This window comes from Dipteris shenzhenensis, chromosome 4 (genome assembly GCF_047967505.1).
Source record: "Dipteris shenzhenensis isolate YYH24624 ecotype China chromosome 4, Dip_SZ_1.0, whole genome shotgun sequence".
NCBI classification, from domain to species: Eukaryota; Viridiplantae; Streptophyta; class Polypodiopsida; order Gleicheniales; family Dipteridaceae; genus Dipteris; species Dipteris shenzhenensis.
In genome coordinates this window covers 1,722,732-1,866,910 of record NC_141599.1, presented here as the reverse complement: position 1 = coordinate 1,866,910, position 144,179 = coordinate 1,722,732, and the positions used below count along the sequence as shown (strand labels likewise).

The 144,179-nt window shown below is 44.1% G+C and overlaps 2 protein-coding genes across 7 annotated transcripts; one reads left to right on the top strand and one right to left on the bottom strand.

Annotated features, from left to right (window-relative positions):
• Positions 1-50,477: 50,477 nt before the first annotated feature.
• Positions 50,478-136,811, bottom strand: LOC147902317 (uncharacterized). Of its 6 annotated transcripts, none has more exons than XM_087373483.1 (21): positions 136,540-136,811; positions 136,279-136,449; positions 114,628-114,684; positions 101,940-101,967; positions 101,704-101,826; positions 101,357-101,468; positions 101,106-101,143; positions 100,941-100,994; positions 76,425-76,493; positions 76,167-76,283; positions 75,820-75,888; positions 60,680-60,759; positions 60,304-60,432; positions 59,898-60,195; positions 59,699-59,794; positions 59,412-59,594; positions 59,064-59,179; positions 58,331-58,475; positions 51,900-52,033; positions 51,587-51,781; positions 50,478-51,489 (listed from the first exon to the last, which is right to left on the bottom strand). In XM_087373483.1, exons 2-21 carry the CDS (start codon positions 136,380-136,382, stop codon positions 51,447-51,449), a joined length of 2,190 nt encoding a protein of 729 aa, XP_087229609.1. In that variant the 5' UTR covers positions 136,383-136,449; positions 136,540-136,811; the 3' UTR covers positions 50,478-51,446. The 6 variants fall into 6 exon arrangements, with proteins under 6 accessions (XP_087229609.1, XP_087229610.1, XP_087229614.1 ...); XM_087373484.1 differs by having other exon boundaries at positions 136,279-136,420; XM_087373485.1 differs by having other exon boundaries at positions 50,479-51,489; positions 136,279-136,482; positions 136,706-136,806.
• Positions 82,881-99,234, top strand: LOC147902318 (uncharacterized). The gene is made up of 3 exons (XM_087373169.1): positions 82,881-82,911; positions 83,031-83,659; positions 99,052-99,234. Exons 1-3 carry the CDS (start codon positions 82,881-82,883, stop codon positions 99,232-99,234), a joined length of 843 nt encoding a protein of 280 aa, XP_087229295.1.
• Positions 136,812-144,179: the final 7,368 nt, after the last annotated feature.

Below are 144,179 nucleotides of genomic sequence, written 5' to 3'. Positions count from 1 at the left end.
TTTCGAGCCCTTCTCGCAGTGATAACCTAGCCATCCACCCACCCTTGGGGGGTGCACTACTTAGAAACCGTATGTATCACGTGCATTCAAGCAGTATTTAAAAAACCCCGCAGCTAAAAAATTTTCCCCAATAAAAACACCACTCTTTACTGATGAATTAGGTGATTCTTTTCTAATCAGTGCATTAAAACATCCCTCCTATTATTGGAAACCTATTAAAATTTTCCAAAATTTTAAATTAAAATAGCCCTCCTTTTGAATGCATGTGGTACACTAAAATTTTATGGGGTGAATTCCCTAAGCACCCACCGTCCATTCGCAACAATCAACAATCCCATTACATCGAGAAAGACTTGGAGAGCATTAAGATGACCATCTCTTCCTCCCTTTGGATTTTTGTCAAAGTTTTCTGTCCGTCAAGTTTCCTCCACTGCCCTCCCCCTCCACCCCCCTCCCCCCCTCTCCATCACGAACCCCCCCTTCCCTCCCCCCCTTCCACCACCACCCCCGCCCCCCTCCACCCCACCCCCCCCCTTCACCCTCCCCTCCACCCCCCTCCTTCACCCCCTCTAGTCCCCCCATCCCCCCCTTCACCCCCTCCACCCCCCCCCCCTCCACCCCCCCTTTACCCCTCCACCACCCCTCTTGCACCCCCTCCACCACTCTCCCCCAACCACCCCCCCCTTTTTCCACCCCCCCCTCTCCATTTCTGCCCCCCCCCCCTTTTTCCACCCCCCCCTCTCCATTTCTGACCCCCCTCCCTTGCCCCTCTCTCTCTCCCCCCCTCCCCCCCCTCTCTCTCTCTCTTCCCCCCCCTAATCCACTAACCTAAGTCAAATCTAACCTAACATAGGTTAGTACTAACCTAACTATGGTTAGTTTAAGGTTAAGTGAGGTTTTTGTTTGTAATTTATAAATTTAAAGGGGAGGCAGTGCTAGGCTGCGGCAGGATGGGATTGTGAGGCTAGGGCTAGTGGGAGTCGAGTGGTGGATGGGAGAGGTGGAGCGGGTGGGGGGAAGAGGGAGGAGTAGGGGGGGTGGAGGAGTATGCCTGGGAGACGAAGGAGGCGGTATTGGGGTGGTATTGGAGGAGTATGCCTCCCACCCCAATACTGCCTCCTCCATTGCCCAGGCATACTCCTCCACTCGCCCTACTCCTCCCTCTTCCCCCTACCCCCTCCACCCCTCCCATCCCCCCCAAGCTCTCAACTGCCACTACCCCTAGCCTCACAGTCCCCTCTTGCTGCCATTGCCTAGTGCCACCGACCTTAAACTAACCATAGTTAGGTTAGTAATAACCTAGGTTAGGCTAGATTTAACTTAGGTTAGTGGACTAGGTTGGTTAGCTTAGCTTTTGATTAGTTAGGTTAGTTAGAGCCAATTAGGTTTAATTAACTAAATAGTTAGACTAACTGCCTAGGTAAGGTTAATTACTAGTAGTTTAGTTAGTATTAACCCACGTCAATGAGTGTTTACCACAATTAGGTTAGGTTACTGTCCAGTTATACTAACTAGATAGTTAGGATAATAGCCTAGTTAGAGTAATTAGAATTACCCTAGTTCAGTTCTCCCAGTTAGAGTTTAAAGGACCATTCACACCATACATAAGGTTGAGGACCCTGCCCCCACACACACAAAAAGGCCCCATTTTACCACGACTTTTGTTGAGATATCGAGCTCCACTCGTGATATGCCAAGGTGACCGTTGTGCATTTATGTCACCGACTTGTTAGCTGCAGATGCAGTTGGTACACCGCCCATGAATAATTATAGCTGGATGACAGCTATCCTTATGTACTCTACTTCGTGGCTCAGTTAGTATGCCAGCTTAGTTAGCTGAGTTTGGTTTGAGACCCACATATAGAGTTCTTCTATTTCTTTGTACTAGAGTTCTTTTGGCTTTCACAACTAAGAAGAGGAAAATTGTTTTCAGCCTCCACCTTTGTGTGTATTTCCCCATTGTGTATGTGAGAAAGCCGCAAGTGTGACTCCTTCCTTCTCTCCCACTATCTTCACATGGTATTAGAGCCTGGTTCGTGGTAAGGAGCTCAAGAAAGCAAACCAAGTTCGTGGTTTCCTGGTAAGAGGACCAGTGTTGCTTTCCTTTTTCGAGTTTGGGAGCAAATCTTTGTAGGTAACACAGTCGGAAAGTGCAAGAGTGCATTGTCTCAGATTGAGATGCCCTTTACGGTGTGGCGAGAGGGCCATTTTGGGGCCATTTCAGGGCCCATTTTGGTGGTGGAAGATTTTCGCAGGCATTGAGAAAAAGGCCCTGTTTTCGCTGTGTGACCACTACTCTATAGGTCGGTGAAAAGTTGCCACATAAATTGCATCGTATGCCTGTGCGCAGAGATATTGGGAGTTACAGAATCATCCTTATTGCTTGTTCATGCAAAATCGTCACTAGGAAGTGACTGTGTGGTCAAATACCACTTTCGTCAATTTTGCAGATTTGCCTTGTGAGGCAGAAGTTGGGTTTTTTGTAGTGAGAGAATATTTTGCAGTGTTTTGTAATGGCGTCTGATTTTCTTTCATAGATTGTCACTGAAAAGCTTGACAAGAACAACTTCCAAGCATGGAAGTTTAGAATGACGAATTTCCTTATGGGAAAAGGCGATTGGGAGTTCATTACAAGAAATGAAGAAGAACCAATTCTTCCTAATGTTCCCAATCAACAAGAAATGCAAGCATTTAAAGGATGGCATGAGAGAGCCAGAAAAGTTATGTACTGGCTGTCTATCAGCATTTCAAATTCTATGATTGTGCATATTTAAGATGCAAGTACGCCAAAGGAGGCATGGGATACTTTGGCAAAAATGTACAGCACAAATACGCAAGCCAAGAAAATGGAGCTCAAGCAGGAGTTGCACAATGTGCAGTGAGAAAATATGAGCATCAATGACTACCACATGAAGGTGAAGAAAATTGCAGATGCACTTGCTTCCATTGGGTCACCAGTGGAAGATGATGATTTAGTTTCTATGACCTTGAATGGTCTAGGAAAGGATTATGCAAAGTTTTGGACATCCATTGCCGTTCGTGAAAAATTTCCTGATTTTCAGGAGTTGTTTGCTCTTCTAATTTCTGAAGAGCAGAGAAATGGTGGTGCATCTTCTTCAGGAGGAAATTCAAAAGAAATTGTCTTCTACTCAAATGCTGGAAGAGGTAGAGGCAGAGGTAGAGCAGGCCGATCTGGAGGCCATGGTAGAAATCAGAATATGCAGCAAACTTAAGAAAACCAGTCCTATGGAGCAGCACGTGGTAACTCTAGAGGCAGGGGGAGCCAAAGAGGTCGTGGTGGATGGCAGAGCGGCCAAAATGCAAACAGCAATGTTGAATGCTACTATTGTGGTAAAATGGGTCATATGGCTAAAGACTACTACAAAAAGCAGAATGATATCATGAATGGAAAATTGCAGCAAGGGAATTATGCATCTTCTACTAGACAGGGTGATGATAGAAATGAGCATCTATTTATGGTGCAGCACATGACCAATTCTGTGACAAGTGTAGAAGAAAGCAATGATGTGTGGTATGTTGACTCAGGTGCATCAAACCACATGACAGATCATGCAAAATGGATTCAGAATGCAAGGAAAATGGAAAGACCGGGATTTGTGGAGACTGGTGATGATACTGCACATCCTATTGTGCAGATTGGTAAAATTCCTTTGTCTGTGTAGGATGGGAAAAAGAAATACTTGTCTGATGTATTTCATGTCCCGAATATCACCAAGAACCTGGTTTTTGTTGGTCAAATGGTTGAGCAAGGCTTGCAGGTCAGATTTAATCCTCATGGATGCTTTGTTGAGGATATGAAAAATAATGGTCGCTTGATAGCAGAAGGAAAGAAGAAGGGCAGGATGTTTACGTTGGATGCGAACATTCCTGAATTGAGTGCAGCAATGTTTGCACATGGGATCGATGTAGTTGTAGATATTGATATCTGGCATAAACACATTGGTCATGTTAATATGCAACGACTTAAATCAATGCAGGCCCAAAATATTATTGCAAGATTGCCTAAATTCAAGGTTGTAGAAATGCATAAGGTATGTGAAGCCTGTCAATTTGGAAAATAGGCAAGGAAACCAGTTCCTAGACATGTTCAAGAGAGTAAGGCATTGGAATTAATCCACTCTGATGTGTGGACTACTAAAGCTGCATCTATTGAGGTTGTCATTATTTTGTCACTTTCATTTATGACTACAACAGAAAAGTTTAGGTGTATTTTATGAAAAAGAAAAGTGAAGTGTTTGGGAATTTCAAAGCCTTTAAAGCTATGGTTGAAAAAGAAATAGGCCTGCAAATAAAATGCCTAAGGTCAGATGGAGGGGGAGAGTACCTCTCAAATGAGTTTGCAAGGTTCCTGCAGGAGCATGGCATAAAACAACAATATTCATGCAGTCATACCCCACAGAAAAATGGACTTGCAGAAAGGAAAAACATGCATATTGGAGAGGTATCTTAGGCCATGCTGAATGAAAAAGACCTACCAGATTATTATTGGGCTGAAGCAGTTGCTATAGCAGTTTACATAATGAACAGGACTCCCACTGCAGCAATACATGGCATGATGCCAGAGGAGATGTATATTTGTAGGAAACTAGATATTTCTCATTTGAAAATTTTTGGTTGCATTGCCTATGTTCATGTGCCAGATGAGTTGAGGTCCCAGATGGATCCAAAAGCTGAGAAGTGCATTTTTATTGGTTATTCTCTGTAGCAGAAAGGGTATAGGTGCTATAACCCTTCTACTCATAAGTTTACTGTGAGCAGAGATGTTGTGTTTGATGAGATGAGCAACTGGTATAAACCAGTAAATGTGATTGATGATATAGATGCACAAAATGGTAATGCTACACAGAATTCACAGCAACAATCACAAAATATTAGTGGACTTCCAGTGTCCTCTAGCAGTGGTTCACATACTTCACCATGGACAGGCAGATTGAGATCAGGAGAATCTCCTCAAAGCAATGCAGATAGTGGTATGCAGGTATCACGAAAAGGAAAAGAGAAGGTAGATCAGCCCATGTTTGATGTGAATGTAGGTCACTCTTATGTGGATGGTGAATCCAGTGGCTCAGAGCAGAGCATTGATGATGAGTTGGGTATTCCTTTTGTCAATATTAGTGGACTTGCAGTGTCCTCTAGCAGTGGTTCACATACTTCACCATGGACAGGCAGATTGAGATCAGGAGAATCTCCTCAAAGCAATGCAAATAGTGGTATGCAGGTATCACGAAAAGGAAAAGAGAAGGTAGATCAGCCCATGTTTGATGTGAATGCAGGTCACTCTTATGTGGATGGTGAATCCAGTGGCTCAGAGCAGAGCATTGATGATGAGTTGGGTATTCCTTTTGTTGTTACACCTAGAGTAAGGAAGACCAGGGATGTTTTGAGAGCACCTGGAAGTGAGCCTATTTTGCATAGGTCTCTACCAGAGCTAGGTATCCTGTGGATAGGTTGAAATATGATGGACTTATAGCCATTCACTATGCCTATATGGTCAAAGTGATACAGGAACTAGAACCCACTTCTTTTGAGCAAGCTATGGGAAAAGAAAAATGGGAGAAAGCCATGGATGAAGAAATGGATGCCTTGGAAGCAAATGCTACATGGGAATTGGTGCCTTTGCCTAAAGACAAGAATGCAATTGGCTGTAAGTGGGTTTATAAGGTGAAGCACAATGCAGATGAATCTGTGAACAGATACAAGGCAAGATTAGTTGTCAAGGGGTATGCATAGACATATGGCATTGATTATGAAGAAACATACAATCCGGTTGCAAGGATGGCAAATGTAAGAGCAGTCATTGCTATGGCTACAGACTGAACAAGCAAGATCGCATGCACAACTAGCACCAATGAGGTAGAGAATGCAAAGCACCGTGTCGCCATGGCCATAGTTGCCTCGCCGTTGTCATCGCTGTAGCATAGCTTTCTCTCTTTCATCTCTAAGGGCCTAAACCTTAGGACACATGGCACCATATAGCAAAGACATGTGGTAGATTGGATTTAACTAGGGTTATTCAAGTAAACCCACAAAGGTAAAGTTAGGTAAGGGCTTGGTCAGTTTTTTGCCACGTGGCAGATCAAAAGAAACTATGGTTAAGTTAACTCAACCCACACTAAACAATGGTTAAGTTTAGGTTAAGGATTGGTTAATTGCAACATCAACAAGTGCCACCTAAGCACAGAGGCCCTTGTGAAGCACAGTTTGAATTCTATATGTGAATCCCTGTGCCATATCATCAAAGGCCCCTCTTCTTGATCAAAACTTTGACAAGCCGTAACTTCCAATCCAAGAAGAATTTTTAGATGCTCCAAAAACAAAAAGTGATCGCCTTTTTGAGCTCTACGCACCTGTCAAATTAGAATCATTGTATGCAATTAGACACTGCCATTGAAGTAAAACAAAGCTCATGGTAAGACCTTTGCAACAAATGGAAAAGCAATTCATGATGAATGCAAAAAGCATGCCAAAAGCACAAGTGCATGAGATGACCATAGCATCGACACCTAAAGCATCAAGGAACATGGAAGAACAAAGCATAATGCATCAAGCTACATCAAGCAAAGAAAATGCCATTGACAACATGCATTGAGAAGCAACAACTTTGCACCTTCAGCCCATATGTTTGTAAATCAAACTTGACCACCTGAGAGTAGCCATGTAAGCGCCCAGGGGAGGTATTGACATGTGAAACACACTTTACCACCTTAAGTAGCAATGCATGCACTAAGGGGAGGTGATGGATTTGTAACTCACATCTGACCCCCTTGCAATAGCCAAAGGATCATGGCACCAAGGGGAGGTGTTGAGAGTTGTGGTGCCATGAGCACATAGATTAAAGGGCAAAGGCATGTACTAAGGAATGTATTAAAGTAGCCACCCTAGGATGTGGACTACATGATTCAAAGATGTGGATCAAGGATATCCATAAGGAGAGATGTGAATGAGAGGATCCCACATGGTTTGACTATTCAAAAGGCACTCTCTATATAAGAGGCCTATCATGTATTGTTGAACACACATTGCAAGAGATGCAAATTTGCTATCTTCCTCTCATATCTTATTTAGTGTGCTTTGATCCTCCTTAGTTCTTTCGTTGATCTTGTGTGCACTAGGCTAGTACGATCCACACTTTGTCAAGGTCTCCTCCACTAACATAACTCAAGCATCCTCAAGCGTGGTGGGATCTATTTCCTTTCAGCTCACATACCTAGAAAGAAAAAAGTGCAAGATATTAGCAATATGAAAACCTTGCATGGAGCATTGATATGCTTCACATTTTGTATAGTGTAAAGTACCTCATAAGCTTGCCCATCTTGTAAATACAATCCTTCACATCCTTCGATGCAATATGAGAAATGCTCGATGGTTGATTAGTTGCTTCTACACTCACAAATTTGGAAGGAAAAAGAGACTATGCTAAGTCATACTTTCTTGTGCCAATCATCAGATTTCAAGCCATATAATTGCTCTACACCTAAGTTTCTTACTCTTTGTCATCAAGGCCTCCTTCAAACACCTCATGCATCTAGTGGGAGTACAAATTGTAGTGATAGCTCGCTTCATCGCCACCATCTCTAGCTTTGATAACTTTCATGGTGCACGGGGTAAAAAGACATGCCCATTTGGCCTCTCTTGTGGCCAAGCTTCACGCATATTCCTCCTTGTGGTGCATAGATCCTCCCTTATGCCTGTGGAATCTCGTGTCCGATTCAAATGTTCCCAAATGGTAGACACCACATTCTTGAAGATATGCATGTGACATCATGGCCTTCATGCGCTTTGTAGTTGCTAACAACTATAGAGATTGTTTTATTCCATACAAAGAGCATCCAGAAAGATTAGCTGATGAGACCATCAATGCTGTATGCTCTAGGTATCCCAATCGCCCCAATCTAGAGAAATGGACAAAGTCAAAGATTGTTGTTATACTTGTTGCCAATAACATATCTTTGCTTAAGGCAGGCACTAGCCGAGATTGCCAGGAGAGAGGGAGCTTAACCACCAAGGGGCCAACCCCACACTGCTCATAAGTGTGAGTGGAAGAAAGCAATGAAGGCAGCGAAGGCAGACCCCAAACTGCAGCACGTGGAGGCACAAAGGATCCAAATGGAGCAATATGGAAACATACATTTTGGAGCAAGGGGTTTTGAATCATGGGAGGCCCAATTTATAAGTATCGATCTCAAATTATATTGTGTTTATGTGGTTTATTAGGAGGTTGTTTTTTTGTACTAACCCCTTCGCAAATTGTGTTATCTTGCAACTTGATATCGTGGACAGGTACCCTACTCTTGTCGAGATAGCCTACCATCGTGGACATCGCAGACGACATACATAGAGGCACTTTTATGATGAGGGATTGATTACTAAGGAGCAGTATATCCGGGCTACTAAAGCACCCCCCATGGTATTTAAAAGTACTTAAATAATGTCAATATTGTAAATAAAGATTTGATTTCTCATTTACAGGCCACTGGGGATATTCAGGAGGAAGAAGGCAAGGATACTGAGGAGAAAGAAGGCCATAAAGAAGGTGATGAAGAAGGGATCGAGGATGCAGATAACTTAGATTAGTGATAGAAGTAGTGCTGGAATTAGTGCTAGCTACTCTTTTTTGTACTTGAAGCCATTGGCTTGGCTTTGTGCTCTCTTGTATATACACTCCCCTTATTTTTTGTACTTGAAGCCACAGGTGGCTTGGCTTTGTGCTATATGTACATACAAGCACTTTTTGGGCTATGAATTAATATACACTCCTTTTATTTTTTTGGCATTAAGTTTCCTTGCGCAATGTTCTATCAATGAATGCCTTGTGAACTAAATGCTTTGGAGTTGTAATGTTTTATTCAGAATTATAATTATCATCGGCTATAGACGTGCATGGAATTGTGCTAATTAAAATGCCAACTGTGCTAATTAAAATGCGGTTGGATGTAAGAATTGAATTGCACACTGTGGAAATGGGATTCTTGCAATCACACAGCATACACATCATTCTATTCACCCACAAAAAATTCTAAATTTTTTTATTAAAAAAATATCGAGAGCATCTATTAGCACGTTTTTCTCTTTTTTTTTTAAATTTCTACAGAGCGTCTATAGGTGCATCTATTTGGTATATAGAGACGTCTATAGATGCGGGTCTATAGATGCGCAAGTAGACGCACCCGTAAGTTTCTTTTTAAATCAAGGAAATGCATTTGTGTGAGTGTCTATGGATTCATTGTATTGTTGTGCATGTGCAAGCGAAAGAGGAGAGAAACCTAAATTTTAGTATTTGTGTGTGTATGTCTCTGTAGTTGGAGTGTTTATGTGTGTATGTGTGCATGCCTACATGCATGCATGTGTATCTATGTGTGGGATGGCAATAGTCCCAAGAGATAATTTGTTTGTGTATGACAAAGAGAGTCTCTAACAAGGATGTGTGCATGTATGTGTGTCCATTTGCACATGAGAAAGATAAATTGGGGGATGGACCTCCTATGTTTTTGAGTATCTATGTGTATACGTATGCATGTGAGGAAAACACTAAAGCAAAAGAGAGCACTATGGGTGTGTGATGGAGATAGAAATATTATGCGCATTAAGATAGAGAGAGGGTGTGTGCAATAGAGGGAGAAGAAGAGAGAGAGAGACAGAGAGAGAGACAGAGAAAGAGAGAGAGAGAGAGAGAGAGAGAGAGAGAGAGAGAGAGTATAGGTGATAATTGTGAAAGGTGCTCAAGATAAAATATTCATGCATATGGATGTCTATCACAAAGAGAGAGAGAGAGAGAGAGAGAGAGAGAGAGAGAGAGAGATGGGGGGGAGAGTGGGCTATTTTCTATGTGAATGCTTTGCCGCTGGATCGACATCACATGACTACTCATCTAGCTAAATTGTTGACTAAATTGAACATAAAGCCAAGCCAAGTAGTGCCTATGGTGGAGAGGGTCTTGAAACTTGAAATTAAAGATATTTTAAGGTCACATTTGAATGGAATGGGTCTCTCACCCCTCGTAGGTGGGTGATGCTACTTGTACCTATAATAGAGTGAAATAATGTATATATAATATAATATATATAAATTAAGCTAGAAGTTACGTATGTGCTCAAATTTTAAAAATAAGAGCATTAAACAAGATTAATCATAAAGTGCCAAGTTGGCTGAGCTGCAAGTTTACAATGTTTTCCTTGTGAACTGTTTTCCTGAAATATGAGAATTGCCTTTAAGCATGTAAAGTGGTTCTTTATTTGAATTTTTAACTTTGACAATTGGAGTCTTTTGAACTTACCCATTATTGAAACTTAATGGTTTTTAACCTCCATTTGTGGATTTTAGAGATAAGCGATTTGTCTATTCTTGTCGATTTAATCGCCTATTTTCATCCAATCCTATTTGCGAGTTTCACAGTCTTAGTTACACTCACAGGGGTTTCTCTATAATTTTTAGAGTACTATGGTTGGGAGTTTCATTACCCTTAATCTCAAGGTTTCGCATTATGGAACGACTAGAGACTCGTGCATTGATGACCTCATCCAAGTTGAATGATATTAAAACTCGTTTGTAAGGGAGCATTAAAACTCGTTTGTGAACCGTATAGTGGACGATTAAAGCTCCTTTGTGAATTTATTCATGTAGTTTTTAAAAAACTTAATTAAATTGTGAGTTGCAATTGCCATTTGTCTAAATCATACTTGCAAATTTTTTCTTTTAATCCTTTTAGAAAAGCTTTTGCTTTCTCTTTTGCATCCAAAAGACCTTGCTTTACCAGTGAAAAATATAAACCATGTGTTAATGAACTTGCCTTATCTATTGGTTCAGTGCACTCTTGCATAAAGGTATACTCTCTGAAGCCACTTCTAGTATCACGAACAAATCGAGATGACCATAGATAAGCAAAGTAAATAAAAGGTAATGTTAGGAAAAGACACTATTGCAAGTACTCAGTAAATTGAAGATGATTATTTTGTCTAGTTTTGTACTTTCTTGTTTTACAATCATAGAATTTGGAGTCGAACTTTTAAAATGACAATTCAAATTTGAATTACAATCATTGCAGTGATCACAAGCGACTAGATGCTAGTAAGACTACATAAGCATTTATAGACTCAACATAAAATTCAAATATAATTATTATATTTTTTTAAATAACTAGGTTGTAGTAGGCAGCCTTTAGACTAGAGTAGAATATAAGACTTCAAACAAAAAGCATCAAGACTAGAAACAAAATAGATATTAAAATAATCATAACAAAATATAGTGTTGCGAGATTATTGTCATCTAATTTGCTTGTTGAGTACCACAATGGTTTGAGAGATGGTCACAAATTAAACTCGCTTATCATCACCTACCTTATTGGTCCTTGGCATTTATTCATTCATTGATCGCCTACCAATATCTCACAGTCCTTGGCATATATTCATTCATTCATTCATTGCTTGCTCTCTATGGAGCTCGTAATTATGAACTTGAAGTGGAGCTTGAATCCTACCATTCAATGAAATTTTATCCAAAAAAAAAACAAAAGAATGAGTAAAAATACGGATATGAGACACGACATAAGGTCCATCAAGACCTGATCCTCCCTGTGGAATATAAGACTTCAAACAAAAGAGCACAAAGACTTGAAACAAAGTAGATATTAACATAATCATAACAAAATATAGTGTTGCGAGATTATTGCCATCTAAATGGCTTGTTAAGTAGCTGGTCACAAATTAAACCCTCCTATCATCACCTGTCTCATTTGTCCTTGGCATTTATTCATTCGTTGATCACTACCGATATCTCAGAGTCCTTGGCATATATTCATTCATTCATTCATTGCTCGCTCTCTATATTTCATAGCACCATTTTTATCATCGAGCACGTAATTATTGGAACTTGAATCCTGCCATTCAGTGAGTTTTTGCCAAAAGAAAAAACAAAAGGCTGAGTATAAATGTGGATATGAAACAAACCATAAGGTCCATTAGGACCTGATCCTCCTTGTAAATGTCAGGGGTGGTGCTTTATTCACTATGAGGCATAGGCCCTTTTCCGACGAAAATACAAATGCTTTTTACATTAAATTTTTTTTTTTTAAAAAGGCGCAAATGTCGTTATTAAAGTCATTAAAAGCATCAAAAAAGAACCGTCGCTATATAGTGATGCTGATAAACGTTGCTATATAGCGACACTGATAATCATCACTATATGGCGACACTGGTAAACGTCGCTATATAGTGACGATTAACAGAACTTTAAAAAATGGATTAGTGGGGCTAAACAGGGCCATAGCAAGCCCTGTTTTGCCCCACTAATGCTTTTTTTTTTGTAATTACAAAAAAAAGTTTTTTATTACAAAATTTTTATTGCGAAAAGGGTGATACAAAATCGCTCAAATGAAATGATCGAGCAACAAAAGCATATACATCTCGAACATATACAACATTGTTTGTTACAAAATTACCCTTTCGAAAAGGGTGATACAAAATCGCTCAAACGAGCGGATATACAAAATGATATACATGGTGAAGTATATGCAAACTGCTGCTACTACTACTACTACTACTACTGCTACTGCTACTACTACTGCTACTGCTACTGCTACTGCTACTACTACTACTCATTTGAATCGTCCTCGTCGTCCTCGTCCTCATCCTTATCTTGTTGGTCTGATCCTTGGTCCTCGTGAGCTGTGCCTTCTCCCTGATCCTCGTCATGTGCATCTGATCCTTGGCCCTGGTGATCGCTCGCCTCTGGTGATGGGATGCTCGAGCTTTGATCCTAACAGTGAACCATATAAATTGAAAATTAGATTGGAACTTAAAGAATAAGACAATTTAAAAAGTGAGATTACAAGTAGGAGTAGACTTATACCGTGCAAGTAGCCACCTCAGCCTAATCGACCGTCGCTCCCATTACCTCTTGCTTAGTAAACCACGACTTTGTTCCTATGTAAAATACGCATTGCGTCTCTACATCTATAGAAAGACGACCCATCCCAGCTTGCTATGGATCCAATTTACAAGAGTTAGAGTTAGATAAAGTGCATGTGATATGTAGTAAAACAAATAGAACAATACATTAAATGAGAAGAAATAGACTTACCACGGTTGCCTCGAATGCCAATTGTCCGCGTGCACCAAAGTGTGAAGTACCTATGATGTCCAGCCTGTTAGAGTTAGCTCAAATGTCCACCTCTCATGTAACCCACCAATATTCTGTGTACCCAATGTTGTAAGGCCCCCATATGAGGAGAAGCCATGATGGGTATCGGATATTGGGAGGGATCCCCAGTTTAGACACTGGAAGGGGTCTTAGAGTAGACCAGATGGTTATGAGACGGCTTAGGAGCCAAGAGTAGATACCCGTCTACAAAAAGGGGGGGTTCGGGGGGGCGATAGCCCCCCCGATAGCAGGGGGTCCGGGGGGCGCAGGCCCCCGGTGGGGGTCTGGGGGCAAAGCCCCCAGTGGCAGGGTCCGGGGGCTGTCGGTAGCCCCAGGCCCGACAGTATGACCTATGCGCGATCCTTCATCTGCCCGCCAGCATGTTTTCTGAAGGGTCGGTGGTCTTCCAGGCCGACTGTCTATTAGGCCGACTGCCTATTACAGGGCCGACCGTCAACCACTTACACTATATAAGTGGCCACCCCCTATCATCAGATCACCAGTTCTTCACGCTCATAGTCCTCCGTCCAGCATCTGTCTAGATCACCATCGAAGCTCTGTCTGTAGAGCGCACGGGTGGATAGCCAACCATCAGTTGTATCAGTAGTTTGGTATATCAGAATTTTTGTATTCTCTCCAGCTTTCCATCGTGTACTTGCGTTTTGTTGTTATCTTCCGCTGCGTACTATTTTCTTACACAGCCATCTCTTCGCAGCCCTCCTCTGACCCTCAAATATTTCGGGATGGTCCCTATTCTACTTCTTGAAGAACTTCCAATCAGCTTTGTCTGCCCAGCTGGGTTTAGCAATCCCCTTTGGGATGGAAGTATGCAAGGTTCATCTACGATGCTTCAAGACCAAACCCATGCGCTCTCACATATAATTCTTATTAAACTCCCAATTTGGCGGGTTAGGGTATTTTTGTTTTAATTCATTGATGACCGCCTGCTTCTTTTGGTCATCTTGATACTACCAATCGGTAGCAATGCCACTCTTGAAGTGATGGCTCATCAACCTCCTCATGGTGGCCATCACTGCTTTGCCCTTTCTATATTCTATTATCTCTTTGACAGTCGTGATTTGATAGGAGAGGTCCTCGTTTGGGTAAGGAGGACTGATGGTAGTGGCAGAGTCAGAGTGAGTTGAAGCTGTGCCAGTGCTTCTGGAGCAAGGAGTAGCAGTGGGAGTAGGAGAGGGCAAGGGACCTGAGTGATACCGTGTCTCTGAACCAAGTGGAGACCTGTAGGGATGTGTGTGTGCTGACTCATCTACATCTCCCGAGTCAGCACAACATAAGCGGCCCCTCCTACTCTTCCTTCCCTTATGAGAGGCATGCGCAAGTGATGACCCCTTGGTTGAAGAGGCACGAGGGGACGGCAGGGCAATAGGTCCAGCCATCGATGTAGGGGAGCAAATTGCTGAGGTGCTTTGAGATAGCAGAGAGAAGAATCTTGCTGCCTCCTCATCGGTCATCTGTGCTACAAACTTGTCGGGACTCCCGACAAAGCCATGTGCTGCGAGCAAAGGAGTTCCTCGAGGGGTAGTCACAGTGCTTTGTCTGAGAGGAGTCGGACTAGGGGTAGTCATAGTGCTAGGTCTGAGAGACTAAGGGTAGTCCCCTCAGGTGTCGCCTGAGAGGAATCAAAGTCCTCTGGAGCATAGAGATCATGATGTCTCCTCCTGCGAGGCTATCCGTACTTGTCGGACATGCGACGTGATCCCATGTCTAACATAGACACAAACACGAAAACAAAAAACAAAAAACAAACATAAGCATAGGCATAGGCAAAGGAAAAGAGGAAGAAGAGGGAAATGAATAGAGATTGGAAGAGGGGAAAGAGAAGAAGAGGGAAAGGAAAGAGGGAGAAGAGGAAAAGAGGAAGAGATTGGAAGAGGGGAAAGAGAGAAGAAGAGGAAAAGAGGAAGAAGAAGGAAAGGAAAAGAGATTGGAAGAGGGGAAAGAGAGAAGAAGAGGGAAAGGAAAGAGGGAAAGAAGACAGAAGAAGAGGGAAAGGAGACAGAAAGAAGAGGAAGAAGAGGGAAAAGAGGAAGAAGAGAAAAGAGGGGAAGAAGAGAGAAGAAGAGGGAAAGAAGAGGAAGAAGAAGGAAAGGAAAAGAGATTGGAAGAGGGAAAGGAAAAGAGATTAGAAGAGGGGAAAGAGAGAAGAAGAGGGAAAAACACTATATTAGAGAATTTGGGAAAATCCTAATTCCCACTAAATAAAATATAGTCACTTCAAAAGTAAAATTTTTTTATTGAAACATTAGCTCCATTGAGGACCCAAGTTTCAGGTATGTTGGGGGAGACTAGACCATGCACAATACTTTCCCAATTCCTAGAACCCAAGTAACAAGGTTCCATATGTTGCTATGGCAAAAGGCCTTAATAGATGTGAACATGGTCCCATGGACAAAACATTTGTTGATTTGCTAGTGAAAGAAAGATGTTTGTTGTTTCATATACATCAAAACCACAAACAAAAGCCAATTTATAGATGTTGCATTAGGAAGATTCATTGGAGTAAATTAAATTGCAGTATTGATATATGCAATAGGATTATTAAAGAGCTTTGACATCCATCATATAAATGTGGTGTTCAAAAACAAAATTAAACTTGCAACAACTGCCAATTTTTATTTGGTATATTAGATGTATCAAATTAATGCCAAATGCATATGTTTCTATGTTGATAAATTGCAGTATTGACATATGCAATAGGATTATGGTAGAGCTTTGACATCCGTTCAAAAACACCGTTCCATCACAATAGAGCTCGTGAAACTCTCCATCATAATAGAGCTCATGAAACTCACAGACATGGTCTTAATAAAATCCTTTTTTTTGAGTGCCCTTTTGTGCTAAATATAATCAAAACCATTGACACATAGCCAAATTTGCAACTAAAATTTGCATCACATCGTTTAACACAATCATTAACAATTCCATACTAGTATTCATACTCACAAAGACGTAGCTCATCTCTGAAGGAGATATCCTTTATGGTTTGCACAGTAATGTAGCCATGGGCACTCAAATCTCCTTGTGACTTTTGAGCCCAAGGTGGTAGCTTAGGAATGTATACAAATATAACATTTGTTCTTTCTTTATAATACATTGAGCTATTTATATATCTAGTAATGTTTCCATATAATACATCTCCCACAATACATTTCACATCTATCAATGGCTCAATGAATGGATCTTCAAACATTCCATAAGTCTTTATCCTTGGGAAAAACTTGAGGAGAGATCTCCAAGTATCATAATCATACTTTGGACCATTATATACCATCAAATCTTGTTTCTTCTTGATGCTCGTATGTACAAAAAGACCATATCTTGCCCTAGGTATTGTTGATTTATTTACTTCATAATGGATGCCATTCATTTCGAACACATGCTCAATGGGTATGGGCAATTCATGTTTCCATAAACCATTGGATGCAGGATCAAAATTTGTAATAAGATAGCTCTTCAACTTTTTAGGACAATCTGCAACACCTGTCATATGTTTAAAATCAAAGAATCATTCTTTTAGTGGAAGAATACAAACTCACATCACAAAGCACTGAGCATTTTTTGCACAAGGTACTAACTCAATGTCTATTAATTCTTTCACCAAACAAAACAAATTGAAACATAATGTTTTGCAAATCGAATCTAACCAAATAGTGTCCAAATATAAATCAGAATGTAGGTACAAATGTTTTAGCCAAGCATTTGTGTCTGCAACTCTAATTAACAAGGAGTTAACAAGATCACCCAGGTTCACTAAGGGTTGTCAATGCAATAAAATTGAATCAAGTTGGCTAAGAATGCCCTTACAGCATTAGCAGTGATTCCCCTTTCCTTGCATCCAAGAACCATAGCAAAGTGTTTTGCCTCACTATCTTTCAACGGCCCCATTTTGGCAATTTTCCTAGCATGCATTCTTTCTCTTCATTCAATGTAATATGTTGAGCATGCACCATACTTCTTGTAGTAGGACAAGTCCCTCTCACTCTAGTTTTGGTTATTGGTGAAGAAATACCTTTCTCTGTGTCTTTTTTTGAACTACGAGTAGACATATGAGATTCGACATTCATTCTTTCGAGCACTTCGTTGTTTTTTTCTTTGAATTCAAGGATCACTGGTTGAAAATAATAGAACATATCATGCCCTTCGACAATTGGAGCTTGACCAAATCTGTTAGAAGAGATGGCACTGTGCACATCTACTACATCATCTAGCATCTATAGGTATGGCAATAACTCATGAAGCAAAATAGAGTCACCATAATCTATATCAAATTTTGTAGGGAAAATGTTGGATTAACACACAACCCGTGTAAGGCAAAACATCATTGAACACTGTTCTTGCTTGTTTGCATTCCTCTTTGAAACAACACCACACTCTCATTAATGGTTTAAACTTCACTTCCACATTCATCCTATCTGGTCGAATGATTCTACCCTTTGTATGCTTGTGGCATGCCATCGCACCCCAAACCATGAAGAAATGTAAATTTATATTAAGATGATGCTCCAAAGTGTCCAGCATGTGTTGCACCATGCCCTTTTCTCATCCAGTGGACCAAATGCCAACATGGCAGTGATCGAGCAACCATTGTAGAAACTCTAAACACCCAGGATGGAGAGCAAGCCAATGCTTCCCATTGTGCAAGCTCATATGTTTGTTTGACTTTGAAAAACAATGCTCGAGCAATAACCCTTTCAAATCTATTATCATTGCTAGTCTTATTTTTGTTATCACCTCTTTTGACATTATTTCTGAGGGTGACATTATGTCTTCTCCTTTACCTTCTAAGATTTCTTCCTGCACCTTGGCTTCATATAATGACATTGCATCTTCTCCTTTACCTTCTAAGCTTGCATCCACATTTGTTAATGGAACATTAACTCCAGACATTGCATCCTCAACATTTTCAATCAACCATGTTAAGCTTGGAACTTGCATGCTAATGTTCAAATTAGGCACATAACGAATCATTGGATCAGGTTTCACATATACAGGCAATGCTTCTAGTGATGTGAAATTGAGATGGTCAATATCTATTGATAAACAAGGAAGTGAAATTCATAAGTAGAAACAAACTGAAGATTGAGTTGGAAAACCAAATTGTTAAACTTTAGGTTGTGTGCTCTCAATGAAATTTGTTTGAGTGAAAGCATTCATGTTTTTCTTTTTCAAAACAAAATTGGATTACTAAAAAAAAGAAAGCATTCATGTTCATATGCATAGTATACCCCCTAAAGTTGTTGAATCTATATCCTTTCAAGTTATTTTAATCCCCAAAACTACATATCCTTACAATGCCAAAAACCTTTGCATAATAAATAGAGTGGAGTCCAACATTATCTAGCATTACCCAAGTATTCCCACTAAGAAAAGATTTGGCCAAGCGGCCAAAACATATTTGAGCATTCATATGAAGTGAATAAGGAAAGAAACAACAATTTACACTAATTCATTCATCACGAAACATATTCAAGAATACACATGTTCATGTTTGAATTATGGCAATGAGATAGAAGAAATTTCCAAGTAATATTAAAAGATCCTTGGAATGAAATTAGTACATCATATGGAGAATATAGCAAGATAACATATGGAAAACATGAACACCATATAAAAGGACAATTTCAAGGACCTGTTACTTCCTCTTCTGTTTCCCAAAACTTTGAAGCGTGTTTTTGTAAATGCTCATGCTGCTCTTCATTGAAGGGTTGAAGCTCTTTTTGTCCTAGTATGGTATCAATTTCTTTATCCCCTCCACCTTCAGTTGTATCATCTTCTTTTGGTACCCCCTTTATTGCCAATATTGGTTCTTGCAAGCTAGCCCATTGTCGAATTTCATGATTACTGTAAGCATACATGCAACAAATACTTTCCACCTTTGCCAACTCCTCATAAGTCTAAACAACTGAAACAACACGCCTCTTACAAGAAAGAGACTCTATTGCAGCAAGCCCCTCAGAGAACAAGTCCAATACATACTCATCTTCTCAACAGAAACCCATGATCATGTCTTTCATGATACTTGAACGTTTTCTTTTCAAGGACAATTCAATGTCAAATTCATCATCATCATCCTCGTCATCATCATCCTCATCACCTGATTCTTCTACACCACTTGATTTTTCATATTTTTCATCTGCAACATATATTGATGGCTTACAATGTGCATTGGTATAGCGCTCAATATCATTGAAATGCTATTCCTTACTTACCAGTACACAAGCAAATAAGCCATCCATAGATCCAGTGACAAATATATCTGCAGTTTCAAAATTAAGGCAACCAAAGTGTAGTATATATTTTATGCATGTCTTATTTAATGCATTCTTCAAACATGATACATGATCCATGGTCAAGAACACCACAAGAAGGAATTGCACTGGGGGAGAAGCGATTGTGATCAAGCTTTTCAACAAACACTCAAAGCAATCCTCATTCCAATTTCTACTTCTGCTTGGTCCATACATTACATCCAAAAAAGCAACCCCGATTGCCATTGCCTCTTGGTACACATTATGTATAAATTCCATTCCCTCCATGTTTGAACCAACTGTGTAAAACCTCCAAGGTCGGGTGGAATTTGGTCCATGACTTGAACCTTCACTTTGTCCCATAATCCACCTCAGATACCCCTTTGTACCATCAAGCAATGGTGGAGTTTCCTTGCCCTATTGAAGCTTCAGTTTTAACCATGAATTAGAGCAACCACGGATCCAATGATACAATTCTGGAGTAATTTTAAAATGTAATCTACACTCATCCCAATTTTTTAACATTAAAGAAGGCCGTTCTGCCGATATAAACATATAAAGTTCTTCTTATAGTGCAGCATCTCTCTTGATCTGCATAGCTCGTCCTTCAATATCAAGAATCATGGCATCAGTCTTTGTTTTAGTTATGACTACTCTACCTTCCTTAATGTCATTTTTAATTTGACCAATTTGATCATCACTCAATCCACGCAAGCATCTAAACATTGAGACTGTGGGTTGCCTACGGCATTTTCCATCTTGTGAATATTTGCCTACAATGTAATCCTCAAGGATGGAGATCCAACCATCATAAATGGCATTGCTTGTAATTATCATACGTACATCCTGTGGCAAAGCTATTGCCCAATGTTACCTTGCTAGTGTCAATGAAAGCCTACAAAATATATGAATCCATTAGAGTGCAATAATTAAGAAAACATTCTTGCAAAAAATGATTCATAATAAAATATGTACTTACATCCCAATTCTCACGATTTGGATGTTCTTTTGCAAGCCCTTGTTGTGCTTTCTTGGGTTTGTTAAAGAGAATCCATTGTCCCCTCACCTACTTAAGTATATCAATGTATGGAGATTGTCTCAAGATATTTTGAGACTCCAGGTTTGCCATCTTTGATATCTCCACACAAAAGTGTGCGGGACAATTCACTACAATCCTCGCCTGACGGGTGCAGCAGTAGTTCTTTCTTTGGGCCGTGCTGTTATCATCATTAGATGTGAATATTTTAACAGCATATATTGAATGTCGTCCAGATAGTATCCAATAGTGGCACTTGGTTAAATCCTTTTTATCTACCCTTTCTAGGGGCTGCTTTGTTTCAGGATTGAAAGGCATTAAATCTGCTATAGTAGCAGGAGGCCTAGAGTTATAACCGAAGTCTGCAGCAAGCTTCTCCACATGCTCTTTGTTCAACCCTCTATATACATAGCTTGGAGGAGCTTTTTGACATCTTGCAACTAGTATTGGAAATGTTGCATACAACCCAAATGGGTAGTATTTTTCATATTCCACCAAGCCTGATGGTTTCTTTTGCCCTTTTTTTCCTATGACCTTTACACTTGGCTCCAATTCACTATCACTGCTTCTTCCGCCTCAAGGTCCTAATGAAAAATGGACTCCCAAACAACCTGATGTTCCCAAGAAGGCGAAAACTCCATTGTGCCCAGTCAGTCTGACTAAACCAAAGTAGGAAGTCAATACTGCTCCCGACATTCCAATGAAAAATGCCTTTGAAGAGTTAGCAGAAACGGTTCTTGAACCCAGCCTTATTTATGGAAATCCTTGTGGAGAGCACTAGAATCAATTAAAATGCAACTGCGGTTCTCCGGCAAAGGTTCTTTTATGAAACTGGATTCTATTTGGGCATCAGTAATACATAGAAATGCATTACTTAGCAATATTGATTTTATTAGAGCATGCCTCCTGTTCATCAAGGGCATCCAATCTTGGGGCCACTTGTGGCAAAGAGACCATATCAGATGGAAGACCTTGCTTGAGATTCGGAGAGAACTCAAACTGACCAATCAAGATACTATGTTTGTCATCACTGATAGAATAGCTCTTTGGGAAGGCGACACACAATGGAATGCTCAACTATGCATTAGAGTTTGGTTGGTGGATTCACTCCCCTCATTTGCTCCCGGTTCCTACACCTTATGATTCTATTGAAGATATGATCCCTGTATTAAATTCCCAGTGGAACACCTCCGACTCTACACTTTGCTAGAAGCGAAGATTCCATTATATTTGGGCCAAAGCTATTCCAGAGAAGATGTCAACCTTGCTCTAGTTGGTTATGCTGAAAGTTGTCTGGACAAATGCAAGAGGCCTCAAGATTGGAAAAGGGGATGGCAAATGCCGATGATATCAGGGACTATAGGAAGACGTATTTCACCTATTTGTAGCATGCCTGTCAACTAGGAAAGTCTGGAAGAAACTGCAGATACAACTAGGTGAGCCGGTCAATTGGAAAGTAATTCTGCTTGGGGATGCATCTAAAGTCAAACACTCATGTTGGGCACTAATTTGCGCACATGCATTATGGTTTGTGTGGATTTCCAGAAATGAATTTCAATTTAATGATAAGCTTACTGATGTAGAATATCTTTTTTTTGAATGGTTAGCAGGCTTCAAAGATATATGACAACGACCTTGTGCTGTTCTTTGTGGAGATCAAGAACCATGAGCTAGATCACTGCCAAAACTTTAATCAAGAATGCCACTTCAAGGGATCCATCTATTATGAGATTGACTTAGACTCAAATTGAGTGAACTGCAAATTTTCTTATGGATGACTTAAGATGCATAGACCTACAGATTTAACTATTTTTTGTGGATCATAAATGTATATCATATGAACTGTTTATAATATAAATCCTTTTTCTCAAAAACACGTCCTATAACATCCTACATGTTTGTGCAACAAAGAACCAAGCCCTAAGTATCAAGGATCATCTTGATCAATCATGTGAAATAAATTTGTATGCTACATGGTGCTTCTTAAAGTCTCCTCCACCTTTTGGTGGCATGCCCATTCATCTTAGCTACTTCTTGCAAGTTTTGAATTTGAAAGAGATTTAGGTCTACCTCTCCCACTAGTAAACTTATGTTCTATTTGCAATGTATACCACAAGTAATCTATCTAAGTAGCTTAGGGGCAATTCAAACCCTTGAGAGATAATAACCTTTTTCAACCTAGTGGCACCATGCTCTTGCAGTGACTAAAATTGATTCAAAAACTATGAATTTGGCCTAAATTCTCTCTTGAATCCATCAAATTGGATTGATTCTAGGTTATTTGCGAGGATAATTATGCCAAAAATAGCCATGTACAAGGATGATCACCTTTTCTTAGTATTTGGAATGTCTATGGTCTATAGAAGTTTGAGTTCTAAATGAGTCTTGATGTGTGCTAATTGTAAGCTTTGGTTGTTGGCAAATTTATTAATGGAGTTATGGAATTCTCTTCCTTAGAGTTCCTTGTTTTGTTCTAACCTTGTCCTACGTAAGAAATGATTCAAGAAAGCCTTTTAGGTGCAGATGCGGACAATTTTGCGGAGGCATCTGCGATGGGTTGCAATTTGACCCCCACCATTACTAGGTGAAAGTAGGGCACTACAAAGGGTGGTGGGCACACAGTTGATAAAGGCAAGGTGGTAGCAAACAAGTTTGTGGAGCCATGGTGTTGCAACTCCAAAAAGAAGGGCTCAGATCTGTAAGATCCACCCTGCCATAGATTCCCTTCTTGGTCACATGAACTTTCTTTTCTTTAAGTTCCTTCTGGAATCCTCCCTTGTAGCCCAGTGCCTACCACATGGTGTTCTCTTGAGTGCCATGTGTCCATTCGGACCTTAGAGCCTCTATGCCCATTTAGGCCTTACTTATGCACTCCATATTGATGCAAGCACTATTGAGCCCTCTGGTTTCCTGCTTCACCATAACCACACCATATGATTTTGGGATTATGGTTGACATAACATTCCCTTCCCCTTAAGAATGGTTTACGTCCTCAAAAACAAAATTGGGAAACCTCCTCTAGAGACTGCTTACCCTTTCCCATGTTGAACTCTCTTCAGATCTATCTTTCCACTTAACTAGACATTCTTGCCATATGGTGTGTCACGTTCTTTTTTCTTGTCTATCTAAAATTCTTTTTGGTCCATGTGGTAAAGATGCAGGTTCAATGAGTTCAACTAGGACTTCATTTCCAATGATCTCCTTATATCTTTTTAGCCTACTAACATGAAAAACTAGATGTACTCTACATCCCTCAAGTAAGGCTAATTTGTAAGCAAGTTCTACAATCCTCTTAAGTATTGTGAATGGTCCACAATACCTAGGAGAAAACTTTGGACAGTTACCTATCTTTAGAGATTTTGAAGATTCAAGTACCTTAAGGTAGACTTTCTCATTTACTTCAAACTCCAACTTTCTAAGGTGGGGGTTTGCACAATTTTGTGCTCTATCTTGAGCTCTCCTTATGCTATCTTTAGCTAACTTAAGCGTTTGATTCATATCTTCAAGAAAGTCTTTGACTGCTTGAACCATCTCTTTTCAAGTCCCACTGTCATTGGGGCTCTTGGTTGAAATCCATACATCATCATGAATGGACTAAAACCTGTAGCTAAATGTTTGGCACTGTTATATGCAAATTCTAATATGGGTAGGTACTGTTCCCAATTAGTTTGCCATTTACTTGCATATGCTCGAAGCATATCGTTAATGATCTGATTGACCCTTTCAATTTGACCATCACTCTGTGGATGATCCGTGGTGCTCATATTCAATGAAGTTTCCAACCTCTTAAACACAGCCCTCCCAAAATGGCTGTTAAATTTGTTATCCTAGTCACGAACAATATCGGCTGGTAGCCCATACAGTCTATAGATATGCTCCACAAATAGCCTAGCTAGTTCTGGAGTTTTAACAACTTTACTAATAGGAATAAAATGAGCCATCTTGGTTAACCAATCCACAATTACCCACACAGAGTTGTGCCCCCTCTGTGTTGTAGGTAACCCCACAATGAAATCCATGGAGATGATTTCCCATTTGCCAGATGGAATCTCCAATGGGTGTAGGAGACCTCCTACCTTAAGGCATTTAGCCTTATTGACCTAGCATTTTTGGCACTTCAAAACATAATCTTCAACGTCCTTACCTATTCTAGACCAAAAGAATTGTCTTTTCAGAAGCACATATGTCTTCTGAATTCTCGAGTGTCTAGCACTCAGACTATCATGACATTTAAAAAGGATTTGGTGCCTAATGTCATTATCATCTAGGACACATACTCTACCCTTGTAGAGCAGGTAGCCATCTTCAATAGTATATTTTTTCCACTTGAGTCGTTTATCACCAACCTGTGGTGTGTTACCATTTCCATGCGACTCCTCAGTGAAAGACCCTCGACTAGTTGGATCCCTATTTTTAATTACTTTCCATATTTCAGAGAAGTAAGGATCAAACTCACATTTTCCCTTTAAGGACTCTAAGAGATCATTCTGAAATTGAGTAAAACTCAATTCATTAACAATTGGCATTCGGCTAAGAGAGTCTTGATATTAAATCATCTCTAAAAGGTGGTACCAAGTTGACAAGTTGATCTAACGTCATGCTAAGTTGAGATTTAAGTAAGGCTTGAAACAATGCATCAGATAAAACTTTGCTAGTATGGGAGGTATTTTTTTACCTTAGTACCTTCAAGGGGTACCTCTATTTGGGAGGTTATGTCCTCTTGCTACTTTGTTACTTCTAGTGTCTTGGTCAGATGAGGTTCCAACTTCTTTCGACTATCATCAGCGGGCATCCTGTGTGCATGTTTTTCTTGGACTTCCCTTGTTGTTGAGAGTTAAGCGGTAGGGAGTTTGCCATCCTTTCTTTCCCATGCATGCCTTCTTTGGCTGCATTAATTTCTTGTATGCGTTCAAGATTTTGTTGTCGGACCTTCTCGTACTGTACCCAATCAATGGGGTGCTTTGAATTGCTTGGAGGGGTATATTTCTGTTCAAGATCTTGTAGTACCTTGCCCTTTGAGTGGGTCATGACCATCGCTTCAACCGTAGGTTGGTTGGCATTAACTGTCATTGGCTGAGTTGTTACATCTTCAGGCTCTTCTTCGATTGTCTCAAGGAGTACTACATTGAATCCATTTGCCAGTGGAGCTTACTGCTCCTATCTTGGTCTCTGGTTGTAGTGCACGATGGGTATACCCCATTCTCCTATATGTTTGCACCACAATTCACACTGAGGTCCTTGCCTGTGTCGTGCTACTCCACAATAAGTGCAAGGCTTATTGGCATTGGGCCTTGTCAATGGTGCCAATTCTGATTTTGTAGTGTTCTTGTATTATTGTAGCATTGTTGTTGTGGTGCTCCCATTTGCACTTCATTAATGGCAGGGGGTGCTGGAGCATTGGCTGGTTGCATATGTGCAGGTGGCCTTCCCCAATAGTTGAGATTCTACCAACACTTATCTTCACTGTGGTTGTCCTTGGAGCAAAATTTGAATGGAGTTCTATCCTATTTTTGTGACACCCTAAGGTTCTTAAGTTGCTCTTTGATGATTCTTTCTAATTTGGAGTCTCCTTTTGAGCTCTGTTTCTTTCTGTTGTTTGTTTTGGACTTAGCCTTGTTGTCGGTCGATTTCTTTTTGTTTTTCTTTGAATCCTCATCTAAATAAAACTCTGAATCCGAGCTATTTGAGGATGATTCCTCACTGTCATTCTCTTTTGAGTTGGAGTCTCCCTCCTCCTTGAACTCTTTGTCGGCATCCTTATACTTCTTCTTTTTACCTTTTTTGTCTTTCGGCTTGATGATGCGAAACCTTCTTTCATCTTGCTGAGTTGCTTCCACAAGGTTATTGAAATCATTGGCTCCTGCCAACAATTGATATCTTCCTGACACTATAGTTCTTAAGTGCTTGTTGAGACCCTTACAATAGTAGTCTCCTAATTGTTCCTTAGAAGGCCTTTGTGGGGCTATTAGCCTCCTATTCAGATTTTTGAATTTGTGGGCATAGTCCTCTACCAAAAGGTCATTTTTTTTAAGTGTTCTTAACCTTTTCAGGATGGCTTCGTGTCTTTCCTTTGAGAAATCTTCCCAAAAAAGCCTACTTTAACTCATCATATGTAGCAAAATGTGCAAGATCATATTGCATAAACCAAGACATAGATTTACCTTCAAATGTAGCAGCAAATTGTGCCTTTTTTATTGCATCTGGCAGTTGTCCTAAGCCACTAAATGGGCATAGAGATCTAATGTCCAAATGGACACATGGTACTCAAGAGAACACCATGTGGTAGGCACTGGGCTAGCAGGGAGGATTCCAAAAGGAACTTGAAGAAAAGCAAGTTCATGTGACCAAGAAGGGAATCCATGGTAGGGTGGATCTTGTTGGGGTAAAGGGCAGTGTGCCCACCTACTTGTACAGTGCCCATGTATACTCATATATATATGAAAGAGGAATAAGCTGGAGTAGCTTTTGCTCCACCACTTTTGGTGTCTCCTTATCCCTTTGTGTGTGCTCTCCTCTCCCACAACTGGTATCAGAGCCGATAGCGCTCGACCTACGAGGAGCTCGGTGAGAGGAGAATGGGCACTACTTCGAGAGATCTACTAGGAGCTTTGGAGAGCTCGATTCTCTCATTCACAGGGAGATTTTGGGTAGACATCATCCAGATCTGTTTGCTCTACAATGCAACTACAAGAATCACTTTGGGTTATCTTCTAGCGCTCTAGTGCTCCAGCAACTTGCAGAACACATCCATGGGCATTGCTGGTTAGACGATAGAGCTTCGGAGCTCAGAGGCAACTTGGCTCATGAGCACTATCTTTGTTGATGTGCTGCTACTGCGTAGGAGCTCGGAGATGCGGTCGTTGGTGGCTACATAGTTTTTTATTGTAGGCTATTGCCTTTGCTTATCGTACAGTCCTCCGATTGCGATTCCGTCGTCGCCAGGCTTCCTAAAAAATTGCAATTGTGCTACCTGTAACCTCACATCGAGGTTTCCTCCCGGTAGATTTGGGTCTTATTTTGGCACCATAGCCATTCTTGGAACTTGCAAAAGTACGCCTTGTGGACATTGTGTGGGATATGTGCTTGTGCACTATGCAGCTTCTTTCGGTTGCAGTTGAGCTTTGTTAGCTCATGTATTCCCATGCATTTGGGTCCTGTTGGACATAATTTGATGCATCTTGTCCATGCTGGGCATTAGACAGTGTCAGTTTCTTTCAGTTGGTCTTAGCTTGGCTAGGGGACAGGTTTGTGACACATGCTTTGAAAGTGGTACATGCCTGGTTGAGATGCATTGACAGTTCATTGGATGCATGGTTATTTGCCTATGTTGGATACATACGGTGGTATGGTGATGTATTGAGATCCTGTCAGATTAGCATTGTTTGCAGCTATTTCAGGGCTGGTTTTTCAGAATTTTGGGGCTGGTTTGTTACCGTATTCGGGGCTGATTTTATGGCATTGTGTTGCCATTGGTCAGGACATTACAATTGCTGCTATTGCTGTTTTTAATGACAAAACAGTCATTTTCAGGACCGAATATCTCTTTCCTTGTGTGGAATTGCACTTTGTGCCGAACTGGAAAGTTGTAGTTCACAGAACATACTACAACTTTGCTTTTCAAAGTAAGTTGATCCGGTATAAGCGCTGCAGGAGTTACAGCCTCTGCAAAACCACAAAAAGTTGCAGTCTACTGTGTATTTGTGACCAATGTGTAGGAAGCTGTCTTTTAGGTGAGAATATCTGAGAATCCACAAGGATTTGGCTCTTAAGGTCAACTGACAAGTTGTAGATCTTTTTACCAGCTATAACTTTGCTGTTTACAGCTTTGGCATTCGGTCTTTTGGTGAAAAGATATCACTGTTCAAATACAAGGACAGCGTGTTATCCTGCCCAAAGTGGATGTGATTTCTCTTGCACAACAGTAAATTACAAAAAGTGATTGGGATCTCACTTCAGTCCAAGGGAATTATTGGCATTTTGGCAAGTCACTTTGGCACATTTGGCAAGTGGTGAATGCTTGATTTTGTTGCCAAAGGATTGCGCACTTGAGGTGATGCATTGGTGACGCTGTAAATGCCATTTCGATTCATTATGGATTTGCATTGGTGGATGCCGCACTGATGTTTATGGATAGTTGAGCTGGGCTCCTATTGCCATTGGTTGAGCAGGTATTGCTCATTTGGTTCAGTGCATTTCTTACTTGGATTGCCAGGCATTGGTAGGTCACTGGGCTACATACTTGTTTATGCCTCTTTATGGCTGAGTGCTTTTGAGCATTGGATCAGCCAGTTTATTTGGAGACCTAATTGGTCTGGACAACACTATATTTTTTGGTCATTTGGGTTGCCTATTGCACTATATTGCTCTTTGGTTGTGAGCTATTGTGCCACAGATATGGCATCTATAGCTGGTAGTGCCCTCTTTGATATTGAGAGGTTGGATGGATCAAACTTTCAGTATTAGAAAGAGCAGATTTATGATGTGTTAGTGCAGAAGAGGCAGCATAAGCCCATTCAATGCAAAGGTGTCAAGCCTAATAGCATTAAACAGAGTGATTGGGATGACATGGATGAGCAAGCATGCTCTATCATTCAGTCATCACTCTCGAAGTCAGTCTACTTGCAGGTACAGGATGGTATACAGGGTGTAGACTGCCATGCATATGAGTTCTATACTTGTATATGCCGGATGTATGACCATGATAGTGTTATGTTACAGCATGATGGGTTGAAATGCCCTGATGTGCTGAAATACAGCCTTGATATGCACTCCAAAGGTCGATCAATTGGTAGAAATAGGTCATGTTCAAGGGGGAATTCCAAGAGCAAGTCTAGCTCTCGGACTTGTGTTAGATGTTTCTATTGTGGAAAGTATGGCCACATGAAAAAGTATTGCTGGAAATGGCTAAGAAAATGCAAGAAGAAGAGCAAGGTTAAGAATGACAGGAAGAAGGAGAAGAAGCATGTTGAGCTTCAAGGCTTGGATGCTAGGGTTTCCACTGACAATAGCAGTGATGGAGGCATTCTTTCATCTATGTCTGACACCTCCTTCTTGGCCACTGATGTACCCATTCTTGGTGATTGGATGTTAGATCCATGTGCTTCATGTCATATGACCCCTCATAGATCATGGTTCAGTGCATATTAGGAATGCATTGTGGAGAGTGGTTTGATGGGCATTGATCATTCTATGGATGTCTATGGTTATGGGGATATCCACCTTGTTATGCCTAGTGGCCCTATTCTTATTCTACAGAGGGTTAGACATATACCAGGTCTTGCTACAAGCAAGATCAGTACTAGACAGTTGGTTGAGGCAGGTTATCATGTCTCTTTGGGTGATCATGCATGGAAGATTGCTAAAGGCAATCTGGTTATGGCTAGGGGATCACGGGTTGGATTCTCTTATGCATTGCATGTACCAGGTGTCTAGGATAAGATGCCTATGATTAGTAAGGAGCCATGAGTTAGTTTATGGTATGCCAAACTTGGACATATGTCTACTGCAGGTATGGAAGCCCTTACAACATTGAGATACATTCCTGTTATGGATGTCTCTCAAATTTTATGTCATGATTGTGATGATGGTCAGCAATCAGGGTCCTCTTTTGTGAGGAAGACAGTCAGTGAGAGGTTTGTTGAGCCATTGCAGTTGGTTCATAGTGCAGTTTGTGGGCCTATGCCTATCGTTTCATTAGGTGGCGCCTCTTACTTTATGACATTTATTGATGTTGCTACAAAGTACATATGGGTATATCCGATTCGGCAGAAGCATGATGTATATGATACATTTCAGTGCTTCTTGGGTAATGCTAAAAATCAGTTAGGAAAGAAGCTATTGAGCTTGATCACTGATGGTGATGCAGAGTTTACCTCTTCTAGATTTCAACATCTATGTGATACACTTGGTATCAGGAGGGTGTTGACCACTCCTCATCTTTCTTCTCACAATGCCTTGGCAGAATGCATAAATCGGATTCTATTGGACAGGATTGGTAGTATGCTACGATATGCAGGTCTTACCGAATGCTATTGGGCTGAGGCATGTAAGACAGCTCCATACTTGCTTAATAGGTCACCCAGGAGATCTCTGAATGGTATAGTGCCATTTGACTTCTTGACAGGCAGGGCACCATGTTATGAGCATTTACGTATGTTTGGTTGCGAGGCTTATACTCATGGTTCCCGATCGAGGAGGTGTATCTTCCTTAGATACAGTGAGTCTAGTAGGGACTACAGGTTATGGGATTCTTTAACTAGAGAGTTGATACGCAGCCATAATGTCTATTTCAGAGAGGATGCTATGTTTGGACAGCCCAGGACTGTGGATAGTAGGAGAGTGGTGTTCCAGGAGGCTGTAAGTGCACTGATACCTCCGAATTCTTTGCAGGGGCCGCCCATATCCCTTGGGATGGGAGGTTTTTCCCATGGTGAGCAAGTTATAAAGTTGGGACAGCCATGATTACTTCCTAATTTTGGTCAAAGATGGTCAGATGTCTCGACTATTCCATAGGTTTATACTCCTATGGAGATTGTTGATGCATCTTCTATGGACAGTTATAGTTTACTCCCAGGATGCGGAGTGCCTCTTACAGATGAGGATGAGGCTATGCATGGTGAGGAGGACACCTTGGCTAATGATGCCCAGTATGATCCATTAGCTGGTTATGCGAGGACAGATGTGGTTTTTGCAGTTATTGACTCGGGTCATATTGCGCATGGGCAGGAATCATTGATATGTTTGCTTCGTAAGTGCCTCCATGGCCAAAAGCAATCCCCTCGAGCTTGGCTTCATAGGTTTGATACCGTTATGAAAGCTCAAGATGTGATGCGCAATGAGACAGGTTATGGTCTTAGTATTCAGGAGGTTGCTATCCTTCTAAGGTTACTTGCCATATGGTTCTTTATGGACAGGCATTCTTTGCAGTGGGAGCTGCATGGTCTTGATGATGTTTGTCAGATACTTGGTTGTTTCAGTATGGAGAGGGAGAAGTTACTGAGTACTCCATTGCCTGTATTGGCTCCATACTTGAAACACAGCAGGATTGAGGATCATAGATTAGTTGAGCAGCAAGTTATGGTTGATATGGCAGCCATAGTACTTCATGCATCCATGACTGTGTTGAGACTTCGTTCTCACATGTTTGCCATTGGGGCTACACTTCCGGTTCTTGCTTCTATTGCAGTGCGAGTTGGTAGCATGATTATGGTAGATTTTGGCAGTAGGGAAGCAGTTGTGGACATCAGGTCCTTATGCTTCCAGGAGCAGCATGCAGGTGATGCAGGTTGGGTAGACCAGCAGAGGTCTATTGTAGGTCATGTGCTTATGGTCACAGGTGCTACAGAGACATTTTCTCTACACAGTGACAATTCGGGTGCTATGGACTTAGCACAGGAGCATGTGGTGGTGAGAGTTCACTCTCCTAGTGAGATCTGGCATGAGATCTTGGTTGACAGGCATCTACAGCTTGTCATTTTCTATCTTGCAAACCTGATGTCTGCTAGCAGCTTATCCTCTATGCACTTTGCACATTGTAAAGTGCCGATGGGCATAGGATGACGGTCTGGTCATCTTGTTTTTCAGCCTATGGTTGATTGTATTATATGTGTACTATACTCCCTTAAAGGCACATTGCCTTTAAGTGGGAGGTTGTTGGGGTAAAGGGCAGTGTGCCCACCCACTTGTACAGTGCCCATGTATACTCATATATATATGAAAGAGGAATAAGCTGGAGTAGCTTTTGCTCCACCACTTTTGGTGTCTCCTTATCCCTTTATGTGTGCTCTCCTCTCCCACAGATCTTACAGAGCTGAGGCCTTCTTTTTGGACTCGCAACACTAGTATTAGAGCCGAGTCAATCTATAACTATGATGCAAAGCAGGCTAGAAACATAGCTCCTTATTCCAATGAGATGGAAGCCTTGTAAAAATTATGAGCTAAGTAGAGTAAAAACTCTGTAGTCGTAGTGGTTCCAAAGAAAGGAATCAACCCGATCAGGCAGTGTGCAACTTACCGAACTCCATGCTAGCAAGATCAAGGATGTTGTTTAGAACATGAGCGATTATGATATGAGAAGAGAGGATGGCACTCATAAGCTCCCTCTGGCACTCACAAGCTCCCTCTATTCCTCGTTAAGCTTCGACGAATTCAAAGCTTCGGCAAGTCCCAGTAAATCATTCAATGGGGTTCGTATTTCATGGGTGGTATTCTAATCACTAGCAGCTCTCTTCCTATGCAATGCTTATTGGCTGGTGACATTGCGACGTGACTCCGAATGCAAATTGTAGAATCTGTTCCGCATTAAGGCTTTGGTAGAGCAAGTGACGTCTGGTGCAGCAAGCGATGCCTTGATCAAAGATCACACACAAATTAGGAATGAAGAGCAGAATTGGCATTGGAGCCTTAGTTGCAGTCTTCTAATGTCTGCTTGGGATTTGAGGACCCCAACCAACAAGCCAATCGGCAAACCAAGCAGCAAAAGTAGATCTTTGATAGCTATGGTGACTCAACAAGGCTTCTACCACTTTTGATGACTAAGAACACGCTCCTTTTAAGAGTCCAAGAAGTGGAGAGAGAATTCTTAGGCACCTTGACGAGGCGATTGCTGAAGAAATTGGTCGCGTAGCACTTCTCTATGTTAAGATCCTCAAAGCCACATCATTAAAGTTTGAGAAACCTTTGGAAAAAGCCACCTCATCAAAGAATTTATACCCTCTCTAAAGTCTAAAGCCCCCCCTCTCCTTTCAAAGTCTTTTCACCCCCTTCTTCTTTCCAATCTCCTTAGCTTCGCCAAACTCAAAGAAGAAGATCTAAGAATGGGTCGAAAAGTTCGAAGCAAAGAGTATAAAGGAGAGTGGGATCAGGATGAGAGATCAAGAATTAAAAGCATGAGAGGACGTGTTGCCTTTAAAGACAAATCCAACGCCTCGAACAAATACCAAGGAAGTGGGCATCACATTTTTCTCTCTGACATAAAGCGCTTTGCTTTATAATTTCTGGGAAAAATACGTCTTTAAAATTACAACTCCAAAAAGGGATGGTATGATTAGGGAGGCTAAGGAAAGGGCTAGAAAGGGAAAAGCAATAGTCGGAGGTACAAACTGAAAATCAAGAGGATAATGTGGAAATGGAGGATATTGATTACGGTGATTATAGAATTTTGTATACGGAATTTACTAAACTTGAAACTCGAACGCAAAATATAGAAACACAGCTAGGAGTTATCAATGAAACACTAAAAACCCTAGCTGAAGCTATAATTAAGAAAGCCGATTCTCAATCAGTATCTATTACTAAAAAATCATCAATTCCTCCTAATCAAGTTGAGAGGTCTACCTCTCGACATAGAGAAACCTCGAACATCCTTAAGGACTTAAAACCACCAATTTTCAATGGGGAAGAAAAGGAGCGTAATAAAGATGCAATTAATACATTCTCGCAAAAGTGGCAAGACTTCCATTGACTCAGGAATACTCCTCCTGCAAATCAAGTCGTGGAAGCAAGTCTTTCCCTTGGAAATAAAGCCTGTAAATGGTGGATGAGCCTCAGGGAGAGTGATAGAATTCCTAGGTATTGGACTAATAAGCCTTCCTAAAAGAGTTTTTATTGGAAAATGAATTAGAAAGAGCGTGGGAGGCTTGGTACAATTGCATTATGGGTAAAAACACTCTAGTCTAGTACATAGCGAATTATAGGGAGGCTTGCGACAATTGCATTATGGGTAAAAACACTCTAGTCTAGTACATAGCAAATTATAGGGAGGCTTGCGACAGTTAAATTATGGGTAAAAACACTCTAGTCTAGTACATGGTCCAAAAGATAAGGGGTTTCATGAGAGGTCTCAAAGACACTTATAAGGTTGAGGTGAAAAGAAATTCTCCTAAAACCTTTGAGGAAGCCATTAAGTATGCCCAAATATACGATGATACGACAGGGAAATTCAGAATTGGAACTTCAGAGCAAACAGGTTTTGTTCCAAAGTTCAATAAATTTCCCAATTTGAAAAGGAAGGGGCACTTTAAGAAGGAGGTTCCTTAAGCACCACCTAAGAAACCTTAAACACAAAATTATCCTCTCTTGAAGAAAGAGGATTATGAAAAGGCTAGGCAAGAAAATCTTTGCTTCAAATGTTTGGGCAAAGACCATGCTGCTTGGAACTACCCTAAAAATAAACTAGCAGAAGCTAAAGCCCCAAATAGACCTCCACAAAGACAAGTACATGCGGTGCAAGTGTTGCCGCTTAATGGTACTGAAAAGTACATTGAGGTAGAGGTCTATCATGAGGATAGCACCCACATGTGCTATCTATCATCGACAATGTGGCGGCCCACCTTTTGTCCTCATGATTTAATGAGGATGCATGGAAAAATTAGGGGGCAAAGAGTAAGAGTGATTGTTGATGATAGTGCAACACATAATTTCTTAAACTACTCGTTAGTTAAGAAATTAAAATTGCCTGAGAGTCCCAGTGCCCATAAATATGTGGTCTCTTTGGCGAAGGGTAGTGATAAAAAAGTTTGGGACACCATGATATGGTGTAGAGGTAAATATTCAAGGCTATTAGGATGCCTTGGATTTCCAAATCATGCATCTCGACTGAACAGATGTAGTGCTTGGTTGAGAATGGTTGTATAGTCTTGGGCATAGCTTATAGAAGAGTTATCTTAATAACTCCATTATGTTTGAGAAAGAGGGTAGAGTCTTCCAGATTCAAGGAGAACATGATTGCCTAACTCTCCTCTTATTTGTTCAATGGAATTGGAATGACTACTACACCAAGAAGAATGCGAGGTATATCTTTGTGAACTTACTTTTATTGGTGATTTTATGTCTTCTGCATCGGAAAGAAGTAATGTTGTTCTTGATAATGTTAAAAAGTATAAATCTTCTTTCAATGATTTAATGTTTGAATTTAAAGATGTTTTTCTGTCTGATTTACTTGATGGTTTACCTCTGAGAGAGAAGTAGATTATAAAATAGATTTAATTCTTGGATCTACCCCTGTTTGTAAACCCTCGTATAGGCTTAGTCAAATGGAGGAACCTGAGGTCAAAAGACAGTTAATGAAATATCTTAGGAAGGGCCAAATCCAAACAAGTAGCTCACCTTGGTCTGCACCAGTTTTATTGGTAGAGAAAAAGGATGGTACTATGCATTTATGCATAGATTACCGAGCACTAAATAAAATCACCATAAAAAATAGGTATCCTATGCCTCACATTGATCAGCTTTTTGATCAATTGCAAGGGGCAAAATTACCCCTCACAATTGATAAGCAGCTTGACTGCTCATTGAGCAAGAAGACCCAGAGACTTATGTTTCCATGGAGCAGAGGTGGACTACAAGGCACCCACTACACGTGGAGTACAAGAGACAAAATATCCCCAATGTCCTTTTGGATGGGGGATCAAGTGTCAATAACCTATTTGAATATTTATACAAAACATTGTGTTGTCATGAACTTGTATGAGCTCCATTTCAAGTTAAAATGGCAAATTAGAGAAGGATCCAACAATTGGGAATTGTGAGAAATCAAGAAATCACAGTGCATGGACTAACTTTTCCAATGAGTTTTGTCATCCTCAGAATGGAAGGAGAGGACATGCCTACCCCATGTTGCTCCGAAGACCATGGCTCAAAGCTGCAAAAGTGAGGCAAGACTGGGAAGCAAATCAGATTATAATCCGATGAGGTAAGAAGAAATACAAGATCCCACTGATACACAAGCACACAATTCCTTAAATGATGTAGCCACTCCAGGCCGAAGGAGTCAACATGGTTATCGAGTTGGAAGAAGATGAATAAGATTATTTTTTGAAGAGAAACCCATCTCTTGTACCTCTTTTTGAAATAGATGTGGTCAAGATTATTTATCAGTACACAACTGAGAGAAGTACACAACTGAGAGAAATCCTCAATCTGAACCTAATCAGCCCAACAAATCTCAATGCAATGCAGAACAGATAGTAGTCCACCGATCCTACTCAGAAGTCAGATGGTACACATGCCCTACCAAATAATTTAGCTGATGCATCCACAAAGTCATTGGAAATTATAGAGAGTCAGGCCATTCTTGAGGCAGAGAAAGCATTTGCAAAACACATAAGTAAGAGCTCCAAGGTAAAAGAGGATGATCTAGATGAGATCAATCTTGTCTGCCTGATGGCCCCAAATTAGTCTATGTCAGTGTTGAGTTGGAACAAACATTTAGAGAAAATTCACAAAAACTCTTACTTGGGTTCAAGGATGTCTTTTCTTGGCATTACACTGACATGAAAGGTGTCGATCTATCATTTTGTTAGCACAAGATCAACATCAAAAACAATGCCATGCAAATGGTTCAACAAAGGTATCGAATGAATCCAAATTATGCCAAACAAGTCAAAGAGTAACTAGACAAACTCCTGAGTGTGGGTTTCATTTATCCTCTTGACAAGGTGGCATGGCTCTCCCCTATTGTCATTGTTCCCAAAAAGAATGGCAAGCTCAGAGTGTGCGTCGACTATAGAAATCTCAATGCATCTAATCGAGCCTACCACGCATGCCAGGACTAGCAAACATAGTCCTTATTCGGCTAACAAACTACTATAACCCACCCCAAGGACCACCCAACTATGGAACAATGCCAGTCCCCCCAGCACCTCTGCCAGCGCCATAAACAATACTCACCGATGAGGCAATGAGGATCCTAGTGCAAGCACTAGGAAGGGGGGCCGCACCACAAGTAGTCATGAGGAGAGACACTAACGCTTCATGAAGTCGTCCGGTTACCATCTCCTAGCTTATCACTAAGTTTCTAGGAGAAGGAGATCTAGTCTCCTATGTGGAAAGATTCAAGCAGGTCTACGAGACCTTTGGAGAAATCGATGACCTGGACAAAGTGAATGCATTTGGCCTATACAATTCATTATGATTTCCTCTTCCTCAGAAATTCCCTTGATTGCTGCTGGATTGATCGCCATGATCGTAGTGCTTCTTGCGGCGGCAATCTCTTTCATAGTGTCCAAACTTATGACAATAGTTGCACTGAATGTTTGACACATTGGTGGATGCATTCGATCATCCTTTGGAATCTTCCTCTGTTGGAATGATTTCCTCTTGGTTGCTGATGTTGATGTTGTTGAGGATAATGCCGATGCTAACTTTGTTGATGACTTTGTTACTACTGATGACCACTTCACTAAAATGATCTACCTCTGCCTCTACTTCTATCTGAAGCTGTGAATGCTTGATCATTGGAATGACCTATGGGTGCATGAATGGCTTGCTTCTTGAGTTCTTCACCAAGTAACACTGATTGTAGCTCTTCTAGTGTTGGAATTTTCTGTTGAATGGCATTCTTGTATTCCTCTCCTAGTTATTCAAAATGTCTTGAACCATTTCTATGGGATTCATGGTCTCTCTTACTATTGCTGCAAGTTAATTGTTGTAATCCTTGATCCTGAGTACGTAAGCATGACCAGTTTCATTACTATTGTGAAAACTCTGGTTTCTCCGTGTGAGAATCCTAGAAGTGTTCTTGGACTCATAAAGAGCTGCGAACATATCCCATGCTTCTTTTGATGTCTTGACTGTGTTGAGCTGTCCTAGCATGACATCTTCGACATTCTTCTTGATCAAATGATATGCATATTAGTATTTCTTGTCCCATTCTACCTGTGCTCTAGCAATGGCAGGATCTACTGCTGCAAGTGCGATAACTGGTGGTAAACTATAGATCCCACTGCTAGTGGTATGACAATAGTGGGAATGGAGCTACTACTGGCTAGATCATCTAATTGTCTAGGTGTAGACCCATTGACATACTCGCATTTGTCTTGAAGTACAATAATGGTCTCCATTTGATATTTCCATGTGCTGTAATTGGAGTTGTCTAGCTTAGCAGATAACTCCAAATTGAGAGTGCTAGTCATAGACATGGTGCAATAAATGTACTCAAAAGTGTTTGCAAAATCAGTCTAAATCAATTGCAATACATTGACTGTATCAAGTGAAATTTGAACTGGCGGTGAAGATAGAACTGCAATGTATAATCCAATCTATTACAAGGCTTGTGGCAAATGATGTTGGGAATAACCAAGAGGCTTTACAAGGCTTGAAGCAATATGCACAATGCCGAAAAATAGCCAAATAATCTTTACAATGGGGGCATGTGAGTGCAAAATGAACAAATGTGCAATCTGCCCACTGAGTTAATTGGTCAATGCCTGTGAACACTCTGAAGTCTACTCACTGAGCAGTGGAACATAGAGTTTCACAAAATGTAATGATGTGAAACCGCATGTGAGCGAAGGGACTGACTCTGAGTAGGAGCTATTGAGGAATTTTTGGGCACGGCTTCAATTGGCTCCTTTGGAGTTCTCTCCACTATGCATGATCTAATGTACTCTCATCTAGATCTAAACCAACCGTCGAGCGATGAAAAGAAAGCAAATAATTCCTTTTCTTTGTTCATTTTAGGTGATGGGTCAGATGCGTCGATATAGAGGCTGATGCACATGCAAGAAGTGGTTTTTTTGCCGAGGCTCAAAAGTGTGTGATACTTGCACCAAAATATGTGCATGATGTGACGAGCATGTAGAGCATGAAAAATTGAGCATTTTTCCTTTTTGAAGCACCCTCAAATTCTTCCTACATCAATGGATACAGCTTGATCTAGGTGGAGGGGGAAAAAGGGTGCAAACTCTTGGCCACAATGTTTACATGCAGAGGTGTGCCTGCCAAGGGGTGTGCCAGTGGAGCACTATGCTGATGTAGCACCTGTGTGCATACACACTGCCTGACAAGGGGTAAGTGTGACTGCCAAGGGGACTGCCACCAGTGCCATGAGCTAGCAATGTTGAGGTGGTAGTTGAGGTGGCCGGGCTGACATGGCTGCTTGATTGGTCAACGATGATGACATGGTAGTTTGACTGGTCAATGATGATGACATGGTAGTTTGATTGGTCAAGGATGATGACGTGGTAGTTTGGTCAACGATGATGACATGGCATGTGTGAGTCAATGCTAACATGGTAGTCAGGATGTGTCGACTAATGTGGCATGCAGGTGATGTTGCATGTGGGTGTGCCCCCCATGTGGCACAATCAGATAGGGTGATGTGGCACGTTGGTTGCCACATGTTAGATAAGGTCTATGTGGTGGTGGATAAGTAGATGAGAAGATGCCACATGTTGCAGGGAGACCTTACCAGAATCTTCTCGATACTATGGAAATACTTCCGTCACTAGCGTCCTGTGCGTCGTTCTATTGCAATGTGTGTAGCTAGACATCGATGAAGTCCGTGGAAGCCGCCATTGGAGCAGTTTGTTGGTGAGCAACCCGAGTCAATCGAGGCCGCTTGCAGGTCGTCTACTATTGCCTATATTGTGGTGCTGGCCTTCACGTTTGAAGGCGCTCTGGTGTCATTTGGTCGTGAGCAAAGCTTGGAGTTCGTTGTAGAGGTCGTCTGGTTGCTGTGGATCCTGCCTACAAGGTTAAAGTTTCCTCATTGCCTCTTTACTGCTACAGTCCGTGTCATTGTGGAAGGCTGCGGCATTGGTACTGCTATCGTGTAGGAGTTCGATTGAAGTCGTGGATGTGCTGTGGGCACTGCTGAGTACAGCTGCTGGAGCCTTTCTTAGTCATGGGATGTCAGTAGAGGTTTTAGGTAGAGATGCGTTTAGGAGAAGTCAAAGTTGGAGGCGGGTGTCGCAGTCGTGCAGTAGAGACGGACAACGTTGATGGGTGGCATAGGCACTGAAAGGTTTGTTGTAGATGAAGCTTGTTGTACATCCGTTGCATGAAGCTGTTGCTCTCAGGACCTTATGGTCCGCATGGTAGAGGAGCTTCAGGGATCGACAATGCCGACCAACTGCCACCCTGAAGTTGCAATGCTTTCTTGACAGCAATCTTTGTCATCTATTATAGCCACTGTTCGTAGTGTGTCTTGGTTGCTCTCTTTCTCTCTTTGTGCTCCTCGATGATTCGTATCTGAGGGCTGCGAGGTGCATCATGACACAGAGCCATTTCTTGCGTTTCTTGCTTGGAAGTCACTGTTTCTTGCAATCGGAATCACAACAGACTAGTAGAGCCATCCGTCAAGGCCTGCTTGTGGAGAGGTTGAAAGGAAAGCGTTGTTAGCGAGGCTTGATGTTTATAAAGAGTTGCTAAGGTCATCGTCATTTTGTGAGGCCCTACTTGAGGTCGTTGATGCAAAGATCTCTCTCAAAGAATGCACTTTGCTCCATTGAGAGCGTCTCACACACACACACACACACACACGCACACGCATGCATGCGCACAGGATTCTCACTTTTTCTCTCGGATCTCTCAAGCAAGAAGAAGAGGATTAAGCCTCTCTCTCACAAGAATGAAATCTCATAATGAACAATGAAAGGAGTTATGGATGAAAATCCTTAAAGGAATGAACGGAAATTTTCTCTCAAAGGATGGGTGAAGATCTCTCGTCGGAAGTGGACTCTCACGGAGGATACTCGAGAGAACTATCAATCTTTCAATCACTCACACGCTTTCAAGGATCGCAATGCCTTGGCAGAAGGTAGGGATGCTCTGATACCGCGAAGAAATATTGAGAGAGGAGAGAAGAGAGGGCATAGTTAGAGAGCACACCACAAATGACTAACTGCACACTAGATTTAGTTGAAAATGTACAAAGTCATAGTGTCTCTCCTCAATCTTAAGCCACTATGCCTTGTAACAAACCTCTATGTTCATGTCATAATGTCCTATTTCAAGCCACAATGCTTGATAATATCTCAAACTACCAATGATAATATCACAATTCTTTTTGCTCAAATACAAGTTTGTCTTTACCAATGTGTATGACTTAGTACAATCTAAGAAGAAATCTTGCTTCTTCATTTCATGCTAAGAACACAATCTCAGTGCAATTGCATGTCACATAAGCTTTTGTGCCAAAGTTTGTGGACACTCAAAGTCTACCACCATTTATAGATGCCTTTCCTTCTCTAATATCCTATCTTCATCTAAAGCTCAAATTCAAGCATATATAAATAATATTTTTTCGAGAAGGGGTAAATTACACAATCTATCATCCTCATAGAATTTATCCCTGATGCCAAAACATAGATGTAGCTCTGATTCCAAAAATCTAGATAACCAATTGCTACTATACGTAATATCTATAGTGGATGCACTATTTCAATAAGAAATTAGCATCCATGGACATCGCAACATTCTCATCCTAATTTGAGCTACTCAGGTATTCTAGTGAGCAAATGCTCAAACATAAGTCTTCAGATTGTGAAAGCAAATCTTTGGTCAAGTCTTTCTAATCACCTACGTTATTTCACTTGTAAATCAATCGTTTGACATCAAACATGATGTCAACATCAAGTAACATCAATCTCAAGTCTTTAGCAAAGTTACACAATTGAAATTATGGAACATGGAGTAACAAATGGAAATAATTATTGCCTTAAAAGATAGGTAGGAATGTGTAGATGGTTCATCATTCCCAAATGGGAAAAGAAAGATAAAAATGCCTATGAGATGAGACAAAACAAAATTTACTAGATAGTATGTCTAGTCCACTGAACACAACAAAAACATCGAAAGATGCTTGGGATATGTTTGCAACTTTGCATGAATCAAAGAACGCCTCCAAGATTTTGACACAAAACAAGAGCCACCTTTGGTAGAAGCATGGGAAACAACAACATGCACTCTTGATTTGATACACTCAAATGTATGGGGTTATGCACATACCAAGAGCATCAATGATGCATTATGCTAAACTTTTATTGATGATTGTAGCAAATACTGTCTATTTTATCAAAGAAGAGTCTAAAGCTTTGACAAATTTAGAATTTTCAAAGCCATGGTTGAAAAAAAAACAAGATGAAAGTTCAAATTCCTCATATCAAATAAACGGTGAATACTTGTCTTCATCAAGGCTCATGGGAACAAAAGGCAATTAAATTATTGAGAAATCATCTCAAGATCATGTGTTCAATATTGTGCATAGCACTAACACATAGAGTGCTTCTAGAGGAGGAGATGCGTCAAAAGACGAGGACTGGAGAAGATTCGACTTTTTGGACCAGATCAAAGAAAGGTAAGGGTAAGGACTCTGGTAACCCATCTCCTTCTGATGATAAAAAGAGAGAACAAGATCAAGTGCTTCTATTGCAACAAGGCAGGGCACAAGCAGAATGAGTGCTGAAAGAAGATTGCAGATGAGAAGAACGGAGTAAAGAAAGAGTCCAGCAACAGCGGCAGGCAACACCAATAGAGCTGTTCATAGCAATTGAGGAGATTTGCATGGAGGCATTTCATGTACCTGCGGATGAACCTTGGATCATTGACAGTGGTGCATCGCGCCACATGACCAGTCGGAAGGATTGGTATACCTCTCTACAGCCGGTAGGGAATGACATCCTGGTAGCAGTCGGCAATGATGCAAAATGTCCAGCAAAAGGAAAAGGTACAATTGCTCTCAAGTCAAATGGAGTTGTAAAACAGTTGTCCGATGTTCTTTATGTGCCAGATATCAAGAGGAACTTGTTCGTTTCTGCGATCACGGATCGGGACCTCAAAGTTCAATTCGATAAGAATGGTGCACAGATTCTGGATCTTCAAGGGAAGGTCATTGGTAAAGGTACACGGTGCAACAACATTTATGAACTCTCAGCTTTCAGTGCTCGAGCGGATGTGAAGAACACTAAGCTGTGGCATGAGAGGTCTGGTCATCTAAACCTTAGTTCTTTGAAGGAGATGCATAAAAGTGGAATGATTGCAAACCTACCAGAAATTTCAGATCTTCCCGATGTATGTGAAGCTTGCATGATGGGCAAGCACCATCGGCATTCCTTTCCTAAAGAGGCCAGCAGGGCGAAGGCTCCTCTAGAGCTCATTCACACGGACCTCTGCGGAAAGATGGAGACGGAAGCTTTGGGTGGTTCCCACTACTTCATGACGCTGATCGATGACTACAGTAGAAGGATATGGATATACTTCCTGAAGACTAAAGACGAGGCTTTTAGTAGGTTCAAGGAATGGCATGTAATGGTCGAGAAAGAAACGGGGAGGAAGGTCAAGAAGTTGAGATCAGACAGAGGTGGAGAGTTCACATCAACTGAATTCGAAAGTTACTGCAAAAGTCACGGAATCAAGAGGTAGAAACCCCCGCCCCATAGATCACAGCAAAATGGAGTAGCAGAATGCAAGATGAGCGTCATCTGCGAAATGGGCCAAAGTATGATGAAAGGGAAAGATTTGCCAAAGACTTTCTAGGTTGAAGCATGTAACATTGCAGTTTACATCCTGAATCGTAGCTACACGAAGGCTGTGAATGGGATGACTCCACTGCAAGCCTTTTCTGGTAAGAAATCTTCAGCTGCACATTTTAGAGTTTATGGATGTGATTGTTTTGTGCATGTCCTTGATGCTACTAGGACCAAATGCGAACCAAAGAGCCGGAAGTGTATTTTCTTGGGCTACAATGAAGAGGTAAAGGGTTACCGTCTCTATAACCTGTTACCAAGAAGGTAATTGTAAGTCACGATGTGGTCTTCTCAGAACAGCCGCATCAATTGGAGGACGATGCTTCCTTCCTAGACAACCAAGACCAAGATATCCATCCAGTACCACCACCAATAGCAGACCGAACTCCCCCAATAGTGCTTGGGAGGATTCAAGACAAAGAAGATGAAGAAGAGCCTGCAGAACCACAACGGCAACGGCCATTCCTGAAGTGGGTAAAGTAGCTTTTGGACAGCAGAGAACCTCCAGCCATTGAGGAGGAACCATCCGAACACCGCCGGTCCAAGAGATTAGAGGAGCAAAGAAGGGCGCAGGAACACTTGGTCAACTATGCTTTGATGATAGAAGTGATCCGTGCTGATGAACCCAAGTGTCTTGAAGAGGCATAGGGCGATGATAGGTGGATGGAGGCTATGCAGTCGGAGTATGGCTCCATAATGAAGAACAACACTTGGGATCTTGTGGATCGACCACCAAAATGCAAGGTAATCGGGACCAAGTGGGTGTACAAGACCAAGTATAAGTCCGACGGCACGTTGGATAAGTACAAGGCTCGGCTCGTGGCAAAAGGATTTGCATAGGTACATGGTTTTGATTATCAAGATACTTTTGCTCCCACAGCCCAACTAACCACAATTCGTAGTGTTTTGGCTTTAGCTACCTAGGGAAGTTGGCCTGTGTTTCAGATGGATGTGAAATCCGCCTTTCTGAATGGAGATCTCAAGGAGGAGGTATACATGGAACAACCACCAGGTTTTGAGATCCCCGGTTCAGAAGGTAAAGTCTGCAAACTGAAGAAGGCACTTTATAGGCTGAAACAGGCCCCACGAGCGTGGTACCAGTGAATTGATGCCTACTTTCTACAAAACGGGTTCAGGAGGAGCCCATATGATGCAAATTTGTACATCTTCAGAGAAGGAGGCAGGTGTATGATCGTGGTCCTTTATGTGGACGACCTTATCATAACAGGGAACCATGAAGAGAAGATCTCGCAGACGAAGCATTTGCTAGGAAGAGAGTTTGAAATGACAGACCTCGGACTGATGCATTTCTATTTGGGGATTGAAGTTTGGCAGGAGCCGAAACAGATCTTTATTTCACAGCTGAAGTATGCTGGAGAGATACTGAGGCATTTGGCATGGCTGAGTACAAGACAGTTGGTACCCCTATGGAGGTTGACGCGAAGCTCTCAAACGAGGATTCATTACCACTGGTGGATGAAGCGAAGTTTAGAAGGCTTGTGGGCAGCTTGATTTACCTATGCAACACACGGCCGGACATTAGGTTTGCGACTGGTGTACTAAGCAGGTTTTCCAATAAGCCCCGGGAGAACCATTGGAGGGCAGGGGTGCGGGTGCTGAAATACATCAAAGATTATGGCATCACCTATATCAAGGGCAACATCTTGACTGGATTCTGTGACTCAGATTGGGCAGGAGACGTGGACAGCAGGAGATCAGTGACAGGGTACTGTTTCTCACTTGGATCTGGAGTTGTGTCATGGGTCAGCAAGAAGCAACCCACAGTTGCTCTCTCTTCTACCGAGGCCGAGTACAAATCTGCATGCTTTGCTTCTTGCGAGGCAGTGTGGTTGAGGAGGATTTTGGGGGACATGGGTGCAGTGCAGAACAAGCCTACGCAGTTATCATGTGACAATCAGAGTTGCATGGCGATTGCAAAGAACCCGGTGTTCCACGCTCGCACAAGAACATTGAGATTCAATATCGCTTTGTACGCGAGCTCATCATGGATGGAGAGGTCGACTTGGTGTACTGTTCGACTACAGAGAATGCTGCGGACATCTTCACGAAGGCTCTTGGAAGAGACTTGCTGGAGAGGCATCTTCATCGACTTGGCATTGGGCCGAAAAAGTAAGTTCACTTGCAGGTGGACATTGAGGGGGGGTGTTAAATATCAATGCTCCACTCTCGTGTAACTACGCGGGAACTAGCTAACTCTACTTGTAAGCCCCCCATATGAGGAGAAGGCATTTGAGTATCTCGGTTATCTGATAGGTCTTGGTTTGGACACCAGATGGGGGCCATGTGTGGCCTGATGGCTGGATGCCTTTAGATAGAGTTGGCACACTACCAACTAGGCTACATGCAAGTGCGGGAAGGCATCCCTTGACTGCCTGCACTGAGGGTAGATGGAGCATTTCCCGGGGCAGCCCACTCTCGGGTTGCGGGGCCCGTTTGGAGCCTCAAATGATCCCGGATGGCTCTGGGCCGAATCGAGACCATAGGTTAGTTGCTCTGTTTTGCGCATCGGTTCTATCATATGTCGGTGGCCTATTTCAGGACCGACCCCTAGTCGACCATTTTGGGCGGACTGGGTCAGTCACCCAATTGAGCCTAGCCAACTACGACTAGTGGCTATATAAGAGCAAGCCCGTGAAGCCCATTTCATCACTGGCTACAGTAACCCTGATTCCTTAGCATCCAGCCTCTGTCTTCTACTGTTTCCAGCACACCATCGAAGCTTCTTTCACAGGAGCGCACGGTTGGGGGGCAGCGCCATCTATTGTATTAGTTCTATAGTAATCAAATTTTTGATTCTCCATACTATCTTGTTTTCTCTCTTACATACAAGATCCTGTTATCTGTTGAGCACATACGTATTATTTTCTTACAATATAGTGAGTTTACTTTCTCCCTCATAAAATACTAGGTAGATGGCTTGCTAGGTGAGTTTACTTTCTCCCTCATATTCAAAAATGCAAGGGCAAGATGATACATATATGGTGAGTTTACTCTCTCCCTCATAAAATACAAGAGGTAGATGCCTTTCTAGTGGACCCCAACCACTTTTTGGCGTGTAGTGGATGTTTATTGCATAGGAATTTGGCACAACGGTGGAAGCTCATGAATATTGTTCAAAATTCAGATTCAAGAACTTGTTCCCACAAGCACTTTATGGTCATGTTTTGAAGCGTTTTGGCTAGCTAGGTTGTTTCTTATGAATATAGGATGGTGAGGGAGAACAAAAGAATGAGTTATGTGGGATGAGCGACATCACACAACTCTAGTGTACTTTGCTATTATAGTGTGTGCATTTTGCTTAAGGCTTCTCTAGGCTTCTCCTTTATAATAAAGGTATGGACTACCCACAACATCTTGTTCCCAACAAGCACTACAATAAAGGATCATAGACATTTAGTAAAAACGGGTGCAAAAACTCATTGAGTTACCAATTTAATGCTTGGAACCAAAACTACCATTGTTGGGCTTGGCATAAGGGTTCCCTTTATCTCTATAGCCTTTAGTTATCCTATGAATTATGTTCGGTGTCCAATAACCAAAACTACCATTGTTGGGCTTGGCATAAGGGTTCCCTTTATCTCTATAGCCTTTAGTTATCCTATGAATTATGTTCGGTGTCCAATAAAATTAGAGAGATTTCTTTAGAGTGGTCTATTAGTACTTCTTGCGATTATTTCACCTATTTCTAACCATTTGCATATGAGTCTAAGTCCTCTTCATGCTTGTTCATTACCTTTATGAGGTCATTAACAAGCTGGCAATGCAAGTGATTCTCTTTGCCTCTTTATTTCAAACATTGTCACATTGTTTGCATCTATTGAATTGTTACAAATTCACCTTTTTTTTTTTAGAGGGGAAATTTTCACACCAATGCGTATCTGACGAGAGAGAGGCTGAATAGCATTAGAGACCAAGGCTTTGAAGTCAACATGCTCCATATAACTATTATTAATCAGCAAAGCCTTCGGCAAGGCAATCTGTCAGTGGGAAATTCATGTAAGGAAAGCCTCAACCAAAGAGGAGCATGATCCGAATGTGTGAAAGCATGATCAACCCAAATTTGACAAGTAAAGGCATCACAATGCTATAGATCAATCTGATACCATCTGTCCAAGCATGTCCGATAAGAAGATTGAGCATTATGCTGAAAGGTATAGCCCGGAAGCATGGGCTGTAATTCCTTCAAGCGATCAACTAGGCGCAACTGAAGCAAAAAATTAGACCATGCCTGTGTTTCAGAAGCCAACATATGAGTGTGGCCTGAGGTGTTGTCACCCGATTGAGGGGCATTATTAAAGTCACCACAAATGAAGGCATGTTGTCACCATGGATAAGTATGCATGGCAACCCAAATCAAAGCTCTATCACGAGAAGATTGGGAGGCATAAACCGATGTAAATTTAAAAATTTTCCCTTGAACAAGACATTGAACAATAATCCATCTACCATGGCGATCATTGAGAGCCACAACAGTTTGAAGATCGTGCTTTACCAAAAAAGCCACACCAGAAAAGGACTGCTCTCCAGCATTGAAGATATCATAACCAGCAAAATGGCCTATTTGACATTTTTTTGGGGGTTGGAATGCAACCACAATTAATGACATGATGATGTCCCTATTGTGAGCTACTACAAGCAGGCATAAGTGTGGGCTAACCCTTTCTATCTTCAAACCCTGTTATGCATTCCTAATTTGGTTTATAATGTTCAAGGTCACAACCTTGCTCCATTTCACTTAAAAGCCTTTGCTTCCTTTCATCGCCTTTGCTACTAGTGCCCTTGAGAAGATGATATAAGGCCTTTTCATTTGAACCATTTTGACTAGAAGCTTGAAGTAGTACCCACTTTGTTGTTGCACTATGTGAGAAAGTATCCTTGATCCATTTTGAAAATACCTAGTTAAAGTAGTAGGTCACACTACCTGCTAGTGATCTTGGAACACAATCATTATCCATATTGTTGAGGTGAGCTACATCGTCTTCAATGAGTACCAATTTTTTCCATTGATTTAGAAAGTAGAGACCTCATGATTACATGATTGGAAAGCTTCATTGGTTAGATACTTAGTGAAGTTGTTCCATTGCAAGTTTTCGAGATACCTTGAGATTAATACTTTATTTAGATGTCCGTCCCTGTTATGTTAGTTGTAATCTTCATTTATTATTTTGTCCTTTTTCTTCTATGGGTTTCACATCGATGGCTAGCAAGTTCTCTCTTCACAACCCCATTGATGAACAGGATAGTGGTAGATGGATAAAGTAGAATAGAAAGCAACAAAAGCATGATATAAGTTGTGGATCCATTAATAAAAAAGGAGCTTATTTTTTAACCTTTTAGGTTAGACAAAAAATGGAGAGGCCAACATTACTTTGGAAATGCTTTTATTTTTTCAAAAAAAAAAACTCTCTACATATGCTTGTCACACTGACATTTTGAAGTCCCCGCTCTTGTTTTCTAGTATGTCATAAATGCTACACCAAATCCCGAAATAGATAAAGTGACATTTTGACGTTCTCGCTCAAGCTTTTTCTAGTGTCATAAATGATGTCATCCGAGAGAGGTCAAAAAGATCGAATCACGCGCCTGCTAGGAATGTGCTTAAGAAAACGATTTGGACACTTGGCCACAAACCTATCAGGCGCCTGTTTTGGTCATTCTGACCCCTCCGAGAGGCCACTTTTAGTGATTCAAAAGTCGCTTGAGGAGGTTTTGGTCTGCTCCGAACACAATGTAGATGCTAAAACCACCAAATTTTGCACCAAAATAGTAAAAACCCATTTGGATCCTTGGACATAGCATTTATGACACACTAAAGAACGCTCGAGCAGGAACTTCAATTGTTAGCTTATTTGTTTCACAATTTATATCTCCAATTGAATGCTCGATCATATAAATTTGTGCTTCTTGCTCTAAAAAATTTTGATTTTGAGCCAATAAAATTAAAAAATCATAAATTTCTTACAAGATCCCAAAATGAGCTCCGCTTTTTCCTAATGATTACAACTATGACTAGAGAGGTATATAAATAGGTAGAAGCAAGAAGGAAGTTAGTTCGAAATGTAACGAGGTGATGAGGTAGGCAACAAAATTTTGAAGGATATAGAAGCCGACATGATGGAGTAGATGATAGAAACTTGGAAGTCAAATGAGTGAGTACGTCAAACCATGGTCTACAAATAATCGATGTAGTGACAAAAATAACACACGAATTCGGGACGAGACAAGGCAAGAGAAAACAAAATAGGAGTGTGTAAGGCAAGAGCGTAAACTGCGAAAGAGAGTAGAGTGTATCTTTTGAGCCGTGGGCCTCATTTAGGAAAGGGGAGGCTAAAAGCTACAACCCTCAAAACTGTCTAAAATAATTATACCAGTAAGAGTAGAAAGTACGCTTTTCTTCATTTGTTCATGAAAATGTTCCCTCCTTAATCACAGCTTCAGTAAACCATGATGCCAGCAGTGATAACCAATGTGATGTTTTTTGCCATACTCGCACTTAACAATATTGATAAAACAGTCGATAGTTTCTCCAATGTCACTATGGTTAAAGAATTATGTTCTTCAGCCCTTTGGGATTTGAGCAAATTGTATATTGTCTTGCTCCTTACACTTGCCTTGATCCTTATGTGGGCAGACTGCTATGCACATCATGGCATGACAGTGTCTCCTTCTAGGTGGCCACAAGCAGAGCCACAAACTTGCAGCCTTCTATGGAACTGATGAGAATGGCCTTCATTCTGGCCCTATCAGTTTGATAATGCAGAAAAGAAAGAGCGGCGGGGGGAGGCGGGAGGGGGGAGAGAGAGAGAGAGAGAGAGAGAGAGAGAGAGCATCATGCCTTCAAAAGCTTGGGATCAAGAGAATGAAAACAACATGAATAGCCTTAATTTTTAAGTCATAGCCCATAGAAGAAGCATTATCACATCCATGATCCTGTAACTGTGGACCTTCCTCCACTAGATAAATTCTTCTAAGGATATTACAAACATGTGAAAAGAACAGAACCCTTGGGAAGTACATTCCTGTCAACTGTGATGCATGCAGGGAGCAAGTTGTATGCTCAAGACAGTTTTTTCTCGAGTGAGCATATAAGGCCAACCCGATGTGGCTCAATCAAGAAAACACAAACAGAAATGCAGCATGAAAGCGTGACGTTTGCCAGACTTGCCAATCATACCTTGCACAATGCATCTTCATGCAGCCAACTAGCCAATAGGCCTCAACCCAGAAAGAGTGTTGGTCACGGAAGTACAAAATTTGAACTCTGTATGTCTCTCACTTTACCACATTTTGAGCTAGAAATTTACCCCAGCTCTTGGATTACAATGAATAATTGTACACGTGCAGAAGCACATCCTGACTCCTGAGATTCCAGTTCTGAAAGCCCAGCTCGTACCTGCTACAAAGACCTTTTGCCAGGTCACTGATTCTTGACACTACTATATAAATTCTACAACTTCATCTGTGCAAGTCTAATTGCCACCTTGAGGCAAGACTCCACAACAAACCAGAAGGACAATGGGCAAATACCAGGAAAAAAATAATAGGCATGCAAGAAAACCCCGATCCCAGCAAGAATGTAGACTTATACTACATCAAACTGTCTTCCCACACTTTCACAATAAATTTACAATATAAATGATACTATCACTACAAAAGGCCACTATTGATAGGAATATATATATAAGCCGTCTTCTTAGGAGGAAAAAAATCAACTGGCTATCATTGAGGAGCAGTAATATCTCGGGCCACCTGTGTCTGCCACCTACAAAAAATATGTCAAATGAAGTTCAGCAGAAGCTTAGCATAGTGTGAAAGCCACCAAACAAGTGCTGTAGAAAACATTGAACTGCAATGCCTACCGTGAAAGCAAGAAACCAGCAAGAGGACTCAGGCCAGATTTTTCCACTTCATCATTCCTAGGCTGGCTTTTGCCTTGCGTAGTGGATTGGCGACTTCCCGAAGCCTCATCTTTTGTGCTTGCTTGTGATGGGGCCTTTGGAACAAGAACCCGCCGTGCTGTATCTTGAAGTCTCTTGACCGCAGGCTCCTTAGTGCTAAAGAAGTGTTCAGAAACCCTTTAGCATAAATATCTTACACAGCTTACGAACCCTCCATAAAAAGGAGAGACAGAGGGGAGGGGGAAATTCTCTAATTAGTAAAAATGTTGCATACCTTCCTAGTCGCTGAAGCAATTTGCTTACAAGAACCTCACAGGCACCAGGTGCCAACCGCTCCAAGTCCATCAATGAATCAGCAGCATCGGCAGCTGCTCGAAGTGCAGGACCTTCAGATTGCTCTGCAGCTGTCTGTGTAATTACTAAACAAACATTAAACTCTGGCATGGAAACCTTCCGAGCAGTCTATCGATGATTCTAGCTAGGATAAGCGAACCCAAACCACATAAATGAAAGAAACACCAGTGCAATTATCAGATACAAACAGCCCTAGCAAAAGAACTTTATCTTAAATAAAAGACACAAAGTATCAACTGTGATATACTGGCAGATAAGGCATTGCAAACTGGAGAGCAGATGCACACATTCATTGGGTCTAAGAGTGCAAAGGCCATCAAGTGTGCAGATAGTCCAACCCCACCTGTCCCCTGCAATGGACTTGCTACATCCAGGACTCCCAAGACCTAAAATCCGCAAGACTTATGCATGATGCAGAAGCATGACTAAACTTGAAAGCAAGGACATCCACCATACATCCATGATACATGATATCTAAAACACTGACATCCACCAGGAGTCACCACCATGATGTGCGCACCAAACTTCATTGCGTATGCTTGCCATAGACAATACAAAAGATGCTGAATAGCGACTCCAAATCAGGTAAACCCGGATTCGCAACATGTGCCTACTAGAACGTGGCTCCATCGTCCTCTCTTGTTGGCTGCCCATAGGCTGAAGAGCTGTGATAGAAGGCTGGAGGCTTTCTTTCTTGACATACAGGTTGAAGAGCAAGTCCACCCTTGCCCACAAAAAACAAAAAGTTCTCCCTTGCGGACCCAAGTGTAAGGGGTCAGTCTCAGGCTGACTAGGCCCCCTGAACAGTGACTGGGCAGACTGGCCATGTGGCAGCCTATAGGCTGTTGCTGATGTCGCAGATAAACAACTGCCATATTTAACATGCATGTGAACAATGATTCTCTTAGCCCTTACATTATTACATACCATTGCCATGTACAGTAGAAGCACAATGCTGGGAACCTGATGGTACTCAGTCCCCATGGGGAACCTGCCTGGAGGGTTCCCCAATTCAGGGTTGTACTTTGGCATTGTACTGCAAATGTTCATGGCAACCGTAGTGTCAGGACATCATGTATCGTGGCTAATGGATGTTCTTGCTTTCAAGTTTAGTGACGCTTCTGCATTAGCTACTCAGCATGTGTAGATTCTAGGTCTGAGGTTACATGCACTACATGAGAGTCATCATGCATATATGCATTTAGCAGAAGCAGCGATTAACAAGGCTACTTCACTAAACTTGGATCTTAAACTGGTCTTGACAAAATCGCCGTAAGGGAAGCATAGGACTGAACGATCTCAACCAGCACCCATTATGACATATGCCCATGCAATACCAGCCGTGAGGTGTTGACAACCTGACCCTGGTCTTACCAAGGTTGATTGTCAAGTCTCACTCTCTACAAAACACCTCTATGGCCTCTAGATGTCTTTGTGAGCCGATACTGAGGACAATATGAGGACTCTATCATATGTGTATAACAGCATCTGCATAATCAAGTCAACAAGCAATGACCCCTCACCTCCAAGGTAGTCAATGAAGGTCATGATCTCATCAATATAGAGCCCATACAGTGTTGGTGAGAGGAGGCATCCCTACTTTATTTCGATCGTGCTCCCAATCCAATCCGACAAGCCATCTAAGGCGCAAACTCTCCCTTCTTAATCATAACAAGATCATGGAACGTGGTCAAAATCCTTCCGAAAGTCTCCAAAACAAGCGTAGACTTTCTTGGACCTCGATCTCATCTCCTCAGTGATGGCCCTGTAGAGTGAAGATGTGGTCTAGAGTAGAGTGTTGTCTACAGAATCCAGCTTGTCCCAAAGCCCGCTACACATATGCCTTTGAGAAAGTAGTAATCTCTCTCTCCAGTATAGACCTGCAAATCTTGGTCAGTGGGCCTGGGTGGCCAATCATGAGAAAGCGGTTATCAAGTATCCATGGGATCACTTGCTTTGTGTATCGGTACTATGGTGGTGGTTCTTCAAACAAGGGGAAAGCCATGGCATATGGCATGGTTGAACATCTATGCCAGGATCAGGTCCTGGGCACTCCGATTATGGAGTCGGCAAAATGCAGCCCACACAGTCCATGTGGTAAACAAGGTGGATGTGGTGGACTTGAGCAGGTAGGACATATAAGGTGGTGTATGGGCTAGGGCATCATAAAGCGGTGTGGCGTATGTGTGCCAAATTGCAAGGTTTGTGATGGAATGGGTAGTGTCCCTATGAGAGAAGCCTCCATGCTATAGTGGTGTCTCTTCCTCAGAAAGACGAGACTAGCTTGCTAGCTTGCACATGCGTAAAGCCAAGATCCACAAAGGTAATGATAGTGAATGTCCATGGCCCAAGCCCCCATACCAATCCATTGCCCTAAAACACAACCAAATATTTCATGAATGCTTTTGTCACAAACCATGACATATTCCCAGCCTTTTCTAGCCCTTCCCACCCCCAGCCCTTCCCCTCACTGCGCATCTCTGTCTCTCCCTAACTCTCTGAAAACAACCCCCCCCCCCCCCCCCCCCCCCGCATTTCATGCAGTCTTCCAGTCCCCACCATCGCCCCCCTCCTACAAATCTACTCACCTGCAAGTCAGCCTTGCTATAGCTGCCCTGCTGCTGCTGCCGTTTTCACTGTGGAGTTTTGCTGAGAGCAACTGCTGAAGGACTGTCTTGGCTGCAACTAAAGCCATGCAAACATGTAAGGATCTGCAAGTTACCATCAAACAATCTGCCATGTAAAAAAAACTGCAAGATCAGGGTCTTTCGGAAGGGCAGGAAGTACAGAACTACGTGCCCAAGGTTGTGTCTCCACGATGATGACACAGGGCTGCGTGGGAGATGTGGGGGAAGCAGGCCCTTGAACAGGATATGACCTCCTACCTGGCAGGGAGACCACCTAAGGCCACATCTGAGGTTTGTTATTCACCTTCAGAAAATCTGTCTGGTGTCGATTAGGAAAATCGGCAGTCTAGAAGCCACAAACGTGGTAGTGATGCGTGAGAAGACGCATGTGGACAAAGCCCTTGAGTGAAGAAGCAAGAGGGGAAGATACAAAGAGGAGTGGAGGAAAGAGAAACATAACAGAGAAGAGAACGCTCGGAAAAGATGCATGCCATGGAAATGGAGCTGTAACAGGTCAAAGAAATGAAGGGGTCACCGGAGCTTTCATGCAATGCGAAGGAGGAGCTAAAATCAGAGAGTAAAAGGGCTAAAGAAAGAAACAGCAGCCATGCAGGCTACTAGGGAAGCAGAAGGAAATCGTGAAAGGGATGGCCGACAAACAGACTGAATTCCCACAGCAGATAACCAAGGGAAAGGCAGAGATACTAGAATGGAAGTAAGTGGTCAAGAAAGGTACCTCAGGCCCAAAGACAGAATTCATATCCACTGACAAAGACAAGAGAACGAATAGCCAAGCCTTGACAGAGGATGGTAGTGGCTGACACCCTGATGGCTGATGATGAATCCTTAATTATCAAGATGAGCCTAGAGAGTGAAAAGCCGATACTTGGGGGCCTATATAATTGAAAGATGATGGGATCTAGAAGCATTAGATGCATTGACAAGAGGATATCTTTGCTCAAGAAGTATGGCGGAAAGGCATGGCATGATAGGAATTTCAGACATCGTGAGTCCAAGTGGGTGATTTGGTATTGTTGTACTCGAGTAAATTCTTCGAACATAATTCAAAGTTTATCAGTGGGGCTGGACAAGCCCCTCCTTCATCACAAATATTATTTTGAGTGGTGGGGTCTACTTGCCCACTTTAGAGGGCATTGATGTTACATGCATGTCTAAATGGGTCCCAGATGAAGAAGTATCATGCTCATTGAATATATTGCTCTAGATTACTCTTGTAAATACTATTACACAAGAAAAAAAACTTCCAAAACAATAGTGCACTTGACTTCATTTCGTTTCCTAGAATGTATTTTCTAGTTAGTAGGAAGGCCAATGGCGGTTTGATTCCGGACTGCAACAGAAAAATCTACTTTCGTAGGTATGAAGGCAGGCAACACTGAAAGCGACTAGAACATACTTAGATGATGATCTCACAATCTTGCAGCAAGAGGATAGAAGGGAGGGGATGATCCGAGTGATGACAACAAGAAAGGAAGGAAAATGGACTCCATACGGAGACGATAAGGTGATCCTCTGAAAAAAAGGAGAAAGAGGAGACAGGGATATAAACAACACATCTCACGACGTCCGATTGTGGGGAATCATAATGCAAACCTCTGGTCTAATCCAAGAGGGCTTTGAAAGACCTACACTGATAGAGATATTGTCTTCTACACTAACACACATGAGAGTACTGAGAGAGGGCTACCCATAGTGACAGGATACACATGGGAGTTGGTTAACACAAAGGAGATGAGGAGAGAGAGAGAGAGAGAGAGAGAGAGAGAGAGACGAGGCTTTGGGGGTGAGCAGTTCTCTTCAAACCCATCTGAGACCGCTCTTATCCATGAAGTGGATGGAGCAGCATGCCTGACTCGTTGGATACAAGTTCAATCACTTGATGTGACAGGCTACAGCAAGGCCGATATTCAATTTAGCATGCTACTTTCCCCCAGATACATCATTGTATGCACATGAGGTCACCACAAAGGGCCACAGTCCATATGAGACAATACATGATGATATCATAGAGTTCTCTAGACAAGGGGGGACCCTCTTCCTAGGTGAATTCAATGCGAGTTTGGGAAGCAGACACGCCACAGTCCATATGAGACAATACATGATGATATCATAGAGTTCTCTAGACAGGGGGAGACCCTCTTCCTAGGTGACTTCAATGCGTGTATGGGAAGCAGACAAGTGTGCCTACTAAACTTGAACCCCAATAAGAGTACAAGTCTTGGATCCAGCAAAGCTTGGGATAGTGAGGTACTCAGATGATGCACCTCAGGTGACAGGAGTTGGACAATATGCATTGGAGATGGGAGCAGTATATGACCCATAGTCACAACAAAACGTGTTTCTTTGGGATAGAAACGTTTCTATCCCAAAGAAACGTGGCCAAGGGTATTCTACATGTTAAGCATCATTTGAACATGCCATATATATGTAGGACATATTAAAGACATTTGTGGCACTAGAGAGTACAATAGGAGACTTCAAAAATTCTGCTGCTTTTTTTTTTTGAAATGTTTTACGTTTCTGGTGACTATGAATTATGATCTGATCATATATAACAACCTTCAGAGATGACCGCTATCTAGAGGACTCACTTGTTTTCCACATGGTAGAGAGACAAGTACAATGGATTACTTGATGAGGCCCCCGGTCTTTGTGTCACGGGTAAATGAATTTACAAAAACCCACTCTCCCCCTTCCCCAAGACGCTCGATTGGTGCACCAGACACAGGCCTTGAGCCTCCTGCACCCACCCATGTTTAAATACACTTTGATGAGGCTCTTGGTGCGGTCTATGTGAGCTAGTTGTCTCGTGAGCTATAGACCTCCCTTACACACGATGCAGACCTCGCCCATGCCTTCGACACTCTTGTATTAGTTGTCCACGGTGCTGCCACCAAATCATTCCCATGCATGACTCGATCCATAGCACGCCCCCCAAGCCAGGAAGATGCCCCAGAACTCATGGTTCGATGATGAGTGCCAAGAGATGAGATCCCACCTTATACGCAATCAAGCTCTCAAGCATTTTACAATGTCCGAGGCACATTGAATCTCATGCCATCCTACACGTAATACTTTCCTAGTGGAGGGGGCATCCAATGACCACAAACCTTCCCTATGACCTTCATGTGCCCAGGCATTTTACAATGTCCGAGGCACATTGAATCTCATGCCATCCTACACGTAATACTTTCCTAGTGACCATGAACCTTCCCCAAGACCTCCATGTGCCCATGGGTGAGCTTGAGGACCTCTATGGCTGGGTGGTGAGTTCCAAAGGGCACTTTCTACTTTCTTATTTCTCTAACATCCACCAGATGAGAGAACCGCCCCCGCGGTGTAAATAAGGATAGAAGAAAAACAATAGGGCTATAAGTATACAGCACACAATATATTCGTGGACAATATATTCGTGGAGACACAATTTTCAAGGCTCAATTACGTTGATAGTACAAAGAATAGCTTCCGTATACAAATTTTGGCTCCTAGCTTAACCAAAGCATTTTGGGTCAAAAGGAAGAGCATTATTATCAATACTTTTTTCAGGCATTGATAATTATTAATTCTTCATAAATGTGCTGAATCCTGATACCACATAAAAGCAATCACAAGACAGCTGTGAAAAATAGAAGTAGTGCTGGAAAGTTGTCTCATATGCTTAAATACTAAAAGTGTAGGGGACAAGCGATTCCCAGCCTCCTACCTCTTTCAATGCAGGAATTAACAAATGAGAGAGAGCTGGAGATGATCCTGCAGCAGCCTGCCGAGCTGCATCTTCATCTTCACTTCCTCGCCGACCGATTGGCCTGGAAGATGATTTTGGAATTTCTCGTACATCTTGCACATCTCTGCAAGAATGTCAAGCATAGTTCATTAGGCAACATGCAATAGAACCACTACTTAGTGCTAGATTGCATCTGCATGTGAACAAAAAACCAAGGCAATCTCCCTATCCCATTTGCAATTATCATGAGAGGCTTCGGAGAAGACAAAACACAAGATGCAGCCGTACAAAATGTAGGAATGTACAATATCTTCACAAAATAGACTAGAAATCAATTGACGTCCATGTAGGTGCCTACTAATACACCAGAAAGTCTTTGCACTTTGCTCACCTCCAGAGAACATCGTCACAAAACCAATACCTTCACAAAGTACATTAAAGAAAAGCCACATGCTGTCCCATTTCACAAGAGCCCACTGCAAACTGTTAAACCTTAAGCTTTCCCATTCACAGCACGGACTACACACTTTGATATCCCTGGTCTGCTAGATGCCATGTGCAAAAAACATGTGCACTTCATGATTCCACCATTCATACACAAAACCAAAAATCTGTCATCTTATGGAGGTAAAAGAGAGAGCTAGCCTCCAGAAGTGGTAGAGGAGAGCATTAATTAATTTACAACGCACATAATCAAGGTCTCGGTCTATACCTCAAAGACTCAGAGCTACTTGTTGCTTCTGTAGCCCTGCCCTCATGTCCTCCAACACGAAGCTTTGATTGAGGATGCCGAGTTCTCCTTGATCCAGCCTGTAGAGCAGCCTTTGCCTGCCAATTAAAAGAGTGATGATAGCTGCCATCAGTCAGGTCCAATTCTGAGATACCTTTGGCTATTAGGTTATTAAAAATACCCAAAATTATATAAGCGGAAAGCATTTCATCAAGAAACCCCAAATTTGATTCAAATTTGAATTAGGTTTATCTATCGAAATTATAAAATGTACCCAAAAACTAGAACCCTGAAACAAATCTTAACCAAAAAAACTGTTTATCCATTAACCTCTGCAAGATTAGTTGCACTGTCCTCTCTAAACATGGACGGTGCTCTATCTTGGCTTGGTTGTCTTGATCGTGGTGTCCCCGAAGCTGATGCTGTTTCATCGTGAGCATGCCAGACAATAGTGCCACTCATAGACATGCCAGAACTCTCATAAGTTGAGGGCGTTATTCCAGCTCCCTGTCCCTTTCCAAAATACAAAAACCAAAATAAGCTAATTGCGCTAGGATACTGTGCAATCCACAAACATCCATGCCCCTATGTCCAAAATAAGAAAACAATAATCTTACAGAGGAAGTATTCAAATCAAGTGAAGCCGTAGGAGACTGATGTTCACTTGGAGAGCGTAAAACCATCGTACCAGAGCTCAAATTGGACAGCTTTACCTGCATGGTGTTTACAAATTAGGCTACAAACACCTGTGCCATCAAAATCTGTTCTTATTATATCACAGATTGAGAATCCAAACAAGACCAGAAGTGAACCCACATCTTCGATGGCTTCCACATTTTCTGTTGCTCCTTGCTCTTGTGCCCCAGAACTGTCCTCACTCGGATCACCGTTGGCTGTAGGAATCCTTAATGGACTCAAAGAGCTGGATACCAAATGCCATTCTCTTTCTGCATCAGGTGATATTCTTGCCAAGTTCTGGTTAGAGGCTGCTTCTGACTGCAATTCTCCTGAGAGTGTAACACCGGCAGGCCTGACACTACGAACAGTTCCTGTGCTTGGGATAGTTCCAGTTCCAAAGTCCCAACTATAATTGCTCATGGAAATCCCACGACTGCTGAGGTGAAATCCAAACAACAGAAAAAGATCCCCAATCTTTTCAAAACTCACTGAAAAATAAAGCTTGAAGGTTCCAAAACACTAAATGCTTAAAAAAGAACCGTACTTGGCAAAAAAGGGGTCATCAATCTTTGATTCCCTCATCACTCTTGTCTTTTCAGTAGAATCTTCAAATGTGACCCGATCTAGCGTTGATGATTCTTGATTCCCTTGAACTGGCACCTTCGGACGCTCCCTGTAAGCAAGCAAAAAGAGAGAGACGTGCACTGACTAGGTCACACATTCAGAGTACTCGATATGTTATCGTTGTATCAAAACTCCTCAAGGTGCCATCACTTCTTTTATTTGGTATTTGAAAGGTAAAAGTTGAAAATGATCCTTTGCAATCAGTCAGCACTAAAATGAAATAGTGAACTACTTAACCGAAAATCTCAAGAGAGACACTGTCAGAAAAATGTATAATGGCTTTGCCATTAGAATACCTTATTCTCTCAAGAAGCCTTGGGCTCTTTCGTACATTCTTGACAAAACGGTGCTTCAACAGTTCTTTTGCACTTGGCCTCTGCAAGAGATCACAAAACATCATCACCAGGCCACAGCAGCATTCTATGGGTTACAAAAAGATATTGAAGCGCAGAACAGGATTCAAAATTCCCTTCAAAAAGGGACGAAAATACATATGCTTTTGAAATTGAATTCATAAAAAAATATATTGAAATCATGTTAAAGATAAAAATCAAAAGCTTCAAAGTTTTGTGTAATCTTCACATTAAACAAGCTCCATGCAAAGGAAAGTGTCTTGCAAGTTTCAGAAAAACAAATAATAGAGCACCCCTGAAACACAAGGCAAGTAAAATGTATGGCTTTGTAACGTACAGGAGCATACCTGCTTTTGCATTTCTTATGTGTATTTGCGTCAGAGTTTAAAGGGAGGAGTAGCATCATTCTTGTTATACCTTCCAGCATAGCATGATCACTTGAATCATTTTATTTAAAAAGTAACATAAGGAAAATCAAAGCAGTATCCTATCTTCCTCAGTTGGAGGCTGATCGAGATCAGAACTTGGTAAGGACCACGTGTGACACATGCTGCTCCAACCAGTCTCGCTCACGAGAAGCTCCAGGGAGAGGCAGCCAGCTGCAACCAATCTGCCAATGTGGGTGGTATAGGAGAATAAGGGTAATTGCATATCCTCTCAGACTACCCTACCCCAAAGGAAGAAAACCACACTCCCACATCTCACTACAGCTCTTTCAAGGGGCGGCCCTCCCAAAGTCAATGCCTCCCCTAAGTGTACTTGTGCCTGCCCAGAAAGGGATCAATTGTCACATGTCCAAACCCTGTCATCCACAGGGTCTCTGCAACAGCTCTGATCAAACTGCAAGACCCCTCCCACGCCTAAGCTGAAGAAGAGAGGAAAACTCCTCTCCTAGAGAACTGGCCTTTCCTACAATCCTCTATAGAATCTAAACTAGCCATCCAAGTCCACCCGCCGGGCTTCTAAGAAATCTCCTCCACCCTGCCTCCTACCCCTGTATGTGCTAGTGCCCAACGAAAGACAACACCATGCGCCATGGGCCTATAGATCAAGAATGTCTATTGTATCATTGTGCCCAGGTCATATGCATCATGTGCCTAAGCATGAAGCCCTCCTGATCACATACCTCTAGGTGCCAAATAAGAAAAAATGAGCTCTCTCTCCTTTTTGAACTGAGGGCTGGCTCAAATGAGACCTGCCAATAGTGCTGCCTAATCCTCACCAAACTCCTCATCAAGGGAGAGCCCTCCTAGTCAAGGACGGCATCCATGAAAAACCACCCCTGAAGGCTGCCATTGTCCCCCCATCCGCAGTGTGTTCCTGAGTAGCTCTTACTTAAGCAAGAGCTTCCAAGGCTCTAAGCCTGGAGTAAAGCCTCACATCTCTAGGTCAATGATACCTAGACCTCGCTACACATGAGATAAGATCACTCTCTACCAGGCAACCATAGCTTTGGTGTCAGGAGTACCATCTGAGTTACCCACCCATGCATCCCCTATATGAGCACTGACAAGATGCAATATACCAAGCCATGGCCAGAAGGACTTGTTTGGCCAGTTTGTTAGCAAGGGCAGTTTGACATAACTCCGATTTAAGAGCTCACAACACACTTTCTAGAACAAGGTAAATCTGCTGCTCCACCGAAATACCTCTATTCTTGTGAGAAAGCCGACCAACTTACTTCAGTAAATCTTGACAACCACAGAAGCCAAGTAGTACACATCTAACAAGTATCTCATCCTCTCTAGATTATTCGTTGCTCCCTCCAAAAGAGAGCGTTATCATCTAACAAATTAAAAGGTGTATCCCCAACAGGCCAGTCTCCTATGAACAAAGGGAGTACCATCTACGTCTCATGGTCTGGAAGAATTGATGCGCATCATTCTATCCAACTGTTGATCTACTGTGCACGTCAAGGAGAGGAAAGAGTGCTTTGCATGTTTGGACTCCAACGCTTCGAGCTCCACACTCGTACCACTGTGTTGGGCACAAGTTCCCTCTCTCTCTCTCTCTTGTGACAGGCTTGTTGACAATTGAGTGTGTGTGCATGGAACTCCGCATGAAGCAACACATCCCTCAACAACTCATATACCTTCATAAGACTAGAATATACCAAATATTACAAATTAAAATTTTTAATAGAACAAGCGAAAGAACAGAGAAAAAATAGAGTTTGTACACAATTTTACACAAAACTAAGAGTAAATAAGGAAAATAAATACTAATAGTAACTCAGTAAGCAACTCATCCCTCAATAACTCACCATAGTCAAAACCGTAGGGTGTCAAGCCTGGGCTGATTGAGATGCAAATATCTATATCAAAGAGCATGAGAATATCCAATGAACTGCAAAGCAGGGCTCTTTTTACAATGCTTGGAGATGCTATCTAGCATGGAATCCACTCACCGCGATTCCAACTTATGGAGAGAAGAGGCGGTGGAGAACAAGGCCTTCTTGTGACTTGAGGCTTGTGTGGCAATCATTGAGCGCATGGACTTACCTATAAATCAAATTTATGTGGCGATAGCCTCAGGCACCACCATCTCCGAAGCCACCTTGTCAACCAAGGCGACAATTAGGCCAAGAGAAGCCCAATGCTTCTTAGGCACCCTTGGACCTTTCCCAAGCCAGATGTGATAGGAAAACACACGAAAGGAGCGAAACTAGAAACATAAGGCTGCTCACGTGTGTGTTGGGACTAATGCACCATCCCATAGGTACCTTGTTACTAAAGAGGGAGGGATGAGGAGGCAAACAGTAAGGAGGTGGAATAGACAGGGAGCGAGGGTGGGCAGAACCGAAAAGGCTCAAAGGGTGATCAAGATAGAGAAGAGATGTGGCCACAACGGAAAGAAAAAGTTGGGACGGAATTTTGGTTAAGGAAGCTAGCAACAGAGCCCAAAATGTCTAGGACACTGGAGTCAAACTACAAGGCTCTTTCATTTTTCACAAAAGCCTAGATCACCATTTAATCACAAGTTACCTACCTCATGTAAACTACGATTGGCAGATAACATGCAATCTCATGTGTCATTTGCTCATTTTGACAATTCAACTCAAAATTGTCTGTTTGTGCCATGGAACAAGGTGTGTGGCCATGGTATTGGGGAAGCAAAAGAGACTTGCTAATGTCATGGCACTGAGAAAAGATTGCAGCATGGGAGTATAGCAAGAGGAATGCAATTGGATTGTGTGGAAGAGCATAGAATGGGAAAGCAGTTGGCTTGTGTGGAAGAGCATTAGGCAACACATATGTGCATCAAGATTGTTGCAGAGTTCCCTGCCACAAAATGAACGCAGACCCAAAAGATGCTAATCTTTGACTCCCCTGCATCTATTAAGTAGCCGTTACTCCAGGTACAAATCTCATGCATTCATTATAGCACAAGTACTCCATTATTGGGGTTCAGGATGGATGATCATTAAAATAGATAGTCAAGATGAGCATTTGCAAAAACACATCAAAGACCTATCCATCTTTTGGAGCCCCAACAATAGCTTTTTAAATTCCAGCAATAAGTAAAGGAACTAAATTGAAGGCTCCGATAGATGGAGACAAGGGTGAATTGTTTCGAAAGCACAGTCAAAGAACAAGTTCTAGACGAGGTAATGAAAAAATGTAGTACAAACCCTCCACCACAGTCATATTTCTATGTTTAGTGCTATGGTCACAAACCAGATTATGTTGATGAAGATGGAACTAAACGGGGAAAGGGAATATAAAATAGAAATCCAAAAAGAGATCAAAGGATAGAATGATAGGGAAGTGAATATTGCATGGTCACGATACTGAGAAGATTGCAGCATGGGAGCATAAAAACAAGAGTGCAATAGGGTCGTGTGAAAGAGCAATAGGCAGCACATCCATGCATCAACTGGACCTAGCAAAAACAGTTGCATAGAATGAAGCAAAAAAGAAGAACGCTAATACTAGTGCTTAAACAAGATACATATGCCGATGACAAAGAAAACTTACATGCAAAATCCAATTGTCTACAAGGCCTTGCAAAGCTAATGGAAAATTACTCCACATGTGAGTACCCAAATGAGGAGAGCAAGCTTGACATCTGTAGGTGTTGGGTGTAGTCTCTGCCATATGTGCTCAGGCAAGGGGAGCGAGAAAGACTGCCCCGTGGGCAGCAAACAGGCTGCCACATGGGCAGGCCTGTAGAATCTGGTGTAAAGCTGCAACCATGTGGGCTGCTGTGGACGTCTGCACAGGCCCTGGTACAGACGCAAGCAATGGACGCCAGCAGAAGGCACCAGCAGGAGGCCACTTATAGGCCACAAGGAATGAGCAGCAGGTCAGCAGACCTATGGCTGCTGGTCAGGTTAGTTACAGACTGGGTCGGCAGACTCACAGCTGTGATTATACCGATGGTCGGTTGGTAAGCTGACAAGGTCCGCCAGTCATAGGGCTACCAAGCCCTATAAAAGGCCCCATGCAGGGGGTCCTTAGTTCATTGCAGGTGTAGCCATCAGCCAGTATAGGGCTCTGCAGTGCATACACCTACAGGCTGTGGGGCACTGGGTCGTGGTCCTACTGGGAGGGATCAGTAAATAGAGCTCATGTAGGTGCCAGATCTCAACGTATGTTTGCTGCAGGTGGTCGTACACTTTTTGGAGCTTCTTATGTCCGGATTTCTATTCTATAGATGAGATCTATTTTGCCTATAGATCTGCATGTTCTCTATCAGATCTGGAAGTGTTCTCTATCTCTTCTATCTAAGCAAGATAAACTGAGTGCTGGCATTAGCACACCTTACGCATTAGATGTCTTCCTTTCAGAGTTGGTGATTGCAAGGACATTATTATATCTGCACATTGAGGATTAGCTATGCTATGTTCCAAACAAATGTAGGTGTGTTTTCCAATATCATATCAGATCCGGGTGGTGAAGTCCTTGATGGCAAAGCCTGGAAACTTACTCCAAAGATCCACTTCAGAAGATGACTAAAGGTGGCTCCAACAAAGAAAGGCAACTTCAATTCAGATGGTGTGCAGAGATCGAGAGAGAGGCTTGCAAAGTGCAAGGTCAACGGAAACTCCAGGGAATTTTACCAGAGTACTCATGAGGACTTGTTTTCATATGCCCGATTTTGAGGAGAAGGGGATACAGAGGCTGACCAGGGAGACTCTACTACGACAGATCAGAGAGTAGCAAGAGGCAACCAAACCACAGGATACAGAGGCTGACTAGGGATAGCAACGAACGTGTCACAGATTTTAATGCATTTGAGTTAGCTCCAGGACACAACAGGGTGGAGGAGGAGGAGCTGGCTGATATGCGGGCAGTCTGGATTTTCGAGAGGACGCAGAGACCACCTGCGACACTGAGAGCGACTAGAGCACACTCTATTGAGGTCCGGCCTATCACAGCTTTCCTCAAAGGAGACCACCCGAGACGAGGGGTCACTTTGAACATAGCCCAAGGGGTTCAGAGATCAAGGTGACTGCACACCCCTCTGCCACCACAACGTGAGACAGCCCGACAAATGCAGATCCGAGACATTTTCACCACTCACAGACGAGCCACCACAGTACTGGGCTTCAGTTTCTAAGTCCCGTCTCAGTTAGTTAGTACATGTTTTATACTTGGTTTTTGCTTGAGCTATTGAGCTCTCTATATTAGCATAGTACTCAGCAAGGGCCTTAGCGTGGCCTTTGCTCCAGCCCATTGAGGCTTGTATGAGTTTTTCCCTTTGGTGTATTTTGTACTTTGTCCCTCAGGCCCGCGAGGCCTCCCTCGGACGTTAATAAATATTTCTTTCTTTCTTTCTATAGCCCTGAGATGGATTCATTGATTGCATTGTTCCTCGGTCCACAATTCTTGTTGGTTTGCGTCTTGCATTATCCTCTATCTCCTGAAACAAAACCACACCTTCGATTAGTGAGTCACCAGTATGCAAAAATTTCTTTAAACGAGAAACATGAAACACTGGGTGCACCTTGCAACCCTGTGGCAATTCTAATTTATAGACTACCTTGCCTATTCTCTTTAGAATTAACCACGGCCCACAGTATCAAGGTGATAACTTAGCACACTCTCCTGAAGTTAACGACTTCGAGTGCGAAGGAACTCTGAGAAAAACTTTTTCTCCTTCCTTAAATTCTCTTATAGACCGGTTTTCATCCGCATACGCCTTGGCTCTATCCATAGCCTGGCGGATATTAGTTCTCGCAAGTGCTAGCATCTCCCGCATCTGAACCACAAAGTTCGCGGCACTAGGCACTCTCTGAGGTATTCCAACTGTAGTTGGATTTGCTAGTCTATAACCATAATTCAATTCAAACGGACTAAACTTCGTAGAGGAATGCTTTCTATCATTGTAGGAAAACTCTAACAATGGCAACCACTTGTCCCACGTATGTTGCCTCAATGACACATATGCCCTCAGCATATCCTCTAAAATCTGGTTGACTCTCTCCGTCTGACCATCCGTTTCAAAATGATCCCCACTACTCATTCCCAACTCAGTCCTTAGTGTCTCAAATACCGCTGTCCAAAAATGACCGGTAAATCTGACATCTCTGTCTGACACTATGGATCTAGGCAATCCATGCAGACGAAATATATGTCTAATAAACAAATCCGCCACTTGCGGGGCACTAACAGACTCTCTAGTCGAAATGAAGTGAGCCATCTTGGTTAGACATTCAACCACCACAAGGATAGAATCATATCCACCTTGTGTCGTAGGCAGCCCTACAATAAAGTCCATGGAAATGCTCTCCCACTTACTTAGTGGTATCTCCAAGGGCTGTAAAAGTCCGGGTGGCTTCACCCGCTCGGCCTTACTTACCTGACACGAAAAACACCGTGTCACATACTCATGAATATGCTTTTTCATCTTTGGCAAAAAGAAATCTCGCTTCACGAGATCATATGTCTTCTCGACTCCTGGATGTCCCGCACATGGGCTATCATGGCACTGTCGAATGACTCTCTGCCTGAGATCATTCTGACTAGGTACTACTACCTTGCCATTTCTTTTTAGCATACCATCCCTTATGGCATATCTTGCATATGTTTGGCCTTTTCTGGATGCCAGGTCATCCTTTTCTTCCCCGGGTCTAAACACATGAGCTTTAAGCCATAAGCTCTGGACAAACTCGTCCACCTTTTGAGTTTCTCTAATCTCTGTCATTAGAGCACTCTCTAATACCGTAAAACTCATATTGTGCATAATGCGAGACAACGCATCAACAACCTTATTATCCTTCCCTCTTCGGTACCAAATTGTCAAATTAAACTCCTTCATGAGCTCTGTCCACCTAGCTTGGCGGCCCCTCAAGTCAGGCTGTTTACAAAAATGTTTCAAAGTATCATGATCCACATCCACATAAAACTCTGAACCATACAAATAATGCCTCCATGTTTTCAAAGCATGGATAACAGCATACAACTCTAATTCATGAGTTGGCCTATTCCTTTAAGAGGGAGAAAGCTTCTTGCTTTCAAAGACTACTGGCCTTCCCTCTTGAAGGAGAACTGCTCCTACCGCAATGCCACTTGCATCGGTTTTCAGGAACAACGGTTTCTGGGGATCAACTATTTTTAACACCGGTCCTGTGACCACAGCTTGTTTTATGGTGTTAAAACTTTCTTATTGATTCTGTCCCCATATAAAAGGTACTTTATATGAGGTCAAATCACTAAATGGCGATACTATTTCGGAATATCCTTTGATATGCCTTCGATAAAATTGGACAAATCCTAAGAATGATCGCAAAGCGGTCAGACTCTGAGGGATTGGCCAAGTCAGTATCGCAGCCACTTTCTTTGGATCCATTTCTACCCCCTCTGGAGTAATTATGAATCCTAAATATTCAAGCCTAACCATACACAGTATAGTTTTCTTCTTATTTACATAAAGACTGGCTTTCCTCAAAGTACTGAGAACACTATTCTTAAGTGTTCACGATGCTCAGTAATGCTTTTACTGAACACTAAAATATCGTCAATAAAATGTACTACGAGCTTTCCAATATACGGACGTAGTAAATCATTCATAAGCATGACGAATGTAGCTGGAGCATTGGTAAGTCCGAAGGGCATTACCAAAAACTCATAATGACCAAACCTGCTTCTGAAAGCGGTTTTGTGCACATCCTCGGCTCTAATCCGGATCTGATGGTAGCCACACTTAAGATCTATCTTGCTGAAAATCACGGCTCCATGTAATGCATCTAGCAAATCATCAATCCGAGCCATCGGATACTTGTGCTTAACAATGATATTATTCAATGCTCTATAATCTATACAGAGGCGAAACGTATCATCCTTTTTCTTCTTTAATATCACTGGCGAAGCAAAAGGTGAGAAACTTGGTTGAATCTACCCCAACTTGAGGTATTCTTCCAGTTGTCTACGCACCTCCGCCTCTTCAGTAAAACTCATTCTATAGGGAGGTCTATTTACAGATTCTGCCCTCAGGATCAGTTCAATCTTATGCTAAACATTCCGCTCTGGAGGTAACCCATAAGGTAGTTCATCCCTAAAACAGTCAGAGAACTCCTCTGCTATAAGATTAGCCAACTTGGCCATCTCAACACTTTGCGCAACATCAGTGCTAGCCGAAGAATCATCAACCGGCTCTATCGATGCTGTACAAAGAAATAACAACTCTTCTTGAGCTTTTCGGATTTCCATCACGGAAGCCAATGGTCCCTGAGGTACATCTTTTTCACCTCGTAAGACATAAAGCACATCATTCATCTTGAATTGATATACGTGCTTTTTCCAATCAATGACTGGATTCTTCCTAGAATGCCACGCCACACCCAAGGCTATATCTGCATGAGCAAGCTTAGTCATTTCAAAATCAAGCTTCTCAGCATAGTCCTGAATACGAAGCTCCAACTGGGTAACCCTTTGGTCCCATACTTCAGTTGAACTTCCATCTGCCATCCTGACTGTATACGCATAGCCAGATGGGCTAGTCTTTAACTTCAGCCTCTTCACGAGCTTGGAGTTAATCACATTGTGCATTGACGCCGAGTCAAACAACACAACGACATCATGATTGGCCACTTGCCCTTTCATCTTAATTAACTCCGTATCATTAAAGGCTGTATACCCTGTTGCTGCGAGCTTAGATAGGATGTTATCAGATGCACTCGTTACTAGCTTAGCAACAGACACACATAATAAACAAGGTACTGACCTCTGAGAAGATCCCGCTAGCTGAATCTGCATCTGTTCCGCTCTGGGACTTCCCTCCATCTCCACATCGCATTCTGAGACTACCATCTCAGCCATCCGACGATCCTTATTTCGTCGACAATCCTTCCACTGATGAGGCTGAAGGCAACCAAAACACAAGCCTTCTCTCCTCGCTTTTTCTCTTTGCTCTGGGTTTAAGGGAGACTTTGACCAAGCCCAGGCTGCCATTGGTGTTACTTTCCTCTTCACTCCAATGGTGGTACTTGATTTAGGAGTTTCAGCTGGTTTCGCCAACTTGGCTTGACCACTCGGCTGAGAACCACTCCCTTTACTAATCCACTTCTTCTTAAACCCAAATTTCATCTGGTACCCATATTGGGTTCCGACCTGCGCAAACCCACTTGGCCTACTGCCCTTGCCATCTTCATAGTTCAGGGCTATGGCTATTGCATCATCCAACGTGTTCGCATACTTAGCCCGAACTTCCATTTTAATCCGATCATTCAATCCAAATATGAAATCTTTCACTTGGATTGTTTGAGGCAGGGGTTCATCAACCTTTATTACGCTCTCTCGAAACTTATCAGTGTATTCTGCCACTGACAAATTTCTCTGACGAAGGTTTCTATACTGATCCCAAGCTCAGGATGCTTCGTCAGGAGGTCAGGAGGTAAGAAGTATTTTCTAAATTCCCTTTTAAACCCCTCCCAAGTAGTAGATGCAATATCATCTTTCTGTTGTTTAATCCACCACCGATCCGCTGCCTCACTAAACATGTGGGTGGCCTCGCGGATTTTCTTGATATCATTTCTGATTTCACAAATGGCGAACGCCTCGTCCCATTTGTGCAACCAGGTCTCAATGATATCGGAACTACGGTCATTCATCCGACCAGAATACTTTTCCGGCCTTTCAACACATCCCTGCAAATCTTACCCAAATGAGACAGCAGGTCTTAGAGCGATCAGGAGGTTCCAATCGGATGGAGTAGCCGCCCTTTGGCAATCTGTTCTTCCGCTGGTTCGCGTAGGAGTGAGCTGCCTCGATGCTGAGATCCACAAAGTCGCCCATCCAGCCACCTCGTAATTCGTCGACCATGTATCGTCGTCAATTCACGGGCTAATCCTACTCTCAGTTCCTTCTCTTGCCTCCGTCAACGGAAGTCCGCACGAACGCTTCAGATTACGCTAATACCAAATAGCAACCTGCGCTCTACATACGCAATTCTCTGCCCGTCTACTACGTCACATCACGTATCTCCACGAACCATCTGCAAGCTATCAACGATCTGTTAGCTCGACTGCATCACGCTGTCCCAATCGTCAGCGCTCCCTTACGAATGATCACGACATTCTCCACTACAGGCGTTCCAATGCCCCAAATCCCGTTCGTCCAGCCTGGAGCTCTGATACCAAATATTACAAACTTTCTCTATTTACTAGTGCAATATTACAGACTTTCTCTATTTACTAGTGCATATCACGAGAGTAGCACCACGAGTATCCTCCCAGCCAATTCCTGTTAGAGCGTGAGAGCTGACAGAGAAGTCGAAATCAACAAAATCACGTAAAAGCTCATTCTCCTTTCTCTCACTAACTCCATCAAGCCCCATCTCCTAGATGGATCTAGATGCCACATGTCATCATCATAGGGCCTTCCTAATGCATCTTTTCACCCCTCTCTTGGGATACTTTAATTCCAATTGCCCCTAGGCACATTGCTTGCATTAGGCCCTTAGCCTTAGACCCACCTAGTCTGGTGCTATCAGCCCTCACCTAGGACCTTGACATTAATTCCCTCACGATCATTTACATGAAGAGCAAACACATATATTACAAACATAGATCCTTTAAGGGAAATGTCGACTGATTCTTCCGAGGTCATGCTACCTCGGCTAGAGCGTAACAGTATGTGTTCTCTATGTGCATTATTATAGTCTAGCGTATGCTTTGGTCGTGATGTATGTCTAGATGGAGGGAAAAAGCTTTGCAGATTTACAAAAGGGGAATTCTCAATCCATAGGTATTTAGAGCCATCTACATATGACATGTTGATACGGCATGATATGCACGGATATCCACGTGGTTTGGTAGTCACGGCATTCAAATGGACAGACTTCCCCCTTTTCAGTACACTCTGGATGCACCACCCGAGATGATCCCACGAGATGAGATCAACCGTATCATACAGTTGGACCTCCTCCAGCTCCATACATCTAGGGCTTGGGGGGGAGAGGAGTTCTCCACCAAGATCTAGTTCTACCATGACCACTTCCTGAGGGTCTCACAGCACAGTCTTGTCATCAAACCTCGGTATCTTGAGGACAAGAGAGTCTCACATGCACTGAGGGTCACCATCGGTCAGTTACGAGTCTCATCACATCAGCTGCGGATTGAGGCAAGGAGAGCTACAGGTATACCCAGAGAGTAGAGGACTTGCACACTATGGAAGATGGAGAAGATTGAGACAGAGGAGCATTTTCTATGTGTCTGCCTTGTCTATTAAGAGATACGAGGACGATACCACTGCCTTTTTCAGGAGGGGCATGGCTTTGGTCCACTTACACGGCAGATCCATTTTCATGATCAGGTCTGTGTCGGGCTCTACTTGATTGAGATGTGTCGACATAGAGACACATTGATGCAACAGATTAGAGAGCAGCGCAGCAGAGACTGATGCCACAGGTCACCGATATCGATAGGTCACAGACTTTTGTTACAGACTTCTATGCATCTGAGTCAGGTGCCGGTGAGGCTAAGGGAGAAAGAAAGAAAGAAAGAAAGTTTAATAAAGTCTTCGGAAGACCGATGGGTCTATGAGACTGTGAAAATCCTGGTACAAACGAGCTGTTTGGGTGGAGCTACTAAACGAGCATCCACACCAATGCAGAATGCAAAAAATAAAAAATTGTAGTACTAAGTGCTAAGTACAACATAGTCATGTCAGTGGTCGACTACATATCAATCTCATCATCATCATCAACATCATCATCAGGACATCAGGGTGGATGAGGCAATGAAGGCATGAAAGCGGCAATGGAGTGTTGTCGGCCACTCACAGGTGTGGCCCTGTGACGTCTCCTGGTCATAACTCTGCGCCTAACAAGGGCTACAATAACCCCTGTCGGCCGGGCTCCGACTCTAAACAGGGAGGGGATATCCCCAAGTGTAATATGTGCATCAACCCTTTGTCTGAGCTATCGAGTCGCTAGCTCTGGGTACGATCATGTCGAGGTCTCGTCCCATGGGGGTCCAAGTGATCTAGCAAGAAGAACTCTGTGATGGAGCTTGAGGAGATGAGAGCATCATAAAAAAGCAGTAGGAGAGTCCACCACGATGTTGCCAGACGAGGGACACACACTCCACATGCGACACGGATGGGGACCAGAGCACGCACGATCGAGGTTCGGTTTGTCTCAGCCCTTCTTAAAGGCGAGGCATCACCCTTGACGTAGCCCACCGGATCCAAAGATCGAGGAGACCACGCCCTCCCCCACGTCGCGAGACAACTCGACAGACACAGATACGAGAGCTCCTCACATCTCATTAGAGAGCCACTAGGTTACCTGGATATACGGAACCTAAGCATGTACTAGGAGTGCTAGCTCTGAGCACCTAACACTCCTCTGTTATTTGGCTTTCACTACTCTAGCATTTCGACACTTGATTCATTAGTTTTTAGCACTTTAGCTTTTTAGCTTTCAGCAAGGGTCTTAGTGAACCCTTTGCTTCAGCCCTCAGTGGCTTGTATGAGTTACCTTTTTGGCGTGTACTTTGGGCCCGCGAGGCCTCTCGCAGACGTTACTCTCTCTCTCTCTCTCTCTCTCTCTCTCTCTCTCTCTCTCTCTCTCTAACTCTCATCTGAGGGGAAGCCACCTATACCCATTACAGATTCAGAGGTGTGGCACAATTATGCAACATCCCTCTATGATGTCCCGGCTCAGACACCACTCAACATGTCTGCTCTCCCCAGCCCACCACCTGCAAACGAATTCACCTCACAGATCGTGAGAGCTGCATAATGTCGGCTCCACAATCGGAGAACCCAGGACCATGAGGGCCTACAGACTGAGCACTTCGCACATGGACAGGAGATCGGCCCCAATCTTAGCACAGATGTTCAACCATGTGATATGCCATGGTTTCCCTTCGAGTACCACTACCATTGTATTGATACCAAAGCAGGAGATCCCATGGACACGGGGAACTACCGCACTCTCATGATTTATCACAAGTTGGCCAAGATCTACGTGTCAGTACTAGAGAGAGAGAGAGGTCAGCTTCTACACAGAGATGCATGGGCACAGAGCATTGGGGTAGGCTGGCTTTAGGAGATAGCATTCCACTCTGGATCATATCTTCACTTTACAGGCAGTCATTGAGGAGGCACGATCGCGATCCCAAAAATTCTAAGCCTTTTTTGTAGCGTTTCGGAAGGCCTTCGATACTGTCCCATGAGCTAGTATGATCAGATGACTACAAGAGATGCAGATCCCAGCTGTTATGATTTGGGGGGTGATCAGTCTGCATGAGTCACTCAAAGGGAGAGTACGTGCCCGAGTACGTGCCCCTAGAGGCTGTCAGACTGGATCGAGAGTACAATAGGGGTAAGCAGGGTGCCCTCTCTCACCAACTTTGTTTGGACTATATATTGGTGAGATCACGACATTCATTGACTGCCTGGGAAGCCAAGGATCGCGGCTGGCCAACCTAATGATATAGATACTATTGTACACAAAATTCAAATGACATAGTGCTCCTATCCTCTTCAGCAGCATGGTTATAGACACCCAGATGCCCTAGAGGTGTTCAGTAGAGAGAGGGATCTAACGGTTAGCTCGGTAAAACCAAGGTTATGATCTTCAATACCTCTCGGCCAACATTTCATTGACATAGCTTCACCTACAAGTCAGAGCCGATGGAGATCATACAGTTTAACACTAATATGGGGGTAGTCTTTGCAGGGCCAGTCTTCACAATGACCCATGCAGCCAGAGCACGCCTTACACGAGGGCAGGGAGCTCTAGCTCGACTAGGGCTACAGTATTTTCAGGTGCATTTTCAGGACCCCCTGACAAAGGGATGGCTATTTGACACATTAGTGAGGGCTACAGTCATGTATGCAGCACCCTTCTGGGGATGTGATCTAACACTGACTGAGTGGGGACACTTCGAGAGATTAGAGGTGACTATGGGATCCAGGATGATTCGGAGCAAGCCTTCAGTCCCCCACCAGATCATACAGGCAGAGTTTGCTATGACACCACTCGAGATCAATGCTATCTTCCAGGAAGCTACCTATCTCCACAGGGTCTGGGCCTTACCTAGAGAGAGGCTACCGAGAGGCAATAGAGTCATCCATGCGACCAGCTGAGAGTGGGGCTAGCATGACCTGGTATGCACGCATTTCTAAATGGTTTGACATACATGGCATAAAAAGAGCTTAGAAGGACTATGCTCTTTGCTCTCTTTATCCTCTGGCTTTTAGACTTTTGGGCTTTCGAGCTGATAGCCTAGAGCACCTTGCAAAAGCCTGAGAATAAAGAGAGAAAAGAGCATAGTCCTTCTAAGCACTTTTTAGATAAAACCATTGACTATAAAATAAAAAACAACTAAATAAGCCTCGAAATCCTTTTGTCACCATAGAATTCCCCCTGTATTATTATTAATCCAAGTCATACAGACTGTTAGTTATATTTTAAAATTCAAATCTCAGTATTTGAGGGGCAATCTATATTGTGTGAAAATGTCTGGGCACCTACCATGCACAGCACAAATATCCACTAGGTATCAAAAGGTTAAAATCTCATCCTCAATAATTAATGAAAATGAGAGCATCATAGATAGTAGCATAGACTTGGCAAATAGTAACCAAGGAATAAAATAGGTGAGTACATTAAATGAGAAATAAATGCACCTCTGCAGGGTTCTTTTTGAGGCACAATGAAACAAATTCCTTCATTGGTCTAGAGAAATGGTCATCAAGCTGCATTGCATTCAGCAAAAAAATCATTTTATCAGTGGCAGTAAGCATGTTTCAAAACACAAAAGGCTGTCTGAAAAGCTAAAACTTCAGGCAAAAAATTTATTTTGATACAGCAGACCCTATCTCGAGATCAGTACACCAATGTAAAATTACAATGACAGTATCCATGCAGATGTGTCCTCTTCAACCCTGCCCCAAGTGAATGTGTAGAAACACCCAACTACAGCAATACCATTATTAGCTTTCCATAATGCATGGCAGAGGAACAATCGATGCACCTGCGGAGAGTTATTCTTTGGAATAAGGAACAGAACCCTCATTGGGTGCAGATCTGCATATGGCGGTTCACCCTTTGCCATTTCTATGGCAGTAATGCCCAATGACCAGATATCTGCCTGCAAAGAAAGACTATGTTATTCAATGTCACGAAAAATATTGGAATATCATCCACACAGAAATGCATAACCAAGGTACATGAAAACTAATAGTGTATTGTCGGTAATATCAAAGAGATCTCATTGGCCAGTCAATGCTACCTTCTCATTATAACCATCTGAGCTCTGGATCACTTCTGGAGCCATCCAAAATGGAGTACCTACAAACGTCTATGGCAAGCAATACAAAGATCAAGGTTAACACATTGTTTGATTAGTGAAATTTTACATATACATCCGTTCAACACTAGACCATAATCATTCTTTCAGTTTGTGTAGAATGCAAGAGAAAGGTTTTAAGGTGAATACAAGACATCAAAGAAAATAATGTTGTCTTTGAACACGATTCCTCTAGTCCTTGCAGCATATAGCAAGAGAGACAAAACGTCAAAAATTCACAACCATTGGCATTGTTAAAATTATTATTATATTCTAGGCAGTGGCCAATGTAATGTAATAAGTGGACTTTTCCCTCTTAGAGGTTTTTCCCCCTAACCACAGTCTAATCTCTAACTGCGGTTAGTGATTAGATAGGGTTTTATCACTTAGACAAAGCCCCTCATCTCTTTCATTGTACTGCACTTCATTCAGTCCACTATTGAAAGACCTACGTTCAGCTCACTCTCTTCTTGCTCACTCTTGCTCTCTTCATTGTTTTCTCACATTTGGTATCAGAGCATAGTCTTCTTCCCGGACCTGCTCCCAGCTCCCGTCCGTACAGCCCTTGCTCCAACTCAAGCTTCGAGGTACCATATTGGTCGTACATCGTACAGTCACTTTGCAAGCTATGATTCCGTACAGCTCATGTGCTCGTCGTCCGTACAAGCATACAGATTTCGTACGGTCAGCCCCGTACAGATCTGTACCTGTCAGTCTGCATCAGCCGTACTGCTCCGTACATATGCGCAGTACTGTTCCGTACACATGCACCGTATTTCGTACACCTGTCATCAAAACTCCCGTACAGCTCCTGTCCTGCATTCCGCACAGCAAGTCTGCAGTGCCGTACTGTCAATTGTACTACTTTCCGTATCTTCTGTCCGTACAGTTAACTGTACTATCCATACAAGTTCTTTCAGCAGGTCATTCCGGACAGCCATACAGTCCGTATTGTACGGACTGATGCAGGACTTTTGAGCAGTGTTCTACTTGTAAGTTTCATTTGCAGGCGCATTCTTTGCATATAGCCATTGTTTGGCTCAGTTTTTTGGGAGCACAGTTGGATTTTTTAAATATATTTTTTGGCAATTATTGCAGTAAATCTGCAGGTGTTGAAGAAATTTGAAGCTTTTGCAATTACACTACAATTTTGCAGTGAAATTTGGGGCTTTTGCAGGCAGAGTGCAAATTGTGCAACATTTGGGGCTTTCAGACCATTTGCCTTCTTTTATATGCAATTTCCCACAAATTTGGGTTGCAATTTTTAGGTAATAGAGCATTTTGGAAGTTTGCAAGCAGTTCTGGACTCAGTACGAGTCAATTTGCAGACTTTTGCCTTTTTTTGCAGATTCTAGATGCAGATTTTTGGGCATTCAGCAGAGCATTGTGGTGCATTTTGAGCCTTTGATAGGCTGTGACAGTATTTGTCACTATGGGCAGATTTTCTCTGGCAGATTTTGCTTGTGCATTTTGCATCCCAACAAGGGATTTTACTTGTTCAGGTTGCTGTATTTCTGTGTTTATCTGGCAAAAATGGCTCAAAACAACCCCAATGAGGTGTTCGGAGTCCTCACATAGGAGGATAAGTTGGATGGCACCAACTAATCCTTGTGGAGTTTTATGGTTCACAATATCATGGTTGGCAGACATCTTTGGGATTATGTCAATGGAGATGAAGCAAGACCATATACAGTGGCCACACCTGTCACTCCTACAACTGGAGGCAGAGGTAGAGGTCAAAATGCAACACAACTAGTTGGAGCTGCCGCTCCAGGAGCTCCCAACAGCAGAACAGAAAAGATGGGATTCTAGAGATGCACAAGCTCTATCAGTGATTTCTCTCTCTGTCAAGAGGTTCATTATACCTCACATTCGGTCATGCAAGACATCAAAGGCAGCTTGGGAGATATTAGAGAGTATGTTTGCAGCAAGAAATGATGCCAGAGTTTCCTTTCTGAAGCGAGAGCTTTCTCATACGCATATGGATGAGGGAGATTCCATGAATACTCACCTCACAAAGCTTCAGGATTTGAGGGAGCAACTGCCGAATATTGATGAAGTCGTTCTGGATTCAGAGATGATTACCACCACTCTGAATTCTCTTCTTGAGTCCTATCTTGGTTTCCACACCTCTCTGAATTTGTCATTGAGGGGGGCCAGCAATCTTCCCTCTTTTCACGAGTTGGTAGGACTCCTGTTGCAGGAAGAGCAGACACGAAGAAACATGGCAACCCAGGTTGGCGAGCATGCCATGCTTTCCAAGTTCAAGCCCAAGGGAAAAGGGCAGCAAAAGCAACATGCCAATCAGCCTGCATATCAGCATAAAGCTGATTCAAGATAGCCCTCTTGTAAGGCTAAGGGTGATGCAGATAAGCAAAAAAAGAAGGGCATTTGTCACTATTGCAAGAAGCCAGGTCATTATATTGGAGAATGCAAGAAGCGCATAGCTAAAGAGAAGAAAAGGGATTCAGGTTTGGCTGTGTCACATGCATCAGCTCCTCATTCACATGATGGGGGAGATGTTATAGCCAACTTTGTGGAAGAGCACTATGCCTTTTTGTCTTACACTTCAGATTTTTTAGTGGGTAGTTCAGATGCTACAGCCACTAATGATGATGATCCTTATGCTTTCTTGACTTGCACTTATGATCCTTCAAAGGATGCATGCTCTCTCAATGCCAATGAGACACTGAATACTTGGTATTTTGACAATGGTGCTTCAAAGCACATCACTTCTAAGAAGAGCATGTTTGCATCTTTGCATCCTCCACCTACTAAAAAGAAGGTGACTTGTGCAAATAATTCTTCTTATTCAGTGTGTGGAGTGGGAGACATTATTCTCACATCCACTGATGGCACAAATTTCAGAATTACATATGTTCTCTATGTGCCAAACATAAAGAAGAATTTGCTTTCAGTGTCCTCTCTTAATAGAGGAGGATTTCAGGTTGTATTTGATGATGCTAAGTGTGCAGTCAAAGACAAAGAGAATGACTATGCTTTGATGTTGTCTGGCACTTTGTATCACGGTCTTTTTCAGCCTGATTTATATGAAAAAAGATCCGATCTTGCATTATCAGTGAGCACTCCCACTACTGCGATGCAGAATGCGGAGTTATGGCATGCCAAGTATGGGCACATGAGCTATGATAGCTTAATGACACTTCAGAAGCATGCTATGGTTGATGCATTGCCTCCTTTAGAGTCAACTCCTCCTCATGCTTGTGAGGGTTGCATCCTTGGCAAGATGCGTAGATTTCCTTTCAAGAAGGATGGTGCAATGAAAGCTACACGCAAATTACAACTTATTCACAGTGATGTTTGACGTCCCATGAGGACACCTGCTTTTGGGGGTTATATTTATTGTTGGGATAAGTGTGATCAAAGGCTTGCTCTATGGTGCATGTGTGCATCTAGGGGAGTCACATGTGTGAGTGTGTATGTTGTAGAGGCACATCAAGTGCTATGATGTGTCTAGTGTGTGACCTAAGTGATGATGTAAGCCAAAGGCCCCCACATGGGAGATTCCTTTGATTTAGGCCAGTCCCACTCATGTAGGGGCTGATTGCCCACTGATATAGGGGAGGTGCCTACACCATCCTCTCTTTCTATAAAATGGAGGTCATTCCTTCATTCTAATACAATGGATTTTGCCTCACTTGTGCTCTCACTCTTTGTGCCATGATGCATCTCTTCTATCCCACACTCCTCTACATTTGGTATCAAAGTTGGTAGGCTTTGTAGAACTCATTTGGTAGTGCCACCTCATCATCTTCTCCAACACCTCTTTTTGAACTTTCTTCCTACTTCCTTCTCAGAAATGGCTTAGCTCTGTTCTCCCTATTCCTTGCGACTTTTGCCAAGCCCTTCCAACTGGAGTTTCTACACAATGGGATGCCCCTCTGGCCCAGAGCATTTCCCTAGATTTAAGTATTCTACCCGCAGTGATTCAAGCAAACTCTGACGAAAAAACGCGCGATTCTGCTTCTCTGTTCAACCATTGCTTGAGCCCTCCTAGCACAAGCTAGTCCATGCCTAGAGCCTGCTGCTGATGAGTTTTGAAGGCCAATGCAGCAAGGAGAAATCAGAGAAAAGACAGTCAAAGAAGACGTAACTCTCCCAGACAGAAAGGCGCACTATTTCAGCAATGCTTTGTGGTGAACTTACTTTGATATTCAAGCTTTAGTTTTGTACAGAAAGCCCTATTAATCTCTTCTTCAGTTGTGTGAATTGTGCCCTCCAAGTTGAGCTAGTCTACTGCAATGCATTTTTTACAGTTTTGGACATTTGATGCTAGAGTATATGCTAGAGTGATGCTTGAGGATTGAAGTAATGCCAAAGTACAGTCCAGAGAATGTATTTTCGGTTTGAAATTCAGTTGGGACAGATCTTTTGTCAAAATGCCAAGCTCTGAGGGATCTTCAAATGCTAAACACTTGAAGAAGACTACAAGAAGGACAAAACTCAAAGTGAAGAAGACCCCAACCAAGAAACTTTAGGAGAAGCTAACAGGGTATGAGTATGCTAAACAATTAGGATTCTCTGAATTCATCTCTAGCAATCTACATTTGTATGGTGAGGGAGATTTCTTTGTTCCACAAGATTAGTCATTTTGTAAGAGAGTAGACACTACCTAACAAAGGTAAGACCCTCTCATGGCTACTTATAAAATTGACAAGTTCAATGGCCAAGGATTCCATACTTGGCAGATGAAGATAATCCACTGACTCTACTTCTACACTGCAGATGCAAAGAGAATTGAGAAAGCCTATGCCATCATTGCATTAGATTTGGGTGATGACTATGTACACCACATCTCAGATTTGGAATCCCCTTTTGAAGCATGGCACAAGTTAGATATATTGTTTGGTGCTAGCTCTCATACTTCCAAATTAAATCTAAAAATTAAGTTCTTTGAACTTAGAATGGAGGGAGATAATGTTGCTGCCCATGTCAATACTATGAGAAGTATTATGACACAACTAGCTTCAATTAATTCCCCTCTCACTGAGGATGATGCTATGGCAGTGCTTTTAAAGAGCATGCCTCAAGATTTTGACTATGTGGTTACTACTTTGAAGAATCTACCTCAACCCTCATTAGAAAGCATCATTAGTGCCTTGCAAGAAGAGGAAAGGAAGAACAATTCAAGAGTGGGAAAAATGCATACAGAGGCACTTGCAGTGAGGTTTTCAAAGAGCAAGTACAAGGCTTGTAAACACTGTGGGAAAAACAATCACCTTGAGAAGGATTGTTATAGAATCAACCCTTGCTCATATTGTGGAAAGAATAATCACTCTAAAAAGTTTTGCAATGAGAAAAAGAGGACTATGTCAAATATGGTTGAAGAGAGAACTCCATCAACAAAAGAAGCATCCAACTTTGTGGTAGAAGACAAGGACTTTGCCTTTTGAGCAACTTGTCTTTGAATTTTTGTTTATATCACTTGGTCAAATTTTGAGATTCTCTGCCTGGAGTAGTACTCCAAAAAGAATGTCATATGTTTTGTCTTTTGTAAATCACCTCTGGTCACCATATGATGTAGGCCATGTGATATGTGTTTGGTCTATCCCCATTTTGTGAACCTTGACCCTTGGCATGAGATCCTAGACATAGATTTATCATTGACCACCATGAGATGGCCATGTGTGACCACCATGAGATGGCATGAGAAACTATGAGACTAGATGTATCCTTGACATTGCAAGAGGCAAACCCTTGAGGGGGGGGTATGTTGGGATAAGTGTGATCAAGGGCTTGCTCTATGGTGCATGTGTGCATCTAGGGGAGTCACGTGTGTGTGTGTGTGTGTGTGTGTGTGTGTGTTGTTGTGTGTGTGTGTGGATAGTTGTAGAGCGTGGTGAGAGAGGTGGAGACGAGCCTCATCTGCATTCCGTACAGACTCCCTGCCTGTCCGTACATCCGTACGGCAGCCGTGTGCTCACCGTACAGCCGTACGGTCTGATCCGCCGCTCCCTGCGTGGCTTTTCGCAACTCTGCCTCTGCTTTCGTCGTTTCGCCGTACCTTTTCCTACACCTCTTCCGTCCGTACATTCCCGTCTTCTTCCGTACAGCCTGGATTCCTCGCCCATTTTTACCTCTTCGAACAGCTCTTGCGTGCCTGCTCGATACCCCTATACAGCTCAGCTTCTTCCTTGCAGCCCCTTCCGTGCAAACGTACTTTCCGTACAAGTCCCTGCTTCGTCCTCTTTTCGTTCAGCTCGCATCTCTAGCTTTCTCTTTGTCCGCACAGCCCTTCTCTGCTCTGCCCTTCTTTCAATCCTGTCCTTCTTCTCTTCATGGAAGATCAATTCAAAAGCTATTCTCGTAAGGAGTCGACCCGGGACTCCAAAAGACAACAGGTTGACTTTTCTACTACAGATTCGGTCGATGCTCACTATGTCTTTGATATGCTTAAAGATGAATTTCAGTACAGCCGGAAGGAGTGGGCCAAACCTCCCCCGGCCATCAAATATAAGTTGAAGCTTCCATCATTGGTTGCTCCTCTTCGAAAATTCTCTCAGCAAGCAGTTATTATCTTCTTTCCAGGAAAGCTACCTTCAGCAAATGATGTGGCTCAATGGGTTCAGGCATTGTTGGGAGGCTGCTTTGTTGAAGGGGTGTATTTTGCTTCTAGGGGTTTTTATGAGGTGCACTTTTCAGACGCCTCATATCGACAGCAGATTTTGGAGATGTCGCCCCTTTTCTATGGCAGACAAATGGTGCATGTCATGCCATGGTCGCCAAACAAAGATTACCACAGCCTCATTCGACATCATTGCCCCGTATGGGTTGAGGTGGTGGATTTTCCAGATTACATGAGGGCTGAGTTACCAAGTTTGGCAGCCTCTTTGGGGCAAGTTGTTTGCCCACCCCGCCCTTCGGGTAATCGCAATCGCTTTTGTATTCTTTGGGATACAGATCACCCCACCCCTCCTTCCATTGCGGTAGAAGTGGAGGATGTTCCCCTTGGTGAAAAATATTTTGACTTGAAATGGGGAGTTTTTGCAGGTGCTTGTTTCACATGCCATAAGTTTGGCCATTTAGCCTCACAGTGTCCTGCAGTTTTGCATCAGCTTCCTCCCACAGCTATTGCTCCAGAAAATACTCCCCCTCCGACTTATGCTTCGGGGTCTAAGGCTATGCCTACTAAACTGAGTGATGTGGCTCTCAAATCTGTCCCTTCCAAAGAAACTGTACTTCAGGTTTCAGCTAAGCAAAAGGATAAGGGTAAGGGCAAAATTTCAGAATCTCATGTCTCTCCCCAAGGTGCCTGGCAGCAACCTAAAAAGGTTTTCGCTCTCAAACCACGTCCACTACAATCTCGCCATTGGGATGCTTCAATTTCTACCCCTGGTCAGACCTCTTCCCCTGCTGACAGCCTTGCTTCTCAACTGTGGGTTGATGTGCTAAAAAGAGGCATCCCTGTATGTGATAATGATGAGGATCATAGAGCTAATGATCCAGGAGCACAGGTGGATGTTGATGTCATGGCTGAGGCCTGACAGTTTACACTCTATTCTGCCTTTTGGTTTGACTGTACATATCTTTTATGTCTACTTCCATTACTTGCATTACATATAATGTTCAGGGTCTTTGCAATGCAAATAAGTGGAGACTCTTCTGGCATTATGTACATAGAATGCATCCCGATGTGATCTCCTTACAAGAACACAATCAACATTTCTTGGCTGGTCAGCAAGGCCACTTTGCTGGTTATGATATTTTTTATGCTGGTACAATGCACTTTTCGGGGGTTTGCATGCTTGTTAAACATGATATACAGCCCACGGTGGCACACAATGATCCTCAAGGTCGATGGATGGTGATCAGGTGCACCTGGCAGGATACTCTCTATGAAATAGCATCTGTTTATGCCTCGCAAACTTCTGCGACTAGAGCTCAAATGTGGGATTCCCTCAAACAATACCCATGGCTTTCCAATGCTTTTTTGTGTGGAGACTTTAACAATTCGCCTGCCCCCCAAGATAATACTACTCATCGCTCTCACATGATCCCCACTGAGTTCCGACATTGGGAAGATATGCTCTCATCTCTCCATGCTGAAGATCTATGGCTCTCAACAAGGGACACAGATATGGGTTATACATATCATCACAATGCTTTTAATCATTACTGGGCTCGACTTGACAGATGGTATTTGCTGCATGCTCAGCAGTATGCTGATTTTACATGCACATTGCGGATTGATCACTCCCTCCTGCTATCTGATCATTTCCCGGTATGCTTGACATTATCAATAGCACGTCTGACAGATGATATGCCTTTTTTTGGTCATCGCTTGTTCCATGTTAATAGTGCCTACTTGCTTCATCAACAATTTCAGAACATGGTGAGAGTGGCTGTCCGTCCCCTCCTCTCACATGCTCAGGAGGATATGGATTTTGCTTGGATCAGCCTTGCTCATCGTTTACAGGCTGTTATTCAAGACTATGGACGGAGTTACATGGAAAACCTTCGGCTCAAGATAAAATGGGCTCAATCCCACAAGCAGCAAATGGATGCAATCAGTTCTCATAGGCAGCTTACTTCTTCTGAACAGGATTCTTGTGCTTATGCGGCTCACATCATCCATCAAAATGATCTTCGCAAATTAAAGAAGTGGCAAATCCGAGCTCCTATGAAACCCCTTTTGGATAAGGGCTGCTCCTCCAAAGCCTTTTTTAAAAGTCTCCATGCGGATAGGCGAAAGGAGGATATTTGCAGGATCAAGAAAGCTGATGGCACCTGGACCACTTCCAAATCAGCCCTGGAATTGCAATGTTTTAGTCACTTTCAGCAGCTCCTTTCTTCTCCACCTGATCATTTGATGCAAGTAAATGCAGCCAGGTCTCAATTTCTTATGCATGTTCAGCCCATAGTATCTCGGGAACAGGCCCTTACATTGGAGCAGCCTTTTATGCTTAGTGAACTGGAAGATGCTTTGAGTCATCTACGCAAAAGCAGCTCCCCTGGTTGGGATGGACTGACTGTTGAATTCTTCCGTGCATTTTGGGGTGATCTCAAGATTACTCTCCTTCTAATGATCAATCATGCTTGGGCAGAACAATCTCTACCTCCATCCTGGAAACATGGCCTTGTAAAATTGATTCCCAAAAAAAGGTTGTGTGAGACGATGGCTGATTGGCGGCCTATTTCCCTCATGCCTGTCATTTACAAACTCATTGCTAAAATGATTGTCCTCAGGGTTCGCTTCCTATTGCAAGCAGGACTTCATCCTAGGCAGTATGGGTTTGTCCCCAGGAGGCAGATCACTGACAATATCTCCAATGCCTTGCTTGCGATTGAGTATGCTAAATATTCTAAACAAGATGTTCTCATTCTGCAAGTAGACATTGCGAAAGCTTTTGATACTGTCCATTGGGATTTCATCTCTCAAACCATGCAAAAATTGGGATTTGGCTCTCGACTTGTCCACATCATTTACTGGCTTTACTCTCATGCCACTGCACAGTGCTTGCTTGGTGGTGGGTTGTCAAGAACCTGGACTATGACTCGCTCAGTGAGACAGGGTTGCCCTTTCAGCTCCTTACTGTATGCCATTGCTACCCATCCGCTACTCTTGCATATGGACTATCTGGCAGATACAGGACAGCTTCATGGTTTGCAAATTCCAGGGGCAAAGTCTTTTCTTGCACAAGCCTATGCTGATGATTCATTCTTCATGCCAAGGAATTCTCAAAGTGATCTTTCTTGTTTGATGCATACACTGAATGACTTTGGTATAGCTGCTGGACTGCATATCAATTTTCAGAAATCAAAACTTCTAGCTTTGAAAGCAGCTGATTGGCATGCACTGTTTTGGCCAGGCCACATTATCTCTTCCTTTACTATTGTCAGACATCTCGGATACCCCATTGGCTGGAATATTACTCCGCAACAACAGCTCAAATGGGTGCTTCAAAAGATCAATAAGAAGCTGGAATACTGGCATTTGTCCACTTGGCCTCTACATGTTCGACTCCGGATAGTACAGTCCATCATTATGGCATATGTGCAATTTTATCTGCCTCTTCTTCCTTGGTCTTTCAAGCATTTGGCTTCTTATATGTCCCAAGCTATGGAGATATTTTGGAAAAGTAAATCTCTTAAAAAAGCTTTGAGACTACTACCTATGCTGTCTATTTGTTCACCCAAGACTCATGGGGGGCTGAATATTCTCAATCTTCAGGTTCATATGTTGGCAAGAAAGAGCACTATGATTGCTGATTTTTTTCAGCAAAATCAACCATGGGCTATTATGTTAGCAGCTATGTGTGGAAACATGGCTTCCCATGCATATGGGCATTGGATTACAGATCACTGGGAAGCAGTTTTGTCTAATTTTCAGGGAAAAATTCCTGGTTGCCCTGTTTCTACTGCTTTTATTCATGATTGGAAGAGAATTCTTTCATATGCAAAATGGACAGGTGCTTCCTCTCGTCATGGCAACTCCTTTCGATTGGAAAGCATTCATTGGAGCAAGGTGTTTGCATCGCCTCTCGCTTTACAGGCACCTATCAAAGCATATAATCTCATGAAATTGGGCATAAGATTTGTTGGTGATGTTGTGGATCAACAAGGCTATACACTTTCATTTCCACAAGCTTGCAGGACATTTTCCTTGGGTCTGCATCATAGATCCATTTGGAGAACACTTTCAATTATGATGCAGCCATTTGTTCCGGTTCCTCCACTGTTTGCACAGGACAGATTAATGGACTGGAATTTGACTTCCATACCTCCTGCTGCATATACACTTTCGATACACAATCTGACTGCCTCGAAGGTTTACAGATTTCTTCTTCCACAGCCATGGATTGACAAGCATGCCAACACTCTTTGGAATTTGGATAGGCCTTTATCTTGGTGGCAATCCCGTCTCATGAAAATCTGGAAAACCAAATTGCCATTGAAACAGAGGCTTTTCTTTTGGAGATGTATAGTGGGAGCCTTTTCCATTGGGGTGAAATTGGCAGCTCGCCGCATTGCTTCCCCTTTCTGCCCCCGTTGCTCTCATCCTCGCGAGACAGTTCCTCACTTATTATGGTTTTGCCCGCACTCTCGCACATTGATCACTCAGGTTTCTCATTTACTGCGGCTTCGGTTCCCCTCTATCAGATTTGGGAAACTTTTCTGGATGTTTGGATGCTGCTCATCTCAGATGTCTCCATTACTCCTTTTCTTTCATTGGACTCGCTTTTGGGTATTATGGACCATCTGGACACAGAGACTGCACTCTAGGATGGGTCAACAGTTTCCTCAGGCATATATTTTCTTCAGAATGTCCCTTAAGCAGTCTTTACATGACAGTATTGCTGCAAGGGATTTGGATGCTACTTGCCTTGAAGTGTTCTCTACTTGTTTTTGAGTTCTTCTATTGGGCTCTCTTTCGGAGTTCTTTGCTAGTGTGTGGGAGACCTCCCATATTGTAAATTTATGAGCATATAAATACAATGGATTTTACCAAAAAAAGTGTGTGTGTGTGTTGTAGAGGCACATCATTTGCTGCGGCTTCGGTTTCCCTCTATCAGATTTGGGAAACTTTTCTGGATGTTTGGATGCCTCTCATCTCAGATGTCTCCATTCCTCCTCTTCTTTCACTGGACTCGCTTTTGGGTACTATGGACCATTTGGACACAAAGACTGCATTCTAGGATGGGTCAACAGTTTCCTCAGGCATATATTTTCTTCAGAATGTCCCTCAAGCAATCCTTATATGACAGTTTTGCTGCAAGGGACTTGGATGCTACTAGCCTTGAAGTGTTCTCTACCTGTTTTTGAGTTTTTCCATTGGGCTCTCTTTTGGAGTCTAATGTCAGTGTGTGGGAGACTTCCCATCTTGTAAATTTATGAGAATATAAATACACTGGATTTTACCCAAAAAAAAAAAAAAGTGTGTTGTAGAGGCACATCAAGTGCTATGATGTGTCTAGCGTGTGACCTAAGTGATGATGTAAGTCAAAGGCCCCCACATGGGAGGTTCCTTTGATTTAGGCCAGTCCCACTGATGTAGGGGCTGATTGCCACTGATATAGGGGAGGTGCCTACACCATCCTCTCTTTCTATAAAATGGAGGTCATTCCTTCATTCTAATACAATGGATTTTGCCTCACTTGTGCTCACTCTTTGTTCCATGATGCATCTCTTCTATCCCACACTCCTCTACATTTATTATGTTACATTCATAGATGACTTCACCAACTACACTTGGGTCTATGGTCTTAAGGCAAAATTAGAAGTATTTATGCATTTCAAACACTTTGTAGCTATGGTTGAGAATAAGACAGGACTCAAGGTGCAGACACTTCGCACACATAGAGGGGGGGAGTATATGTCTCATGAGTTTGAGGCATTTTTTAAGGAGAAAGGCATCACGCATCAGCTTACAGTGAGGCTTACACCTCAACAGAATGACAAAGCTGAGCGCAAGAATTGCACTCTTATGGAGATGGATAGATGCATGCTTACCAATAAAAAGTTGCCTCACAGGTTTTGGCTTGAAGGCCTCATGTGTGCCAACTATGTTTTGAATCGGGCTCCAACAAAGGCTTTGAAGACAATCACTCCGTATGAGGCATGGCATGGGAGAAAGCCTTCAGTGGACCATTTCAGAGTTTTTGGTTGTGTTGCATATGCCCACATGCCTGTGGAGTTTCGACACAAGTTGTCAGATAGGGCACTTAAATGCATTTTTGTGGGGTATAGTTCACAAAGCAAAGGCTATCGTCTCTACAATCCTGCTTCATGCAAGATTTTTGCGGGTAGAGATGTTATATTCTTTGAAAATTCAGCACATACACATGCTAAATTTCAGATTCTAGCTTCTTCAGATGATGTTTTTGAGGGGATGCTTCGTATAGCATTTGGTTCCCCGCTGAGGTTCATGCTGAAAATCAGAATTTACAGCAACCTCCTCCTGATCCACATGCCCCGATTCAGCCACAAATTGATTTTGTACCCTACAGACTCTCAAGGAGAGTAGGCTTGAGGCCCCATTGCATGGCAGGACTCGTAGTGCAGTAAGGCACGCAGGGGGGGCTCTTTCAGTTGAGACAGCTTATGCAGAGACTCTTCTTGATGAAGAGGAGCCTGACTCTTTTGAAGAAGCAAAGGATAATGTGCATTGGATGCATGCCATGCACAATGAGTTGCAGTCCATTAAGAAAAATCAGCCTTGGGATGTTGTGGATGCCATTGGTACCAAGTGGGTTTTCAAGGTAAAAAGGAAGCCAAATGGGTCCATTGACAGGTGCAAGGCAAGGCTGTTTGCCAAAGGCTATGCACAAAAGAAGCGCATAGATTATGAGGAGACTTTTGCTCCTACATCCCGGATGACCACCATGCGGTCAGTTATTGCCATGGCTGCAAATTTTGTTTGGGATGTCCATAAGTTGGATATAAAAACAGCTTTCCTTAATGGGGACTTGCAGGAAGAGATTTATGTCAAACAACCTCCTGGATTTGAACTTTCTAGCAATGCACTTCAGGTTTGCAAGCTTAACAAAGCTTTATATGGGCTGAAACAAGCCCCGCGTGTATGGTATGCCAAGATTGATGCATTCCTGGCAAGCAAGGGGCTACATAATAGTCCCACGGAAAGCAGAAGGATGGGGGGGATATTTTGGTTTTCATTCTCTATGTAGATGACATGCTGCTCACAGGGTCAAATGAGGATATAATTGCAGATTTTAAGGCTAAGTTGAAAGCTGAATTTGACATGACAGATTTGGGCATGTTAAATTTTTATTTGGGGATCCAGTTTATACAAGACAAGAGTGGCATCGTTATGTCTCAATCCAAGTATGTACAAAAGCTCTTGGATAGGTTCAACATGCATGATTGTAAGCCTATGCCACTCCCATGGAGCCGGGGCTGAAACTCATATGTATGATGCAAGTGTATCACTGGATGTCACACTTTACAACCAGGCTGTTGGATGCCTCATCTACTTGTGCAATACACGGCCCGATATTCAGTATGCAATATCTCAAGTGAGCAGATATATGCACAGCCCAAAGACAACACATTGGCAAGCTGTAAAACGCATCTTCCGATATTTGCAAGGCACAAAGTCTTTTGGCTTGATGAGGGGGGGTGACTTGCAGATGCATGCTTACAGTGCTTCAGATTGGGCCGGAGACTATGATACCAAGCAGTCCACTAGTGGTAATTGTTTCTTTCCAAAGCTTGCATTTCTTGGCTGAGCAAGAAGCAATCTATAGTGGCTACTTCCTCATGTGAAGCTGAGTACAGGCAGCTTTCACAACGACAATTGAGTGTGTTTGGCTGCGACGTTTGTTTGCTGATCTTCGTCTATTATTGGAGGGTCCTTCTCCAGTTTTCACTGATAGTCAAAGTGCTATAGCAGTGGCAAAGAATCATGTGTTTCATGCTTGCACAAAGCACATTGAGGTTCATTATCATTATGTCAAAGAGAAGTTACATGCAGGGGAGATCAGTATGATCTATGTGTCAACACATGACAATGTTGCAGACATCTTCACCGATCACTACCTTGTACACCACATTGGCACTGTAGGGGGGTGTTAGAATTATTATTATATTCTAGGCAGTGGCCAATGTAATGTAATAAGTGGGTTAGGGGCACTTTTCCCTCTTAGAGGTTTTTCCCCCTAACCACAGTCTAATCTCTAACTACGGTTAGTAATTAGATAGGGTTTTGTCACTTAGACAAAACCCCTCATCTCTTTCATTGTACTGCACTTCATTCAGTCCACTATTGAGTAGCCTACGTTCAGCTCACTCTCTTTTTGCTCACTCTTGCTCTCTTCATTGTTTTCTCACAGGCATCACAATATCCCAAAGAACATGACACGTATCCAATGTCCAGCTTTTTGGGACAAAAGTGAGCCTTGTTAGAATTCGGATTATCTCCTCTCTGTACTATAGGGAGTGAGGGCTGATTTGCGGGTGTGCCTGCCCAAGGATAGTTGCAGGTTTCCCTTGTGTCAGAGAGAAGTTACATGCAGGGGAGATCAGTATGATCTATGTGTCAACACATGACAATGTTGCAGACATCTTCACCAATCACTACCTTGTACACCACACTGGCACTATAGGGGGGTGTGGCAGTGGCCAATGTAATGTAATCAGTGGGTTTGGGGCACTTTTCCCTCTTAGAGGTTTTTCCCCCTAACCACAGTCTAACCTCTAACTACGGTTAGTGATTGGATAGGGTTTTGTCACTTAGACAAAACCCCTCATCTCTTTCATTGTACTGCACTTCATTCAGTCCACTATTGAGTGACCTACGTTCAGCTCACTCTCTTCTTGCTCACTCTTGCTCTCTTCATTGTTTTCTCACAGGCATCACAATATCCCAAAGAACATGACACATATCCAATGTCCAGCTTTTTGGGACAAAAGTGAGCCTTGTTAGAATTCGGATTATCTCCTCTCTGTACTATAGGGAGTGAGGGCTGATTTGCGGGTGTGCCTGCCCAAGGATAGTTGCAGGTTTCCCTTGTGAATTATGCAGGTAGTTGAAGGGCTGTGCCAGGGCATTTTGCTAGGGTATGTAGACTGAATTGAGGTCTGGAAAACACGGTCTAGTTCAAAGGCTTGTTAGGGGCTGGTAGAGGGCTGTTCAAGGCTGGTTATTACCAGCTGGGTCCCGTCAGGCCAGCCAACCACATGATCATTGGGTCGGGTAAGGGGTCGGGTTACACCAGGTGGGTTAAGTTAGCCAGTTGGCCTGTCCAAGTCAGCTGACCAAAGTGCCCCCCTCCTATAAATAGGGCTTATTTTGCCCATCATTTGTATCTATCAGAGGTGCAGTTCCTACCTTTGTTTGGAGTCTTCCAAGGCGCAGTTCATCCTTTGGTTGTGATCTTGCGGTTGTGGTTTTTCTCAGTAGTGAAGCAGATCTCTTGCAATCTTTAAATTTATTGCGCAGTTCTCTCTATCTCTAATCGCATTTCGGCATCTCTCTCTTCCATACGCATATTCCCGCTGCATCTCTAACATGGTATCAGAGCCCAATGTAGCATAAAGCCTTGGACACGGAGAGAGCACCAGGGCAGAAGGTATTTGCTGTTGATCAGAGAAGAAGGGAACAGTTCGGGATAAGGAGGAGTGGCCAGAAGGAGACATCACTGAAAGACAGCCACCTTGAAAAGATCCTGTAACCTCTTGTCTCTTTTCTTTCCCAACCAGCCTCCCTTCACAAGAGCAAGGTCAACCACCCCCCCCCCCCCCTCCGAGATGGTAGATTTGCTTGAGATGGCTGAGAAGCGAGTGAAGATTCCTATCCTCCATGTTCCCGGTGGACCATCAGTTGGACGGAAACAACTATGGGACTTGGAAGGTTATGATGGAGTCAGTGCTGCAGTCCTATGACTTGTCTGATTTCATTTTGGTTGAAGTTGTAAGGCCAGATCTGGAGGAGGACCTTGGCATTGAGAGCACGATTGGAGTGAAACACGGAGGCTCCCTTTCACCGACTTCAGCGGAGGGACTGCGAAGACATCTGGAGGCCCTAGAGTGCTTTGCAAAGAGAGAGACTTGACAGTTAATCTTGGGAAGACCTAAGTTATTATCTTCAACACCTCACGTGCGGTACTCCATCGTCATAGTTTCACTTACCGAGGTGAGCCAATGGAGATAGTGCAGTCTTACACATGTTTGGGGGCAGTCTTCACAGGGCCAATTTTTCGCAATGACCCATGCAAGCCACGACTCACACGAGGACAAGGAGCCTTAGCCCGACTACAGAGGAAGTGCAGCTAGGACACGACCAACACGAGCCTTAGCCCAACTAGAGAGGCAGTGCTTTAAGGCACACTTTTAGGTTCCACCGACGAAGGGCTGGCTTTTAGACACCCTAGTGAGACCAACTGCCATGTCTGCAGCATCTTTTTGGCAAAGTGATCTCTCGCCGACAGAGTGGAGGAGATTTGAGCGGCTTCCTTAGGCCTACGTTTAGGAGGTGAAGGAGACCTACAAGAGTGGCAGCCAACCTAGGCTAGCTCCGGACAGCAAGGTGGAAGGGATCACTGGACACGGAGTCTACAAAATGAAGAGTGCAGTCTTACACATGTTTAGGGGCAGTCTTCACAGGGCCTATTTTTGCAATGGCCCATGCAGCCAGGCCACGACTTACACGAGGACAAGGAGCCTTAGCCCAACTACAGAGGCAATGCAGCTCGGACACGACTCACACAAGCCTTAAGTGAGACCAACTGCCATGTATGCAGCACCTTTTTGGCATAAAGAAAGAAAGAAAGTTTATTAAAGTCTTCGGAAGACCGATGGGCCTATGAGACTGTGAAAACGAGCTGTCGTAGTGGAGCTACTAAACGAGCATCCATACCAATGCAAAATGCAAAAATGCAGAATGGCAGTACTAAGTCCTAAGTACAACATAGTCATGTCGATGGTCGACTATATATCAATCTCAACATCATCATCAATATCATCATCATCTCCAGCAACAGCAAGATATCAGGATGGATGAGGCAGTGGAGGAATAGAGTGTTGTCGGCCACTCAGAAGGTGCGGTCCTGCCACGTCTCCTAGTCGTAGCTCTGCGTCTAACCAGGGCTACTGTGACCCCCGTCGGTCGGGCTCCGACTCTAAACAAGGAGGGGATGTCTCCAAGTGTGATCTATGTGTCGACCCTCTGTCTGAGCTGTCGGGTCACGGGCTCCAGGTCACGGTCATGTCAAGGCCTCGTCTCGTTGGGGTCCATGTGATCTAGCTGAAAGAACTCCGTGATAGAGCTCTGAGAGAGATCAACCGAGGAAGAAGTCTGCTCCTGTCTCCGTGCTCGGAGTATCCTCTCGCGGTGTCTAAGTGCCTCACGAATGAAACCTGCCAAACACCACTGGTCTGGGTAGGAGAGGAAATGGGCTAAAATCCCATAACTATCCCTAAAGAGGCAGTGGAAACGTCCTCGAATCTCATAGTACACTGGACACCTGAAGATGAAATGCTCCTCTGTCTCAACCTCCTATATGTCACACAGTGTGCATATGCGCCACTCCCTGGGTAGTCGCTCTGCTCTACCGTTCTCAATGCGAAGTCTATGTGAAAAGACCCGGAACTGCCCAACAGAGACCCTCAGCAAGCGGGGTAGGTGAATCTGTGTGTATCCAAGTGGGTCAATGAAACCCTCCGCTGTGATATGTAAGGAGTGATCTATGTAAAAGCTAAGCTTCACTGGGAGTTCACTCAGTTCCAACCAGGTCCGAAAAGTGTGTAGCTGTAGTAGATCCTCACGAATAACCTGGTTGACCTCGTGTGATAAGAGGGGAGAGAACGGAGCATCCATACTATACTGGAAGGGAGGTAGTCTATCCATGTGGAGCCCCAGTCGCTCAAACCATCTCTCTGTACGTGCATACCAGCACCTCTGATCTCCTCCTGCTGCAAGTGCCATAGAAGAGGATAGAGCTATCTATGGTAGCCTGCTACGCCCCTAGGTATAATCCCCATATTCCCTAACTCGGTACAGATATGTGATGACCTGAAATGCAGCATCTAGCTGTAAAGAGGGTGACCCAAACTCAGCCTGAATGATCTAGTGAGGAACGGATGACTTACCACGAATCATCCGTGATAACATGAGAACCTGTAGCCGCTGCACACGGGCCCACTCTGTATCCGACAAGTCTGGCCCCAACAAGGGCTGTCGTACATCCCTGCTGGGCGAGCCAAGGAGTCAAAAAGCAACCCCTTGGTACGTGGATCCTGAAAGTGTGAGCGGAAGCACTGCCTCTCTAGCCTAGCCAATAAGGCATACCCTCTACTCAAGCGTGCCTGCATCGCAGGTCTCATAGTGAAGCTCGGTCCGGAGAAGATAACCCCAAGATAAGTGTATGATGAAACTATCTCAACAGACCCCGCAAATGTCAACTGCTCCTGACGCATGATGACTCGAGATGTATTGAAGATCATGACCTTGATTTTACCCAGGTTGACCTTCAAATCATGAGACTCACAAAAGGACTGTAGTGCGTCTAGGTGTCTCTGAAGCCCCTCTGCTGAGGAAGACAAGAGAGCCACGTCATCTGCATAGAGCAAAATCTGGATCAACGTACCCGCAAGAGAGCAACCTACACCCCCCTGTGTCTGCATCACTGTCTCAAGCTCGTCAATGTAGAGGCCAAACAAGATAGGCGACAAAGGACACCCTTGTTTGACCCCGATGGTACTCATGATCTCGTCTGTCCACCCGGATCCTGCCCAAACTCTGCTAGAAACTCTCTCGTAAAGTGCCATGACAGCCCAAATGATCTCCTCGTCATAACCCAAGTCCTGTAGGCGCCGTATGAGGCGGGCTCTCGGGACCGTATCAAATGCCTTGCGGGAATCCACAAAGCAACAATAAACCCTCTGCTTCTGTGACCTCGCCTCTTCGATGATACATCTGAGCGTGAGAATGTGGTCCATGGTTCCATGATCACGCCATAATCCGGCCTATCCTGCTGCTCTAAGTCCTCGACACTCTGCAAGTCTGCTAACCTCGGATTCAAGTACTGATGCATAAATCTTGGACATGACATGTCCAATCATAATGGTCATGTAGTTCTCCGGGCTCATGGGATCCCCTACCTTGTGGATGGGTGAGATAGTGTTAATGGTCCAAGTGTGTGGAAATCCCAAATAAACTGCTTCATTAAAAAGCTTTGCTAAGATTGGGGCTAGGAGGTTAATCCCATATGCAATGAACTCAGTGCATAGCCCCTCATGATCCTTCGCTCAGCCATTATGAAGTTTCATTACAGCATCCTTTACCCCTCCTCTAGTAAAGAGGGTGCAGGATGTGGGACGAGGCATGTGTGAGAGGTTAGGGGCTGGCTGATTTGAGATGTCATAAAGTGTGCGTGCATAATCAAACCAAATCTGGGTGCCAGTGAGTGGCAGAGGGGACCGTCCTTCTAGAAATCTCTGCCAGAAGTCCTTAGAGTTGTTACTAAACAAAATGTTCAGTAGCTCCTTCTCATTTCGACGAACGAAGTCTAGTTTCTTCCTCCGTACCAGTCTACGGTATTCACCTAGCGTATCTGGTGCGCTTGGAAGATTGTTTTTGGTTTCGAATCTGAGTTGACGACGTAAGGCCTTACACTCATCATCGTACCAACTATTACAGGGTACGGTTCCAAGGGGTGGTGGGCGGATAGAGCGGGTGGTGCGGAAAAAAGCGTGAATGGCAACCTCGTGTAGTGAGCGGGTGACAAGGGCAGCACGATCCTCTAAAAGGGGTATGAAGTCAATATAAGCGAGAAGTATGTAGAGACGGCCAGAGTAAGAAGGTGAGTGATCCCGATCAAAGCGTATATCGTGGTAGGTGGAGTAAGCACTGAGTGGGGTGGAAGGTGCTGTGCGAAGGGAGGTGGAGATGCGAAAATACACCTAGGACGGTGTTTTTTTATGGTGGTGCATAACACTAGGGGGAAAAGGGTGTATAATGTGTGATCGAGCATGCAAATCATATCTGATGGACACAATAATTTGAAAGAGTCTCAACCTAGGTGGTATTTACACGCATGCAAAGTGGTGCGCCCATCCGATAAGTACTTGATGGAATAACACACCTAGGACCATGCTTTTTTATGGTTGTGCATGACACTAAGGCAAAAAGGATGTTTAATTCTTGATCGACCATACAAAGCATATGTGATGGGTACAATACTTTGCAGGCACCTCAACCTAGATGGTACGTAGCGAGAGCTGTAACAAGAGAAGAGGGGAAGGGAACAACATCCGGCGCCATGGGCATGAGTATGTCACTGATCGTAGATGTAGAAGGAGCTGAGACTGGAAATAGAGCTAGGCATGAAGCGGGGACTGAAGTCGAAGTAGAGATAGAGATAGAGGGAGCTGAGGCTAGAGCTGAAAACGAAACTGACATTGTAGCGGGAGTTGAGGTTGAGGAGAGACAGAGTGGAGGAGATTTGAGCGGCTTCCTTGGCCCACGTTCAAGAGGTGAAGGAGACCTACAAGAGTGGCAGCCCACCTAGGCTAGTTCTGGACCACAAGGTGGAAGGGATCACTGGACAGAGAGTCTACAAAAGCTCAGAGAAGCATGCGGGCTCAGAGATCTAGAGGTGCCACGCAAATAGTAGCACATTTTGGTAAGATTGGAGGACCACGGTTTGGTGGGACTCCGCATCTCCTTTTGTATTGTGTCCAGTTTGCGGGCAGATGGAAATATATAAGTGTGGCTTCTATATTTATCTTGGATGCAATGTATGTTCTCGCTTGCACATACACATCTATGATTGTGACGTACACATAGTGAATGAAGTTTGATTCCGTAGTGAAACACTTCCGTGTGTGATTCCTGGGCTCATCTATCGGTCCGCTACAAGATACCCTCTTGTGGGATTTCATTTTCTAACATGGTATCACAACCTTGATGAAAGTTCACGGAAAGTGGAGCTTGAAGGCAAGGACCTTGCTCAAGGACGACCTTGATTCATTGCTCAAGGGAATTAGCTTCCATGTCTGAAGGATTGTACCCAAGAGGGAGGCTCAAGTTCTCATGCAAGTGACGTCTAAGGGATTCTACCCTCGAAGAAAGGCTCAAGTTCAAGCAGGTGTACGACACTCTAAACTCTTAACCTCTTTCAGTTCATTATTATGGCCAACAGATATCAGATCCCAAATGTTGGTGAGACGGGCAAGCTCAATGGGACCAATTACCCATTGTGGAAAATGAAGGTTCGGAGCCACTTAGTGCTCAGGGAGTCGTGGGGGATTGCAACAGGGACAAAGCTGTTTGCCTCAGGCCACCATGACTACCCCAGCCACATCAATTGTGGCAGCAGTGACAACACGAGTGGACCTTGTTTTAGTGAGAGCATGGTAGATCCGGGATGCAGAAGCCTTGGCTATCATTGTGGGTACGACTGGGTGTATGATGCCTTCTCACATACAGGTGGTGAACTCTTCTTTCGAGGCCTGGGCGACATTGAGATTCGGTGCTTGCGAGTTCTCTCTTGTGAACACACAATTTTTAAGCATTCCCTGTTAGGTTCTCGAGATTCTTCCATTGTATATACCATGACCATCACATATTTCTGGTGCTGCATAAACAGTAGCTAGGTGTCTGTCAATGAGGATACTAGTCTAGGTTTCTTCTAACATGGTATTAGAGCCTGGCTGCCTATTTAGAGAGCCGTGAGATGGCAACATGCTTGGAAGAGAGATTCGAGAGCCTAGGGTTTCAAAGGAGGGATCTGAAGCTGAGAGGTGTATGCCTTTATGATCAGGCCATCTAGCTAGAGATTGACTTCGACGACTGATAGAAGAAGGAAGTTCTGATCAGCAAAGGTGTGACAAAAAGGTCAGTGCATACAGAAGTAAGAATTCCCTTTGCGATAAACCTCACAGGTGCAACATGGTGTCCCATATGCCGATTCCAAACTTTGGCATGACGGGGATGCTAGACAGTATAAACTATCAGATGTGAAATATCAAAATTCAGAGAGACATGATTGCATGTGCATTGTGGGCAATGATTAAAGGACAGGAATTGAAACGGGAGGGCCAGAAGGATGCAGTAGCGAAAATATATCACTGAGATGACATCAAAATATAGGTGCTTCGAGATGCTAAGGAACTATCAATGATTATCAGGATGACTGTAGATTCAGTCCTTCTGCACATTCAATTTGTGGAGACTTTGTCTGAGGCATGGAAAATTCTGTGGGACTTGAACGAGACAGAGAATATGAATGGTATTGTCATGCTCCAAAATGAGCTATTCATGTTGAAGATGTAAGAAGGTGACTCGGTGAGTGAGCATCTAGTCAAAGTCTAAGGGTTAGAAAAGACTTGCCACTGTACGTCAGAAGATGGACAGCAATCGGTTGGCCACTCTCATGGTCAGTAAATTGTCAAGGAGCTTCAATGGGTTATTGACAACCCTAACGAGTGATTGGAGTTCCTTGTTCTAGGAGAAAGAAAGGGAGAAGCTGTGTGCGGATGTTGGTCACGAGAAGGTGTTCAATGCCAACACCAAAGGAAAAGGGAAGGGCAAACAAGAGAAAGCCAAGCCCAATAAGAAAAGCAAGGTGCTCCCAGGGATTGAGACTCTTCTACTGAAGACAGCAAGAAGAAGAAAAAGAAATGCTCTTACTGTGATGTGCCTTGACATTTGGCAAAAGACTGTAGGGAGAAAGGGCTGATCAAAAGGAGGAGGACAGGTCCAAGGGAGACGATCCCAAAAGCTTGATGGGGCCTTGGATTTGCCTGAGTGGCAGAGGATCAGGGCAATGCGCCACTCGAGCAAGGACAGGACCATCAACCCAGTTCTAGGCTCGATAGAACAGGATGGGATGTGTTGGCGGCTCCGGTTATGGGAGGGCCAGCCTCTTTGCGACATACAATGGGATACAGGAGAGTGGTTTTGGCCCTCACGTGTAGAGCACACAAATAGGTGGAGGATTGCCCTTCTTCCCATACACGACACGCATTTGTCGGCACATGCAGTTGGAGTTGGGACTCGACAGCCTGGAATCCCTCCCGAGAGCGGCACTGGGTGAAGAACAGGTTCCTCAAGAGGTTATTTCCAGATTTTTTTCACGCTTATGGACCAGCCACAGACCCCAGAAGATCTTACTTCTTTTGGATGGTGGCTCATGGAAGCTTACCCATTGGTCCTTGGTTGGAGCAGATGCATGTAGATGGTCATTGCCACCGTTGCATGGACAGATATTTGGAGACAATTCCTCACTGTCTTTGCAGCTGCCCTGTAGCGCAAAGGATCTGGTTGTGTCCTTCCAAATTGTTGTCATGGCACAGAGGATGCAGCCTGATTTCACTTGGAGGATGGCTGCCTAGCTGATGGAAGAAGATCGTGCCTTCTTCATTGACCCGGCCTCGCCAGCGTACAGGATTCACGGGTAGCAAGTCTTACGGATTGAGACACATGATGCGATGACTCCCTCCTGTCACACCCGGTGCCCTTAGCAGAGGATAGCGTATGGGAGACGGCGTCCAGCATTACTGCTTGGGACATCTCCGTTGCCCGTTGCAATTTTGTGATGGGAGGCCACATGGTTCCCTCGGCAGCTACCCTAGTTGCCATATGGCAGGACATCATCTTCGCCCCATTGGGGGCGAGAGACATTAGATTCTCAGACAACCGCTAAGAGGCAGGCGTGTTTCTGCAAGGCATGGCCTGCAGGTGTCATCTATGTATGGACCGAGCGAGGTATTCACTGAATGTATAGCCCTCCACCCTGGCTGCTAGCCCTTGTTTCAGAGGCGCCCTACGCAATGAGCTGGGGGCTGGTTGGACAACCAGCTTTCTCCCTCAATCGGCAACTCTTGGTTGACTGACTTGTATGGGTGGTTTTTTTCAAAGCATAAATAGAAAATACTTTTCTCTCTTCTTTTTTCCCTTTTTTGTTTTGGGGCGGGGGGGGAGGGGGGGAGACGCACATATACAACAGATAGAAATCTGTGTTCTAAGCAACAGATCACCTTACGCTTTGACATAGTCCGTGTCAGCTGAGCAGAGACACCAAAATCTGCAACCTGCATGATGCTTCTGGTTACCAATTCAACGTATTGAGAAATTAAACTTTACATCAAAAGAATAGTAGTCAGTCACACACACCATGGCTTATCATGTTTAGTCCGTCCTACCTTCACATCTCCATTTCCTGTGAGAAGAATGTTGGCAGCTGAAAAACAGAATCGACGAGCTTTAAGAGGTCTGATCTACTCCCTTCACTTTTAGATCAAGCACATATGGGAAACTCAAATAGCCTGATATATTTCCAACTACTTGTATCTAACCTTTAAATAAAAATAAAAAACAAAGAACATTTATTCTTGTTTACATAAAGAAACTCGTCGTAGCTTTCCGAACTAGAAATTCCAGCAGGATGACATACCTTTGATATCCCGATGTATCTTCCCTTCAGTATGCAGGTAATCCAGAGCATGCAAAAGATCTCGTAAAATGCATGCTATGGAAACTTCATCCAATGGTTGTCCTGTGTGCAACTGTGCAAAGCATATTAGTATATCCTCTTTACCTATTACTGAAACATACCCTGCAAAGGATCTCAAACAACTACTTCGGGCTAGGATAGGAGTCACTTCAGCAGAAATGACGTCAGGAAGCAATGGAAAGAACAAACAGATCAAAAAAATATTCTGACTAAATCCCTGTTCTAGTTTGTTTGTTCGCCACGATTTCACCTTACCAGACATATAAAGGAGTCTAGAAATATCTCACCAAATCAGATACAGAACCACCAGCCATGTATTCCATTATAATCCAAAGCTTAGTTTGATGCAGATAAGATCCATAATATTCAGTGATATATGGTGAGCGACACTGTGACAGAACAGAAATTTCCTGCAAATGAAAAAAACATCATGTTCGACATCAACCCTTGGTCAATTTCCTCTCAAAAATAAAAGCAAAGCCAGCATCAAAAAGTATGTACAAGACATCAAATAGAAAGTTACTTTCTGAATATCTTCCACCTCGTCTTCCCTGCCAAAGAGCCACAGCAAATGCAAACATGTGTCAGGAAAGAAGACATGATCATCTGCATAACACAACAAGCGTCTTCCACAACATCACGTACTTCCAGACAATGCAAACAAAAGATGGTACAAAAGTGCATGTCAATAGGTAGTTTTCTTCTTTTCCTCTGAAGCTTATTGACTGCAGTGGATACACAGACAAGCACAATATCTTTTTTGGGTACCATCATGTATGCCAGTTCAGATAGGAACTTGATACTCTTATGTTGTTTAAAAGTAGTCCTGCATTTTTTGGTGAGTTTTGACTGGGGCCATTCCAGGAGAAACAAAAACCGCAGATCTGGAGCTTCCACACAACCCCCGACCCCCCGGCAGGCTTCTTTTAAATAAAGGTCATGATCATCCATCAAGAACTCACAATCCTATCTTGACAAGATGGGAAAAAAACATATAAAAGCCCTCTGATAGTTGTGCTGTACTACCCTCCTCAAAACAACATTGCAATATGCTTTATATTGAAGATTGAAGACTGAAGATGCCCTTCTCCCACCCTTTTACAAACAAAGACAATAATTCCCATGATTAGAAGGACAAAAGATTGTTAGCATCCTTTTTAATCATCACTCTCACAACTTGTCAAAACCATAGTTACCAGGGAACGGGAACGTTCCAGAAAATTGGGTGTCGGAACGGGAACGTTCCGGGAAGGGGGAACGGGGGAACAGGAACCGGGACACCACGTCATACACGACACGTCATCATATGGCTTAAAACTATGTTAGAAAATAAAAGAAACTAACATTTTACATCTTTAAACTTTCTATACAAGCTCTAAAATACCCATTTGAAACTTTCAAAGAGCCCCCCCCCCCCCCCCCCCAAAAAAAAAAAGCATTTTGACGTTCCGGGCCGTTCCGGCCTGCTACCTAGAACAGCGTTCCAGACGTTCCGGATGTCGGAACGCCGTTCCCTGGTAACTATGGTCAAAACATCAGAACAGCTTGCCTACATCCCTAGTTAGCCAAATCAAGCAATGATTCTTACTCGAATAATGTTCCTTTCCCTGTACTTTCCTTCGTTTTTGCTGAAAAAGGTAAGCCAAAAAGACCACAACACACATACCTTGGTTGCACAACCAAGGAAAGGAAGAAACCAAGAGAAACCACAGCAGTCAAAGAAAAAGAACGTACGTAAAGCAAGAAACCAAGAAAAACCACAGCAGTCAAAAGATCCATAGTTACACAAAATCACATGGATGGCAGCACTACAAGGCATACTTGCCCACACCACTCCGTACCCCTCCTAGGAACCTCCATGGCCTACGTGGCAACGCATGGACGAGCACGAGGCACTAGAAAGCCATGTAGTCCTACTCTCACAGGGGACGGGCACACCCACAACACAGGCCCTCACTCATCTATGCTAGCCTCACTCACTAGGCGGGCACACCCACAAGCAAGGCCCTCTCTCTCTAGGTGACATCAGGAGATGTTGACCTCTAACACCCCCTATCAACTCTTGGATGGAACAAAGATGCAAGGGAGCTGGGTTTGCCGCTTAAGCAACTGGAGGCATCCATCGTGTGATGCACCATTGCTGGAGACCGCCATGGGTATTGTCAAAGAAGCCCCCTCTTGACGCGAACTGCCTCAACACGATCTTTGAAAACTGGAACTCTTGCTCCCAGACCACAGGTGCTAGGTACACTCCCCTGGTCTGGTAATGATACACTAGGTCATCTGGTACAACACTCCCCATGGGTATTGTCGAAGAAGCCCCCTCTTGACGCGAACTGCCTCAACACGATCTTTGAAAACTGGAACTCTTGCTCCCAGACCACAGGTGCTAGGTACACTCCCCTGGTCTGGTAATGATACACTAGGTCATCTGGTACAACACTCCAACTGCTGGCCTGGTGCATAACTCCAACAGAAGGTACTCAAACAATAATCCGACTGATACTGTCACCAGTGCAAGGTCTGCTTCCCTGCATGGGCACCTGCTGCCTCGAAAAATGACTCACTTCCCCCTGCACTAGATTGGCAGGTTCTGCTACCACAAACAAGTAAGCAAACCTCCATCTCGATCTAGAAAGCTTGCCTGGAATAATATCTGCTTCCCTGCCTAGAGAATCTCCTGCTGAAGTTCATGTAACTTGTTGATGTCACCAAGTTGTAAATACTTCAAAGTCAAAGTTCAAGTTAACCATCTATTGATCATAATTATTGAGTTCTCATCTATTTAATTATGTTCAAAGAGCTATATTTATTTGGTCAAAGTATTGACTTAGGTCAAAGAACATGTCCAATCATAATGGTCCTGTAGCTCTCCGGGTTTATGGGATCCCCTGCCTTGTGGATGGGTGAGATAGTATTGATGGTCCAAGTGCGTGGAAACCCCAAGCAAACAGCTTCATTGAACAACTTGGCTAAGATCCGGGCTAGGAGGTTGATCCCATATGCAATGAACTCAGTGCATAGTCCCTCATGATCCTTCGCTCGGCCATTATGAAGATTCATTACAGCATCCTTTACCCTCCCCCCTAGTGAAGAGGGTGCAAGATGTGGGGCGTGGCATATGTGATAGGTTAGGGGCTGGCTGATTTGGGATATCATAGAGCATGCATGCATAATCAGACCATACCTGAGTGTCAATGAGTGGTGGGGAGGACCGTCCCTCTAGAAATCTCCGCCAGAAGTCAGAGTTGTTACTAAACAGAATATTCAGTAGCTCCTCCTCGTTCCGACGCACGAAGTCAAGTTTCTTCCTACGTACCAGGCGGCGGTACTCGCGTAGCGTCTCTGGTTTGCTCGAAAGGCTGTTTTTTGTTTCGAATCTGAGTTGACGGCGTAAAGCCTTACACTCATCATCGTACCAGCTATTACAGTACGGTCCCAGGTGGTGGTGGGCAGGTGGCGCGGGTGGTGTGAGGGAAGGCGTGAAGAGCGGCCTCGTGTAGTGAGCGAGTTACTAGGGCAGCATGATCCTCTAATAGGGGTATAAAGTCAATGTATGCGAGAAGTATGTACAGACGGCCAAAGTAAGTAGGTGAGTGATCGCAATCAAAGCGTATATCATGGTATGTGGACTAAGAACTCAACGGGGTAGAAAGGGCTGTGCGGCGGGGGGTAGAAATGCTAAAGAAAAGATATGTATGATCAGCCCCTGGAGGGAGAGGTGCTACGGTAAAGTCAGTGATGCAAGATGTAAAGGCAAGAGATCCCATGATGTAGTCCACAACACTGAAGCCACCCCCATGTGGAAAGCAAGTGAAGCCACCTAAAGCGGGCCATCTATCAAGACCATTATAGATAATGAGATCATGCATCCTGCCGAGGTCTAATAGGGCCTGCCCATAAGATGTGAGCGGTCCTCGTCTGTCATCCGAAACTCGTAGCATACGTGCCTCTTCAAGGTCAATGTTTGGCAATAGAGTGGAATCATCCCTGAAGTCAAGGAGTCGTGCCTGACGAGCGCCTGTCCTTGTGACCAATTGACTACTCGTAGTGGGCGCTCTGGACTCTGATGTGTCTCTGTGTAAAAGACTATGTCGTGACCTATATAGGATTCCGAGAAGTTTCCCGGTTCTAACCATAAGGTACCATTACAGTTCCAGATGGTACAGGATAGGGTCTCGGATGCCTAGGTCTTATAGACCCCGCCTCCCTATGCGGGAGGAGAGGTGGGTGCCCGACAAGGGCCTATAAGGAGTCGTCCATCTCGTACTAATGCCCACTTCCCCTCCTTGCGGGCCTGGTCCCGCTGCTACAACAGAAAACGCCTCTCCTCAACCTGTAGTGGAGTGAGATCCTCATCCATGGAGATCGCTGGCTGGTCTCGTAAGGCTGACCTACAACGTAAAGCCGAAAGTCATGCCTAGGCGTCATGGAACCGTATGATAAGGAGCTGCTCTCGGTTGGGGTCCCTCCCAACCCGCCATGCTCTCTCAATCATGTGCTCAATCGCCCCTAGGGTAGTGGTCACGAAGGCCTGCGCATCTGCCATCGATGTACCCTCAATGCGGGGAATCCCACGTACTCTGATGTTGAGAGCCTTGCTGGCTCTCTGTTGCTACTCCAGGAGGGTAGCCGAAACAGTTACCCTTGTAGGTTCCGGGGAGAGGATGTTGCTGGAGATGAGAGTTGAGATCAACACTGCTAAAGAATTTGGTCCGAGGTTTTACAGTTGATGTGGTCCTGCATTGATGAAGACTTCTTGCGATCCAACAACCGCATCTGAACTTCAAGGGAAACCCTCTTCATCGGAGACGTTCGATTATATATGGACGCCAAATGCTCCCATATACTCGTGGTGGCCACTATCATGTACTTCATGTGATTAATCACCTGAGGAGTACAGTTAAGGAAAATGAAAGATCTTACTTACCCTTGCACTGACATGGTCCCAAAGTTATGACAAAGTCTCCACCTCCTTCTGCTCTAGGATGACAAGGTCCTTCGCAAGGGGATCTGGTCTGGCAACACCTATCAAGATGAAATCTGTGAGGTCGTATGACTGTAACATAGACTCCATCATCACCTGCCAGACGCCGTAATTGAGCCCATCCAACTACCAGCCAACTGGGAACATGGGCAACACTGGAATTCTAGTCTTGTTCTCTGCCATCTCGGACAAAGTCGCCATGTCGAGGAAAAATCTGGACTGAAAAATAAGTTTGTTGGGATAGAAAGGAGCAAAAGGTTGAAGAAAGGAGAGGCGCTATCCGTCCCTCAGTAACACCTCCTCTCTGATCTCAAAACACCCTTCAAAGTCACCCTTTGCTGGACACCCAAACAATCCACTCCTCGTACACACTCCTCGTCAAAGACACCTCCGAACAGCACCCTAAACCTCCTCTTTGTGTGCTGGCTCAACACTCCCTTTGCTCCTCGGGTCTCAAGCCAACTGTGGCTCTCATACCATATGAGAAGTGCAGCGGAAATGAATAGAAGAGAGAGAAAAAAAGATGTATTAACGTCTACGGGAGGCCTCGCGCGCCTATGAGACAAATGGAAAGCCAAAAGGTAACTCATACAAGCCACTAAGGGCTGAAGCAAAGGGCTCACTAAGGCCCTTGCTGAAAGCTAAAGTGCTAAGCTAGTGAACAAAGTAGTAGAAGTACTAGCAAAAAATCAGGAGTGTGAAGTGCTTAGAGCTAACGCTCCTAGTACACACCCAAGTTCTATATATCCAAGTAACCTAGTGCCTCTCCAATGAGATGTGAGACGCTCTCGTATCTGTGTCTGTCGAGTTGTCTCTCAATGCGGTGGAGGGCGTGGTCTCCTTGATCTCTATATCCAAAGGGCTACATCAAGGGTGACTCCTCGTCTCTGGCGATCACCTCTGAGGAGGGCTGAGATGGATCGGACCTCAATCGCGCGTGACCCTCTCTGTGTCGCATGTAGAGCGCATGTCTCTCGTCTGGCAGCATCGTGATGGAGACTCCCACTGCTACTCCATGATGCTCTCATCTCATCGAGCTCCTCTCCCTCAGCCTCGTCGGCAACTGACTCAAATGCATAGAAATGTGTAACAAGTGTTTGTGCTTGTCGATCTCTGTGACCTGCCGCCTCAATCCTTGCTGCTCTCTGGTCTATCGCATCTGTATATCTCTCTGTCGTCGCATATCAATCAGATAGAGCCCAACACAGACCTAATCAGGAAAATGGATCAACCGTTTAATTGGACCAAAGCCATGCCCCTCCAGGAAGAGGCAGTTATATCGTCCTCAGATCTCATAATAGACTGGGTAGACACATAGGAAGTGCTCCTCTGTCTCGATCTCCTCCACCTGGCATAGTGCGTAGGTCCTCTGCTCTCTAGGTATGCCCGTGGCTCTCCCTGCCTCAATCTTCAGCTGATGTGAAGAGACTTGCAAATGACTGATGGCGATCCTCAATGCATGTGAGACTCTCCTATCCTCGAGATACTGAGGTTTGATGACAAGACCATGCTCCGAGACCCTCATGAAGTGGTCATGGTAGAGCTGGATCTTGGTGGGGAACTCCTCTTCCCCCCAGGCCCTAGATGTATGGAGCTGGAGGAGGTCCAACCGTATGATACGGTGGGTCTCATCTCGTGGGATCGTCTCAAGTGGTGCATCCAGGCTGTACTGAAAGGGGGGAAGTCTATCCATCCGAATGCCGTGACTAACAAACCACCCGTGCATACCATGTTGTATCAACATTGCTCTCTGCTAGTTGCCTGGAGGACTCCAATGCTAACCTCAGTAATCTCCATTGGGGTAAGATCTAGACTGTGTGGAGGAATGTCACTATCTCAAAGAGAGAGAGAGAGAGAGAGAGATGCATTAACGTCTGTAGGAGGCCTCGCCGGTCTATGAGACAAAGTGCAAAGCAAAGGGCTCACTAAGGCCCTTGTTGAAAGCTAAAGTGCTAAGCTAGTGAACAAAACAGTAGAGTAGCAAAATAACAGAAGAGTATCAAGTGCTCAAAGCTAACGCTCCTACTACATGCTCAGGTTCCATATATCTAGGTAATCTGATGAGATGTGAGGAGCTCTCGTATCTGTGTCTGTCGAGCTGTCTCTCGATGCGGTGGAGGGCATGCTCTCCTCTATCTCTGGATCCGGTGGGCTACGTCAAGGGTGATGCCTCGTCTCTAAGGAAGGCTGAAATAGACCGAACCTCGATCGTGCGTGCTCTGGTCCCTCTCCGTGTCGCACGTGGAGTGCATCTCTCTCATCTGCAAAATCATGGTGGAGACTCCCACTACTAATCCATGATGCTATCATCTCATCAAGCTTCTCTCCCTAAGCCTCACCGGCAGTTGACTCAGATGCATAGAAATCTGTAACAAGTGTCTGTGCTCTGTCAATCTCGGTGACCTGTGGCATCAATCCCTGCTGCTCTCTAGTCTGTCGCATTAAAATCTCTCTCTGTCGTCGCATCTCAATCCGATAGAGCCCAACATGTACCTGATCGAAAAAATGGTTCAGTCGTGTACGTGGACCAGAGCCATGCCCCTCCTGAAAGAGGCAGTGATATCACCCTCGGATCTCACAATAGACTAGGCAAACACATAAAAAGTGCTCCTCTGTCTCGATCTCCTCCATCCAGCATAGTGTGCAGATCCTTTGCTCTCTCGGTATGCCTGCAGCTCTCTTGGCCTTGATCCTCAGCTAATGTGATGAGACTCGCAGCTCACCAAGGACGATCCTCAATGCATGTGAGACTCTCCTATCCTCAAGATACTGAGGTCTGATGACGAGACCATGCTCCGAGACCCTTAGGAGGTGATCATGGTAAAACTGGATCTTGGTGGGGAACTCCCCTCCCCCCCGAGCCCAGATGTATGGAGCTCTAGGAGGTCCAACCATATGATACGGTTAATCTTATCTCGTGGGATCATCTCGGGTGGTGCATCCATGCAGTATTGAAAGGGGGGAAGTCTGTCCATCTGAATGCCGTGACTACCAAACCATGTGGATATTATCCGTGCGTACCATGCCGTATCAACACAACTCTCTGCTAGTCACCTAGAGGACTCCAGAGCTAGCCTTGGTAATCTCCACTGACGTAAGGCCCAGACTCTGTAGAGGAAAGTCACTGTTTGAAAGATGGTATCAACCTGGAGAGGGGTAATCTGATGGGGGACTAAGGGCTTGCTCCGAATCATCCTAGATCCCATAATCACAAGTAGCCTCTCAAATCTCACTCTATCGCTGACATATCACTCCCCTAGAAAGGTGTTGCATACATGGCAGTTGGTCTCACCAGCGTGTCAAAAAGCCAACCCTTAAGCGAAGGGTCCTAAAAGTGTGCCTGGAAGCACCGCCTCTCTAGTCGGGCCAGAACACCCCGTCCTCGTGTGAGCCGTGCCGCACCTAAATGGATCATCGTGAAACCTGATCCGGTAAACACTACACCCATATATGTGTAAGACTGCACTATCTCCACTTGCTCGTCTCGGTATGTGAAGCTATGGTGACGGAACATTGCTCACGAGGTGTTGAAGATCATAACGTTGGTTCTCCCAAGGTTAACTGTCAAGTCTCTCTCTCTGCAAAACATCTCCAGAGCCTCTAAATGTTTCTCCAATCCCTCTGCTGAGGATGATATGAGGACTATGTCATTTGCATACAGCAGTATCTGCACCATCAGGTCAGCCAGAAGTGAACCCTCTCCACCTAGGCGATCTACAAATGAAGTGATCTCATCGATATAGACCCCGAAGAGAGTCGGTGAGAGGGGCAGCCTTGTTTCAATCCGATAGTGCTCTCAACCCAATCTGATAGACCTCCTGGGGCACGTACCCTCCCTCTGACGGACTCATATAGACTCATGACCCCCCAAATCATGATCTCTAGAGCTGCAACTCCGGTAACCTCCTGATCATGCAAGAACGTGGGACAGTATGAAATGCCTTACAAAAGTCTACGAAGCAAGTGTAGACTTTCTGATGCCTCGACTTTGCCTCCTCAATGATAGCCCTCAAGGTGAAAATGTGGTTCAGGATGGAGTGTTGTCTCTGAATACCTGCCTACCCAAAAGACCGCTGCTCGTGACCCTATGTGTGATTGTTGATCTCCCTCTCTAGTACCGACCCATATATCTTAACCAAAGTGTGGTCAATCATAAGAGGCGCAATTCCCAGTGTCCATGGAATCATCTGCCTTGTGTATCGGTACTATGGTGGCGGTGCTTCAAGTAGGCGGGAAGTCATGGCATACGGCATGGTTGAGCAGTTGTGCTAGGACCAAGATCAAGAACTCCTATCCATGTGCAAAGTGATCAGTGCGTAGTCCCTCATGATCTGGGGATCTCCGGTTATGAAGCCAGAGAAGAGCAGCCCGTACATTCTATGCTGTAAGCAAGTGACACCTAGTGGTCTGGGCATAGAGGACATATCAGGTGGTGCCTGACCCGGGACATCATAGAGAGAGCATGCATACTTATTCCAGATTGCTAGATCTGTGATGGGGACCCTGTATCACTGAGACAAGGGTATCTGATGTGTGTACGAGGTCCATGCCCTCTCCAAGTAAGACTGGAAGCTCAGACGCCAGGTGGCTCACATACACCGGGTCAAAAGCACGGTCAAAATGGATATGAACACGAGTGGGTGGCAGGGGGGCCCTCCTCATGGCTAGCATGGCGGCCGATATACAGAAGGCAAGTTATGAATGGTCAGCCTTGAGTAGGGGAAGGAGACACAATAAAATCGTGTATTTGTGGGGCAAAGGCTAGTGGACCCAACATGTAGTCCACTGTACTTCTCCCCCCGCCATGTGGAAAACAAGTGAGCCCACCAAATGATGGCCATCTCCGGAGCCCGCTATATATGATCAAGCCATGAATAGCCCCAACTCGAGTAGATGCCTCCCATATGCTATCACTGGTGCCTCTGCATCTGCTGATTGCCTCACGATCCCTAGCTCTGCTGATCCATCTTCATCACAATCTAGCAGTCCAACCTGTATGTTTCCAGTACATGCATTGAAGTCACCACGGAGGAGAGTGTCCCCCTCTCTAGAAAGCGTTGTGATGTCATCATGAATAGTCTCATATGGCATGTGCCCGTCGGTGGTGACTTCTCGCGCACAAGATGATGTGTCTGGGAGAAAGTAACACACTGCAATGAAAATCGGGCGTGTATTTGGTAGCTGAACTCGCACCCACATATGTCGTACATGCTCTCCGGATCACAGGTATGAGTGGTTTCATATGTGCTCTGAAGACGACAGCCACACCTCCCATACCCCACTGTCTCCTCTCATCTCCTTCCTTTGGGCTGATTCCCATATATATCATGTCACTATCGGCAGCCCTCACACACCACACTGAGAGAGAAAGAAAGAAAGAAAGAAAGATGTATTAACATCTACCTATGGGAGGCCTCGTGGGCCTATGAAATAAATGCAAAGCCAAAAAGTTAACTCATACAAGCCACTGAGGGCTGAAGAAAAGGGCTCACTAAGGCCCTTGCTGAAAGCTAAAGTGCTAAGCTAGTGAGCAAAGTGATAGAAGTAGCAAAATATCAGGAGAGTGTCAAGTGCTCAGAGCTAACTCTCCTAGTACATGCCAGGTTTCATATATCCAGGTAATCTAGTGGCTCTCTGATGAGATGTTAGAAGCTCTCGTATCTGTATCTATCGAGCTATCTCTCGATGCAATGGAGGGCGTGGTCTCCTCGATCTCTGTATCTGAAGGGCTACATCAAGGGTGACTCCTCGTCTCTGGCGGTCACCTCTAAGAAGGGCTGAGATGGACCGATTCCCGAACCTCGATCGTGTGTGGCCATCTCTGTGTCGCAAGAGCACGTGTCGTACTAAAAAGAGGGAAGTATGTCCATCTGAATGAAGAAAGAAAGAGAGGAGAGAAAGAGAGGAAAAGAGAGGAGGGAAAGAGAGAATTAGAAGGAAAAAGAGAGAGAAAGAGAGGAGAGAAAGAGAGAAAGAAGTGGAGGGAAATAAGAGAGGAAAGAAACAGAGGAAAAGAGAGGAGAGAAAGAGAAGAAAAGAGAGGAGAGAAAGAGAGGAAAAGAGAGGAAAAGAGAGGAGAGAAAGAAAGAAAAGAAGAGAGAAAGAGAGAAAAGAAGAGAGAAAGAGAGGAAATGAGAGAGGAAAAGAGAGAAGGAGAGGAAAAGAGAGGAAGGAAAATAAGAGAAAGAGGGGAAAAGAGAGGAGAGAAAGAAATTAAGAGAGGAAAAGAAAATAAGAGAGAAGAGAAAAGAGAGGAAAAGAGATGAGGGAAAGAGGAGAGAAAGAAGAGTAGGAGAGAAAGAGAGAAATAAGAGGAGGGAAATAAGACAAGAAAGAAAGAGAGGAAAAGAGAGGAGATAAAGATAGGAGGTTACAAAGAATAGGAGAGAAAGAGAGAAAGAAGAGGACAGAAATAAGAGACGAAAGAAAGAGGAAAAGAGAGAAGGAGAGGAAAAGAGAGGAGAGAAAGAAGGAAAAAAAGCCTAGAAAGAGAGGAAAAGAGAGGAAAAGAAAATAAGAGAGGAGAGAAAAGAGAGGAAAAGAGTAGAGAAATAAGAGTAGGAGAGAGAGAGAGAGAGTTCAAAGAAGAGAAGGGAAATAAGAGAAGAAAGAAAGATTGGTCACATGGGCTGCCAAATCAGGCCAGCATAAGGGGCACGAAGGGGCTAGCCTTTGGAGCTGCTAGGACCCAGAAAAAGGCTTGAAGTGGAGGCTTTGGGGAGGAATATAAATAGCCCCATCCTGGTTGGACTGCAGCTGGCAGGTCAGCTAGAGATGGGAGGTAGCAGAGGGTCAGATTGACCAGCAGATCAGGAGATTGTTGGACAGGTAGATCAGCCCACTGGTGGGCCCTACAGATGGACTGGTCAGCCTGGATCTAGCACGGGTGGGGGGTGGCAGCCCTCACCTATAAAAGGGCCACTTTGGGGACATTCTCCACAATCCAAAAAAGCCACAGAAGCTCTTTGGTGAGCAGCGCAGATAGCAGGAGAGTGGAGTTCCGTTTTGGAGCAGGTATGACGCAGCTGCAGGTGCATACCCACACTGGGGTACATCTTGAATGGTGTTTTGTCTCCCTTTCGGTGCAATAATACAGGAGAACCTTTGCTCCCCATTGTGTTCTCTCAATTCAAAGTCCTTGACGCCCAACACAAACCCGATCTCTTCATCCTTCTTTCAACCCCCTCACAACTTCTATTAAAGACACATCTGCCCAAAAGCGGCGTGTGTCCATCCATCAAGCATTGATTCTCCTTCAGTGTGAGTATGAAACCACCCTTTTGAAACTACCAAAGATGCGTCTTTCCCTCAAGCTCTAAAATCAGTGGCGGCGAGTGTCCATTCATGGAGACTTTCTCCATCCGGCCCTCCTTCAGCATAAGTGTGAATAATGTACCCACTGTATCTGTACAGTTCTTCACAGCAAAACACCACATAAGTTTAAACCACTCTCTCATACTATCAGAGAGACAAAACCAATGAGCCCTTCCCTCAGGATCTAAAGCATTTGCAAAATCAGGTATCACAATTAAAGTATTCTGGAGCATCAACCCATTAGGCCCACAAGCATATCACGAGGCTTCTATGCCAATCGTACACTGGCCTGGACTACAGATCATAATATATCAGCAATTTATGTGAAACAGCAATGCAAAGTCAGTAATCTCTGCACTCATAAGCAAAGGGCTGTAAACTTCAGTTGAAATGTGAGAGCTCAGAACATACCTGCTTGCAAGACACAACACAACTAGTCAGGTACTTTAGCTATTAAAATCTCACATGAGAGAGTGGGGAATCAAATGGTCCTAGACACATTGAATGCTAGCAATGAAAAACCGTTTTCTTAATCAGACAAGACGCAATTCTACTGTAAGATTACACGTGTAGCAAGGATACCTTGCCCTAACATCTAAATCGAGCCTCAGATTTGGGCATAGGTTTTCCAATACATAATCATTTTGAATCAGAGATTAGATCTGATCATTCAATCTGGCACCAAATTGTTCCAACGATTGATGTCTGGCAAATAATATGTAGACCGTGTTCAAGTGCAGACAAACTGCAATCAAGAGCATGATGGAAATCCTTATTCTTCAAGGACATGGCAAAAAGCTACTGTGATTGAACCTATGACTGCTTAGTTAAGCATCATGATGATTCACATGGGAAAATTACAATTTTCCAGCATTGATCCTATCAAAGCTGAAAAATCCATATCACTCACGCTTCTTCAAGATCAATGACTTTGATGGCCACCTCCTTGTTCAGCTCCTTGTCGAACCTGAAGACAAAGAAAAAATTATCAGCAAGTATATGGTCTAGAGTGCAATCCAACTCAAGAGTTACAAAATAGAAGAAAAGAGCCATGGCAAACTTAAAACCAGAAATTTATTCTGAAACAGTGCACAACTATTCTTCCAGTGGTAAACTTGACAAATATCTTTGAGACGAGATAGCACATCATAGGACATGCCCAACATATGCTAGCCTGTGACGTTGTCAGGGTGGACACAAAAGAAGTGTGATGGAGATACACTAGCCTTGGAAAGAATCAAGACTGACAAAAAGGAGAAGGATACAACTGATAATTACGTTAACAGAGCTCTGAATTCTAGCATCTAAATCCAGCATAAGCTGCCTACTTTATGGGTTGCCAATACACAAGAACCGATCACCAAACTGATGTAAAAAATTAATGCAAAGACCTTTGTATTTGACCTTTCAAAGCTACCTTCAGCTCACCTATGCAAATTTCAATTCCTTTCCAAAAGGCTTCTACAAACAAAGGAAAACTTTTGTTTTCCTTCTATAGCATCTCTGACATCACAGTCTTACAGAACACAAGAAACACGACAACAGTATTCTAACTTTAGGAGAGCAAATGCCTTGTAGCTTCATCTCTCTAGTCTTGAAGAACAGCTTCTACAGCACATCTACATAACCTCTTCCAACACCAGAGGTGCACAAGTCTCTCTGAAACACCTCAATCAAGATTACAAGAAGAGTCAGACCGGTTGCTGTTATTTAGCAGCAGCAATAAATGATTGTGCTGCTCACTGACAGACAGACAGTGAGTCTGTCAGAATAATGTCACCCCCATGCTTCGTGCACACAACATGATGCCTAATTAGCAAAAAAGAGGGCCCAGGTTGTGACTGGAAGTTACATGGCTTACTAAAGCAGTTCCAAAAGTCCAGTGAGCCAGTGGTGACCGATGGAGGACAGTACATGACCAATCAGATGTACGAACCTGACCTACAAAATCCTGGCTGACCACTAAGATACAGCAGTCTGACATTGCCCAGGAGTAAGGCAGCCTCATGGAATTTCAAGATGCATATATTTACCCTCTGACTCAAGAAGGACCTTTGCCCAGCTCAGATGTTCAGTTTAGCCTTGCAGCATTTCCCTGGGCTAACCGCGACTAATTGACTGCACAATGAGGGAGGGATATGCAACCCTACCCCCAGGACCAAGCAGTACAAGAATCCCACTCCCCCAAAGTCAACTTCCGGTGAAATGAAGTTATCGACGTGGTATCTGAGGACCTTGCAGGAATCTCAGGTCACGGACATTCCCGAGACAAGTTTTGGAGTTCGATGGTCTCGATGCAATGTGTCTGCACCCTCAGCCACCTTCGCCATGGTGGCCCAAATCGACGAGCCGAGGACCTTTGAGGAGGCAAAAGATAAACCAGAGTGGCAGGCTGCCATGAAGGCAGAGATGGACGCTATTCTAAAAATTGAAACCTGGGACTTGATGGACAGACTCTACAAGCCGAAGGTAATTGGTACCAAGTGGGTGTACAAGCTTAAGTTCAAGTCTGATGGAGCTTGGACAAGTATAAAGCCAAATTTTGGTGAAAGGCTATGCTCAGTCAAACGGACTTAAATTCGACGACAGCTATGCCCCCATAGACCATATGGTCACTATTCGGACGGTGATCACTTTGGCTGCCCATCACGATTTGTCCAAAATGTCAGATGGACGTGAAGTCAGCATTCTTGAACGGAACCCTAGAGGAGGATGTATATGTGGATTAGCCACTTGGTTTTCAAGTTCTAGGTGTCACAAATCAGCATTTCTCTCAAGAAATAAAGAGGAGTCTTTATTAGATTGACTACGGTCAAAGAAAGTTGACCCTAGTTAACTAGAATAAGTTTAATTGTTTTTACTTTTGCTTTGCATTGGTAAAAGAGAACCGTGGGGATGCCCACAAGGGACTAGGATTAGTCCAAGAACTAGGAATGCATGCATTTCACTAACCTTAGTGGGTTAAAGTGTTGGTCATTGTGTAGGACTTGGAAGAGTGCCAAGAGGCTCACAAAGGATGGAAGGCTCCTCAAGTGCTAGGAAGGAGAGGAGCAGTTCTCGGCATCCTCCTATTAAGGTGGTCCCTCATGAGTCTCTAGAGTTTGATCCAATGGGGGAACATATTCCTTCTACATTTTGGCAGACTCTTACCATGGGGTGAAGGATGTTCAGGTCCCACTGATGAAGGCTCCCTATATGTTCTACTTTTTTAGAGTCATCTCCATTTAGGGCAGTTACACATTGCTAGTACCTGCCCAAGCTTGGGCGAGCATGGGCAAAGTGTGGATTACACACCAAGCAAACAAGATAACACTATAAGAGTAATATATTTATTACAAACATGTGAAAATGCCTACTTTGTTTAGATTGAGAGACTTGTGATTGGATGATGGGAGTTCAAATTCTCTTTTCAAAGGCTAGGTGGGGCGATGAGCAAGGGTACCGCTTGCCCAAGACAATGGGCACCCCTTTTTTTTCACAGAAAATTGCCTCACCATGTGGATGCCACATCGAGATTTATTCAGGCTGATTCGTTTTTAGGGTTTCTGGGCTAGGGCAAGCAATGGAAGCTTAAGAAATGAGGAGATGAAGACAAAAACGAGCTGTTGTAATGAACTGCTGCAAAACTGAGTGAGTTACAATAGAGAGCCAATATAACAAAACCTTAGCGCAAAGTGTCCTAACTGGACTAAGTGTCCTAAGTGGTACATATACTAATTGTACCAACTGACCTAACTGGTTGTACCTAGGCCTACAAGGCACATACCAAGGAATGAGTGGCACATATGGATAGCCCCTAGAATGGCCTACAAACCCCCCTCCATGATATGGGCTGAAGTATCCTAGACACGTCTCAAAATAAAAGAATATCTAATGTCATGGTTGCACATGTTCATCTTGTTAGGATATAGCAACCTATGACTATACAAAGTACAACAGATCAAGTCACAAAAGGTACTAAGTTTAAAGCTTTCCGGAAAGCTTCAAACTTAGGTCGAGAAAGAGCCTTCGTAAAAAGATCTGCCAAGTTGTCTTCAATCATCCTGTAGGGATATAGCAACCTATGACTGTACAGAGTACAACATATCAAGTCACAAAAGGTACTAAGTTTAAAGCTTGCCAGAAAGCTTCAAACTTAGGTCAAGGAAGAGCCTTCGTAAAAAGATATGCCAAGTTGGACAACTGAATTAATGTCTTGGTCTCACTCTAATCACACAGAGAAATGTCACCTGTATGATATGCATCATATAGGGATGTATGCAAAAAATGCCTAAAGAATGCATAGAAGACATTCGCTGATTTCTATCATGCTAGATAGTCTAGTATGCACTAAATCTAACCCAAGAAAACAAAGAATTATAGTCACCAAGGGAGGAGTGAGATCTCCCAAATATCCAAAAGTGCTTGGAGAATGTAAGCGATGGGTAACGAATCCGAAGGCTAGCTGACGGGGTCACAAGTAGATCCTTGGTAGCTAGACAAGTCCACAAAAGATGCAAAGTTGTGAATCAATGCTGCACGATCGGGTGTAGCCAATCGCGAAACTATTTTAATGACAATTTTGGGGCTGCTCTGTACTCAGCTTCATAGCTAGAAGTAGCAAACGTAGTTTGCATCTTGCTGAACCAAGAGATGCATGAAGTACCAAGCATGAAACAATCGCCACTATGTGACACATGGGTCCGAACAGCCAGCCCAATCACTATCAATAAATCCATGCATAGCAAGTGAAGAATCATATACCTGGATGAATCCAGGAACATTCCCAAACTCATCCTCTAAAAACACAACATAGTGCAGTTTCAATCCCACGATAGTCACTCATAAGATTGAAAACCGTAAACTCCATCACGCATAGCAGGGACTAGCTACTATGACATCCCCACTGACGTCATCACCGCCCAACAGTGGGTGTAGACCATAGTATAAAAGTATGCTCTCACACATACAAATCCACACACCCACACATACTTGAGCATCCATTTATACAAAGTCTTCGTACTGAGTTTCTGTCGACACTCCGGAGGTGAAGGGCAAACTCAGCCATGACGAAGGCTAGCACTAAAGGAGAAGGCTAATCAAAAAGTAGTCCAAATCTCTTCATTCAAGCTACAACTGCTTGTGAAGTCTAAACGATTTCATTTTAGTCTCTCCCAAACCAGCATCTAAATCTAAATCTAGCTGATAGGGCAACGCACCATTTAAGATAGAAAGAATTATCACAATACCAGCAGGCCGCAACTTGGACGAAAAGTTCACAAGGTGAAATTTGCATGTCCGCTAATACGGCAGAAGCATATACCTAGATGAATCCAGGAACATTCCCAAACTCATCCTCTAAAAACACAACATAGTGCACTTTCAATCCCACGATAGTCACTCATAAGATTGAAAACCGTAAACTCCATCACGCATAGCAGGGACTAGCTACTATGACATCCCCACTGACGTCATCACCGCCCAACAGTGGGTGTAGACCATAGTATAAAAGTATGCTCTCACACATACAAATCCACACACCCACACATACTTGAGCATCCATTTATACAAAATCTTCGTACTGAGTTTCTGTCGGCACTCCGGAGGTGAAGGGCAAACTCAGCCATGACGAAGGCTAGCACTAAAGGAGAAGGCTAATCAAAAAGTAGTCCAAATCTCTTCATTCAAGCTACAACTGCTTGTGAAGTCTAAACGATTTCATTTTAGTCTCTCCCAAACCAACATCTAAATCTAAATCTAAATCTAGCTGATAGGGCAATGCACCATTTAAGATAGAAAGAATTATCGCAATACCAGCAGGCCGCAACTTAGACGAAAACTTCACAAGGTCAAGAATCAGCCTCGTAGAGAAGGCACAAATGCTGAGTGCCTTTGAGGTACCTGAAGACACACTTCACGGCCTGCTAATGGTGCATAGAGGGGCTGTGCATGTATCTGCTCAACTGTGAGACAGCATACTAAAGATTGGGTCTAGCTTGGCATAAATAAATCAAACAACCAACTGCCTACTAATAGAGGGTGACATCACATGCACTACTGCCATCCTTAGAAGAGAAGTGAAAACCAGGCACTAATGGTGTGGATACTAGCTTGCAGTCCTCAAACAAAGTCCCAAACAAAGTCTCGGTGGGGGTAAATCAGAGGTGGACAATCTGAGGGGGGGGTGGGCAGCTCCAGGGTTAGCGATATGGAGGAAAGAGGTGCAGCAGAGATGGGAAAAACGAGGCAGTAGAGGTGGGCTGAAGGGAGGAGCACAGGTTACAATTTTCCCCCATATTTGTTCCTCTCTCTAGAAAATAAGGGTAGAAAAGCAGGGACAACTTGTTGCATTGACATGAAAAGCTTCAAGTGATGTAGGAGGTATTTGAGGTTTTTGACTTGTGATTACCTTGTCTAGAAAATGCATAGTATAAACAACTCTCCCTTCCTTCTCCTTGAATATTTGGAAACTAGATCGTTGGTTTTCATTAAGCTAGATCAAATTATGACGGGAAACTTTGATTATCCATTAAAAGTTGGGAGTTTTACTATTGATATAAAACGCTGCAAAAGCTGTCCAATATACTTGGAATGTGACATCAAAATGCCCCCCTCACTGCTAACAAATCGAATGCCCAGATGGTAATGCAAAAGACCAAGATCAAACATAGCAAATGTCTTCTGCAAGTCAAGCTTAAAAGCTGCAATTTGCTCAGCATGTGTCCCAATCACAAGCATGTCATCCACATAGAGTACTAAAATAAGCAAATCTGTTTCACTCTTGCAGATGTAAAGAGTAGCCTCAATAGGACTGTTCTAAAAGCCAAATATCTTGGAATACCAAGCCCGGGGTGCCTACTTCAATCCATAGAGGGCTTTCTTTAAGCGGCATACCTTACTTTCAAAACCTTCAACATCAAAACCAGGAGGTTGGGAAACATAGACCTCTTCCTACAAATGCCCATGAAGAAAAGCTAATAACAAGCTCATGTACCTCCCAATGAAAATGGGCAGGAAAGGCAATAACAATCCGAACAGTAGTGATCCTGGAAGTGGGGGCAAAAGTCTGACAGTTTCATACAAATCCTTCAGCATAGACCACGCCTCTACAAACGTCTCGGCTATCTAGATGTGCGGAAGAACAGAGTCCGCCATGGTCCCAATGATTAAAGCTAAGGAGTGGGCATCTCTCTCTTCCCAATTCTCAAGCTCTTCACCATCCACTAGAATGACAATCTTCCCCTTGCTGTCCAGCAAGTCTTCCGGTTTTCGCCTTCACCCCCCTTAATAGCTTCCACAACTTCCGGGCCACAAGATGGCTCCGGATTTTCATCTTCCATATTGGGTAGTTCGACCCATCTAGCTTCCCTAACTCTCCAAAGTTCGGGAAGTGAATGAGAGGAATCTGAAGGAGGAGGAAGGAAGAGAAGGGGCTGAAGAGGCAACAGTGGAATCTTTGTTTGCCATCCTTGCTGTAATAAATAACAGTAATTTACAGCGGAGAACTTGACCACACAGCAAACTTGAGTGTCGATTGGAGTCGATCTAGAGCTGTGAACCTAGCTTTGATACCATGTTGGAATAAGAGGATAGAATCACTTTCACCTCACTCCCGATCTAGCTCATACAACACTCAGAGAGACGGAGAAAGAGATAGCCAAAACTCAGATGTATTCTTCCACAATCGTGGGCAGACAAAAGCTCACCGGGTGAGCATGTACAAACAGCCAAAGGTTGCTGTCAATTGCTGAGTCACTTCTCTCCCTCTGCGCGCTTACCTGTGTGCAAGGCAGTCTGTGCAGGTGATGGAGAATAGTGGGGGAATGAAGCCCCTTTTATAGGAGGGCAAGGAGCCCTGGAAGTTGACTGACCAGGCCAGTCTGCTGCAGCCAACTGGACCGACCTGGTCAGGGCCCTTTTTGGGGCTGTAGGTGGGCCGACCAGACCTGGCTGGTCTGGCCTATAAGTAGGCCCCCTCTAGAGGCCTTTTGCTGCTGCTGGCTGGTCCTGCTCCTGCTCCATGTGCCTCCGTACCATGCTGGCTGAGTCTTCTATGCAGGCACAGTCCTCCATGCAGCTAGGTAGCCATTGCTCCTTTCCCCCTACAGTCTCCTGTGTCATGACAAGAGAAATCACTAATCTGTGATTAGTAGATATTAAAACATTATTATATATTATACGCCAATGGTGTAACATGTATATGTATTTATGATGGACACCGACCGATTTTAAAATGGCGGTGTATCATCTGAGTAGATAGGACTAGTCGCGGTAGAGCCACTGCTTCAAACGGCATCGAATTTGGACATGTGATACTTATTTTATTAATAAAAATGTGCACGTGTCTGGGTCCTAGGGGCAATAGGAAGGGAAGGGTGCATTAGGGTGCATCGAATGGTAGATGCATGGGTCATAGGCTGAGGGTAGGTGTAAATGGGAAGATGGAACTTGAGTGATCTCAAGGGACATTAATGAAAGGGTATCACCCTTTCATTGTGAATCTCATGTAGCATTCTTCATTCACCTTGCATTCATCCGCCATCTCTCTCCCACCTTGCATGTAGGTCGAAATAGAACCAAGTACTCTCACGAGGGCGCTCCTCCCCATTGGAGGGCCAATCGGCATTCAAATTCTGCATGCATTGCACACATTTGCATTCTTGAGAAAGTTGGTTCTTCACATCCTGCCCCCTTGTCCCCTCAAAACAGGGGCTCATAGGTGGGGCAGTGACTTTTCTAACATGGCCCACGATGGAAAATGAACTTTATGCTGTAGTGTATGCTCTCAAGGTTTGCAGACACTACCTCAGGTACAGCAGGCAGTTCAGTCTCTCCAGGACAAGGCGCTTGTGGGCAGAATTGTGGGCCTCACACCTACACAGAGACAGGTGCGAGAGTGGATCCAAGTGAGCTTGGCATTAAAAGGAGACCACATCCAGGAGGTCACCATCTATGGACGAGGCGTTTTCCTCATCCAGCTGAGCTCCCCCGACATTGCCTCAACACTTGTGGAGCAGAGCCCCATCCTCCTTGGCCCACATCTTGTTTACCTCTTTCCTTGGTATCATGGGTTCACAATGGAGGACATGGATACGACACACCATGTTCCACGTTTCCCGGTTACACTCCGCTTCCCACGGCTCCCCAAGGAGTAACGATCCATCCTCCCTTCCATTGGTCGGGCATTTGGCACACTGCTCGAGTCCCCGCCATAGTTGGCCGCCTCAGTTCTAGCAGATGATGGAGTCCCCAGGATCAGACTAGTGGTTGAGAGCCCAGAGTCCCTCCCAGAGTTGATCCTTCTCGAGACCCTTGAAGGGGGCACACTTGTGGAGATTTATGGGTTACCAAGCTAGTGTCTTCGGTGCAAACAGATGGGTCACCTCACCAGAGATTGCCCCCGTGGCCTCCCTCATGCGCCTCCCCTCCCCCCTCCGTAGAGTAGACAGAGTCAGCAGGCCCAAGCCCAACGTCCTCTCAGGCAAGAGCAGCAGGAGTCTCAAACCCCTTGGGTTACCCCCTCAAAAGGGGACTTGACCCAAGTTAAAAAGAAAAAGAAACCAAGCAAGCAAGCCTGCAAGTGCTGCAAGCAGAGGGCCAATTGCAGAGAGAGGGACAGGATTGACCCAGAGGCCCTGAAGGAGGAACAGCAGGAGCCACTTCCTCCAACGACAGGGGTCACCGCCCATCCAGACGGTCCTCCAGCTTTGGAGGTTCAGCCTCCGCATCCACCCTTGCAGCAGCAGCAAGCCCCAGGAGCTCCAGATGCGACGATGGCAGAAGCCGCAGACGCTAGCCCAATGGGGGCCGCGAAGAAGCCGATCCAGAGCCCCGGCGAGCCTAATCAGCAGGGGGGCCCTGTGGTCCTTGTCCCTCCTCCTCCCCCTCCCCCCCAAGACCCTTCTCCCTCTTCCTCTTCACTTCCCTCTCCCCCTCCAGGGTTCCCCCGCCCCCTCCCCCCCCCCCCCTTAGCCCCCCCTCCTATAGTCACCCTCACCACCCACCCCCCTCCCTCTATCCCCCGCGCCCCTACTGCTCCCTCTCCTGCCGTCCCCCTCTCCACTTCAGCAGCAAGTTCTTCCGCTTCGACACCCCTACCAGCTAGCAAGGGAACGATGATGCCCCCTTCTGCTTCCTCATCGCAACAGCAGGTCTGTTCAGGGAGGGATCCTGAGGGACAAGGCTCGTCTTCCCAATCAGCGGCTCCTAACCTCCAACCTGGGCGTCCCTTACCGCGGGACATCTAGAGGTTAGGACCCTGGAACTACCTGGAGATTCCAGACTCTTATCCTCTACCATTGGAGGTAACGCTCATGGTCCTTCAGCCCCGAAAGGGGGTTTTGATCAGTGTAGTGGGATCTCCGACACACCCCGTTTGGAGATTTCTGTTGGCCTCCACAGGGTTGGAGAAATGGTCCCCGGAGGTATTCGATGCTATTTTGGGGAATCAGATTACACTCATGATGGATGAGTGGATGGGGCCACATGGACTAGACCTTTGGTACGCCCATGGTGCGGAGGTGAACTTTCAGTTGAGCTTCACGCGCGAGAAGCCGGTGTGTGGTTTAGCAACAGGAGTTATCAGATTGCCGCTGGAGGAAAAGGTGGAGCAGGCACACTTCTGGCCCCTCCAGAAGTGTGTGGAGCTATTCGGTGTGGAAGCCTCCTTCATGATGAAATGGGCACAGAAGATCGGTATTGAGCCGGTATCCACACCAGTACGGCGACACACAGATACTGACTACTCACCCTCTAAACCCCCAGCAAAATCACACAAAGCAGTCTTTCTGGGACAAACACCCACTCACAAGAGAGCCTTGTTCCCAACTCCCCCGTCCTCATGAGCTGGACCATAGTGAGTTGGAACGTACACGGGCTCCATGACCGTGTTTGTAGCCAGCCGCAATACCTGATACTCCGGCAGGAGTTGCAGAGGGCAGTTCTAGGGTGGACAGTGGACATCCTTATGATTCAGGAGCACATGTTTTTAGCTTCAGACATCAGACGACGCCATCACCTTCTCCAAGGGAGAGGTCCACAGGAGTGGTCCCCTGCGGTAGGACAGAGTGGAGAGGCCTGCATCTCAGTCTCACAGACTTTAGCTCCAGAGGTCTATGATCAGGGCGAGCTCTCATCCCAGGACGGGCAGTTTGGATGGGAGTTCGGACGGAAGAGTCCAGGATCGGGATCCTAAACGCGTATGCCCCAACGTGGACAGCACCACCCGGCCTTTTGGAGGAGGCTGTCAGAGTGCCTTCCCGATGTAGACTCCTGGATTGTTGGAGGTGACTTCAACAACCTGGAGTTTGGGGAAGACAAGCAGGGCGGAGCCTCGTTCTCTGAGATGCGAGCAACAAAGAGTAGCACCTGGGAGCAGTTCATCTTCATGATCAGTGGCAGAGACCCGTGGAGAGAGCCAGATTTCAGCGGGACACCTGGCAGCCTTCTCTTCTCCTTTGGACAGAGGAGACACGATGGATTGCTAGAGAGACTAGACCGTTTCTATGTTGGGGACCGGGCACTACACAGAGGCGGATCTACCGGGATTCTGGCAGGTACCACGATGTCAGACCACTCTCTAGTGGTACTTCACTTGGATCAGCCCCGCCGAGGTCTCCCCCAGAAGGGGTCTGCATTCCAGAGGACCTGTAGGACGAGGAAATTCAGCAGGTCATGGCAGGGATTGGGGAGCAGTCAAAGATGGCACCGTATGAGGGCGGGGCAGCTTGGGTGGCCGATGCGATTCAGAGGAGTAGTGAGGAGCTGCACGCTCACGCCCTTAGACGGAGGAGGACCCTTCAAGAGCGAGAGCGGGCTTTGAGGAGAGACCTCACCTCCATCGAGAGGCTCAGGGAGCAGGACCCAGTGTCTCAGTGGCTTAATGACAGATTTGAGAGCGCTCATCTCGAGCTTCAGGACACGGAGGTGCAGCGGGCTGAGTTCTCCTATCATTCCTCTCAAGCTTGATGGGTGCAGCAGGGGGACAGGATGACGAAGCAGTTCGTTCAGACCACTGGGCCCCAATCAGCAAGCACACAGCTACAACGTCTCTAGGACTCACAGGGCATCATGCACACTGACCCGCAGGAGATTCTGGACATGACCACCGGTTTTTACAACCAGCTATTTCAGACGGAGAGGATGACCCCAGCTGATCTTGTGGCCCGAGAGCTAGTTTGGGATCATGTTCCGCCAGTAGTCTCGCAGGACTTATGCAGCAGACTTGAGGAGCCTTTCACAGATGAGGAGCTCTGGGAAGCCCTCAAGGCTCTCCCAACCCAGAAATGTCCAGGTGAGGATGGCTTGACTCCGGCCTTCTTCCGAAACTTCTAGGAGATTATCTCCACCCCTTTCCGTCTAGCTTGCCAATAGATTTTTGACACAGGCCTTCTCCCTCAATCTTTGAGCAGGGGGTGGATTTGTTTGATCCCGAAAGGGGGAGATAGGTCAGACATCCGACAATGGAGGCCGATCACTCTGCTTGATACTGCATACAAGATCCTCGCCAAGGTCTTGAGTTTGCAGTTACGGCCCCATCTTACCGACATCATCCATGACACACAGACTGGGTAACATCTTCACGTTCTGGGAGGCAGTGGATTGAAGGCCTACGACAGGGTGGAGTGGTCTTTCTTGGAGGGCACTATGAGGAGATTGGGTTTCTCAAACAAATGGGTCAGAATTTCAGCGCTATATGCAAGGAGCTCTAGCCAGATGCTTATCAGAGGACACACAGGCGAGGCCTTTCCTCTCTCTCGCTCAGTCTGCCAGGGCTGCCCACTCGCTCCCTTCCTCTTCTTGTTTGTGGCGGAGGCTTTGGGCTACTATTTGAGATCACAGGTGGCGGGTCTCACAGGGTTGAGGCTCCCCATCAGATAGGAGGAGGAGCTACTTGACTCGGAGTTTGCAGACGACACAGCATTGTATGTTGAGGGCACCACAACGAGTCTGGAGAGAGTTAGGGGCGCCCTGGCTATTTACTGTGAGGCCTCGGGGGCACGGATCAACTGGACGAAATCTATAGGTTTCTTCACAGGCTTTGAGGAGACACATGAGATCCGTGAGTGGGAGAGTGACTTTGGCTTCAGATGGATACCGAGGGGCCAAACAGCGAGATACCTCGAATGCCAGGTGGGTATTGACATTATAGCAGAGCAGCAAATTGCCCCGGTCCTTGAGAGTGTTCGGCGCAAGCTTCTCTATTGGAGCTTGGCCAAACTCTCCCTAGCAAGTCACGCCTTAGTGGCAAACCAAGTCCTTTTTGCCACGGCTTGGTATATCGCCTTCTGCTGGTACTTTCACAGAGGATGCATTGGGCAGCTCCGACGGTTGGTACGCAACTTCCTTTGGGCAAGTTCAGATGGCACGAGGAACACTAGGGCCCAAGTAGCTTGGCAAACAGTGATCATGCCACAGGCAATGGGAGGCTTGGGTGTCATTGATCCGGAGATGCAGAGCAGGGCCTTTCTAGGCAAGTTGGTGGTTTGTGGCCTCACCCCAGGTGCAGAGCCTTGGAAGCTCCTCTTACAACGAGGGCTTCTGAGGAACACCCCACGCACTGGGGGACATTGGCAGCCTTCACATCGATGGATCTTCTCAGAGGCCCCCCTTACGGGAAAGGGCTCCCCCCTGATAAGGAGTCTTCACAGGGTATGGCAGAAACTGGCAGGGGGTCTCATCCGTGCTCCGCCCCGATGCAGAGAGGAGTTTGAGCGCCAGCCCCTTATGTGGCACCTAGAGATCAGAGATCAGGAGGGCCGTATGCTCGGACAGCAGACTCGCATTGGTTGGCCACAGTGGGACACAGTGGGACAGTGGTCCAACAGGGTCCTTTGGCCGCTGGAGCAGACTACCTATGGAGACAGAGGCGAGGCGAGGCGTGACGCCCTAGCGCATCTATGAGGGACAGGGCAGCGGATGGGCGAGATTGACTTAGCCATTCCGAAGTCCTGGTGGGAAGGACTTCACGTTTGGAGAGACATCAGATGGTTGGGGCAGTTTTCCCGTACTAGTGTTCCCTTGAGGATGTTGATGCAGCGCGACAGCACGCACCCTAGCTTCTTCCGTGTAGGACCTGGAGGCCTTCTTCAACCACTCACTGAGAGGGACCCCGAGATGGATGGGAGCCTTGATGGGATACACTGGCAGATGATCAGAGTGGTAGGACGTTTGGGGAAGGAGTGGCACATTGACCCTCCCAGTATCTCAGAGCAGGATGCCTCTAGATGGCGCCTTTGGCTGTGGGAGGGTAGACCCCTGAGGGAGGTCCAGTGGCACCTGGGAGAGTGGTTCTGGCCCTCTAGGGGCGGCCTAACTGAGCAAGTGGATGAAGTGCCCTTCTTTTCCTACACCACCCGGATTGGCAGGAGGCTTCAGATGGATTCGTCGAGGTGGACCCCCTCGAGGGAGAGACATTGGGTGACTCAGAGAGTGCCCCGGGAGGTGCGCTCTAGATTCTGGACGCGGTTGTGGTCCAACTTGCGGCCGAGGAAGATCTCATACTTCTTCTGGCTGGCCGCCCATGGAGGCTTGCCCATCGGACCATGGTTGGAGCAGATGCGAGTGGAGGGGCAGTGCCATTGCTGCTCCGAGGGTGTCCTAGAGACTATCCCGCATTGCCTATGGAGCTGCCGTAGCGCAGCAAGGATATGGATGAGAGCCCTCAGGATCATGACACGAAGTCTTCATAGAGACTACACCTGGGGGATGGTGGCTCGGTTGACAGAGGGAGGACACGCGTTTCAGATTGCCCAACTCCTCCTCCTAGGGAGGACAGTGTTTGGGAGGTGGTAGCCAACATCACGGCTTGGAACATTTGGGTGGTCCGTTGCAGTCTTGTGATGGGTGAGCACCCGGTTCTACCCTCGGCTACCCTAGTTGCCATCTGGCAGGATATCATTTACACCCTAAGGTCCACCTGGGAGCGTGGGACTCCACGCTCCAAGGCGACTATCGAGAGGCGTGCTCACTTCTGCAAGGCTTGGCCTACAAATGTTTTCTACATCTTCACTCCACGAGGGATTCGCTAGATATATAGTCCCCCCACTTGGCTGTTAGCCCCAGTTCCAGAGATTCCCTAGGCAATGAGCTGGGTTTCTTTGGAACAGGCCAGTTCTTCTTTCAGCCTTTTCCGTTTTTTCCATACTCAGCAACTTCGGGGCTGCTGTCTTGTATGAAATCTTTCAAGCATTAATAGATGATTCCTTTCTTTGAAAAAAAAAAATCTACATATATAAACTGTGTTTTAAGTAGCTATTTTGTAAATCCCCTCATGCACATAAACGGCATGTAAGTACCCCATTAAAAAAATACCCCTTAGTGCACTAAAGTGCTATGTTACATGTTTATGAGTGACCCCTCGGGTAATTCCCAAACCCAAATGGGGTCACGTTAAAATAATCCTGAACTTTGGACTACTCAATTTCAAGAAATGTGATACATAACCCCCCTTTTGAATACGAGTTTTTCTGAACATGCCCAGTCTGATGTCCGGACAAAAGTTGTGAGGATATGCTTTGTGCATATATTTCCAAGAGGCAATCCTCATGGGAAGAATATTTACCCATGGTTGAATTTGCTTCTAATAGGACAAAGCATTCAAGTACTAGTTTAAGTCCTTTTATGCTTCTGTACGGATTTCAACCTAAGTCACCAGTAATGGTTGGATTCAAGGGAATCAAGAATGATGCTGCTAAGACATTCTTCCAAGACATCAGTTTGCCAAGGAGTCTATTAGAAGTGCTCAAGGCAGGGATAGATTTTATGTGAATAGACATCGTTCACCTAGGGAGGGAGTTCTCTATTGGAACGACGGTATATTTGTGTATTCCAAGGAATCCAAGGGCCTAAGTACTGGACAGGTTAGGAAGTTATCCCCCAAATACTGTGGTCCAATCAAGATTATCCGAAGAATGGGCCAGGTTGCATATGAACTAGAATTGCCTCCTAATGTTAAAATTCATCCAATATTTCATGTCAGTAGACTAAAGGAAGTACTGGGTGCTGAGGATCAAGTAGTAACTCCTCAAAAACCTATAGAGGTTGAAGATTTGACCTTTGTACCTCACGAACCTAAAAACATTCTTGGATTTCGTGAACATCAATTAGAAATAGGACAATCACTGAATACAAGATTAAGTGGAAGGATTGTGTAGAGGAGGATTCAACATGGGAGACATTGACTAACCTTCAAAGAGAGTTTCCAAACTTTCTTATGAACTTAGGAGTGACTTCTTAGAGGAAGGGGAGTATGTCATGTGCACGGATCGTACCTGATGTGTGCTTTAGGCGGAGATGTGACAGTGTGCCAACAGCCCAACTTGTGGCTCAAAGGAGCATGGTTGTTAAGACACTCGTGTCTTATGATAAGACACTTAAGACACGTGTCTTACCTTAAGACACCTTTAGCCACCCTTGTGTTTTTTTTTTTTTGGGTGGGTGGGGAGTAACAACACACATTGAGTTTGACTTAGCCATGCTATCATTGATGGTGACTTTGGATCTAGCAGTGGCAGTGACCTCATAGATTCAGATTAGGATGAATCTTCAGAGATTTGAGTCTTGAGAGTCGAAAGCTTCCTTTCAATTATATGTATCAAGATGCAGTTTTCATTCATGTCACATGTGACAAGATTCAATTGTCAATTTAAACCTTTAAGTACTCAAAACTTGCGAGCTCTTCAGTCGTGAGTCTTAACTTTAACTTTTAAGTCTTAAGTGACGAGTCTTGACTCTTAACTACATTGTACAAGTGCATTGTTTCTTCTTGTATTATTTAAGTGTAGCTTATTGTACTTCTAGAATCTAGCAACTAGCTATGCTAGCAAGTTGTATTATTATAACCACAATGGCGTGTCTTACGTGTCTTATCTTTAAGACACTTTAGACACTCGTGTCTGAAGCGCGTCTAACGTGTCGTGTCTTAACGTGTCTTACAACCATGCAAAGGAGACATTCGAGTCCTGTATATCATGGTTGGGTAGTGAGCATGCTTGCAATTTCCATCGTTGTTCTATGGTTGCTTTTTTGTGTTTGTTTGCAGGTCTGAGTTCTCAGGAGCACTAGGGTTGTGTCACTTGTGTACGTTGTTTATGCTTTGAGTGAGGCATTCAAGTGTCGTCTGCATCATTGAGTGTAAGACAAAACTGTTCCTATTTTGCATAGGTTGTGAGGCTACAGAGATTCTTCTTTTCATTTTCAACACACACCCACAAGGACGCACGTGAGAGATTGAATCCATGCAAGCTTGGCACTAGAAGGGGACCACATCCACGACCTCAGGCGTTTCCTCCAACTGAGCTCCCCAGTCGCCACGCAGGCACTTGTGGAGCAAAGTCCCATTCTCCTTGGATCCGCCTTGGTTTGTCTCTTTCCTTGTACCATGGCTTTACTGTGGAGGACATGAACTCGACCCCAGCTTTCCGTTGACACTTCGGTTCCAGGACTGCCACGGGAGTATAGAGCCATCCTTCCCTCCATCAGCCGAGCTTTTCTTCTCTCCATCAGCCGAGCCTTTCTTCCCTCCATCAGTCGAGCTTTTGGTACCATACTAGAGTCCCCACAGAGACTGCAGCTTCAATGGTGCCAGATGGGGTTCCGAGGCTCAGGATGGTCGTAGAGGATCCAACATTTCTTCTGGGGGTGATTCTTCTTGAGACCCTTGAGGGGGGAACACTCTGACAAAGACTAGAGGTATCCAGATTACCAGGGCAGTGTCTTCGTTGCAGGCAGATGAGCTAGGGATTGCATCAGAGGCCAGAGTCGCGCCCCTCCCTCCCCTCAACGGGTTAGACAGAGACGGCAAAGAGAGGCCCAGGTGGACAAAATGCAGCAACCACACGGGAAGCAGTAACAGGAGTCCCAAACCCACTGGGTGAAGCCTTCTGATGGAAGATTGACCAACGTGGCACAAAAAAGGAAAAAGAAGTTAAGCAGGCGGGCAGCAAAAAACCATCGTCATACTAGTGCAGACTTATCATCATAGAGAAACTGCCAAATGCTGCGTGCCTTTCAAGTAACGGAAGACACATTTCACTGCCTGCCAATGCCGTGTACTATGTTGTGAATGGACCTGCTACATATTGCAAATCAGGCTGAGTAGATCAGGCAACCAAAATCTTGCTAATACAGAGTGGCATCCACTGGATGACTCCCATCCTCTGAGGAGAAACGGAAGCCAGGCTCCAAAGGTGTTGAAACCGGCCTACAATCCTCGAACTGAAAGCAATGTAAGAGTTGTCCAATATACTTAGACTAGCTCATCATCAATTGATCCATATCTGACATGGCAAAAGGTTGCTGCAAAATCAGCCTTGAGGGTTGCAATTTGCTGAGATCTGGTCTAGCGATAAGCATGTCATCCACATTAAGAATCAAGACAGGTAAATATGCTCAACACTTCCGGAACATAAAGGTGTATCAAACGAGTTTGTACCTTGGCATACCACGCCCTGGTGCCTGCTTCAATCCATAAAGCACCTTACACAGCCAGCACACCTTATTTTAAGTCCCCTCAACCTCAAAACCAGTTGGCTGACATAGACTTCCTCAAGCAAACCACGATGATGAAAGGCAGTCTTAATGTCCAGTTGATGAACCTCCCAATGCATGTGGGCTGCAATAGCTATGACACACCGAATGGTAGTGATGCGTAAAGTGGGGGCAAATGTTCCCTCAAAGTCAATGCCTTGCTGCTGCGCATAGCCCTTGGCAACAAGACGGGCTTTTAGCAGTAATGGATTCCAATTCAGCTTTCATAGCATCCATCCAATCTCTGCTGTCAAAAGCATCCTTATGGCATACAGGTTCCTCATTGCTGTAGCAATCAATGCAACATCCAAGAAATTTCCATGGATGTCTCTGTGCACCTCTAGTGTGGGCAGCCAAAGGGTATCCAACAACCATCTGGGGACTATTCTATGCTGTCCCTGAGGATATCCAACAGCCATCGGGGACTGTTTTATCCATGACAGCCTCTCCTCCCTGTTCAATAGCATGATATCAAGCTGAAGCAAATCAGACTGAATATGTCCATCAAGGAGGCAGAGAACTGCTAGCTGATGCAGGATTAGAACTATGCAATTGCTGATCTGAATATGTATGAGATTGAAAGAGTGACAGCAATGAATCAAATACATCAGAGGCATTTACAGAAGGCTGCTTTTGACAGTCCACCCCAGGCAAAGCTGCATGCTCCGCAAAAACATCTCTGCTGTCAATAACTTTGCCCGTGCTAGGCTGGTACAATCTGTGGCCTTTACTCTGTGAGCTGTAGCCAATGAATGTGCACTTCACCGCCTTGTCCTCCAATTTGTGTCTCAGCAGAGAGGGCATCAATAGACAGCTGTGCCTCAGAGATCATGGAGGTTGTCGAGCTAAGAGAACAAATCCAGCCTAGTTGTTGACCCCTAATGGCCTTTAGGGAACTCCTGGGGATTGGACCTAAGCAATAGTCGATAGATTGTTGGAGAATCTATGCTCCAACTTTTGGACATCCACCTAGTTTTAGTTCCTCACCTGTAAGGCCCCCAAGTCAGGAGAAGCCACGAGCATTAGATAAGCAGGCAGATGGACGCATTTGGATCATGGATCGGTCATATATCTAAGGCTGATGTATAGACAGCAAGTATGCCTGTCTACAAGCTAAGAACAGGCCGTGCTGATATGGCATATTCTCTGACACGATAGGCTGCTTCATGTGGCAGATCTGCAGGCTGACAAGGCACAACAGCTACACATGTTGGTCTGCAGTTAATGTGGCATCCAGCCACATGTGCATGATAATGGCATGGCATACAGCAACATGCATGGGGCAACAGGTGATGTGGCATGCAACCACGTGTACGGAAGGCCAACTGACAGTCGGCTATGTGGCAGGTCAGCTGGCAGATCAGCAGATCTGGTCAGCAATGGGGCTTCGGCAAATGTGGCACAGTTTGCCATACAGCTAGTCTGTGGGAGATCAAGGGCTAGTTGGGCCTCATTGGGACTTTCCTTGGCCTGATCGAGGGGCTGGTTGGCCCTCCAGTGCCCTTCCCTTGGCCTATATAAGGAGAGGGTTACACCCTCCTTTCCATCTGATCTGGACTTCACTCCCCTCCCCTTTGGAAAGAAAAAGCCAGGGTGCAAGGCGGCTACTGACATCCATGGTCACTTGATTGTACAGTTGGCGAGCTTCCATTTTCAGCCTGTTTTGGGCAGCACCTATAGAGATATACTTTGTCTTCTCTCTTGAGATAGAGTGTGAACTATTGTTGGTTAAAATTTTGCTTTCACTGTTGTCTACATGTGCATGATGATATTTCTCACAATTGTGGGCCAGTCTCGACACACCCAAATACAGCCAAAAGCCACCTGCTGCAAGCGACGAGGTGATTAGCAGCACAGTGGCTGATACTAGCAACAGCCAATTGCCATGTGGCAATTCGTCCAGTCAGCAGCGTCCAACCAAGGTTGATTCTGCCATCGAGACTAAAGGACAAAGCGAGCCATCAAGACAAACGATTTTGCCTGGTTCTCTGGACTGTTATCGATCATCACTATCTGGCTGGAAGGAGGTGGAGGCGAATACTACCGCGTAACTACCGCGGGTCTAGGGGGAATGTTTTCATGCCGTGCAGATGATTTATGGAGTCAGGCCCTATAGACCCACCCAACTGCATATCAGCCGAGCTGGATGTTCAAGCCTATCAGAGTCGTCCTTCTGGCCATGTCCAGCAAGCACAAAGCCAGGGTAGCAGCACAGAGCAGCCAGAGGGCAGCCAAAATCCAACTTAGTCAGACAGACCTGATCGGATATTGATTAATCGGTGTAGGACTAGGCTTCTTTGGCACAATGGCTATACCAGGTGCTCTTCAAACATAAACACACACTGTGCAGTCAAGCCGGCAATCACAAAAAGATGCACAAAAGGTGCTACCATATTTGGCAAAAGTTGGTGATAATTTTTAGAAGAAGAGGAGGTATGCTAGAGCTTCTTGATGCTACATGAAGCACCTCCAATAGAGGATCACCACAGAAGGACCTAATTCAGTCTCATTGCTGATGAAGCCCACTCTGCGAAGGTCTACGCTTTGCTCGGGGCTTGGCTTTCTCCACTGGGGCTAAACAGCTGATGAGCTAGGTGCCCCAATTCTTAGTCAAACACACACCTCCTTGCTATTGAACCATGTACCATGTCATGGATAGGAATCCACCATTGTCGCATTCATCCAATCTACATTGCCCAACACTACACACTTAGACTACTGCTGACAATAGAGGACTTGCATGTATGGTAACAATCGAATGCTTTATGGCCTTAACAATAACCAAGTGCACCCAGAATACAATGCACTACGACGATAGCCATGAGTGCCGGAGCGCAACTGAGTGGTCCTCCGTGGAGTGAACCAAGAGGCTGGCTGAACTGCTGAATTTCCTTGCTGAGCTGCTGATGACTTTCACTGCTACAATGGCCACTCGTGCTGGAGTACAGCTGAGAGACCTTCCCTGGAGTGAGCCAAGAGGCTGGCTGAACTGCTACACTGAAGGCTGATTTCCTTGCTGAGCTGCTGATGAGCTTCACCGCTAAGCTGATGCTGAACGAAGGAAGGATCCCTCCTTATATAGACTCCAATCCCCCCTGCCTAGCCAACTGCTGGATTGACTGGCCGATGGGAAAGGCCCTCCAGACTGAGGGCTGAGTCAGCCCATAGATGCCACGTATGTATGCCCAAACCTCGGATGCTGGCTGAGTCCCTACTCTTTGGCCAAGGTAAATTGCTGGCGTTGCTGTGTCTGCCTGCATGGTAGACCTCCCGCCTTGTTGTGCTTCCCAAAAAACTCTATGCTGCCAAATTTGCAGACAAATCTGTTGTTGCTGCTGTCGCCTGACTTTACGTGGCCAGATCTGGCTGAGTTGCTGCCCCAAGGCAGCCCTAGTTCTGTAGTTCTGCCTAGTCATCCTAGAGGATGCACACACTCATGAGCTACACCAGCCTACATCCATACCCTTCATTGCTAGGGAGATTCACATATCATACCATGAATTACACTGTAGGCGCGGTTCGAGAACCTCGCTGGGGGTGTGCATCACAAGCCAAGCTTGACCTTTGATTCCATTTGCCAATGCCAATCTGGTTTCAATCTAAGTTGGAAATGGAAACCTGAGCTATATCTGAGACATAATGGATAGATTATATAAGCTGAGTTTCAACAAGATGGATTCCCTATGCTTGTGTTAAGGCTGTAGTTTTGCGTTGATTATCCTAAATGAGACTTGAAATGTGACTTCAAATTAGGCGTCTGCCGTCGAACCGTTTCTCAACGCACAGAAAATTTCGGGAAAAGGTCCAACTTTCTGATATAAAGCGCTCGCCTTTCCAGATCTCACCACAATAATACGGTGTGTATCGGAGAAAGAGATTTGTCATCGCGGTATAAAGAGGACTGAGTGAACGAAATTGCGCTTATCTTGAGCACAAACTTACACAAATACCACATAGATTTTTTAGTGTAAAAAACGTACAGCCCAGACACAATAATGTAGGCCAACGGATTAAGAAGAGCGAGGTGCGTAACTTGCAGGATTAGGAGTCGTACCCTTTAAAAACGTCTCCAAACGAGCCCTTGCCAATGATCTCCAACGACTCAAAGCGGGCCTCGACGCTTGTCGCAATGCCCGCATCGATTGCGCCACTCGCCATTTTCTTGTTAGGAGAGCATGGAAGCGGAAAGAGCCGCCCTTAAGAGTGAAAGACCGTGCGATCAGAGCTTCCATAACACCAACAAGGTCATTTCTGTTCCCTGGAAAACCGGTTTGCATAAAGATCACGCAGAAAGACACAGAGGCCGGGGAAGTACCGCTGGCGTCATGATCTACAAGGGCAGTGCGATCGAGGAAATGCAGCAAAACGGGGATGGATTTGGGGACAATGAGGGATCATTGGGAAGCTGGAGAGTGAAGGGAAAGGAATGGAGATGGCTGGTAGGGCAAGGAGATGGGAGAGAAACTGGAAAGGCAAGCAACGTGGCGATCATCCCCTTGAGTTTGAATTTATGTTTGTGATGAAGACGAAGACGATAACTGGAAGCTTCTTCAGGTGTTGTTGCTCTATGCTCTGCTATATGCTAACAACTACTAGTATGCTTGCTTGTTATACTTTTGTGTACGTTAGTCTCACAGTAGTACAGCTTTGCACTCACAGCTCCTTATATAAATTATTTACATTTGTACATTGCCCTCCACCTTCCTTCCCTTCGTCAACCTTTCTCGTTGACTTTCCTTTTCACACTTTGCATTTGACTTATTTACACCTTGCCCTTGCTTTATTCTAAACCCAGCACTCTTGTCACTTCGCTTTTACTAGCATGCTTCTTCTTTCTTTTAATTGAATGCCGGATATATTAGGGGGCTGCTTAGGCCTCATAAAGAAAAGACCAAATACAAAATTGGGCCGACTACAAGGGGTGTCTAGATGAGCGACCGCTTTTACTAGCATGCTTTTGAGTGTAATAGAGGTTGGGGGTCTAGATGAGCGATCACTCTCTCTTTACCTACCTCCCCTAATGATGATTTTTTATTAGGCCAATGCTTCATAATGTGGTTGCCTTGTTATGTCCATAGGGACTACTCATGAGTTCCTTTTAGCTTGGGCCTATTGCAACTTGTTATCCTTTTAGTTTATAATATTAGCTTTTATTAAGCATCATTTCCCTAGCTTCTGGTCTAGTAAAGATGCTCTCTTTCTTCACACATGAGAAGGACACCCTCATGTGTGTGTGTGCTAGTGCCCAAGATGCAAGCTACATATGACCTCATTGGTATCATAAATCCCTTTGCTAGTGCATGTATAAGAGTAGGGAATCTCCAATGTTTAAACCCTTCCTTACATAAAGGAAAACAAAGATTTTTAAAAAGTACCAAATCCTTACGGATATGAGCCCATCGCTATATGTTTTGATTTTGAGTGATCACACTCTTTTTATTCTATTGCTTTTCCAACTCGCCACACATTTTCCACGCTTGATGGACTTGTAAGCATCTCCTTAGGCCAACAATATCTTTCATACTCATAAGCTACCAACTTGAGGGTGTCACAATAATGGATGCCCACTCAAGGTTGGTCGGCCCATTGGTGCACCGTTATCGCATAGTGTCCTCTTTGCAAGGTGTCTAAGGAGATAGTGTTTTGGTTGTGGTCATGTACTTGGTCAATGTCCTTTGGTTTGGGCTTTACTCATGCTAGAATTTCCAATTTATTGGTTTATATCTTTGAGATCTATGGTCAACTTTTATTTGGACAATGCTCTTCCTAGTGAGTGCAAAGGCTTGCTTTCGTGTGATCCCCTTTCGATGTGTGGCTATAATAAGGATCCTTCTTTTGGCATGTGGCTATAGAGAGGATCCTCCTTTATACTTGGCACATGCAAAATAAAACTACTTCTTTTTTGTGTGTGCTCTTTAATGCTAGTGGCTCAACGGGCATTAGAAGCCTTGTTCATGCCTCAACGAAGTATGGAAATTTTCTCCCAAGAGTTGGTTTGATATTTTTCCTCTCTAGTTTGGATCAAAGCCTTAGTGCCTCTTTTGACTATAGTGATTATGTGCATAGTAACTCTCTTTAGGGGCAATCTTCAGCAAAAAAAGTATAAGTTTCCAACTATCTTTTGTTTCTAGAAGCATCACAATTAATGAGTGTTTTAAGGGTAGGACTTAAACACTTGTAGGCTCCAAGGGGGCAAACCATGCCATTCTTGTATTATGTGGAGAAATGCACATTCAACAAGGCACTCGATCTTATACGTATCCAAATGCTCTTGAATATGTACTACATGCATTCAAGTATAAATGCCTTATCTCTTCTTCCAATTGCAATTGCAATTATAGAATAAATGCCTTATAATCACAACAAAATTTTGCACCTACAATTGCCTCATTTCACAAGTGTGTGAGTTATTTTCATTTTGTGTATGCACATATATCATAAGTGCATGACTTGTATGATATTGATGTGCATGATCTGAATGTATCATAAGTGCATTAACCTTTATGATGTTGACTTGTGTTAAAATGAGCATCGCTACCATCCTAGTTTTGACACCATTAGACTTTATGTAGTCTACAAAAGGTGCAATGGATGTCACTCAAAGTAGAAATTAGGATAATAAATAGCTTCATCAGGTTTGAGCATCTCTTTCCTACATTTTAGGATTTAAAAAGTACTAGAGATCCAGCATCATAACACATCTACTAATTTCTCTTAACAATGGCACCCCTCTTCAATTCATAATGCTTACAAAAGCAAAGGATTATAATCTCTCTTCCAAAGAGGCAATGGAACATCGAAAATCACCATTGAGCACATCACGTGGTGCTTTCAAGCACAATGGTTAGTGATTTATAGCACCAAGGGTATTGCTTCTCACCTCTATGCTCTAGTTTCTTTATGATGTCATGTACTACATGTGCTTTTGATATTTCCTTTGTGTGCTTTCAAGTGCATTGGTTAGTGATTTATAGCATAATGGGTTATTACTTCTCACATCTGTGCTCTAGTTCCTTTGTGATGTTGTGCATTGTATGTGCTTGTGATATTTTCCTTTTGTGCTTTGTGATATCAAGCACACAAGAAATGCTTTGAAGTAGATATTTTAGTGCCTTTTAGCATGTGGATAGTGAAAACATCATTGAGCACATCAAGTGGTGTTTTCAAGAAGATATGTCAGTGCTTTCAAGCACATTGGTTATTGATTTATAGAACAGTGGATATATCAGTACTTTCAAGCACATTAGTTATTAATTTATAGCGCACAATGGATATTTCTTCTCACCTCAGTGCTCCTATTTCTTTGTGATCTCATGGACTGGTCACGGCATGTGCTTGTGATATTTTCTTTTTGTGCTTTGTGATGTGCACTGCATGTAGCGCTTTCAAGCAAATATGTCAGTGCTTTCACCTTGCTTTTTAGCATGTGGATAGGGTTCGATGCTCAATCGAGTGTAGCCAATTGTAGAACTATTTTTGTGGCCATGCTGCACCCTGTTGGTGGGTGAGATTTCCAACTTGGAGCAAGATCGCGCTCTCACTCGGGGGTTTTTCTCGGCATATTGATTGCCACACTAGTATAATGAAAGATGCAATATGTTAGAGCTTGTTGCTGACGTAATCATTCTAAACAACCTATAGAGCTTGACATGTGGCACTCTAGGTCTTTACTCCACAAGCATACTGTCATTTTGAATGCCATGCAGAGCTCAACACTCTACACTTGTTATTGGATAGGAATAGAGTGCATGACATGTGGCAGTTCACAGAATAGTGGGATCACTGTGCGTGACCACTATGCTTATTTAATAAGAGAGCTATTTTAGCTTTTTTAAGGCTATTCAAAGCAAGTGTGGTGGGAATGCTTGCCCACACGCTATTGTAGCTTTTTTCATAGTTATTTTAGATAGAGAAGTAAATCAACCACTATTTTCCTAGAGCTATCTTATACTTACAACAAGATACATTTTTTAGTATTTTGGGTACAAGACCTTTTTTGTGGGTTTCATTTGGTTCATATGATAGCATCCAAAACTAAAAAGAAAAGTGAAAAGCATCAGAGTAGTATGTGCATGTGTGAGCACAGTGACTACAATGAGTACAACTTATGATCATGTACATAATGTGCATTTCCCCCTCTTAAGTTGTACATGTGCATGTAGCAAAAGCCTATACAATGAGTACAACTTATGATCATGTACATAATGTGCATTTCCCCCTCTTAAGTTGTGCGTCATCCTTCGCCTTTGGGAATAAAACCCAAAAGATAGATTGAAGAGACGAGGAAGGAAATCCAAAAAATAAGATGCTCGTCTAGATCAAAGACTGACTGCGTACATGACTGAGTGCATTTCCCCCTCTTAAGTTGTACATATGCATGTAGCAGAAGCCTATACAATGAGTACAACTTATGATCATGTACATAATGTGCATTTCCCCCTCTTAAGTTGTGGGTCATCCTTCGCCTTTGGGAATAAAACCCAAAAGATAGATTGAAGAGACGAGGAAGGAAATCCAAAAAATAAGATGCTCGTCTAGATCAAAGACTGACTGTGTACATGACTGAGTGTATGGCTGTGTGCTGAACATGTCATAAGTCACGGTGGACTATGTAGTTGCTCTGTAGAAGAGGCATCCAGATGTGAAGATAGTCAATGTAGCTATGGAGAAAGAATCCGATAGGTTGTGACAAACAAGGGTGTCACCAACCCAAAAGAATTGGCAGCAATGTCGGAGGTATGGTGCAGTAGAACTATAATCTCTACCAAATGATGTGGGGTCAAAGAAGACTGCATAGTTGCTCAGTGTGGACAGAGTGATCTAGGGGCTGTAAAAAAGATGGGGCCAAAGGTGCAAGTATGATATAATTGCTTTGTCGATGAAGAGGCTTGTAAAACTATCAAGGTATGACAACCTGTGAAACCTATATGCTCAACTGACATGAGCTGAAGGTAATCTGATATGTGCATGGCTAAACATCCATCAACATAGGATGTAGCATTTGTCAAAGACTCAAGGTGGAGCTGGCTGTGAAAAGGCCTAGAAGCTTGAAATAAAACTAAGAAAACATAAGATATCCCTGAGGCATATACAGTGTTGAATGCTAATGTAGGGACTGATCTAAAGTCCTGGATCTAGCCACAAATCTGCATCAAGTATGGATTGTATACGATAGCCATAAGTACATGCTGAAACACAAAGGTTCCCCAAGTTGCGCTCTGGCCGAACCCAATGAGGTCCACAGCATTGGAGCTGGACCTCACGGATGCATAAATATCCTCATGCTGAGGAATGATCTTTTGATTGGAGGTGGTCATAATTGGATCCAAGGGTGGTGTAATGCGGCATGACTGAGCCGATGCTGAAATGTCATGTAGATTGATCTGTTGATCTATACTACTCATGGAAGCCATCTCCAAGGATGTGATAAGCTCCGTATCAAAGGTGAGGGCATCAATGATGGATGCTGGAATGGAGTCATCTGAGGAACTGAATGCACTGTGGCATGTATCCCTGCATGCTGGAGAAGATGTGAGAGCCTCATACTGAGGACTTACCTACTGAAAAACTGCATGATCATAACTGAACTCCTACCGTGCATCTGCATCTGGTGTGACAGTAGATGGAGTGGGATCCATACATGAATGTGATGACTATACATTGTTAGAATCAAGCCATGCTGATGTCAATGGGAGTGCCTCATGCTGAGGGCTTACCGTCAAATGCACCTCATGATGAGGGCTTACTGACAAATGTGCAAGATCAGATACTGTGGGTTGATCCATGCTAACATCTGGAACATACGTACCAATCTCTCAAGACCAATGAGGCTCGAGTCTGCATCATAAACTAAAACATACCATGTGGCAATGAATCGTTGAAGTAGGTTCTCTTTTCACTCACATATCTCATCTGGAGTCATGATTGGTATATCATCAACTGTGTGATGTGCATAACTCCATGCTAGAGGCAGCTTGATATTCTATGCTAGAGGCTTACCCGTGTACCGAATGATGAGAGTGTCTACCCATGAGAACACTGTATGAGAGCTACCACTGGGGCCTTATGCTTGAGCTGTTGTCTACAGGGGGCTTACACTAAATGGTAAAAACCAAGTCATGTGAGAAAATATGTATGCCAAGGATCAAACCTATAGTAAAGTAATGACAACTGTGTGTCGGGAGTAGCTAAGAGGCTATACAAGGCTGGTGAATATGCGTCTGAACTAATGCCAAAAAATAGTCAACAATGTGTGATTTTACATGGGTAGCATGTGTATGCAACGATCCTGAATCCAAGAAGAAGATGTTTGTCAAGTGTCACAAAGTGTAATGAACTACCAAATGCCAAGAGACTGAGCTGGTGTTAGATGTGTGAATGTGTACATCGATGATAGATCCGATGGGACTAATGCCACTGGTTTTTATAGAGCAATGGCTTGCTTAGCTTGGTGGAGTTTAATATCCTCTATGGCTGTGCTAGTCTACTACACGTCGGAGCATCAAATGCAGCAAAATGAATTTTAGTTCGTTCATTTTTATGTGCTGGGTGGCTGCAATGGATCAGGAAGTGGTTTCGATGATGAGGATTGGATGATACTGATCTATAAAAAAGTCAAAAATCTGATGTGCTCACAGCATAGAGCACAATATGTTGATCATTTTTGCTTTTTGGAGCACCTCAAATTCCCTTTGGATCAAAAGTTATGGCCATTTGAAATATGTGCCAAACTTTGTCCAAAGGAGAGGGTAAAATGATGATGTGGCACATGAAGTGATGTGGCATGAGGGGTCACATACTGACTACAATTGTGCCAGTGTGGCATTGTGTGCTGAGGTGGACATATTGACATGGCACTACCACGTGTCATGATGACATGGTAGGCTGATGATGTGGCATTGCCACATGGCATGATGACATGGTAGAATGCTGAATGGATAGAATGATGTGGTAGTTGAGCTAGTTGATGATGTGGTAAGGTGATGTGTTAGTGCTGAGGTGGGAGATGATGTGGATACTGATGTGGCACTATGGCCGTGCTGATGTGGCAGAGGGGACATGTGGTAGATAAGAGTATGATGTGGCAACTGAGCTTCCTTACTGACATGGCAGATAAGGCCTTGTCATGTGTCAAATGCATGTTCCAACCCAAGTCTGTGGTTGTAGAAATGGCCATGTGTCAAATCTGATGGGAAGATTAGATTCCTCAAAATCTTTTGAGATTTTGATAGAATCTTTGGAAGATTTTGTCAATGGTCTTTTTCTCCATCTGGAGGCGGCAATTCATATGCGTGTAAGTTGAAGAAGTCATTGTTAGAGGTCCATATGCTTCAGAGGAGCTGTTCTGGTTGTTGCAAGGCTGATGGCGGAGGAGGCGTAGCGGGGGCATTTGCCGTGGGTTTCTATGGAAGCTGCCCGTCTTGGCAGCTATGGCATTGTTGCTAGAGAAGGTTGTGTTAGCCAAGGTCAATGCATAGGTCATGATGCCATTGTGATGTTGCCTACTAGCTTGTATTTCGATGCTTGTTGTGCTAGACTTTGTGCAGTCACCTTTGTTGGTTGCGTTGACACCGCTAGATGTAGATATTATTTTATTAATGCTACTATGCTGTTGACTTGCCTGCTGCCAGTGTGTAGGAATTGTGGTCATCCGTGTTATGTTTGATTCCTGTAGTCAGGGCTTATGAGCCCATTTCTTGGCTTTGTGGCTGTGATGAAGCTAGAGCCTTTGCTACCGTAGTCGTTTGTGGCTTGCTTGCTGCTGTGGAAGATGTGTGCTGCATAGAAGCATTGTGAGGTCATTGGAGTAGATGCCCAGCAAAGCTATGTGTGCATGCTTTGCCAAAGGTGGCGTGGTTGCTTTGTAGCATTGCCTGTTGCTTTGCATTGTTAGCCACGTGTTGTTAGGCATTAAAGTAGATGCTTGGATGCTAGCCTTTATTGCTTGCCACTTTG

Bases quoted from the DNA above. Each gene is read 5' to 3' on its own strand.
- LOC147902318 (XM_087373169.1), top strand. From the start codon at position 82,881: ATGTCTTTGATATGCTTAAAGATGAATTTCA. The intron at 82,912-83,030 runs GTACAGCCGGAA...TCTTCTTTCCAG, and splicing joins ATGCTTAAAGATGAATTTCA to GAAAGCTACCTTCAGCAAAT. The intron at 83,660-99,051 runs GTCCCTTCCAAA...ATCAAAATATAG, and splicing joins GTGATGTGGCTCTCAAATCT to GTGCTTCGAGATGCTAAGGA.
- LOC147902317 (XM_087373483.1), bottom strand. From the start codon at position 136,382: ATGGCGAGTGGCGCAATCGATGCGGGCATTGCGACAAGCGTCGAGGCC. The intron at 101,144-101,356 runs GTATGTCATCCT...TCTGTTTTTCAG, and splicing joins GATACATCGGGATATCAAAG to CTGCCAACATTCTTCTCACA. The intron at 52,034-58,330 runs GTAGGAGGCTGG...GTAATTACACAG, and splicing joins TAATTCCTGCATTGAAAGAG to ACAGCTGCAGAGCAATCTGA.